A 144,179-nucleotide genomic window follows, 5' to 3' on the forward strand; every position below is an offset into this window, starting at 1 on the left:
TACTAGCAATTGTACCCGTGCTTCGCTATGGTATTCCAGATTGTATACGGATATCGAAGTAAATTACTGTACATGAAGTGAATAATAATTTTTAAATTGCATGTAAATTGGCGTTATCCGAGAAAAAGCATAGGGAGGTCCGCAGATGATGTTTCCAATGTAAAGTGCGAGTTGTGGAGTTGTGATGATAACGACATGTGCACTTGTCTACCACAATTCATTATGTTTTAGAAACGTTGAATAGGGTGAAATTTGTGTAAGATTTTCACACAGTGAATTACTTTTCAGATACTTATGCGACAGCTTCAAACATAGAATTTGGCTCACATATGGCTAATGGGTGGGCCAATAATCGTGTAGAATTTGCTGATCCCATGTTTCCTATAAGTGAATCAAACCATCAATTATATGTGTACAAAGTGCAAAGTTTAGGTAAATCCAGAAAGAGTAAAATTTAATGTTTAAGGGATAGAGATACGACAAAAGTTCATAGGACCGAAGTTGTAGATCACTCCAAATTGAACGGAGATTGTGCCATCCGTTTTGTGATACGACTTACCGTTTTGGCACGAAATACATCGAAAGGAAGGACTGCACCGTCATTAAAATTGCCTCCATATTTCGATATTTTTCGGGGGTAAAAAATTAAAATTTTAAACATCTCGTACATTTTCCGTCGGTTACATGCTAAAAGCTATCATTTTGCTAAATTTCAATTTTCCAACTCGTCTGGGAGATTGTGCTGCGATCTTGATATGGGAGAGTGGGTTAAAAATCAGGACTTTCGGGAAGCTTTTAAGCCCATAAAACCTGTAGGTTCTGGATAAATATCACCGACTGTGTTCTTATGCAGGTTTGAAACTCCCAGCATGTACCCCTCAGAGAATTAAGAGAATTTGAGATTTTTCTAGGGATCCTGAAGTCATCAGCTTGTCTGGTACCAAGTTTCAAATTTTTAAGATGCCAAGAATGGTCTCACTAATTCACGTCTGTTTTCATTTTTATGCCTTAATTTATATATATAGTGCAGTATATATAGATCGCGCCAAACAGACTACCATTTATTAGTGTGGATTATATTTCACCCGCTTCCCTAGTGGTTCTAGGGGCGTCTTACTCCCACAGTACGTTTTCCAGGTAGTAAGTTATACTTGAAAGTCATACTGGTAGATACACACGTCCATTATCTCGGTCATTTCTGACAATTTATTTTGTCACCCTTTCTCACCCCCTATGCCAAAGGGGGCTGAAGTTAGACTTTAAAAATCCGGAATGTTACTATTCATCTCAGCGACCCGGAAAACTATGGAATCGGCAGTATATTCGATTATTATTGTATCTCACTCGCCCCTCCCCCACCCTAAAGGGGGCTAAACTTTGAGTTTTAAAAAATCGGAATGTTACTATTCATCTCAGCGACCCCGAAAATTAAGGATTAGACACTACTTTCGATGATTTGTATATCTCAGTCCCCTTGCCCCCCCTCCCCCGCCCCTAAGGGTTCCTGGGCTGTCTTACCCTCACGTGGTTTGTCTCCTGCTACTAAAAATCCGGAGTGTACAATTCACCTCGGCGACCCCGAAAACTATGTATTCGACACTCTTTTCGTTTCATTTTATATATCACTCCCCCCTTGCCCCCACCCCAAAGGGGCCTGAACTTGAACTTTTAAAAAAGTCCGGAGTGTCACTATTCATCTCAGCGACCCCAAAAAGTATGGATTCGACACTATTTTCATTAATTTGTTTATCTGAACCCCCTCGTCCCCCTCCCCGCCCCTAAGGATTCCTGGGCTGTCTTACTCCCACGTGGTTTGTCTCCTGATACTAAAAATTCAGAGTATACAATTCACCTCGGCGACCCCCGAAAACTATGTATTCGACATTATTTTCGTTTAATTCTATATATCACTCCCCCCTCGCCCCCCATGCGAAAGGGAGCTGAACTTTGACTTTTGAAAAATGGGGAATGTCACTGTTCATCTCAGTGACCCCGAAAACTGTGGATTCGGCACTTTTTTCGATTATTTTTTTACTTTGCCCCGCCCTGGCCCCCCACCCCTAAGGGAGCTATGGATGGCTTACCCCCACAGTGCTCGTCTCCAGATAGTAAGTCATGAGTGTACCAAGTTTGGATGAAATTGCTCCAGTGGTTTAGGAAGAGATGTGTCATTTACACACACACAATCATGCATACAACATTAATTTTTATATATAGTAAGAAGAAGAAGAAGATTATGCTTGCTTTATTATTACATGGAGAAATTTTATTTTGAACACTGCAGAGATCTAAACTTAAACTGTATATCCGAAGAAATTATTCGAATCTGAGGAATGAATATTACTTCGCTCGCGGCATGCCCAATCATGAGAATGGCTTCAATAATATTAGTCATCAGTTTCAGAGTCGTGTTCATTGCAGAGGGCAGATTCTTATTCTTAAGAAGGATAATTGGTGCCACAATCGTCCGCTCTAAGATGTTCGAGGGTACTCCAGGTGACTCCAAGTCTTTCGAAGCTCTGCTGTGTAGTCGATAGACTTGTAACTGTGTAGAACATCGGGTAATTCTTGTAAAAGTTGCTTGTTGAAAGAAATGAATGACATGATATATGATAGCAAGAATGAAGAGGATGAAACCCGGCGCCGGCACTATGCCACTCCTCTCGAATAGCTCAAAACTTAACGTCCCGATCCGACGGATGAATCATCATCAACACCGTCATATGCCCTCACACCATATAAGACCAAAAACAGCTTCCTACGTCCTGGACGTAAAATGGCTCCTTGAATATTGTGTTCCCTACCTATCTTATGTACGTTGCCTAGCGACAGCGACTCTATGCATTTAATCTTGGTGAAATGAAATGGCGTATGGCTTTTAGTGCCGGGAGTGTCCGAGGACATGTTCGGCTCGCCAGGTGCAGGTCTTTCGATTTGACACCCGTAGGTGACCTGCGCGTCGTGATGAGGATGAAATGATGATGAAGACGACACATACACCCAGCCCCAGTGCCAGTGAAATTAACCAATGACGGTTAAAATTCCCGACCCTGCCGGGAATCGAACCCGGGAGCCCTGTGACCAAAGGCCAGCACGCTAACCATTTAGCTATGGAGCCGGACCTAATCTTGGTGACAGCACGTTGGATTGTCATATCCCAATGCACGTTTTCCGATGGTTTTTCGTTCATAACTCACCAACGAAAGCGAAAATGAAAATTCCGGCTTCGAGGTGCATTCGGACCCCCTTCCATCTACCTCTGTTCAAAATTTCAGATCTCTGCGTGCTGTAGATTTTGCTGGGCATCGCGCACAGACACACAGACAGACAGACAAACACTTCCTTTTATAATTATAGAGATAGGCCTATGTAAAATTGGATGTTGGTATATTTGTAATTAATAGACTCAAAACCTACTGGACCGATTTCGCTGAAATTTTCACCGTTTATTCTTATTACGCCTTAGAGGGATTATGAACTGGTTTGAACGAAATCGGATAGGTAGTTTTATTATTATGAGTAATTTCATGTAATTTTATTAAATTGCAAAGCCGCACCAAGATTGAATCGACTTGATGGACAAATCGTTGCTAGGCGACAGCAGCTTACGCTATATCCTGGTAGTCCGTTGAGAAATGCTGTATATAGGAGGATGGGACACGTCGCCATACCATCCCTTGCTAGGAGCTTCATGAATAACCGTGGCTGTCATTTGAAAATAGCAAACCAACATGCCGTGATCGAGACATACTTTCAATATATAGGACCAACTTTGATAGGTCTGCCCAGTTTGAAGAATGTAGCTCTCTATTAGATCTGTAAAATATTAAAAAACTGTGAAACATATAGAATACCAAGAGTGGAATGACACGAGTTATCACCCACTCCTAACGAAGAGCAACTGGGGGTTCCCAGTGAGCAAAGGCGAGTCTATGTAATCTACCTATAGATATATGCATCAATGTCATTGTATGTGGATATTTATGTATTACATCTCCTAAACCACTGGAGCGATTTCAACCAAACTTGGTACACTTGTGACTTAGTATCAGAAGACAAACTTCGTAGGGCAAAGACACCACAAGCACCCTTAAATGCGAGTGGGGGGGGGCGAGGGGCTGATTTATAAAAATAATCGATAATATCATCGAATCCATATTCGGGGTCGCTGGGTTGAATAGTGACACTCCGGATAATTGAAGGTCCAAGTTCAGCCCCCTTTGGTGTGTGGGGGGGGGGATGAGAGCTATAAAATAATCGAAAGTAGCGTCGAATCCATAGCTCTCGGGGTTGCCGTGATGAATAGTGGCACTCCGGATTTTGTATCCCTTAGGGGTGGGGGTCGAGGGGGGAGTGACACATAAAAATTGTCGAAAATAGTGTCGAATCCATAGTTTCCGTGGTCGCTGAGATGAATAGTGACACTCCGGATGTCGTATAAGTCCAGGTGAAGCTCCAATCACCAGGGGCGAGAGAAGGGACGAAGAAATAAAAATGTCCAAATGACCATATATTGTGGATGTTTATACGTTGTTCCAGCATATGTGTCAACTAATCTTGGTAAAATTATTACCGACTATCTGGAAAAAATACTGTGGGGGCAAGACACCCTCTAGAAGCGCTAAAGAAGGGGGCGAAATATAATTATAACTAAAAAGACCTATATTAGTGTTGAATCCATACTTCCCTGACTATGGGAGAGATTTCAACCAAACATGGCACACTTATGACTTACTTCCAGAAGACAAACTGCGAAGAGGTATGGTAACCCTAGCACCCCTAGGGGTGGGGTGAGAGGGGCTGAGATGTAAAAATAATCGAAAATAGTGTCGAATCCATAGTTTTCGTGATCGCTAAGAAGAGCAGTTACACTCTGGGCGTCGCTGAAGTCCATCATCAGCACCCATCGGCATGAAGATGAGAAGGGATGGAAGGAAATTGCCCAAAACGACCGAAATTACGGATGTATAAGTGTTTCTTCCAACATAGCCCTTATACAAAATTGGTAAACATATTTCTTACTATCTAAAAAATACTGTTGTGTAAAACACCCCTAGCACTCCTAGCGGAGGTGGTAAAATATGAAAAATAAACGAAAATGACTGATATTAATGTCGAATGCCATCGTTTACGAGGTCGCTGAGTTGAACTGTGATACTCTGGATGTAATGTTCCAGAATAGCTCTCAACGAATCTTGGTACACATATGACTTACCATCTGGAAGAATAATGCTATGGAGATAAAACATACCAAATCCCGCTGGGGGTGGGGAATGGGAGGAGATGGCATTTGAAAATAATAGAAAATAACCGATATTAAAGTTTAATCCAATGTTTATGTGTCGCTGAGATGAATTGTGACGCTTTGAATATCGTTTAAGTCCACGTCCAGCCTCCATTGAGACGGGAGGAAGAATCGGGTTTGTTAGTAAATAGTCTAAAATGACCGATATTAGTGTTGAATCCACTGCTTTTGGAGTCACAAGGCTGATTGGTGACAGTCTCAAAGAGAGTTGAAATCGTGTAGATCATATCTATAGCGCGACTAATGCAAACATGTAGTTACCCCTTATTAATTTTTTCAAAGGATCAAATACTTCCCAGTCAATTCTAGCTTACACAAGGATAAAGTTTTACTTGATTAAATAATCAAAAACTTGTAATCAAGCACATCTAAATAACTCTAAAGCTTCAAAATAGATGTTAAAAAACAATATCCGAAAAATTAATTCATTATAAATTCACTTCACCAATAACTATTAATACTAATCTTAAACATTCGAAAACCAATCGGACAAGGCCGAGTCCTACAGCTAGTCTATACTAATATTATAAAGAGGAAATATTTGTTTGTTTGTAACGAATAGACTCAAAAACTACTGAACCGATTTTAAAAATTACTTCACCTATAGAAAGCTACATTGCCAAGGAGTAACATGGGCTGTATTTCATTTTCAAAATAATTTAAGGTGGGGGGCACGGGTGAGATATCAAAATAATAGGTTAATATAAGCAAAATATCGAATTTGTCGCATAAGGACGAGACAAAGCTCAGTTTAATCCTCCTGACGCAAAGAACAAAACTCGGTAAGCCCTACGGGCCCGTAAAACATGTTTTAAGGCCCTAAAACCAACCGTTACGGAGATATTGGCACCACACTACCCCTGCTCTAGGAATCCGATAAAGTAATGAACTGCCGTAACCATCGCAACGTCAGCTCCAGGATTTAGATCCACACTGTCGTTTACATACACCATGTTTCATACGCAAGTTTCCAAATGCATATAGTATATTTTCGGTGCAGTCTCCTGTTCGCGAGAAAAAAATAGTTGCCGTGGCTAATGACTCGACCTACGTGTTATCTTAGAAGTGTAAAGTACATTAAATCATTCAGATGCCTAAATACTGGCCGCACTTAAGCGACTGCAGCTATCGAGCTCGGTAGATCGACGTAAAAGGTCTCCTGCTAGCCTGGAAGGAACGTGGAAGGAAAGGGAGAGAGGCCATTAATTAAATTCGGTGTAATGTTCTATTTTGTATAAAATCATATTTAAATTAATCCCTGTTTTCCATGCTAGATTTCGGATAATGAGAGCTGGGAGCCAAGGTTAATGGCCAGCGAGGAAACTGCGCACCGTTTAAACAGGTGACTCTCTATTACGATCGACACAAACTACAACAAAGCCATCATGGATTGTGCTTGCATGTGGTTGCCGTTAAATTGCTTCATTTAATATTGTATTACTTTCAAAAGAGACTCAATTTGTAGGGTAAGCGCAGTGGTTCGTTAACATTACAAACACCTGTTCATCCAGGTTTTGAAGACCACAAATATTGTTAACATTACTTTGTCGTTGAACAAACGTGCACTATCCAGTGTGAAAAACATATATGATGATCGGCCTAAGTCAGGAAGTGTAACGGTGTGATTATCAAAATACCGAACTCAATTCACTGACTAGAATTCAAAAAAGTGACGATGTAAAGTGATTATTAACTTAAAACAATCAGTAAATCCGATCCCTAATGCCCCTAACCATAAGAAAGCTTAAAACAATGTTGTAAATGGAACAAGGAACTGATTCAAAGTCAAAATCCGAAATCGATTATGCTTGTTACCTAAACGGGTCCAAAATCCAGATCACCAGCCTCTTATAATATTACTAATCACAGGTAAAGTAGAACTATGGTGTTTCTCATATAGCGGTACTAATCACGGGTAATGTAGACCAAATTGTGTTCCTTACAATGTGGTATTAATCACTGGCAACACCCAGACCCATTGTATTCCCCACATAGAGGCACTATTCACAGGTAACGTAGACCCATGCTGTTCCTCATATCGTGTTACTAATAACAGGTAATGTAAACTCGTGGTGTTCCTCACATACTGGTACTAATTACAGATAACGTCGTCACATGGAGTTTTTCACATAATGGTACTAACCACAGGTTATATCATGATTCGCAAAGCATCAACCCTTGCTCGCCCCTCTTAGTTGCCTCTTACGACAGGCAGGTGATACCGTGGGTGTACCCCACCCACAGGGGTAAGTAACAGTGCGATTAATGAATTTGGTGCAGTCAACGAGGAGTCTCTTTTTTCTACTAAGCTCCAGACTTCGACTTCTAGACAGATTACTATTATTTCCCTGAAGTTACGCAATAATTACTCTGACTGACAATGATTCGTCTGGCAACGACGCTTCTTTCCGCGGGCTTATATAGTCCCTTACTTGCCTCACACAAGCTTTTAGAATTGTCCCCAACCTCCGCCACCGGGCTTCCTTTGGCGTTGATATTTTTGTCAGCTCTGATATCTACAGGGAAGAGGTTCCAATTAGAACCCAACCGGTGGCAGTGGCGAGGCGTGTTCCTCTGCCTGCCATAGCAACAGACTGTAATTATTATTTTCCACTAGCCCAGACTCTTAATATATATGATGTATATGATCTTATAGATCAGCTCCCACGCCTTTTCCTTTTAATGGGTGATTTTAACGCCCACTACCCATTATGGAGCACTGAAATGTATTGCCCCACGGGGAAGGGATTTAGAACAGTTTGTGAGATAACTGGAATTATCATTTTGAATACAGGTGAACCAACACTCTTCAGGGTAGGGCACGGCCCCTTCTCCCGCTTTGACGTTAGACTGTGCACCCGAGCACTCATTCCCCTGCTACGGCGGGATGCAGACGATGACCTCTGTGACAGTGACTAGTTCCCTATTACTTTTACTTTGGTAAAACAGAAATTCATCGATGCTTCTCCGAGATGGGTTCTAAAACGTGTTGAATGTCAGGGCTTTACATCACTAGCTGTGTTTAACGACCCGAAGCGTATAACTTATATCACACAAATGATTGTTGCTGCTGATGAAGAGGCCATTCCATCCTTTTCAGGGCCCCTCGAAGAAAATTCGTTCCTTGATGGAACGAAAAAATTCCAGCAGCTATAAAAGAACGACGTCGTGCTCATGAACGCTATCGTAGGCAGCCTTCTGTGGTCAGCTTGGAAACATAAAGGGCGAGTTCTTATTCAACAGAGTAAGAAAGCTTCATGGGTAAGGTATGTTTCGTCTATGACATCGCATACAGTACACCATCGTCTCAAGTGTAGAATGAACTTCGACATATTTCGGGTGTAGTATGATCATCCTCAGTACCGGGAATTTCTATTGCAGGCAGTATCGTCGCTGATCCACCCACCATCCAGCAAGTCATTCCGCAGATGTGCCTAGTTCCGGGAATTACCATCGTGATTTCCCAGCTCTGAAGCGGGAGGCAGAACGTCATCACCGCAGTTTCGCCACTCAAGCTTCCGAGGACTGTAGCGTGCCCTTTACGAAGTGGGAACTCCGTAGCGCTTTGCCCGTTCCAGATAATGTCTGTAACCTGATAGTGAAACAACTAAGTGAGCATAGCCTCATATCTTCTTGGGGTGTTCAACCAAATTTGGATAGAGGGTGAGTTATCGGCAAGACGGAATTGTAATTCCTCTTCTCAAGCCTGATACAAATCCTGAGTATTCATAAAGTTGCATACCTATTTGCCTCACTAACAGTCTGTGTAAACAATTTGAGAGGATGGTGTGTAGCCGACTTGTGTGGTGTTTGCAGAAAAAGAGGACTTTTGTCGGAGTACCAAAGTGGTTTTCGAACACAGATCGGTTCTCAAGTGTTCCTCTGTTCGCGATTGCTGCTGCTGGTTCAGCAGTAATACCGTCGCTATATATAGACGAACTTGTTCTGCATTATAGATCACAAAATATAGCAGTTGCAGAGCGTCAAATACAGCAGTCTATCAGAACAGTACCGTTGAAACCCGAAAGCTATGTTCTTCTATTTGAAAGACCTCTGTTGTTCACTTCTGCTGGAAGCACACACTTTACCTATGTCCGGAGCTTGAGCTTCATTTAGAGGATGTAGCTCTTCCTGTAGTTAAATTATCGTAGGAACAACACGTGCGTCAGTTAAAGAGCCAAATGCGCTGAAAAGCGGAATGTTTTGAAGTTTCTTAGCGGCACTATTTGTTAGGAGAGGAGAAGGAGACCGCACGGTGTTCCTGTGATCTTACTGTATAGGGCACATATCTTATCCAGGTTAGACTACGGCAGTACAGCATATGGATCAGCAAGGCGAAGCATCCTTGCGAAACTGAATAGCATCCACTACACGGTATAATAACGCATTCATATTTACTGAAAGAGAACCCTCTCGTCGGTGTACTTACGGCGATCATCCTACCCTGGTAAACAATCTTACGGAGTGCGTGAGTAGTATAAGTGGACAGTTCTGGTGCCACCGCCACCTACGGCTCTCCGCAGAGGCCTCCTCCTCCTCCTCCTCAAGCTCTCGGGAGAGGCCTCCTCTTCACGCTAGCTAAGAGCGCGACCCTAACTTCACATCCGCCATCTTGGACGGGCTTAACCTAACTTTTTATTCGTAAGAGAGCTAGCCTAAACTCATGGAAGGGCCTAACCTCAGTTTTACAGCCGGATGCCCTTCCCGACGCCAATTACACAAGATGGCGGCCAAACATGGCTCCTTATGAGACGCCTTAAGTGTGCTTGTGCAAGATGGTGGCTGCAAGATGGCTGCTATACATTGGTGATTATGAGACGCCCTTGGGATGCTTGCGCAAGATGGCGGGCATACGTTTGCGGCTATACATGGCTCCTTATGAGACGGCTTAAGGGTGCTTGCGCAAGATGGCGGCTGCTCTTATGAGACGGCTTAAGGGTGCGTGCACAAGATGGCTGCTGCTCTTACGAGACGCCCTGAGAATGCTTGCCCAAGATGGTGGGCACAAGATGGCGACTATACACGGCTCCTTATGAGACGCCTTAAGGGTGCTTGCGCAAGATGACGGCTGCTCTTATGAGACGGCTGAAGGGTGCTTGCACAAGATGGCTGCTGCTCTTATGAGAAACCCTGAGGATGCTTGCGAAAGATGGCTGCTGCTCTTGTCAAGAAAGCTAGCTTAGAGGCTAACGTACCGTGCTTGTTCGATTCATTAAATTTGGGGCTTAAATGCAAAATGTTAAATATCTCGTAAACGGGGCATCGTAGAGCAAAACAGACAAAATTTATCTGACTATTAGCTAGGTTTACAGTATCAGGAACATGATAGCAAAAGAAAAAATAGTCTAATGGTGAGATCAACTGTTCGGTTCCTACTTAGGCCCTTTGGCATTTGGTCTGTTTTAGCTTGTTTTGAAGCAAGTTTTCGTAACTTGATCAGGTCTTGGTATGGTACAGAGTATAACGTACCGTGCTGGTTCGATTTATTAAATTTGGGCCTTAAATGCAAAACGGAAGTTTTTTAAAATATCTACCACCACATTTCAAATGTATAAGGTTTAGTGCTGTAAAGATAGCAGCACGATGCTCTGTTGATTAAAAATAGCGGATGACAGTTGTCAAAAAAGCACGTAGATTTTTTCAAATTGCCGCCACCACATTTGAAAGGTAGTAGCTAAAGATGGTAGCACGATGCTCTGTTGATTAAAGATGGCCGCTGTCAAAAAGAACGTAGCTTTGTTTACAATCAAGAGCACGTGGGATTTCAAATTGCCCTACATCTCATGCATAACAGCAGCCGCCACCTTGCGCAGCAGCCTCTAAGGTAGCTTTCTTCTTAAGAGTCTGTGTATAACCGCCATCTTGTGCGAGCATCCCTAGGTCGTCTCATAAAGAGCTGTGTATAGCCGCCATCTTGTGGCTGACATCTTGCGCAAGCATCCCTAGGGTGTCTCATAAGAGCCTGGGTATAGCAGTCATCTTGTGCAAGCACCCTTAAGCACTCTCATAAGAAGTTATGTATAGCCACCATCTTGTAGCCGCCATCTTGCGCAAGCATCCCTATTACGTCTCATAAAAGCAGCAGCCATCTTGTGCAAGCACCCTTAAGCCGTCTCATAAGAAGCTATGTATAGACGCCATCTTGTATAATTAGATAGCTGTCAATGCCAAAGGGCCTAAGTAGGAACCGAACCGTTGATCTCATCATTAAACTACTTTTTCTTATGCTATCATGTTCCTAAAACTGCGAACCTAGGTATTAGGCGGAAAATTTTTGTCCGTTTTGCTCAACGACGCACCGTTTTCGAGATATTTAACATTTTGATTTTAAGCTCCTAATTTAATGAATCGAACTAGCACGGCACGCTAGCCTCTAAGCTAGCTTTCTTGATAAGAGCAGCAGCCATCTTCCGCAAGCATCCTCAGGGTTTCTCATAAGAGCAGCAGCCATCTTGTGCAAGCACCCTTAAGCCGTCTCATAAGAGCAGCCTTCATCTTGAGCAAACACCCTTCAGGCGTCTCATAAAGACCCATGTATAGCCGCCATCTTGTGTAATTGGCGTCGGGAAGGGCATCCGTCCGTAAAACTGAGGTTAGGCCCCTCCATGAGGTTAGGCTTGCTGTCTTGTGCGTTAAAAGTTAGGTTACGCCTCTCTATCATGGCGGATGTGAGGTTAGGGTCGCTCTCTTAAGCGTCAGGAAGGGCATCCGGCTGTGAAACTGAGGTTAGGCCCTTCCATGAGGTTAGGTTAGCTCTCTTACGAATAAAAAGTTAGGTTAAGCCCGTCCACGATGGCGGATGTGAGGTTAGGGTCGCGCTCTTAGCTAGCGTGAAGAGGAGGCCTCTCCCGAGAGCCTGCGGTGGCGGTGGAGGCCTCTCCCGAGAGCGTGAGGAGGAGGAGGAGGACGAAGCCTCTGCGGAGAGCCGTAGGTGGCGGTGGCGCCAGAACTGTCTAATTGTACTACTTGCGTTGACCTGACCTATCTGCGCCGTCGTCTGATACTTCCTCATCCTAGAACAGACTTCGTCTGAGGCTTCTTTTGTCGTGTGTAAATTTGAGGTTTTTATCTGCTTTTGATTTTTTTTTCTAACTACCTGTTACCCACGGCTTCGCTCGCGAGGATTTTATAAGTTGATGACATTAATTGTTCTTCGGTACTGCATTAAGACATTATCTGAAAATTCGTAAAGTATAACAACTCACTGAAAAAACTGCATTTCATTTAGCCCAGAACCTCTTTGTAAACCACGTGTGTGGCACTGCCTTTTGGGGCTAAGATGACCAGGCTAATGGCAGAGCTAAATCTGGAACATGCGACATGGAACTCCACTTGCAAGAAACGGTCCTCCTTTAATTCCAGAAGAAGAGGATTATTTATTCCTAAAGGAGATTCCAAATACCAATTTTCACGTCTGTAACATGTCAAGTATATGAGATATACTCCTTTTAAATACTGACCCACTCCTTGGCTGAGTAGTCAGCGGTGAGGTCTTAGGTTCACAGGGTTCCTGGTTCGATTCCGAGCACGGTCGGGGGTTTTAATCGCGTGCGATTAATTTTTCTTGTTCGGGGACAGGTTGTTTTTGTTTGTCCCAACACTCTCCTCTTCATATTCACTCAACACAACAAATTACCAACCACAACAGGAACACGCAATTGTAATAATTGCACCCCTACACATAGGGTTGGCGTCAGGAAAGGCATCCAGCCGTAAACCGGGTAAAATCCACATGTGGGACACAGTTCGCACCCGCGACCCCACACGTGTTAGAAAAGCGGTAGTATAAGAAGAAGAAGGTACTCATTTTAAAAATTCACCCGCTTTTTTTATAATTTCACCCTTTAAGTTGATTTTCTGAAAACAAAAAAATCGTGTTCTTTTATTTTTAAAGGAGATTCCAAAAGACAATTTTCATGTCTGTAACATGTTATTTTTTTGTGATATATTGTAGATAATCTCCCTGCTGTAAGCATACCGGAGCTGATGTTGTCATGTTTAAGGTGGTTCACTTCTTTATCCGATTCCTAGAGCAGGGGTAGTGAGGTGCCAATATCTCCATAACGATTGGTTTTAGGGCCTTAAAACATGGTTTTCGGGCCCGGAGGGCTTACCGAGTTTTGTTCTTCGCGTCAAGGGGCTTGAATTGAACTTTATCTCGACCTTGTAGGTCACATTCGATATTTCGCTTATATTAGCCTAGTATTTTTATATCTACCTCCGTACCCCTTCCCTCGAACTGTTTTGAAAATAAAATACAGCCCATGTCCCTCAGGGATAATGCATATTTACATTAGTAAAATAATTCGTAGAATCGGTCGGGTAGTTCCCGAGATTAGCCATTACATACATATATATTAGTACAGACTACGCTGTATTCTCCTGACTCTGTTTTATTTTGGTTTGTGTAAATTTTAATGTGTTGTTAATGTACAAATTGATTCATATATATTATTTCATTTCAAGGTAATGCCTTATTCTACCTAATCTCTATTGCGAATTAGATCCACTGATTATTTTAAATTCGCCATCATTTTTCTTCATCACTTGTTTTAATTTTCTAGTCTGTGAATACGCCAGCCCCCTGGTGTAGTGGTAGCGTGCCTCCCTCTTACCCGGAGGCCCCGGGTTCGATTCCCGGCCAGATCAGGGGTTTTTACCTGGACCTGAGGGCTGGTTCGAGGTCCACTCATGCTACGTGATTAGAATTGAGGAGCTATCTGACGGTGAGATAGCGGCCCCGGTCTAGAAAGCCAAGTATAACGGCAGACAGGATTCGTCGTGGTGACCACACGACACCTCGTAATTTTCAGGCCTTCGGGCTGAGCAGTGGTCGCTTGGGAAGCCTAGGCCCTTCAAGGGCTGTAGTGCCATGGGGTTTGGTTTGGTCTGTGAATACAATTTAAAATTTGATTATGCCTTTCGATTCGTTCCATCTCGTACCATTAGGGGCCAATTACCTAGACTGATCATCACTGATTACGACATTCAGATGTACACGGTGGTCGTGAAGAGGTAGGCTTTCGCTTCTAAGTTGTTGTCACGGACCAGTAAATCAAGGCAGAAATTATCTGACAACACAGAAGAGCGATGCGCTAAATCTCCAGTTTCATGTTGAGAAACATACAGCTTTCAACACGAGGGGAAGCAACTTGCAACGCCTACTGTAACTGTGGCGGTTTGTTTGTTAATATGCACATGTATTCATTATTTTAACTGCCATCCCTTCATTATTATTATTATTATTATTATTATTATTATTATTATTATTATTATTATTATTATTATTATTATTATGTGGCTTGTTGTTTAAAGGGGCCTAACATCTAGGTCATCAGCACCTAATGGTACGAAATGAGGCGAAATGTAATGACAACAAAGTAAAAGTCCAAAATCCTCCACTAACCAGCATTCAAAAACGTGAGGACGAACGATGAATGGATGGATATGAATTTAAAACAATCAGTGGATCCGACCCGCAATGCCTCACATTCACAGAAGCTGACGGAAAACAAGAGTATTACTGACCAAGAGACTGCTTCTAAATTAAAATACTGAATCGATGATACTTGTAGTCTAAAGGGATCCAAAATAAAAGTCTTCGGCCCCTCATAATGGTACTTACCGCTAGGAAAGTAGAACCATGGTATTTGTCATGGCGCGTTACTAATCAAAAGTAGCGTAGACTCACGGTATTCCACACATTATGGTACAAATCACAGGTACTGTAAAAGCCGACAGCGCACTCTGTTGCTACTAATCACAAGCCTATTTTGTAGATAGCATAGTGGTACTACGCGCAAGTAAAAGCGACCCATGGTGTTTCCCGCGTTGTGGTACTAATTACAAGTAGTCTCATGGTTCTAATTCGATCGTCACTTGTTTGCCAATTTTAGTCGCCTCTCACGACAGGCAGGGGATACTGTGGGTGTATTTTTCGTCTGCGTCCCCCACCCACAGGGGGTAGAGAGAGAGAGAGAGAGAGAAGAAAGAAGAGGAAAAAGGGATCCGTCAGTTCGAAAAATGAAGTAACGGACGAAGAAAGACAAGGGCCACGAAGGGCGTGAAAATGAAAGACTCCGCAGGCCTCGAATGCTCTAATACCGTCGGGATCGGAAAAGAACAATGTTGACCAAGGGAGGTCGGGCAGCATAGATGAAAGTTAGAAGCGTGGCACAAGTAAGTGGAAGCAATGCCAGGACTCAGCTAAGGGCCTCGTGGTCGCCAACACACGATTCCAAGTTGAGAGCCCCTGGAGCCCCTTTTAGTTGCTCTTACGAGAGGCAGGTGATGCCGGGGATGTATTCTTCGTCTGCGTCACCCACCCACAGGTGTATTATTATTATTATTACTATTATTATTATTATTATTATTATTATTATTATTTCATTATTCTTATTATTATTATTGTTACGGACTTTTCGTAGAGCATAGAGGTGTAAGAATGTGCGGGCATGAATGGGTCGACAGAGAAAAGATCAAATCTTAATTTAAACTCTAAAATTTGAAATTTTATTTCTTTCCTTGTTTTTCCTTTTTTCTCAATTCAAATCTAAATGAACAACACCAAATAACAGTTGGGTAGACAAAAGGCGAGCTTGTCAGCACTAGAAACAATAGTTATTTGAAACGTAAGAACAATCAGGTACAACAGACAGGCAGAGATGAGTCAGGTAGCTCAAACGTTGCACTGTTACAAAAAGCACTATTGCTCCCATCAATTACAGGTTAGGACATGAGGCTCGAAAATTTACAACATTCCAGCCTCTCCCACTCGCAATTTAAATTTTTACATTAGATAAATATATAAGCAGTTTTCACTGCCTTACTCGCTCGACAGCCTAAGTTACATTTAAATAGGAAGGTAAACTTTAACAGAGGCAATACGTGCCCATTCTATATGGCCTCAGTGATCAACGGAAAGGGTTAAACTTATCGGCCGTAAACCAAAATGCTAGAAGGCGAACTCTTGCACTCCTGTGAAATACACTTGAAAATTCTTAAAAACCTACGTAGGCTTATGACCCGAAGTTACACAGGTTAAGCCTATACTACGGAGACTAGATGGAGATAAATTTAAATTCCTCATTACCAAGTTGAATGGGGGTTCACGCTCCTTATTCCCTATTTTAGACTAAGATCTTTAGACTTGTTTGAAAATGTACATTGAAAGTCAGATTTTTACATTAAGAAAGAATTTTGAAACCTTCCCCTCAGGTTAGCTTTCTGATTAAAAGATGTCTGCCATTACCGTGAGCTGGTGGGCCTTCCGACCATGGGCGAGGCTTGCCCCCTGCCTTCGACACTCTTTAAACCTCTGGACTGGAGGGATGGAAAAGACAACATGGCCCAGAAGGTCCCAATTTTTATAGCGGAGGGGAAGGTTCCAGAGCTCTCTGGGCTGAAGCCTTGTACACACCTACAATTCCTAGTGGTTGATTTAATAAATGTCCAAAATTCCTGATTGGTCGAAAATTTAGAAGGAGGAGAAGAAGAAGAGGAAAGGGATAGCTGTGCTAGTAAACTAGGAAAACAAAAGGAATTTACAACATTTCAGTTCTGAAAACTTCGAAATTACAAATTTCTTTGAAAATCAATTGTTCCACTTCCCACCAGAGGGGGCACATTAGTCGACAGTAGAGACATCTGATGAGAAAGAAACTTCTTGTGATAGACAGTTCACTGTACGTATTGCCGTCTAAAAGGCGTTCACTTTAAATGCACGGAGAGAGTGTACCTCCGGTATAATTATTATTGAGGAAAATTAATTCACCGTGTCCTCGATGCGGTGTGCCTGCTCTTCAGACAAATTCCCTGGCCACACATGTTTTAGTATCACTAGCAATCTCTAGATACAGCAAACACAATCGTTTATGCTTTCCAGGAATTTACTCTTCTACAGTGTAACTCATTGTACTGCGTAGTGCCGACGTCAGACGCACTATTAGTTAATTTTTTTGGTAAGAGAGCAGGTTCGATCCCGCTTGTGACAGATTGTATTCAGATGAAATATCTCTGTATCGTTGGCTTCCAGAATGTTAAGAACCCCTGTGGGACAACATTCTGACACACAGGTGGTAAGGTTCCCTGGCACTGTCAAGGTTACAGAAAGGAATATGATTGTGGATTACGGCAGCATTGGGAGTGTTAAGTATGACGAATGTTCATGTCAAGCTGAACCTATCAAGGATGCAATGCAATAATAAAGTTACAGCGTGCGGTTTGTTACACTCTATCTTTCGTGCCAAGGACTGGAGTCTAACAAGGGAAAGGGGCGTACCGGGAAATCGCCGTAAATTTTTCACACACGTTAATTAAGCTAAGAATGACACAACGAACAAAATACGTTTTTCAGAAATTAACTTGTGCGACCTATAGTTAAGGTTTGTATGTTTGAATTAGGGCGCTACTCCATAGCCTACCCACAACTCGCACTGTCCACTGGCCACTGAGGCCACGCTGACATACGCCTATGGTTGTTGCATGGGACTAGTGGCAATTTGTATAATGGTAATCAATATAGGCAAATATATTTTTGGGTTGAAAGAAAATATGAAACGTGTGATATTAAGCCCTCATCCTTTCTACCACGAGCAGAATCTATAAGGAGTAACTCGCTTTCGGGTGAAACGTCTCTTGTTATACCATAAGACTCTGATTCTGTTGCCTTTATTGACCCGCAATCAATGGAGGAGATACATTACTTGTGTTAATGGCTGTATACCATTTTCACGACGTGCTCCTCAATTACTGGCGGAATAAGGAAGATGAGTAGCGTGGTCCCTCGGGGAGTGAACCCAGCACGCCTGGTAGCCAAATGGGCGATCTTCAACGCTTTATGTAGGTCGCACGAGTTAATTTCCGAACGAAAAGTTTCAGTCGTTCTGTTATTTTTAACTCATTTAACGCGTGTGCAAAGTTTAGGTAAGATCCGTGCTTCCCTGGTTCACGCCCTTCCCGTGTAGGTCATGTTATATCAGGGCTTCATGGTACAAGTCGCTGATTTAAATGAAATGAGAAGAAAGTTTTCTGAAATATGCTGATGTTGGCCAAACCCTCTAGCATTAATACTGTTTCTGGTATGAAAATTTCAAAAGTTATGTTCTGAAATGCAACTACTTTTGACTTATACTCTTTAACGCAGACATAAAAGATATCACATAGACAAATGGTAATTCTAAATTCCCATGGAGGGAATTAGATATTTTTCCACCAATAGAGCATATCAAAAATCAGATCAAATTTAGGTGTATGGCTTTTCAGGCGTTTGCTCTATTAACCAGCATTTCGTCTTAGGTCTGACACTAGACTCGTCAGAGTGGGATGTGTCAGACCCTACCCACTTATGCTGGGGTGTATGCAGGTGAACTTCTCAGAAGCCTCTTATGTGGCACAGTCTGATAACTGCATACGGGAGATAAAACTCCACAATGGAATTAATGCCCGCCTAGCAATTCCAAATGGTAATTCTAAATTCCCATGGAGGGAATTAGATATTTTTCCACCAATAGAGCATATCAAAAATCAGATCAAAAATTAGGTGAACCGAAGACCAGTACGCTGACCAATCATCCTTTCTACCACGAGCACGAGGTCTGACACTAGACTCGTCAGAGTGGGATGTGTCAGACCCTACCCACTTATGCTGGGGTGTATGCAGGTGAACATCATCCATCATCCATGACGTCATTTCATTCCTCCCAAAGGGGAGGCGGGCCATCAGCTGAACAAAGCAGCTCTTCGGCCATGAGAATAAAGGAAATGTAACAGAAAGACATAATGAAGAGAGTATGTATCGTACATACATGAAGGAGCGGGTTATAGCTGTGGCGCAGGGGGGCCGTGAACCGCAAAGGGGGCCCACAGGGCGGACCTACACCACACACACCGGGGCGGACCCCAACGGGATGCATGTTTATTGAGGGAGGAGTTGGTATATCTCGGGCGCGCAATATCAGAAAAGAACGAAAGACATGAGAAATCAGAGTACATTAGACGAGAAAATTGTTACATAAAGGGAGCAGTGGGAAGGTACGGGTTCGGAGGAAAGATAGGGAAAGGAGTATAGTGTTGGGACAACAAGTAATAAAGGGTGGTAGAAACATTAATGATAGAGGTGGAGAGAAGACGTAAAAGATCCAAAATCGGGAGCGGCGAAAGAGGAAACGAGTGTGTAGGAACGGATGGATAGGCAGCCTGCGGAAGGGGGGTGGGTGGCGGAGCAAGTGGCGGACGAGGCGAAGCCTCGGTAGAAGGGGGGTGGACCAAGCGAGGCGGGGAGTGAGAGTGTTCAACACGATGGTGGCGACGACGAAGCCGAACACCGGAGGAAACCAGGTGATGGACATCCGCATCACAGGGAAGGTGGAGACGCACCATAAACGTTGGACCACGATCATTGTAGATACGATAGACTCGGCGAGCAGGAATGCCCGCCATGTGAAGATCTTGCAGTATGTCGTCTTCAGGAATGGCAGGATCAACACCTCTGACGACACAACTCGGCGAGAGAAGAGGACGTTGGGCCGGAGAGGCGGCGGCAGTCTGGTCTTCACGAGGCGTGTCAGTGGCAGTCTGGAAGGAAGAAGAAGACGTCTGGGAACAGGGAGCGGGGGTGATGAAGGTGGAGGAGGTCGTTGATATGAGAGGGGAGGAGTGACTAGCTGTGGTAGTGAGTGTGAGGGAGGTCAAGGAGGCATTGACCGTAGTGGTAGGAGTGGTAACGGTAGAAGTGGTCGTACAGGAGGTAGGAAGGTGTGTGCGGGGCGGATTAAAATGAGAGCCAAGAGGAAAATCAGGGAGGGAGGCCATTTGTTGCAAAAGATGAGCCGGGGTAGGAACTGCCACGTGTGTGACACCGCCGAGAGAGACACCGTTGGCAATAATGCCAGCCGGTGGGCCGGGACATCGGAAGAAGGCCACCACATCCGGAGAAGGTTGACCGGAGAAGCCATCTTGAAGACGGAGAATCGCATCGACGAAGGATCCTTGACTGCGGATTTCGTCACGAATGGCAGTTGGAGAGTAGGAGGTATCCACGCCCTTGATGAGACAGGTATGCATTGTGGGGAAGGCGACAGCCAACGAGGCGTCTGCCAATTTGATTGTTCTTGGGCCGGCTGAGACAGCGTCGAGAAGAGGGCCACCCAGCCGCAAAAATAGTGGGGCGTGACGTAGTGCTGGTGTATGCAGGTGAACTTATCAGAAGCCTCTTATGTGGCACAGTCTGATAACTGCATACGGGAGATAAAACTCCACAATGGAATTAATGCCCGCCTAGCAATTCCAAATGGTAATTCTAAATTCCCATGGAGGGAATTAGATATTTTTCCACCAATAGAGCATATCAAAAATCAGATCAAAAATTAGGTGTATGGCTTTTCAGGCGTTTGCTCTATTAACCAGCATTTCGTCTTAGGTCTGACACTAGACTCGTCAGAGTGGGATGTGTCAGACCCTACCCACTTATGCTGGGGTGTATGCAGGTGAACTTCTCAGAAGCCTCTTATGTGGCACAGTCTGATAACTGCATACGGGAGATAAAACTCCACAATGGAATTAATGCCCGCCTAGCAATTCCAAATGGTAATTCTAAATTCCCATGGAGGGAATTAGATACTTTTCCACCAATAGAGCATATCAAAAATCAGATCAAAAATTAGGTGTATGGCTTTTCAGGCGTTTGCTCTATTAACCAGCATTTCGTCTTAGGTCTGACACTAGACTCGTCAGAGTGGGATGTGTCAGACCCTACCCACTTATGCTGGGGTGTATGCAGGTGAACTTCTCAGAAGCCTCTTATGTGACACAGTCTGATAACTGCATACGGGAGATAAAACTCCACAATGGAATTAATGCCCGCCTAGCAATTCCAAATGGTAATTCTAAATTCGCATGGAGGGAATTAGATATTTTTCCACCAATAGAGCATATCAAAAATCAGATCAAAAATTAGGTGTATGGCTTTTCAGGCGTTTGCTCTATTAACCAGCATTTCGTCTTAGGTCTGACACTAGACTCGTCAGAGTGGGATGTGTCAGACCCTACCCACTTATGCTGGGGTGTATGCAGGTGAACTTCTCAGAAGCCTCTTATGTGGCACAGTCTGATAACTGCATACGGGAGATAAAACTCCACAATGGAATTAATGCCCGCCTAGCAATTCCAAATGGTAATTCTAAATTCGCATGGAGGGAATTAGATATTTTTCCACCAATAGAGCATATCAAAAATCAGATCAAAAATTAGGTGTATGGCTTTTCAGGCGTTTGCTCTATTAACCAGCATTTCGTCTTAGGTCTGACACTAGACTCGTCAGAGTGGGATGTGTCAGACCCTACCCACTTATGCTGGGGTGTATGCAGGTGAACTTATCAGAAGCCTCTTATGTGGCACAGTCTGATAACTGCATACGGGAGATAAAACTCCACAATGGAATTAATGCCCGCCTAGCAATTCCAAATGGTAATTCTAAATTCCCATGGAGGGAATTAGATATTTTTCCACCAATGGAGCATATCAAAAATCAGATCATAATTAGGTGTATGGCTTTTCAGGCGTTTGCTCTATTAACCAGCATTTCGTCTTAGGTCTGACACTAGACTCGTCAGAGTGGGATGTGTCAGACCCTACCCACAAACAAACGGGAAATTTTTACAAACTCAGATGTGTTCCTTTCAATGTCTATCGCAAATAAAAACCAATAATGAGAATTGAATAATAAATTAGTGGAGGTTGCCGCTTCCTCACTCTGCATTAAAACCGTGTATATTGTTTTGGTCTCTAACACGCTTGCGATCAGTATTGACTTCATTTTGGGGAAGAGTAGCCCAGACAGTTAAGGCGCAGGATTTCGGAGCCAAAGTTAGCAGCTTCCATCCTCGCTCAGTCGAGTGGTATTCGAAGGTGCTCAGATACGTCAGCCCCGTGTCTGTAGATTTACTGACACGTAAAAACAACTCCCGAGGGACAACATTCCGGGACCTCGGTGTTTCCGAAACCGTAAAAGTAGTTAGTGGGCGTTAAAAATCAGGCTGTGAGTTGCAGGAATAGGAAAAGTCCTCTCACTGTTATTTACTGCGTTCATGGTGTGAACATTTCTTTTGAGATTCATTCTAAGTACCTGAGTGTTAATATAAGGAAAGATCTTCACTGGGGTAATCATGAAAATTGGATTGCAAATAAAGGGTAAATATCTCTGGATATGAGGGTATTTCGGGGTTGTAGTAAGGATGTAAAGGAGAGGGCATATAACTCTCTGGCAAGACCCCGAATAGAGTATGGTTCCAGGATTACTTGATTCAAGAACTGGAAAAAAATCCAAAGAAAAGCAACTCATTTTGTTATAGGCGATTTCCGACAAAAAAAGTAGCGTTACAAAATTTCTGGGAAGTTTGGGCTGGGAAGACTTCGGAGAAAGGATACGAGCTGCTCGACTAAGTGGTATGTTCCGAGCTGTCAGAGCTGGCGTGGAATGACATTAGTAGACGAATAAGTTTGAGTAGTGTCTTTAAAACTAGGAAAGATCACAATATGAATGTAGAATTGGAAATCATGAGGAAAAATTGGGGCAAATATTCATTTATAGGAAGGGTATTTAGGGACTGGAAAAACTAACTAAGGGGGATGTTCAATAAACCTCCAATTTCTTTGGAATCGTTTAAGAAAAGGCTAGGAAAACGACAGATAAGGAATGTACCACTTGAGCGACTGCCCTAAATGCAGATCAGTAATGATTGATTGATTGATTGAATGAATGATTGATTGATTGATTGATTGATTGATTGATTGATTGATTGATTGATTGATTGATTGATTGATTGATTGATTGATTGATTGATTGATTTGAGGAAGAAGGTCCCATTCCATCTGAGGAACTCTAATGAGGTCTGGGAGTGCTTGTGGACGATCAGGAACTAGCGTTTTCAACCTTCGCTATGTATGCTCAATGCAATTCATGTCCGGTGAATTAGCTGGCCAATTCATATGGTTATACCCACCTCGGTCATGAACTTCCCCACTGCGATGAGGGCAAGCATTGTCGTCGACGAAATTCATCCCTAAGGGGTTGCACAAATGGTCAAAGAATTTTATCGATATGCCTGCTCGGCAATTAACGTCCCTGGAATTCGTGTCTAACGTGTACAACACCGCTCAGAACATTACAGCATCATCTCCAAATGCACGCACATTTTGAACATGCTGGTAATTTTCACCACTTCCTCTACGTCTCCAAACCTGTTGTCGTCCTGTGTCAAGCCAGAAAAATATCCGTGCTTCGTCTGGAGACATGACATTAATCCAATCATCCAACCCCCCAAATGAGATGTTGAATGATCCGTCTTATCTCAACACAGTAACGATTCTGTAGTGGAATACGTCAAATCGGCCCAAATGGCTTTACTGGGACACTGTGGTGCCCACTGCGTGCAGTTTATACCGGTAAACGACAGCGATTGCCTTCCAGAAATTATCTCCTAATTGTTGATCAGTCGAAGTTGGTTTCCTCTGCACTGTTGCGCGGATATACCGGATGTACATGGCGTTGTCACCCTTTGTTGACCTTCCGTGGGTGAGTCAGTCACATCATTGGGCTCACCGTACTTTTTTCACCTTTTTAGCACTGCACATTCGATAACGTCCCTCCAATTCGTGGTACTGCTGCTTGTGTATATCCAGCCTAAATGTAGCTCGGTCCAATTGGGAAACGTTAACACTGGCTGTAGCTCGCAGTATTGTAAACAGGTAATTTAATTGCCAACATTGGTGCTTTCACGGCCCGTACTTGTAGGATTATGGTGTGTCAAGAAAGCACGCCGAAACTATTTAAAAATACATGAAGTTTCTCAGGACCGTCTGTCCATACCACGAATGTATCATCAACATGTTGCTATTTGATTCATCAGTTCATAGACTGGCTTGATGCAGAACTCCATGCAACCCCATCTGTTCTAATCTTTTCATTTCTGCGTAACTGTTGCATTCTACATCTACTCCAATCTGCTTGTCATATTCCTATCTTGCTCTACCCATACCGTTCTTACCACCTACACTTTCCTCTAAAACCTGGGTGTCTGAAGATGTGCCCTATCATTCTACTTCTTCTCGTCTAATTTAGCCAAATCGATCTCCTCTCACCAATTCGATTCAGAATCTCTTCATTCGTGATTCGATGTATCCATATCACCTTCAGTAATCTTCTTTAACACCACATTTCAAAAGCGTCTATTCTCTTTCTTTCTGAGCTAGTTATCGTTCATGTTTCAGTTCCATACAATGCCACGCTCCAGAGGAAAGCTTTAAAAACTTCTTTCTTTTCCCAATATCACTGTACGAAGTGAGCAAACTTATTTTGTTAAGAAAGGCTTTCTTTGCTTGTGCTAGTCTGCATTTTATGTCAACCTTACTTCTGCCATCGCTAGTTATTTTACTACCCAAGTAACAATATTCATCCACTTTCTTTAAAACTCCGTTTCCTAATTTAATATTTCCTGCGTCACCTGACTTCGTTCGACTGCACTCCATTACTTTTGTGTTGGACTTATTTATTTTCATCTTGTACTCCTTACTCAAGACTTCATCCATACCATTCAGCAATTTCTCCAGATCTTCTGCAGTCTTAGATAAGATAACAATCTCATCAGCAAATCTCAAGGTTTTGATCTCCTCTACGTGGATTGTGATACCCTTCCCAAATTCTTGTTTTTATTTCCTTTACTGCCTCTTCTATATAAGAATTGAATAGCAGGGAGGACAAACTGCAAGCTTGCCTCACTCATTTTTGGATTGCTGTTCCTTTTCCAAAGCCCTCAATTCTTATCACTGCAGACTGATTTTTATACAGATTGTAGATAATTCTTCGTTGCCGGTTCTGATCCCAATCACCTTCAGAATCTCAAATAGCTAGGTCCGATCAACATTATCGAATGCCTTTTCTAGATCTACAAATGCCATGTATGTGCGCTTGTCCTTCTTTATTCGATCCTTTAAGATCAGACGTAAAGTCAGGATTGCTTCACGTGTTCCTACATTCCTCCTGAAGGCAAACTGATCTTCTCCCAATGCAGTTTCAACTTGTCTTTCCATTCCTCTGTAAATAATACGTGTTAAACCTTTGCAGCCATGAGATACTAAACTAATGGTGCGGTAGTTTTTACACATGTCAGCACCGACTTTCTTGGGAGTAGGTATAACAACATTCTGCCAAAAATCGGGTATAGCTTCTCCTGTCCCATACATCTTACACACTAAATGGAATAACCTCGCCATGCATGTTTCTCCTAAGGCGGTCAGTAATTCAGAGGGAATGGCGTCAATTGCTGGTGCCTTGTCCTTACTTAGATCTCTCAAATCTCTGACCTCAAAGCTCGATATCTCACTTCATTGTTCCAGAACTATATCATCTACGTCTTTAACATCTTTTGGATATGTTGCTGCCATCTTTCTGCTTTGTCTCCTGTCCCTAGAAGTGGTTTTCATTTGAAGTCTTAATATTCATACAGCTAGTTTTCCTCTCTCGAAATATTTCCTTGATTTTCCTGTTTGGAGCATCAACGTTTCCTAAAACCATACCACCTTCAACATCCTTGCACTTCTCCTTAAGCCATTCTTCCTTAGCTGTTCTGCACTTTCTGCCTACTTCATTCTTTAACTGTCTGAGTTTTTTCTGCCCTTTTTATTTTTGCATTCTTATAATTTCACTGTTCATCAATCAGAACCAGTATCTCCTGATATATCCATTGATTCTTAGTTGATCGTTCCTTTCTTTTTAGCATTATTTTCTTCAGCAGCCCTAGGAACCTCATTCTTCACGACTGTTCATTCTTCTTCTTTTGTCTTTCCTTCAGCCTTTTCATTTAGTCCTTGTGCAACATGCTCCTTGAAACAATCATTCACACTCTTTTCTTTCAACATGTCTACATCCAGCCTTCTTGCATTACTTCCTTTCTTCAATTTCTTCCACTTCAGATGGCATTTCATGACCAACAAGTTGCGGTCAGAGTCCATGTCTGATCCTGGGAAAGCTTTGCAATCCAGCTTGCTTTCTGAATCTCTGCCTAACCATAATGAAGTCTTTTTGATACCTTGTTGTGTCTCCAAGTCTCATCCACGTATGCAGCCTTCGTTTGTGGTGTTTGAACCAAGTATAAGCAAGGACTAATTGATGATCGGTGTTGAATTCAACCAGACTACTTCCTCCTTCATTCCTTTGTGCCAATCCGAATTCTCCTACTGTACTGTATTACTTTCTCTTCCTTGGCCTGCCACTGGATTCCAGTCTCCCATCACAATTAAGTCACTTTTACATACTGTATTAGATCTTCTATCTCTTCGTATTTTCTTTTAATTTCACCATCTGCTGGACTAGTAGGCATATAGACATGCACTATTTTGGTGGATATTGTTTTGGTGTCTATCTTGATAACAATAATCATTTCACCATCCTGGTCGTAGCAGCTTATCCGCTGTCCTATTTTCTTATTCATTATTAAACCAAATCCTGCATTTCCCTTGTTTGATTTGGTGTTAATAATTCTGTAGCCGCCTGACCAAATATCCTGCTCTTCCTGCCACTTCAGTTATACCAACTGCATCTAACTTTAGTATATCCATCTCCCATTTAGTATTCTCTAACCTATCACAACTATTCAAAATTTCAACATTCGACGCTCGTCTCGTAGAATGTCAGTATCCAGCTTCCTGATGATTGCCCCCTCTCATGTAGTTCCCACACGGAGATCCGCATGGGGGACTAGTTTACCTCGGGAATACTTTTTTCCCCGGGAGGAAGCCATCATCAGTACATCATTCATACAGAGAGAGCTGCATGTCCTCGGGAGTTTGTTACGGCTGTAGTTTCCCGTTGCTTTCAGCCGTGTTGAGTATTATTACAAGGCCATACCAGTGAATCATGTAGACAGCTGCCCTTGCAACTTCCGAAAGGCTGCTACACACCTTTCGATGAACCATTCATTAGTCTGGTCTCTCGACAGACACATCCGATATAGTTGCATCTGCGGCTCGGATATCTGAACCTCCACAAAATCATAGGTTTGACGGGCGCCGAATCAATATCCTCTTTCTCAAAATGCCTCATATAGAAATCAGCCACTACCGGCAAGAGTTGACTCCCCATAACCACCGAATCCGTCTGTCCATAAAATTGCCCACCTCACAAGAAATAGCTCGAAGTCATGCAGTCGTGATATAGCTTAGTAATGTTCTCAGGGAACAGATGCTCAACGAGAGACATGACCGAGTCAATCGGCACTTTAGTGAACAAGGATTCCACATCGAAACTCACCAGAAGTGCATTGGACGGAAGGGTTATGGTTGACAATTTATTGACGAAATAAAGGGAGTCCCTAACGTATGATTCAGTGCGCCCTAAATGTGGCTGAAGCAACTTGCTTAGGTATTTAGACAAAGAATACGATAGGGCCTATCGCACTAACAATTAGTTTGAGGGAAACGTCTTCTTTATGGATTTTAGAACTCCATATAATCTAGGTAGAACTGCGTCCCCTGGAGTCTTATGCTTTGCGTCTTCTTTAGAAATTTAAGATTGCCTTAAGAGTTTCACAGTGGCTTTGTACACACGAGTGGTAGAGTCAAGTGTGCTCAGTCTGTAAACAGACTTTGACAACATAGGCGAGATCTTATTCTTATACTCGTCAGTGTCCATTACCACCGTCGCATGACCCTTATCAGCTGAGAGGATGGTCACTTCAGGGTCGTATTTCAGTTCCTTCAGAGATCTCCTCTCGCCTCTAGTTAAATAGGCGCGGCTACAGCAGCAGACCTTATAAGTCTCTCACATTTCTGTCGTATTTCCTCAGCCTCAACAATAGGTAGTTCGTGGATAGCTGCCTCAACGGAAATAATTACCTCTTCTGTGGGAAATTTAGAAGGAGTGACAGCGACAGCGAAATTAAGTCCCTTAGCTAACTGTCGTTTGGTTTTCGTCAAAAGATTTCTTGGAAAGATTGACAACCATTTTTCTAGCATTCGGTTTCGTGTGAGAGACTGCTACTTTTTGAGCCAATCGGAGGAACTTAGATTTCTGTCTGAATGACTCCTCCTTGAATTTTCTTTCAGCCAGTTTAGCAGTCATGCGATCGAAAGACGAGCACAATTTCTGCGAGAGAGGTCCTGAGAAATTTCATGTATTTTTAAACCACTTAAATCAGCAACATCCTTCAATTAAATTCTCAACGGAGATGGAATCAGACGGATGTCTTCCTTTCTTGGATAATCTAGTAAGGAAGAAACCGGACGGCTCCTTCGTCCCTGGTAAGCCTACCCATAAAAATCGCTAATTCTATGCAGATTCTCACCACCAGCGAGGGGCGTTTTCACGACACTCACCGCGAGAGTGACTCGAATTTGTGAGCCATCAAATATCCAGGAGGGGATGGACAGACTAAATGTCACATTGAAAGGTAATGGTTACAACGGTGTAGAGATTTATAGAGCCCTGCATCCACAACACCACGGACAGGATTGCCAGGGTCCTTCGTAAGCATAATATAAAAACCGTGTTTGGCACCGTCACTAACATTGCTCATTGTTTAGGTGAAAGCAAGGGCAAACTGTCCCTACTGGGGTGTATCAAATTTCCTGTACTTGCAGCAAGGTATACATTGGCCAAATATGCTGCTTCATTGGGACTCGCATCAAGGAACACGAAAGAAATATCCGTCTCAACCAGCCAGACAAGTCAGCAATAGCTGAGCACGCCGTATCATTGGGTCATGATGTCGTGTTCCAAGATGTTCGAGCTCTTACCCACACTAAACATTACAGGTCTATGATTATACGGGAAGCTGTGGAAATACGTAAAAATCCTAACAATTTAAACAGGGACACTGGCTGTCAATTACGTAATACGTGGTTGCCAGCCATTAAGGATTTACGTAGGTAGATCCCTTCCCTGTCCTTTCTATATTGTTATTTTGTTTCGGTGTTTTCCAAATTCGTACGTTCGTCATCACTAGTCGGTTCTTTCCAAGCTGTGTACACCATCTCAACATCATCCTCTGGTTTTCTCCACCCGTTTTCTTTCCATTCTTCAGTTCTATTCTATTCTTTCCTGGTTTCTTTCGTTGTATTTATTTGACTAGTTTCTACACTGACTGACAGAGCAAATGCAACACCAAGAAGGAGTGGTTCGAAAGGGATGAAAGTTGGGGAAAAAACAGAGACGGCACGGACGAATAATTGATGTTTATTTCAAACCGATATGCAGGTTACACAATGCGCACGGCATCGACTCATTAGGATGTAGGACCACCGCGAGCGGCGATGCACGCAGAAACACGTCGAGGTACAGAGTCATTAAGAGTGCGGATGGTGTCCTGAGGGATGGTTCTCCATTCTCTGTCAACCATTTGAAACAGTTGGTCGTCCGTACGAGGCTGGGGCAGAGTTTGCAAACGGCGTCCAATGAGATCCCACACGTGTTCGATTGGTGAGAGATCCGGAGAGTACGCTGGCCACGGAAGCATCTGTACACCTCGTAGAGCCTGTTGGGAGATGCGAGCAGTGTGTGGGCGGGCATTATCCTGCTGAAACAGAGCATTGGGCAGCCCCTGAAGGTACGGGAGTGCCACCGGCCGCAGCACATGCTGCACGTAGCGGTGGGCATTTAACGTGCCTTGAATACGCACTAGAGGTGACGTGGAATCATACGCAATAGCGCCCCAAACCATGATGCCGCGTTGTCTAGCGGTAGGGCGCTCCACAGTTACTGCCGGATTTGACCTTTCTCCACGCCGACGCCACACTCGTCTGCGGTGACTATCACTGACAGAACAGAAGCGTGACTCATCGGAGAACACGACGTTCCGCCATTCCCTCATCCAAGTCGCTCTAGCCCGGCACCATGCCAGGCGTGCACGTCTATGCTGTGGAGTCAATGGTAGTCTTCTGAGCGGACGCCGGGAGTGCAGGCCTCCTTCAACCAATCGACGGGAAATTGTTCTGGTCGATATTGGAACAGCCAGGGTGTCTTGCACATGCTGAAGAATGGCGGTTGACGTGGCGTGCGGGGCTGCCACCGCTTGGCGGCGGATGCGCCGATCCTCGCGTGCTGACGTCATTCGGGCTGCGCCTGGACCCCTCGCACGTGCCACATGTCCCTGCGCCAACAATCTTCGCCACAGGCGCTGCACCGTGGACACATCCCTATGGGTATCGGCTGCGATTTGACGAAGCGACCAACCTGCCCTTCTCAGCCCGATCACCATACCCCTCATAAAGTCGTCTGTCTGCTGGAAATGCCTCCGTTGACGGCGGCCTGGCATTCTTAGCTATACACGTGTCCTGTAGCACACGACAACACGTTCTACAATGACTGTCGGCTGAGAAATCACGGTACGAAGTGGGCCATTCGCCAACGCCTTGTCCCATTTATCGTTCGCTACGTGCGCAGCACAGCGGCGCATTTCACATCATGAGCATACCTCAGTGACGTCAGTCTACCCTGCAATTGGCATAAAGTTCTGACCACTCCTTCTTGGTGTTGCATTTGCTCTGTCAGTCAGTGTATTTTCTTCTGCCACATTCTTCCCTGATTCGTCCGATGTCCTCTCTGATACTCTTCACGCACACACGGTGTTGATAGTACATCTCATTTGGAGCACAGCCGACGAGATCCCTCACTGCGCTGTGCTCGGCTAGAGCGACGCATCAAGTCGGCCGTGCTTGGAGCTTAATGTTGTTCTCAGCTCCCGCTTGGAGCGCTGTGCCAACATACAGCGAGCCACCTGGTGACGATTGAGCGTACCACTACAACTCCAGCATTCTTAAATTTAAACCCTCATTATTGTAGAAGTCTTGGAAGGTACAGCTCAAGGCCTTCTGACCACAACTTGCTGGCCCAATCCTAAGCTGCTGTGCTCACTAGGCTGCTGAATCAGATTCTGTCAGAGGTGGTGGTGGTGATTATTGTTTCAAGAGGAAGTACATCTGGGCAACCATCCTCTACATAACTAATCAGAGAGAAAAAGGGAAGAGATCCGACACTTCGAAAAGTGAACGTATCGGCCAAAGAAAGACAAGGGCCACAAAGGGCGTGAAAATTAAGGGCTCCCTAGACCTCGATACCTAACTTTGTCGGGGTCAGAAAAGAAGAAGCGTTGACCAAGGGAGGTTGGTCAGGGTATATGAAAGTGAGGGGCCTCGCACAAGGAATTGGAAGCAATGCCATGACTCAGGTAAGGTCCCTATGGTCGCCAACCCATCCTCCAAAGTTCATAGCCCCTGGGACCCCTTTTAGTCGCCTCTTACGACAGACAGGCGAAACCGTAGGTGTTATTCTACCGCCGCCACCGACAGGTGGATTCTGTCAGACGTCAGGTTACTCTATGTCTATCACTGTTTAGACGACCTCGTTGTGTATTCGTGGACCTTTGAGGAATATTTGTCTCATATGTCATACTGCGCCTTCGGCAAGCCGTCTAAATATTGAATTTTCACGACCGCATTGTAATCGAAATCGACTTTCCACCTATTACGTACATATTGTACCTGTTGAATATTACAATACGGTCGTGAAAATGCAATATTCATTGACTGGTCCCACAACGGGCGACTTGCACGCACTCTACAGTGTGATGGCAGTAGTGCCAACAGAACAAGTATGACGTAAGCTACCATAGCTCAATTGATAGATGAACAGACGCAAAATCAGGAGGTTGTGGATTTGGATCACACTGGTGTCCGCTTGGCCATTTTTGTTCTGTAATTAACACCTCTTCAACACCTACTACATGCAAGTAACATGACCTAAAAGGTTGAAAGTCGATTTCCATACTTTCCGTAAATACCTCTAGGGTGTATACCGCAGTGTTCCAGTATCGCTTGGAATGATGTGCACGCTGCATAATAACTGGAAGGTTATATTTCAGATTAAAGGAAAGTGCGAAGCATGGTGCTCTAAATACATACATGTTGTAAAAACACTATATAACAAAAAATATATGTGCACAAAGCTACACAAAAACGAAATATGACAAGCCTTGATGTCGACATGCTGTAGGCTCATAAAGTGAAGACATTTATCTTCCGCGGCATCATAATACGGCCCTCTCGTTCCTTTCAAGGCACTGATAAATAAATAAGATAACAATGAAACTAAAATACGCTGGTAATAAAGCTACATATGTAGCAGAGGCGAGAACAGAGATAAGCAGTTGCGGGAGTGAGACGGAGGAGTGCTCAATAGCCAGATCCAGTGCAGCTTGAGATATTTCATAAAGCTCACACCAACACGACCGCTCTGCTCCATGTTTATTTTATGGACACCACACAGCACAAAATGTCGAACATCATTACGTGAAAGAAAGTACAGTCCGCTCCAAGATAAAGGACTTTCGGTTTTAATAATCGCATAGCAACCGCTCCTTTACAACTCGAAATACTGAAGCTGTGTGTGAATTTGTATATGATGATGCTGGATTTAGAATATTAAGATAGTAGTATTGCTTGTTGTCCTCTTGTTGTTGTTTTTGTTGTTATTTGTTGTTGTATAATTATGTTTTAACTTCAATTTATTATCACTTTACTTCAAGTGCCTCCGTGGCTCAGGCAGTTGTGCGCCGGCCTCTCACCACTGGGTCCCGTGATTCAAATCCAGGTCACTCCATGCGAGACTTGTGCTCGAAAAAGCGGAGGAAGAAGAGGTTTCTGTCCGGGTACTCCAGTTTTCCCTGTCTTATTTCATCCCAGCAACACTCTCCCATATTATTTCCTTTCATATGTCAGTCATTAATCATTGTCGCAGAGGAGTGCGACAGCCTTCGGCAGCCGGCACAATTCCTATCCTCGCCGGTAGATAGGAGCTTCATTCATTCATTCCCTTCCTGACTGCAAACAGGCTGTAGATTTTTGTTTTCAATGTTACGAATAAAACTCCGTCTGTTCCATTACTTCTACTTATTTCCGGATGGTCCAATAAATTCACACACAATTCTAATTAATCATGAATGGCCACTCCCACTAACTTGTGTCTATTTACAATTCCCTCTTCCTTACGGCACAGCAGGGTGTCCGGCCCGTTTCTATACCTGAGACGCTAATCCTTACTTTCACTTCCCCCAGTCCAGTCACCTCATACACCAGCTGTGTGTAGACCGCTGGATCTGAACACATGGCTACGGGCTACACAACACTTGATGACTTTTCCTTGACTCGATTCCCGAGACAGGCCAGTAATTCACACAATAACATGCAGTGAACAACAAATCAGCTCAGCAGTATTCAACAGCAGGACGATACTCACAACAGCGAACATTAACACAGGTCCATTTATCCTAGCACTCGCTATAGCGACTTCCCTAGCTGATTCGCACCGATCCTCACTCCAGAACACACAGTACAGTCTTCTGATCTGTCGTCTCCAGTCCACCCTCTCAGTGCTCTCTCCGACACCGCAACAACAGCTCCTCGTTCAGACCTCGGTGGGTCTCTAGAGACAGCCAACAACTCTGTCGCTATCAGCCGGCAACCGAACCCAAAGACACTGTTTCTCACACGACTCCACCACCACAGAGCCTAACTCTGACTTCAGCACAGAGCCAAACTGTGACCGTGACTCCATCACGGAGTCCAACTCTGAACCCGAGTCCAAAACCAACACGGGCTCCATCACGGAGCCCAACACTGACCCCGAGTCCAGAACCAACACTGGCTCCATCACGGAGCCAACTCTGACCCCGAGTCCAGCACCAACACGGGCTCCATCACGGAGCCCAACTCTGACATCGGGTCCAACACCAACACTGGTTCCATCACGGAGCCAAACTCTGACCCCGAGTCCAGCACCAACACGGGCTCCACCACGGGGCCAAACTCTGATGCCGAGTCCAGCACCAACACGGGCTCCACCACGGAGCCAAACTCTGATGCCGAGTCCAACACCAACACGGGCTCCATCACGGAGCCAAACTCTGATGCCGAGTCCAGCACCAACACTGGCTCCACCATGGAGCCAAACTCTGATGCCGAGTCCAGCACCAACAGGGGCTCCACCACGGAGCCAAACTCTGATGCCGAGTCCAGCACCAACACGGGCTCCACCACGGAGCCAAACTTTGATGCCGAGTCCAGCACCAACACGGGCTCCATCACGGAGCCAAACTCTGATGCCGAGTCCAGCACCAACACGGGCTCCACCACGGAGCCAAACTCTGATGCCGAGTCCAGCACCAACACGGGCTCCACCACGTAGCCAAACTCTGATGCCGAGTCCAGCACCAACACGGGCTCCACCACGTAGCCAAACTCTGATGCCGAGTCCAGCACCAACAGGGGCTCCACCACGGAGCCAAACTCTTATGCCGAGTCCAGCACCAACACGGGCTCCACCACGGAGCCAAACTCTGACCCCGAGTCCAGCACCAACACTGGTTCCATCACGGAGCCCAACTCTGATGCCGAGTCCAGCACCAACACGGGCTCCACCACGGAGCCAACTCTGACCCCGAGTCCAGCAACAACATTGGCTCCATCACGGAGCCCAACTCTGACCCCGAGTCCAGCACCAATACTGGCCACATCACGGAGCCCAACACTGACCCCGAGTCCAGCACCAACACCGGATCCACCATGGAGCCCAACTCTGATGCCGAGTCAAGCACCAACACTGGCAGAGAATAAGAAGCATCTGGTGTGAATGTTGGACAAGGAACTAACCAGAGCAAAACGTAACACAACTAATTTTGAAATTTTACTTCCTCCACTTACTTCTAATTTAAAAATGGACAAATCCAGAATCTGAACGAATAACGACAATATTAATGAACTCGTCAGCTCTAGCAATAACAAGGACTTAAAAGTCCCAAAATCAGGTACAATATTTACAATTGTTAATAATTTGGTGATTTTACATAGAAAAGAGCGTTATTGCTCTTGACAGGAACAATATTTTACTCATACAAACAGAATGTTTTGCTCAGAGTATTGATACCAAGTAGCCCCGACGTGGGCTTATCCATTGCTCAACAATTTATACCCACTGTTCCTAAAAGGAACTAACAACACAACTAATTTCCGAATAATCAGGGGCGTGATCGTCCATACTAAATGGCCTTAATGTAAAAAAAAGAAAAGCTTGAACATGACTGGCCATAAATAACAGACTAGGAGGTGAAACACGTACCCTCCTTATAGAAAGAGTTAAAATCCTAAGGGGGCTTATGGCCCGGTGATACAGAGGATAAACCTATTCTACACTGGGGTGACTAAGTAAGAAATATTAAAGAAAAGTATGATTAAAGGAACTTAGAGATTTTGAAAACTGCAGTCACCCCATGCCAAGTTGAATGGGGAGCTCATATGTTCCCTCATATTACATATAGGGAATAGGATAGAGTCCTCGGACTAGTCCAGTATTCTCCATTTAACCACCAAATTTAGAGATTTACATAAATAAAAGAGGTTGAAACCTTCCCCTTAAACTATCTGCAGGAGGTACCATTTAGCTATGAAAATTCTGCCATTACCTTGAGTCACTGGGCCTTTCTAACGCCGCCCGCGCCCCTGCCTCCTGGTTCATCCTCCTCACACCGGAGCAATTCACACAATACGGACCTAAAGTTCCCAGCTTTTGTAGTATTATTATTGAGGGGAAGCTTCCAGAGCTCTTTACTGATAGGCTGGTTTCCTGTACACACCCGAAATTTTAACTGGCTAGAAAAAATATTTATCGTCGCCATAAGACCTATCTGTGTCGGTGCGACGCAAAGCAAATAGCAAAAAAGAAAAGAAATATATTTACATCTCTCTGATAGGTTGATTACTATTGAAGAAAGAATCAGCACAAGTGTTGATAACTTTGATACATGAGCAAAACAATCTTCAAAACCTAAAATAAAATAAAAAATACATTAATAAAAAATAAATTAATGTGCATGACTTCTTTTGAAGATCAAGCACCAGACCGAAGTGAAACATGAAATCGGCATGAAAATTTTTTAGCAAAATATAACTTAAATTTCAGGGTAAATGTTTAAATAATAAATTTCGCATCGATAAATCATAAAATGCCTAACGGATGAGAGTTGCATTTTGCAGAAGAGGAAACATAATCAGGAAATTTACAATTTAGAATACCATGCTTCAGAAATAATGGAGAAATTACTTCCTGAATCTAAGAGGGCAGTAAAAGGTTCATTGTTAATTTCAATTTTGAGGAATGGAACAAATCCTGGAGTATAAGAGGCAATTTTTAGAACCTTCAGTTAAGGCTTGAGAGGATCTTCCCTCCTCAGAACATACATTGCTATCGTCAGATTGAAATTGGGCTGAGCCTGGAAAGACAGACTGAGAAGAGCACTCAGCCGGGCACTCTAGTCTAATACTGTTTTTGTTGTTGTTGCTGTTATTTCCAGAGCTAGAACAAGAAGGTGTACTATTCTGTAAAGTACAATTCTTAACCAGGTGTGTAAATGATCCACATTTGAAACAGCCTTTAGAAAACGGCGATCCATTCTTAGATACTTTGTAATTTGCTGTAACAGAGGACATTTTTTTACGTAAATGGCCCGCAGACAGACACGCATAACATTTGCGGAGAGCGAAAGTTCGGCGAGGGGGTGGCCGAGACATGTTAGAAGAAGTTGGTGGGTCGCGAGCGACTCGCAGAGTATCGGCTTATGTTACTCCTTCCCCAGGCATGGACATGGCCTTAAGTTCCCTAAACGATTGAGGACGCGAAGCAAGACACAAATATGATCTATAAGAGGGCGAAATCCCTTCAATTATAGTTTGTACAATTTGACCTTCAGAATAGTGCAAAGCAAAAGCTCTAGTGTAGAATATTACCGGGGATATTACCGGAGAGGCAGCCGGAGGTTGAGGAAGATCAAAAGCGGCGTTACTTATGAAAAATGGCGGGAGATATTTCTGATTACACGGGGTTAGCAATTTGTTAGCATGTGGCAGAAGCTTGTTGTTGCTCGACCGATTCTCCACTATCAGAAGATTTACTCGGGTCCTCTTCCATATTCATTGTTAATGGGGCAATATAGTCACTCTTCCCACTAACAAAACCCAGATAGCAACTGATTTACCTTACTGGACAGCTCGGAAATATGTTGACACAAGGAGTTAGCCATACTGGAATGTTATTCACTAAGCTTAGGAGACAACAGATTCCCCAATATATAACACAAATGAAACAGTCTAGCCTAAACACGTTTGAGTTGGTTACCACAGGGCTCACCTCCTTCAAAAAGCTCAGAACAGATGCAAGATTAGCAATATTGGTGGTGATCGTGGATAAAGCCTCACCAACTTCCTTCACTCCAATAAACAGGAATACAAATGGGTAACTCTAAAGAATCTTTGAGTCTAGAAGCATCTCTCGCAGCCGTACCACCAGACTGAACCTTTCTAATAGCTAATTCCTAAATGATCTCTTCCTTGCGCAAGTACCAAGGAGCAAGAACCTCAGTATGGCCAGACATAATCAAAGAAATTTTTGACAAAATTTAAAAAAATCGGAAAACCGAAACATTTCTGGTGCTCAAATCCAAATTTTACAGAACTTCTTCAAAAGGGGTTTTGCCCAGGCTCTGCTACCTCTTATTCTGGGGTTTTCGTGGATTGCAGAGGAATTAAGAAGCACCTAGTGCGAATGAGTGGACAAGGAATTAACTAGAGCAGAACTTAACACAACAAATTTTGAAATTTTATTTCTTTCCTAGTGTTTTCTAAATTAAAAATTGATAAAAAGAAAATGAATGAATAACAACAGGGGCAGTGACTTAAAAAATCCCAAAATCAGGTAAAAGTTTACGATTATTAATAGTTTGGCTGATTTACATAGAGAGGAGCGTTATTTCTCTTCACGGGAACAATAGTTTACGAAGAGCATGTTTTGCTCGGATCATCCATACGACGTAGGAGTCTGAGCTCCAAAAGGTACCGTAGTCCAGTTTCTTATGGCAAACATAAGTTACACCTGACAAGCTATTGGTTGTCCTCAATTAAAGTATTTACAGCAAGTAGCTCCGATGCGGGCTTATCTATTGCTCAACAATTTATACTCAATGTTCCAGAGAACTAACACCACAACTTATTACCGAATAAACAGGGGCATGATCACCCATACTAAATGGCCTTAATGTAAAAATGAAAGGTTGAACATGACTGGAAATAAGCAAAAAGCTAGGAAGCGAAACACCTGCCCTCCTTTTAGAAATAGTTAAAACACCTACGTGGGCACATGGCCCGTTGATACAGAGACTGAACTAATTCTACACTGAGGTGACTAAGTAGGAAATATCAAAGCCTAAAATGATTAAACGAATTTAGAGCTTTTGGAAATTGCAGTCAGCCCATGCCAAGTTTAATGGGACCCGACAGAGAGTAACTGCTCTCTGTTCCCTCATATTTCCCTGTAGGGAATAGGATAGAGTCCTCGGACAAGCCGAATATTCTCCATTTAGACCACCAAATTTAGAGATTTACATAAATAAAAGAGGTTTAAACCTTCCCCTCAAATTATGTCCAGGAGGTACCATTTAGCTATGAAAATTCTGCCATTACCTTGAGTTGCTGGACCTTTCTAACGCCACCCGCGCCCCTGCCTCCTGGTTCATCCTCCTCACACCGGAGCAATTCACACAGCGCCCAGCTTTCATAGGATTTTTGAGGGGAATCTTCCAGATTTACTGACAGGCTGGATTCCAGTATATACCCCCAATTTTAATTGGCTATATAAAGTATTTACAAGTTTCTGATAGGGGGATTACTATTGAAGAAGGAATCAGCAGAATTGTTGAGAGAATTTTGATACATGAGCAAAACAATCTTCAAAACCCAACATTTGTCAATAGCAAAAATTAACATTCCTTTAAGAATTAATTATAGTCGATCCCGCCAGAGGGGGCACTTAAACAGATTATAGAGACTTCTAACAGTTGAAGACCAAAATATCTTGTAATACACCAGTTCCAGGTTGGTTACGTATATGGACTTATAGAAGGCGCGCATTTTAACTGGCCATGGAAAGTGTACTCCCGGTACAAAGATGCTGATGAAGCTTGTTGTTTAAAGGGGCCTAACATCTAGGTCATCGACCCCTAATGGTACGAAATGTAATGACAATCTAAAAGTCCAAAATTCGTCCACTGACCAGCATTCAAAACGTGATGATCAAGAATGAATGGACGAACATGAATTTCAAGTATTCAGTGCATCCAACTCACAATACTGAAAGTTAAAAGTAATTCCAAAATCGATCCACTGAATAGTATAAAAAAAGACGACGATGAACAATGACTATGAACTTGAAACAATCAGTGGATCCGACCTGCAATGTCCCACTTTCTCAGAAAATAACTTGAAACATGTATATTATTAACCAACGGACTGCTTCCAACGCACAATCCTGAATCGATGATGCTTGGACTCTAACGGGGTCCAAAATCCAGATCAACGTCCCCTCATAATGGTACTTATCGCTTGTAAAGTAGAACCGTGGTATCTCACATGGAGGGGTAGTAATCAAAGGTAACGTAGACTCATGGTGTTTCACACATTATGGTGTTCCTCAGCTAGGACGCAAACTCTCCCGTGGTGCTCCTCATATAGTGGTACTACTTACAAGTAAAGACGACCCATGGTGTTCACCACGTGATGGTACTAATCATAAGCAGTTTCATGGTTATAATTCAATCATCCCTTTATCGCCCCTTTTAGTCGCCTCTTACGACACGCAGTGGATACCGTGGGTGTATTTTTTGTCTGCGTTCCCCAACAACAGTGATTATAGAGAGAGAGACAGGAAAAGGAAAGTATCCGTCACTTCGAAAGTGAAGTAAAAGACGAAGAAAGCCGTGAAAATTTAAGTCTTCCTAGGCCTCGAATGCTCTATTACCGTCGGGGTCGGAAAAGAACAAGAGTTGTCCAAGGGAGGTGGGGTAAAATTTAATAGCACTTCCTTATTGAATATATGTATTTTATACGAACTTATTGATGAATGCTCTCTTTTTAATTAGCATGGCTTTGTAATGGGCTTGAGTAATAAGAGTGTTGTATAACCAACACCAGAGATGCAAAATATGCAGCTAATTACGAACACATATCACCTCCTGGCGTAATTTCATGCATGGCATTCATAATTAATTCAGCACTTAATTAATATGCAAACAGCCCAGGAGCAATTCAAAATGAATATACCTGGTGGAAGTGATCTCATTGTTAGTTAAGAGAGGCGACAGTGAGTCATGCGGTCAGCAGTGCGCGCGCGACCTGCAACGCCAATCTTGGACTTCGACAACACTTTTTAGAGGAAGAGGAATTCTTAGTGTTACCGTGTTTTTGTGGTAGGTAGGCGTGAAAGAAGGTGCTGGGTGGTGAATGGATCTCAAGCTACTAAAGAGAAATTAATTTCAAAATTTAACAAGGTTATATTTTCTTTTCAAAACAAAGATATAACAAGCATGGCAGGTACAATGTAGCAAATCAACGGGGAGTCACAATATTTACAGGATTTGGGCTTCGAGCCCCAAAAACACAATGCTTGGGCAATCAGCCCAGTTTTACCTCAAAGACACTAGATTCAACAGAGGGGCAGAAAACCCCATTCATACCTCAGAGCCCTTGCTCCAAATTACACTAAAAAGCCTCCACGAGGCATATGACACTCGATTTTCAAAAGAGCCCCACGCTCTCAAAATTTAAGCCTCTCAAAGGCTACACCAAACTCCATCTTCAAGTTGTCCTCAACGGACCCAAACACAGGGGAGAAATACCCAATCTACTGAGGTCTAATAAATGAAAAGAAGGTTAATTACGTGACCTCTAAAATCACAATTTGAGAGGAGGCGAACGTGCACTCCTTAATACACTTTGTTTCTAAGACCTACGTTGGCTCTTAGGCCGCTGATGCAAGGGCTAATCCCATACTACTGAGGTGACTTAAGAAAACACAAACTTACATTACATTACTGAAGAATAGGTTGCGAAAAATAAGTTCACCTCAAAACAGTGTGAGTGGGAGCTCGAGAGGGTTAAGCACTCTCTATCCCGATATGTAGTTTGAAAGATAGAATAGATACCAGTTGCTTTTACATTTGAAAGGAAAGTTACATGGTGGAAGACCTAGAACCCGCCGCGAGAGTTAAACTGCCAACTCTAGCTAGAAAAGATGTTATTAAGAGGCCATTACCTGAAGTTGAACAGGTGGTGAAGAAAGAGGCGCTTCCCGCCTCCTGCTATGTACTTTACACACTGAGAGATGGAACAAAAGTGGCCTGGAGACCCTAAAATCAGCAGTTTAAATACCCTCGCGGAAGATTCTAGTCGTTAGGGGAAAGAAAACACCCTCCCTCAAACTTTTTATTGGTTCGGGAAAAGAAACCCCTACATAGAGGAAAAAGAAACACATTATTGGTGGAAAATTAATTAAAGAAATTCGGGATTGGCTAGATCCAAACTAGGGGGAAAAAGAGGGGTATACAGCCAACTTAAACAATGATAGAAGGAAATTTAACAAAGAACAAACTCTTGAAATAAAAATTTCTCCAACAAAATAGTTCTTTGACTCCGCACTAGGTCGCACTAGTGTTGATCTTCAGTAGTGTCCTCTAGAAGAGAAAGTTCACACTTCTTACTTCAAGCGAAACAAAAACACATCAAAAGTGACACAGTTCAAAAACTCAAAATTTTCCACGTGGTGACATCTTCTGAGAAAGTAGAGAATTAATAGAATAGATAAAGTTCAACCTTCCTCCAGAAGAGGAGTTTCAACTGGCGCAACTTTTAAATAAATGGTGTAGAGGTGTACCGCCCGGTACAGACCTCCCCCCCCCAAAAGTTCCTCCAGGGGTTACACATGAAATCAGTTTGAAACAAAGTCCAAGTAATGATGTTGATACGAAGATAGATAGCAGAAGCATTTACAAGATTTCTTAATTCAGTTTCAAAATGTTGTTGTTGCAGGTGAATGAAAGTCTTTATGTTTGTAGAATTTGAATTTCTGAAGATAAGCTTTTAATACTTAAAAGTGAAGGAAAAATTTGCAATGTCCATCAGATATTGCTGTTGAATTCCCAAATGTAGTTATCTCTTATAGTAACTATCCATGTAGTTGATGTTGATGAAGTTGGATGGCCGGACCGGCCGTTGCAGCTTGCGTCCAACAGGAGGCCGTTCGGACCCCTCAAGTACCCTGAGATACCGCTCGCCCGCACTATGAGGGGAGCAGAGGTGTTGAAGTACGCCGCGCCCGCGGTGAACAGATACAGGCTGCGGGCATGTAGCAGGTCGTGCGCCGCACATCAGCCTTGGCCGGGAGGTGAGCTCCGGCTCGCCGTGCACATGTCGTCCTCGCTGGAGAGGAGGGGGCCCATCCCCCTCCCCAGTCGCTGCACGGCGCTGCGCGGCTGCGGGGGCGCTGAAACATTAAAGCTAGGCGGCAGAATTGTGTTGGACAATCATTTTCTTTGAGGGTACAGGCTTGTGGAGAGGTTGAGGGGCCAGCGGCGTGTAGATATCCATGGCATTTACTATTATGAAGCCACAGTGTAAGGTGGAGCAGGAGACGGGAGCGTGGTAATGGCCGTGGCAAGGACAGGATGGCAGTTTAACGGGTCGGGGCCGGTTTTACATAAGGCTTACATCTAAAACCAAAATATTACAGAAGGGGCAGAATGCCTTAAAAGTGAAACTCAAAAAAAATATAACCTTCATATCCTTTCAAAATAATATGGAGCAAGTTAACACAGAAATTACACCGGTTTCACCTGGGACAGGTGAACTCTAAATATCCTCTCGGTGGCTGGATTACTTAGCAATAAGGTAACCGGCGTGAGAAAATCGAGAATGATACAAGGCCCATGAAATCTGGGGGCAAGCTTGCCCGCGGGAACAAAATTTTTGACCATTACTTGGTCACCTACCTTTAAAGGGGTGGGTCTCCGTCCACGATCATACCTTTCCCTAACCTTTTCATGAGACACTTTAAGATTGGCTTTAGCCTTCTTCCAAAGATCTTTAATGTTATCCGGATCTATTGTCTCGGGGAGAATGTCATTCAAAGACCAGAGGTTAGAGAGCGGCGAGTTGGGAACAAACTTGAACATCAAAGAAGTTGGAGTAAACTTGTGAGATTCATGAACCGCCGAATTCAAAGCAAAAGCAATCCAATGCAGGGACGTGTCCCACCTGGAAGGATCTTCATGATGATAGGCAATGAGTGCGGACCTGAGATTACGGTTAACCCGTTCAGCCAGAGATGGTTGAGGGTAATAAGCAGAAGTAGTTACATGAGAGATGGACAAGTCAAAGCAGAATTTACGAAATAAATTTGATGTGAACGCCTTAGCATTATCAGATACAATATATTGGCACGGACCAAAAGAAGCAAAAATAGAATTTAGGCAAGTAATGGTGGACTGAGCGGTAGCCAGCTTAGTCGGAAATAACCAAGAAAATCTAGTAAAGCCATCTACGCACACAAAGATGAACTTGTTAGCATTACCCTTTGACTGGGGGAAGGGTCCTACATAATCGATATACAGGCGTTCCATGGGGCGCGACGCTTGATGCGAAGACAAAAGGCCTACCTTGGTGGACATGGTGGGTTTACTAAGCAAACAAGATTTACAAGCTTTTACAAGTTCACGGATTTCACCGTCCATACCTTTCCAAATGAACATTTCACGAATTTTTTCACGGGTTTTAAAGATTCCAAGATGCCCTCCTAATGGGGTCTCATGATAATACTTGAAGATCATAGGCACAAGAACCGCTGGCACGACAACCTTCATCATCTTATCATGCCTCGATGGGCAACATAGAACACCATTCCTTAGAACATAAGGGACAGCATGTTCCCCAGAAGAAAGGGTTTCCATTATCGGAGCCAGCGTCGGATCTTCACGTTGGTATTTCTCAATATCCCTAAAAAGCATGGGAGCATCTGTTAAGATGGCATTAACACCAGATAGTATGGACTCAGAAGGTGATGAACTGTCGACCGGTTCGTGGGTCTCTACGTCGTTATGAAACATACGGCTGAGTCCATCGGCAACAACATTTTCAGTACCTCTGATATGCCGTACATCGAATTGGAAGGCAGAAATACGGATGGCCCAACGGGCTATACGACCTGTACGACGCGGCCTACCTAAGACCCAGCTTAAGGCTTGATTATCTGTCTCCAGATCGAATTTGACGTGTTCCAGATAGAGACGGAACTTTTCTAAGGCGAATAAGACTGCCAAACCTTCAAGCTCATATATGGAGTACTTGGCTTCTTGAGCCGATAGAGTCCTAGATGCATAGGCGATGGGACGCCTCCCTAGTTCAGTCTCTTGAAGAAGGACTGCAGCTACAGCTGACGACGACGCGTCCGTTTGGACGATGAATTTCTTCGAGAAATCAGGCATAGCAAGTACAGGAGCATTACAGAGAGCTAATTTAAGATCTTCGAAAGCGGCTTGTTGAGAAGGTCCCCACTCGAATTTGATGCCTTTCCTACGAAGAAGGTTTAAGGGCGCCGCTCTATTAGCGAAGTTAGGAATAAACTTCCTGAAGAAATTCACCATACCAATGAACCTGGCGATACCTTTAATGTCCTTGGGAGGTTTAAAATCACGGATGGCCTGAGTTCTAGAATGATCGACTGCTACACCATCAGGTGACACAATATGCCCTAGGAATGACATAGAGGGCTTAGCAAAGGCAACCTTGGACAACTTAACAGTTAACCCAGCCTTACGAAGGCGATTGAGAACTTCTCGCAGATGATCTAGATGTTCTTCAAAGGTCTCTGAAAATACAACGACATCATCTAAGTAGTGATATAAGTACTCAAATTTGATGTCAGAAAAGACCCTATCTAGTAGCCTAGTGAGCACAGCTGCCCCCGTGGGGAGCCCGAAAGGCACGCGGTTGTATTCATATAAATTCCAGTCCGTGGCAAACGCTGTAAGATGTTTAGATTCTTCGGCAAGGGGAATTTGATTATAGGCCTGATTCAAGTCCAAGATGGTGAAGAACTTGGCCTTACGAAACCATGAAAAGCAAGAATGAAGGTCGGGAAGGGGCACAGATTGCAACACCACCTTCCGATTGAGAGCCCTGTAATCAATGACAGGCCTGAAGCCTCCTTGGGGTTTCGGGACTAGAAAAATAGGCGAAGAATACGCTGACTTAGAGGGCCTAATAATACCATCCTTCAACATCTGATCGATGATTTCTTTCAGAGCCTTCATTTTAGGTGGAGATAGCCTATACGGTGGAAAACGGACAGGAATTGAATCCGTGACCTCAATTTTGTATTCAATAAGGTCAGTAACACCAAGAGTATCAGAGAACACCTCGGGAAACGACTGACACAGTTTCCGAATACTATCAGCCTGCTCCTCAGGTAGATGTCTAAGGTCTAACAACATCTCATCCTGGGTAGGCGAAATAGATGAACATGATACAGAATTACACTTTAACAAGGGAATTCTACAATTGGACGCAAATTTGAATGTGCACGACCTACTCTGGAGATCGAGCACAAGACCAGTGTGAGAAATGAAGTCCGCTCCCAATATGATGGGGCAAGACAAACGCTTGGCCACAAACAATTTGATCTTCCATGTAAATTTAAAAACCCGAATTTTGACATGTAAGGAACCTAGAATTTCTAATGGAGATGAATTAGCCGAAACATATTTAACAGGAGATGAGTCATAGTCAGGGAGTTTACAAACAGATTTCAATTTAGAATACCAATCAGCCGAAATAATGGAACAAACACTGCCTGAATCTAAGAGAGCTGTTATAGGCTCGTTATTTACCTCAATCTTAAGAAAAGGAACAGGTGCGGGGGTATCCGCCGCAATCCTAAGACATTCTTTAGGGCATTCAAAAGATGAACTTGAAGGCTGATCGTTCTCTGCATTTACAATCTGTTTACTAGGGGCTAAGTCTCGGGAAGATGGATTAGTCGGCTCAGCCGACGCCACTAGTCACTTTTTATTATTGGAATAGCTGGAATTTGCACCAGAAGTTGAGCAGGAGGGGGTGCTATTTGAGTTTGGGCAATTCTTGGCGATATGTGAGAAGGCCCCACACTTAAAACAGCCTTGTGATGACCCTACTCCATTCCTTGTCCCACTTGACTTGATCAGAGGACACTTATTCCGCAGATGGTCAGGCGACCCACAAGCATAACATTTACGGGGATTGACTGGTCGGCGAGGTGGAGGCCGAGTGTTACTAAAGGAAGGCGGGGGTTCTTTCGCGACACGCAAAGAATCGGCGTATCTAACTCCTTCCGCTGAGACTGCCAATGCTTCAAGTTCCGAGAACGTTTGCGGGCACGCCGCGAAACACAAATATGACCTATAGGATGGTGAAATACCTTCCACAATAGCTTGTACAATTTGATCCTCAGGGAAGTGAAGAGCAAACACCCTAGTATAAAACTTAATATCTTGGATGAAGTCTGCCAGGTTTTCATCCAAGCGCTGTACCCGATAATAGTATTTCTGAATAAGGGAGGACCTGGCCCTAGCCGGGATGAAGTTAGCTAGCAAATGGGCATGGAAATCCTCAATAGAAGATTGCTCAGCGATGGCTCTAACTATTTTATCAGAGAGAATACCAATAGCATACGGATAGATAATTTGCAAAATTTGACATGGGGAAAGAGAAAACACAAGGGCATGATCCTGAAATTCCACTAGAAATCTTAAAAATGAAATTACGTCACTGGTGGTGTTGACGGAAAACTTAGAGATACCTCTAAGCAACATTGCCAATGGATGAGGCAAGCTGCTGAACCCAGGTGTCATAGTCGTTAAAGGTTTCAAGGGCAAGGAAGTTAATTCAGAGCGGATGTTACTCAATGACGCACGGCGTTCAGATTCGTTGTTCGATGGGGCAGAGATAGTTTGAGCAGCAACGGTTACCCTATTGACTTCTCCCTGAGGAGGCTCTTCCTCGTTACCTACATTCACCGTGGCGGGTTGATCAGTTTTGGGAGGAGCTTCGCCGGTTAGCAATTGAGTGACCTTATTAGACAATTCAGAAATAGTTTCAAGGAGCGTATTAGCTTGCTTCCTCTGAACGTCATTCACCTTTAGAGACAATAGATCATTAACTCTATTTGCAAAGTGATACAGCCTGCCTTGCACACGCTTAATTTGATTAGGAGATGGATCGTTTTCATCAAAAAAGCTGACTACCGATGCTAGCCCAGTAATATTCTCGACAATCGTGGAAAGAGAGTCGTCAATTTCTTTCTCTCCCAAATTGGGGATGGAAATGGGCAAATCAAGGGACTCTCTAAGCTTGTTGGTGTCGATTGCAACCGTGCCTCCAGATTGCACATTTCTGATAGTTAACTCGTATATCAACTCCTCTTTGCGCAAATAGTTAAGGAGGAGAACATCGCGAGGGCCGGGCATGATGACAGAACAATTTTGAATAACTCAAAAAAAATTCCAGCAACTGAGACAATTGTTAGAGTTCGAATCAAAGCAATGTTTAGCCGTCAAAAGGGGCTAAATTGAGACCCATTCAACCACGCTCTGCTACCACTTGTTACCGTGTTTTTGTGGTAGGTAGGCGTGAAAGAAGGTGCTGGGTGGTGAATGGATCTCAAGCTACTAAAGAGAAATTAATTTCAAAATTTAACAAGGTTATATTTTCTTTTCAAAACAAAGATATAACAAGCATGGCAGGTACAATGTAGCAAATCAACGGGGAGTCACAATATTTACAGGATTTGGGCTTCGAGCCCCAAAAACACAATGCTTGGGCAATCAGCCCAGTTTTACCTCAAAGACACTAGATTCAACAGAGGGGCAGAAAACCCCATTCATACCTCAGAGCCCTTGCTCCAAATTACACTAAAAAGCCTCCACGAGGCATATGACACTCGATTTTCAAAAGAGCCCCACGCTCTCAAAATTTAAGCCTCTCAAAGGCTACACCAAACTCCATCTTCAAGTTGTCCTCAACGGACCCAAACACAGGGGAGAAATACCCAATCTACTGAGGTCTAATAAATGAAAAGAAGGTTAATTACGTGACCTCTAAAATCACAATTTGAGAGGAGGCGAACGTGCACTCCTTAATACACTTTGTTTCTAAGACCTACGTTGGCTCTTAGGCCGCTGATGCAAGGGCTAATCCCATACTACTGAGGTGACTTAAGAAAACACAAACTTACATTACATTACTGAAGAATAGGTTGCGAAAAATAAGTTCACCTCAAAACAGTGTGAGTGGGAGCTCGAGAGGGTTAAGCACTCTCTATCCCGATATGTAGTTTGAAAGATAGAATAGATACCAGTTGCTTTTACATTTGAAAGGAAAGTTACATGGTGGAAGACCTAGAACCCGCCGCGAGAGTTAAACTGCCAACTCTAGCTAGAAAAGATGTTATTAAGAGGCCATTACCTGAAGTTGAACAGGTGGTGAAGAAAGAGGCGCTTCCCGCCTCCTGCTATGTACTTTACACACTGAGAGATGGAACAAAAGTGGCCTGGAGACCCTAAAATCAGCAGTTTAAATACCCTCGCGGAAGATTCTAGTCGTTAGGGGAAAGAAAACACCCTCCCTCAAACTTTTTATTGGTTCGGGAAAAGAAACCCCTACATAGAGGAAAAAGAAACACATTATTGGTGGAAAATTAATTAAAGAAATTCGGGATTGGCTAGATCCAAACTAGGGGGAAAAAGAGGGGTATACAGCCAACTTAAACAATGATAGAAGGAAATTTAACAAAGAACAAACTCTTGAAATAAAAATTTCTCCAACAAAATAGTTCTTTGACTCCGCACTAGGTCGCACTAGTGTTGATCTTCAGTAGTGTCCTCTAGAAGAGAAAGTTCACACTTCTTACTTCAAGCGAAACAAAAACACATCAAAAGTGACACAGTTCAAAAACTCAAAATTTTCCACGTGGTGACATCTTCTGAGAAAGTAGAGAATTAATAGAATAGATAAAGTTCAACCTTCCTCCAGAAGAGGAGTTTCAACTGGCGCAACTTTTAAATAAATGGTGTAGAGGTGTACCGCCCGGTACACTTAGAACCACAGCTTTGTACACCGAATATGAGACTGAAAACTATACGTTGAAATCTGAGTCACTGTACTAAGTAGAAAATTTGTTTTTCCTTGTTAATCCGTTTACCCTCCAGGGTCGGTTTTTCCCTCGGACTCGGCGAGGGATCTCACCTCTACCGCCTCAAGGGCAACGTCCTGGAGCTTGAGACTTTGGATTAGGGGATACAACTGGAACGAGGGCCAGCACCTCGTCCAGGCGACCTCACCTGCTATGCTGAATAGGGGCGTTTGTGGGGATGGGAGGATTGAAACTGATGGACAAGGAGGGGGGAAGGAAGCGACTGTGGCCTTATGTTAGGTACCGGCATTTGCTTGGAGGAGAAGTGGGAAACCACGGAAAATCACTTCGAAGATGGCTGAGGAGGGAATCGAATACCCTCCGCTCAGTTGACCTTCTGAGGCTGAGTGAACCTCATTCCAGCCTCGTACCACGTTTCAAATTTAACGGCAGAGTCGTGAATCGAACCCGGACCTCCGGGGCTGGCAGCCGATCACACTAACTACTGCACCACACAGATGGCATAATTTGTTTTATTGTCAATCATATCAGAACTACCGTTGTAAAAAGTACTTCACTTCGCTACGGTATTCCAGATTGTATACGGATTTCTTTGCATGCAGTGAAAATGGTTTTTTCTTATTGCGTGTCAGTTAGCGTTATCCGAGAAACAACATGAGGAGGTCCACAAACGTTGCTTCCAACATAATGTGCTAGGTGCGGAGTTGTGATCATAATGTCAGACGACCCCCTTTTCCACTGCCATTCACAATTGTGTTCGGGAGTTTCTATTATAACGGAAGACTCACTTGCCTACTGCCGGCCACAATCGATGTCGGAAGGTTTTCCTTTTTTGCTAGCGGCTTTACGACGCACCGACACACATAGGTCTTATGGCGACGATGGGATAGGAAAGGTCTTTTTATTTGCTAGGGGCTTTGCGTCGCAACGACACAGATAGGTCTTATGGAGGAAAGGTCTAGGAGTTGGAAGGAAGAGGCCATGGCCTTAATTAAGGTAGGCCTACAGCCCCAGAATTTGTCTGGTGTGAAAATGGAAAACCACGGAAAACCATCTTCAAGGCTTCCGACAGTGGGATTTGAACCCACTATCTCCCGGATGCAAGCTCATAGCTGCGCGCGCCTAACCGCACGGCCTACTCGCCCGGTTGGAGGAGTTTTAGTTACAATGGCTGGCCCCCATTCCTACATCCATACACATTCCATTTGAAGAAGTTACGTTCATTATAACAGCACCCCAGTCAAAATTGAGTTTATCTGTTATCATTATAACGACAGGCCCATTTTCCTAATGCCAGTCACACTCTACTAGGGTAAATTTATTTAAAATTTAAAATGGCCTGCACCATTGCTTCCTAGACACAATTGAGCTTACCGTAGAGTTTTAAACAAAATTGCATGCTCCCTTGCCTTCAGCCAGTCAAATCGAGAAGGGATTTGTTCATTACAAAGGGTAAGCCTGCTTAATAATATCAGTTTCACAGGAGTTGGAGAAAGACCCCATTCCTACTACCAGCTATCGTCGAAGTGGTGAGTTTTCATTACAATTGCAGACGCCTCTCCTACTGGCAGTCACTATCGACTTGTAAAGTATTAATTGTAATGGCCGGCAACCCCTTCTAGATCGCTACAAATCGACTTCAATGAATATTTATATAGATCGATATACGAAAGTGTATGTGCGTTTACAATTGCAGACCATCATTTTCAGATTAACTGCTGCTAAACGGTACGTCATATCGATAAACGGATCACACCATCACTTAGCAATCTACATGGTTACACCTATGACATGTACTCGTATCTCCTATATTTATGGGTTACATTGAGTTAGAAACATTGAATAGGGTAAAACTGGGATGCAGTTTTCACACATTACTTTACTTTTCGGTTAATTATGTGACAGCTAGAATCATAAAATTTGGCTTGTTCATAGCCACTATCTTTACTACATAATATAAGTGTGTCAAACTATAATTTATATGTGTAAAAAGTAAAGAAATTGATTTAAAATGGAGAAAGCAGTTGTATCTAACGTATAAGGGATCGAGAACGAAAAAAAAAGTCATAGATGTACTTATGCAAACTGAGCAACGATTGTGCTATATGTTTTGTGATACGACTTACCGTTTAGCTAGTAATTACCCCGAAACGAAGGTTTGCACCGTCATTAAAATTGCCTCCATATTTCGATATTTATCGCAGCCAAAAGTTACACATTTGAACATCTTGGAACGTGTCCAGGTTTCGTGATGAGCATGCGCATAAATACGGATAAATTAAGGAAGAAAGTTAAGAATGTCAATATTAATTTAAGGATAATAACTGACGACAGCCGGAGAGGAAAAATGTGTAAATACCAAATTCTGATGATAACGGGCTACGGATATCAGAAGGCGGTAACAGGAGAGAAATTTGGCCGCAGGGATTCTTAGGTAATCAAATAAGAAGATGACTTGTGGTTTTTAACACTTAAGCCTAAAGAGTTAAGGCAGCGGCAAGGAATTAAAGCAGAAATAAACCGAAACCCCATGGCGCAACTGCCCCGAAGGGCCTTGCCCTACAAAGCTACCACTGCTCAGCCCGAAGGCCTGCATATGATGAGGTGCCGTGTGGTCAGCAAGACCCATCCTCTCGGCCGTTATTCTTGGCTTTCTTGACCGGGGCCGCCATCTCACCGTCAGATAGCTCCTCAAATGTAATTACGTACGCTGAGTAGACCAGGAACTAGCGTTCAATCCAGGTAAAAATCCCTGACCTGGTCAGGAATCGAACTCGGCGCCTCTGGGTAAGTAGTAGGCACGCTACCCCCACACCGCAGAGCCGGCTAAAGCAGAAATACAGTCAAAATTATACCAAATTACAGAAAAAATCTTACGGTGTGAAATAATGGGCTGCACTGGGCTACAGCCACCCTTAGTGCTAGTCGAAGACGATTGTAACTTCCACGGTATTCCGCAAATATCGGGCAGAATGGCAGCTTGACGTCTCTCTTGCCTTCTACACAAGGAGCAAGTACGAGTTCACAGGAATGAAGACGAAAATGGCATTACGTTACTTCCCTGCTGCCAAGCAGCCAGAAATGTTTCTGTGGTAACTGGTAGGTTCGTTGTCGGACTGTGAGAGAGTCCGTCATCCAACGGAGAGCACGAAATCCGCAAAAAGTATTAATTCTCATCGTCATTTCAAGAGTAGCGAAATTATGTATATAACAAAAAGAATTAAAATGAATTGGGCAATTCACACAGACTCTACAGAGTTCAGAGAAAGTCAATAGTGAATTAGAAAATATCAAATAACTCGTTTGATCTCTCTGTAAACCCCAGACTGTTTCGTGATTTTAAAACTATGTGCATATCAAAACCTGCTCCTGTGTATGACATCTGTTCAGCCGTTTCGCTGTGATGGTGGAACAGACAAAGAGACAGACTCGGAAGCTAAAACCAGTGATATGCTCTTGAGTTGACCCAAAACGCATAAATATCTGAGAAACTGGAAAAATAAATGAAATTACAGACAGCGTACTCCCTACAATTCTATTTTGATACAGATAAATTCCCTATTCCGTCTGTCATTTACAGCGATATTGAGAAAACGAGAATTTTCAAAAGCTGAAATGGTCAAAAAATAGAATGAATCCCCCAAGACAGCGTTTCCGTCGGCGAAGTCATTGTTTCGTATTCGCCATGACGACGTAGGTACACAGCTATAGTCTATCTAGCAGGGGTAAGCTTAAGTCTTTTCCGGTTTCACTAAGAGATGGCGCTAGCGAACAGTAAGCAGCGTATGAACTTGACACATACGTCAGTTTGTTCGTCTGACATTAACCTACCAACACACACAAGTTGAGTCCGTCTGTGTTGTGTCGTTCAGTGATCATGTCGACGTTTGTGCCTGAAAAAGAACATTAGCGGCACGCATATCTTTTATTATTTAACCAAAAGGAAAAGGCTGTGAAAAGTCATCGTTTGCTGGTAGAAACATATGGTGGACACGCTCCATTGGTTAGAACACGCGAGACAATTTAAAGGTGGTGATTTCAATGCGCGCTCTGGTAGACCACAAAAGTGCCAAGACGAGCAATTGCAGGCGTTACTGGATGATGACCCAACTGAAACTCAACAACAAATGATTAATTTAAATCACGTATTGATCCAAAGACGACCGGAATGGGCCAGAAGACATGGCAAAGTAATTTCGTTACACGACAACGCACCGTCTTACACAGGAAAACCAGTGAAAAACCCCTTGAAATCGCTTGGATTTGATATCATTCCGCACCCCCGGTACTGCAAGACGTGGCGCCATCTATCACATCCTCGCATCAGTAGGGCAGCACTTCAGCAATTGGGAGGAGGAAGTTAAATGGCATGCCGCAAGGGACAAGCAGTTTTTCTGGCACTGTATGCATAACTTACCTGAAACATGGACAAAGTGTGTAGAAACCGATGGTCAATATTTTGAATCAACGAAAAATGTATGTTCCTTAATAATTACGTGTTTTATTTACCACAAAATGCGGCAAAAACTTATGCATACACCTGGCACTTACGTCCCTTCCGCAGATACGAGAATATTGAGTAACGGGAACGTTTCAGAGACTTAACTTGGTACCAGATGCGGGTTACAAGAACAGTGCAATGATGACCATCATATTTGAACTGTTCAGTAAAAAATACTACCTTCAAAATACACTGACTGACAGAGCAAATGCAACACCAAGAAGGAGTGGTCAGAACTTTATGCCAATTGCAGGGTAGACTGACGTCACTGAGGTATGCTCATGATGTGAAATGCGCGCTGTGCTGCGCACGTAGCGAACGATAAATGGGACACGGCGTTGGCGAATGGTCCACTTCGTATCGTGATTTCTCAGCCGAAAGTCATTGTAGAACGTGTTGTCGTGTGCCACAGGACACGTGTATAGCTAAGAATGCCAGGCCGCCGTCAATGGAGGCATTTCCAGCAGACAGACGACTTTACGAGGGGTATGGTGATCGGGCTGAGAAGAGCAGGTTGGTCGCTTCGTCAAATCGCAGCCGATACCCATAGGAATGTGTCCACGGTGCAGCGCCTGTGGCGAAGATGGCTGGCGCAGGGACATGTGGCACGTGCGAGGGGTCCAGGCGCAGCCCGAGTGACGTCAGCACGCGAGGATCGGCGCATCCGCCGCCAAGCGGTGGCAGCCCCGCACGCCACGTCAACCGCCATTCTTCAGCATGTGCAAGACACCCTGGCTGTTCCAATATCGACCAGAACAATTTCCCGTCGATTGGTTGAAGGAGGCCTGCACTCCCGGCGTCCGCTCAGAAGACTACCATTGACTCCACAGCATAGACGTGCACGCCTGGCATGGTGCCGGGCTAGAGCGAATTGGATGAGGGAATGGCGGAACGTCGTGTTCTCCGATGAGTCACGCTTCTGTTCTGTCAGTGATAGTCACCGCAGACGAGTGTGGCGTCGGCGTGGAGAAAGGTCAAATCCGGCAGTAACTGTGGAGCGCCCTACCGCTAGACAACGCGGCATCATGGTTTGGGGCGCTATTGCGTATGATTCCACGTCACCTCTAGTGCGTATTCAAGGCACGTTAAATGCCCACCGCTACGTGCAGCATGTGCTGCGGCCGGTGGCACTCCCGTACCTTCAGGGGCTGCCCAATGCTCTGTTTCAGCAGGATAATGCCCGCCCACACACTGCTCGCATCTCCCAACAGGCTCTACGAGGTGTACAGATGCTTCCGTGGCCAGCGTACTCTCCGGATCTCTCACCAATCGAACACGTGTGGGATCTCATTGGACGCCGTCTGCAAACTCTGCCCCAGCCTCATACGGACGACCAACTGTGGCAAATGGTTGACAGAGAATGGAGAACCATCCCTCAGGACACCATCCGCACTCTTATTAACTCTGTACCTCGACGTGTTTCTGCGTGCATCGCCGCTCGCGGTGGTCCTACATCCTACTGAGTCGATGCCGTGCGCATTGTGTAACCTGCATATCGGTTTGAAATAAACATCAATTATTCTTCCGTGCCGTCTCTGTTTTTTCCCCAACTTTCATCCCTTTCGAACCACTCCTTCTTGGTGTTGCATTTGCTCTGTCAGTCAGTGTAAATGTGTTGTTTTTTTTCAATCTGGGGTATGGAAACATATTACCTTTATCGATAAGCACTCGTTAAAATATCGGACGGACGAATCACCAAAAACAGCGCCATATGAGCACTGCGGAGAGGTTTAGAACTGAATCTTGGTTGCTGGCACGCAATCTAGTGACTAGAAGTTGTATACCACAAGCTCTCCTACTCTGCCAGTGAATATTCTGATGGTGATACTTTTCGACCAACGGGACTCGAAAAACGGTGTCAGACCATACAGACGTGACGCCCAAACGACCATGGACACCAGGAGGACCAATAATAATATATGTTAGGTCATCAGTCCAGAGGCTGGTTGGATTCACCAAGGGCTAGGCAGTTGAAGGTAAACCGTTAAGGACCAATGGCAGCAGGGAAGGGCCAGTGTTTCCAAGTAGGGTTAGGAGGAGATGGCCAGCAATTATACTGGCTGATAGAATGACAGCTAATGTAATGATGATGCTCGGTGTTGAAAGGGGCCTATCATCTAGGTCATCGGCTCCTAATGGTACGAAATGAGATGAAATATGGTGACAATTTAAAAGTCGAAAAATTCAAAACGTGATTATGATGAATGTATGGATTGATATGAATTTAAAATAATCAAAGGATACTTATCACAGGCAGCGCAGACTTACGGTGTTGTTCATATAATGATACTAATCACGGTTACTGTAAAACCCGTACTGATTCACTATTTGTTGCTACTAATCACAAACCCATTGTGTACCTAACACAGTGGTACTACTCGCTAGTAAAGGCGACCCATGGTGTTCCTCGCGTGATGGTACGAATTACAAGTTGTCTCTGGATTCTAATTCAATCATCCCTTGGTGTCGCCCCTTTTAGTCGCCTCTCACGACAGGCATGGGATACCGTGGGCGTATTCTTCGTCTCCGTCCCCCACCCACAGGGGGTTTTGCATGATACTCCAGGTCGGAAAGGTGTATCTAATTTTCTTCCTGATCACTTTCTCAGTTTATTGGGGTCAACGTTTAATTTTACGATCAGATGCCCTTCCTGTGTCGACATGTGGAAGAATATATTCACTATTACGTGTTTATGTGGTGGTCAGTTGTACGATGATTGTAGATAAAGACGACTGTAATACACGAACACAAACACCCAGGCCCCGAGCCAGGAGAATTAATCATAACGCAGTTAAAATATGAGATCCACCGGGAATAGAACCTGCAGCCCTCTGGACCGAAGCTCACTACCCTGACTATTCAGCCAGGGAGCTGGAGCCTGCTATTTTTAATATCCCTTCAAGTATTCTTCTGTCTAGGACGCCGATGTGCCTTGTCACTCATTACCTTGGTGATTGGTGGTAATTGTTATTTTAAGCAGCAAAGCGCCAAAAGATTGACAGCTACACAAATACCAGGCATTCAAACACAAACACACGAGGTTCTTAACGCGTACTGTTGGGATTGGACGAAAACTCTACTTGGACAAGAGATACTGCGTGAAGGAAGCCGAGCTGAGTGGCTCAGACAGTAGAAGCGTAAGTTCGAGGGTTCTATACAAAGCCAGCCCGGTGATACTGCAAGGTGCTCAAATGCGCCAGCATCGTGGCGATAGATTTACCGTCCAGGGCCAATAACCCAGATGTTAGGCTCCTTTAAACAACACCCATTTTCATCATTTACCATCATGTGAAATAACTCATGGGGTGACAAAATTTGGCACCTCAGCGTCTTTGAAAATTGTGAAAAGTATTTAGCGGAACGTAAAACCTATAATACTGTTTCAAAAACTAAGTTCTCATAAGGAAAATACAATTTAATTTCACCGATTGGTATTATTATTATTATTATTATTATTATTATTATTATTATTATTATTATTATTTTACAGCGTTATTTAGCTGACGTCGACTTCTTCTTCTTCCAAATCTCTTCATCTGGGCACTCTGGTCTTCACTCCATAATTTATTGGTCCTGGTATTATTTTTCTGCTTTTTTGAACTAGAGTCGATCTTCAATAATTTACTGAGGGATGCCAATTTCCTGAAGGTCTTGTTGTTCTTGACTTTCATTGAGAGAGTCTGTCATCTGGCCTGATGATGTCGGTGATCTTTTCGAAATGCTGATAAAGCTCCGGAAACTTCCGTCTCATCCAGATTCCCTCTGAGTAGAGTTAATCAAAGATTTTCTTCAATATTTTCCTCTCCTGTTTCTCCATGCATTTAATAAGTTATCTGCCTCCAATGATCAAGGTTTCCGAGGTCTATAGTGTTTCGGATTTTATAACTGAGTTGTCATGTCTTAATTTTGTGTTCCTGGTCCTCGATATTGATTTTTTTGTTACATTTGTTCCAGGTGAGTCTTTTTCTTTCTAGTTGCTTTACGTCGCACCGACACAGATAGGTCTTACAGCGACGATGGGATAGGAAAGGACTAGGAGTTGGAAGGAAGCGGTCGTGGCCTTAATTAAGGTACAACCCCAGCGTTTGCGTGGTGTGAAAATGGGAAAGCACGGAAAATCATTTTCAGAGCTACCGACAGTGGGGCTAGAACCCACGATCTCCCGGATCCAGGTGAGTCTATGGGCCTTCAATATTATTATTATTATTGTTATTATTAAGTATTATTATGTATGGAGCTTCATGCTGAATATTTGAAGTAGAGTGTACCCATCTTCAATCAAGTTATTCTTCAACTGCAGAATACAAGTAGGGCCTAATCATTATTAATGCCACACTCAGTTCTAACTATCTTCCCTACCGCTATACCTCCCTCCACCCTCAAATTATCATCATCATAATGTGACTTGTGTTTCGCTGATCAACCTGGATGAAGTATACAACATCGCTCTTGAAATGTGCTAAACGTGCAAACGATAGCCGCTGCCTTATCTCGAACACCTCACAGATGTGTGTGAAGGAACCCTCGTCACACGTTCTCTTTGTAGACTAGCCCTTTGTCCGGTTCTGCTTTGTCAGCGTCTTGACGGCGGCTGACCAGCAGTTGGTATCAAAACCGCACCCTACATTAGGCTAGCATGTTTCAATCCACGGATATCAAAGCGGACTTCTTGTTGAAAAGTTCGTTCCACTAAATGAAAACGCAATGCCCTTCTCAGCAAAGGAAATATCATCAACTGAACGTGGGTTTATTATTTACAAAACTTCCCTCAGTCGAAGGTTGCCACAATGGACTAAGCATAAGGAATTAAATTAAATTATAATTTTGGTTCACAATAATTTTGTTGAGCACATTATTCTCATATTGTCTTTAAACTACAAGGGTTATATCTCATAGCATTGATTAAGTAGTGAAAATGGAACTTCCTAAAGCTACATAGTTCGTAGTTCCGGTACCTCTAAATTGAACATATTTGTAACGCTAATATTTTGTCGGAAATCACCGAAAAGAAATCTAGCTGCTTTTCTTTGGACATTTTCCAGTTGTTGAATCAAGTAATCCTGGTGAGGGTCCCATACACTGGAAACATACTCTATTCGGGGTCTTACCAGAATTTATATGCCCTCTGATTTACATCCTTTCTACAACCCCTAAAACACCCTCATGGCCATGTGCAAAGATCTGCAACCTTTATTTACAATCATATTTATGTGATAACCCCAATGAAGATATTTACTTATATTAAGACATAGGTACTTACAATGAACCCCAAAGGGAACTTTCGCCCCGTCAACGCAGTAGTTAAAACTAAGAGGACATTCCCTATTTGTGAAACTCACGACCTGACTTTTAACCCCGTTTTTCATCATACCATTGCCTACTGTCCATCTCACAACATTATCGAGGTCATTTTGCAGTTGCTCACAATATTGTAACTTATTTATTACTCTGTGCAGAATAACATCATCTGCAAAAATCCTTATCTCTGATTCCACTTCTTTACACATATCATTGATATATATAAGAAAACATAAAGGTCCAATAATACTGCCTTGAGGAATTCCCCTCTTAATTATTACAGGGACAGATAAAGCTTCGCCTACTCTAATTCTCTGAGTTCTTTTTTCTGCAAACATAGCCACCCATTCGGTCACTCTTTTGTCAAATCTAATTGCACTCATTTTTGCCAGTAGTCTCCCATGATCTACCCTATCAAATGCCTCAGACAGGTCAATAACGATACAGTCCAATTGATCTCCTGAATCCAGGATATCTTGCTGGAATCATACAAGTTGAGCCTCAGTGTAATAACCTTTCCTAAACCCAAACTGCCTTCAATCGAATCAGTTACTGATTTCCCAAACTTGTCTAACATAATCAGAAATAATGTTTTGCCAAAGCGTGCATGCAATGCATCTCAAACTGACCAGCCTGTAGTATTCAGCTTAATATCTACCACCCTTTCCTTAATACTCAGGGGCTAATATAGCAACTCTCCATTCATCTGGTATAGCTCCCTCATGCAAACAATAATCAAATAATTACTTCAGATATGGTACTATATCCCAACCCATTTTCTTAAATATATCCCCCGTAACCTTATCAAATCCAGCCGCTTTTCTAGTTTTCAATTTTTGTATCTTACTGTAAATATCATTGTTGTCATAGGTAAATGTTAATACTTCCTTAGTATTAGTCACCTCCTCTATCTGGACATTATCCTTGTTACCAAAAATCTTTACATACTGCTGGCTGAATACTTCTTCCTTTTGAAGATCCTTACATACACAGTCTCCTTGTTCATTAAATATTCCTGGAATGTCCTTCTTGGAACCTGTTTCTGCCTTAAAGTACCTATACATACACTTCCATTTTTCACCAAAATTTGTCTCACCGCCAATTATGCTTGCCATCATGTTATACTTAGCTGACTTCTTTGCTAGATTCAATTCCCTAGTAAGTTCCTTCAATTTCTCCTTACTTCCACAGCCATTACTCTATTTCTTTCCAACCTGCAGCTCCTTCTTAGTCTCTCTACTTCTCTGTTATAATATAGTGGATCTTTAACATTCCTTACCACCTTTGTAGGTACAAACCTATCTTCACATTCCTCAATAATTACTTTAAACCCATCCCAGAGTCTGTTTACACTTTTATTTACCATTTTCCACCGATCATAGTTACTTTCTTTAAACTCCCTCATGCCTCTTTCATCAGCCATATGGTACTCCCTAATAGTCCTAATTTTAATATCTTCCTTTCTTTCACATTTATTTTTAACTACCACAGAAACAGCTTCGTGATCACTAATACCATCTATTACTTCGGTTTCTCTATAGTATTCATCTGGTTTCACCAGCACCACATCCTAAATATTCTTCCCTCTAGTTGGTTCCATCACTTTCTGAATCAGATGCCCTACCCATATTAATTTATTTGCCGTTTGTTGGTCATACTTCCTGTCGTTCGCATTACCTTCCCAATTGACATTTGGTAAATTGAGATCACTCGCTACAATCACGTTCCTTTCCTTATCGTTTCCCACATAGCTGATTATCTTATCAAATAAATCTGAATCAGCGTCAGCGCTACCCTTTTCTGGTCTGTACACTCCAAGGATATCAAGTTGCCTATTATCGTTAGAGATGGGCCTTACACCTAGAATTTCATGTTTGTCATCTTTAATTTTATCGTAGCTTTCAAATTCTTCGTTCATCAGAATGAATACTCAGCCTCCCACCATTCCTATCTTATCTCTACGATACGCACTCCAGTTCCGTGAGAATATTTCTGCATCCATTACATCATTTCTCAGCCATGTTTCAACTCCTATTACAATATCTGTTAAGTACATATCTATTGATTACTTAATTCGATTCCTTTCTTTACAATATTTCTACAGTTGGGCACTAACAATTCTATGTCATCCCTACTTCACTTCTATTTCCCTGTGTCCTTATCACCGCTCCCAAAGCCACCCCGTTTCCCTGAATGTACCTCTTTATAACCCTTCTAAACAAATTTCCTAACTTACATGTACCATTGCGGTTTAAGTGAAGGCCATCTGAGCGCATATCCCTACTTATCCCTACTTATACCTGCTTGTCGCACGTTGTTAGTACCAACATGAAACACTACCACCTTCTCCTTTCCCTCCTCCTCCACCCATTAGGATCTAGAAATCTCACTCCCAGTTTCCCACATACCTACTCCATAGTATCATTTGAATCCCCAATTACCTTCCAGTCAGTATCCCTCCTACAGAGTATTCAACAGATAAAATTCTCCGATTCCTTAAACTTCACCCTGCTGCATTTACCAGGTGCCACACATCCCCAAATATTTTGATACACCTGCTTGTCGTACGTTGTTAGTACCAACATGAAACACTACCACCTTCTCCTTTCCCTCCTCCTTCTCTTCCACTTTCCTCAACATCTGCCTTAACCTAACTCCTGGATAACACCCTACCCTGGTAGAATTTTCACCGCACACTTCCCCGACATGTCTAACAATGGAATCCCCCATGACCGGAGCGTCAACCCTAACCCACAACTCAACAACACAACTACAACTACACCCACTGCAACACAACTCAATGCAATTCGATAAGCAGCTTAATAGTACTGTGGTTGACTAATGTATGATCGAAGTAACTAAACGCAGTCCTTTCTTTATATTTTATCATTCTGTTACGATTGTTATCTCTGATCGAATTAATAATAATAGAAAGAGTTTTGCCTTCACGTTCCTCTGAATTAAAAAATAATGGTTTTTCTGTATCGGTCGTGTCCACAGGAACAAGGAAATGCACCTTTAAATTGTCCGTAATGTCTGTCTGTCTGTCTGTCTGTCTGTCTGTCTGTCTGTCTGTCTGTCTGTCTGTCTGTCTGTCTGTCTGTCTGTCTGTCTGTCTGTCTGTCTGTCCGTCTGTCTGTATGTATGTATGTATGTATGTATGTATGTATGTATGTATGTATGTATGTATGTATGTATGTATGAACGCGCATCACGAGGAAACGGCTGAGGGGAATGTAATGAAAACAGGTATGTAACGTCGGGGAATAAGTCGCTATAACCTAGGCCATAAATCATTTTATTCACGCTGAGTGAAATGCTAGTTTAGGGGAGGCTTAAAATTTAATTCTCAAATATTTATATTATTCGTGGATTTATCGATAAATACTAGATAATTAAAGTGCAATAGAATTAAATTTTCGACCATTTATGTCTTGTACCGGCTATGTTAACAGAGTCCATATCAGTGCCGAGCTATGAACAAGAGAGTAAACAGAATTTAATGAAAATCTGTATGTGAAGTCAGGAAATATGGAATTACAGTCTAGGCTATAAATAATGTTATCCACTCTGGTTGAAATAATACTTTAAAAACGTTAATTTTTAATTACCTATGTTGAGCCTCTGTGGCTCCCGCGGCAACGCACCGGCCTCTCACCACTGGGTTCCATGGTTCAAATCCCGGTCACTCCATGTGAGATTTGTGCTGGACAAAGCGGAGGCAGAACAGGTTTTTCTCCGGATACTCCGGTTTTCCCTGTCGTCTTTCATTCTAGCAACACTCTCCATACCATTTCATTTCACCTGTCATTCATTAATCATTGCCCCAGAGGAGTGCGACAGGCTTTGGCAGCCGGCAAGATTGCTATCCTCGCCGCTAGATGGGGGCTTCATTCATTCCATTCCTGACCCGGTCACTGACTGGAAACAGGCTGTTGATTTTCATTTTTTTACCTATGTTATTGGTCCTATCGAAAAGTACTGCATAACCTAAGTCATAGAAAATACAATTTCCGATCATTTATGCGTTATTATGTTTTACCGTACCGACTATGACAATATTGGTGGTGGTGGTGGTGGTGGTGGTTGTGATTACTGTTTTAAGAGGAAGTACAACTAGGCAACCACCCCGTATATAACACTAAACAGCGAGGAAAAATGAAAGGGCCTGACACTTCGAAAGAAAGGACTCACTTTACATTTGATGCCCTAATATCACAGAGTCGGAAGAAAACTAAATGTGAAGGCCTACAACATCGAAAGCTCATAAAACTGGTCAACAATAACATTACATAGACCATTGTTTGGTGTGATGTGCTTTTTTTCTTCTGCTGCCTCTCATCTTCGATAGATGGGATTACTATTGCGTACCGAATATAACTTCCTGCTTGAATATTGGCGGAAAGTAGCTGGGGATTTAGATAACTCTCTTCTTTAGCATGCCATTCCTCTAGTTCATAAATTTCCTGATAACTAATAGTACGTAACACACTGTTCCATCATAGTATTCCAGCTATTCGATCCCTACGCTGGGATGCACACTTAGGCTGGGTTCACACGGTGCGAGTGGACTCGGAGCGACTGGACTAGCATGATGCGTGCGCATCTTCTGGCTAGCTACTCGCATGTAATGGGTGTTCACACGACGTTGTGAATTAAGGTGGCGGCCCTCGTAAGAGAAAGGATATCAGCTGTTGCTGATATGTTAATTGTCGAGTTAGTAAATAGGGTTGGAAAAATAAATAGAAAGGAAAATGTAATGTGAGCCCGAGAGTGGATTGCATGACGTAGTGCATTCGGTGCGTCGACACATTTTTTACGTCAAGTTCTAGAGGACGATGAAAACACATTTAAAAATCACTTACGACTCACAGATATCCAGTTCAATCAACTTCTACAGATGATTAAAGTACAAATACAGAAACGCAACACAAATATGAGAGCGGCTTCAACTGCCCGTCTGAAACTCCAGGTTACACTACGGTACTTGGCGACTTGTGACTATCTCAGATCTTTGGAATCTTTATATCGAGTTCCAAAGACTACAATATCCACGTTTGTGTCGGCTGTGTTGGATGCAATCTATGATGCACTGAAAGAATGCATCATAGTGTGTTCGCATGTATCAATTATTAAGTGTCAAAGAATATGATACATTGTTAAACATTCACTCAGCCCGGTAATATTGAATGGTTTACAATGACCCTTTAATAAATGATAGACGACAACGGAGTAAGAAATAAATACCGGTAAATAAATAAATAAATAAACAAATAAATAAATATCATACTCTTACCAAGTTAGTGAAATTGCTTCTCGTATTCATTACTCCATTCAGGAATCTATCAGCGATGTTAAACCATTAAACTGTCGGTGAATAAATTTCTTCGGGTGATGTGCCTGACTTCTTGAATTTCTTAATCTTTAATAGATTTTCTCTGTACGTGCTACGAATGTTTTTAGTTTTTGTTCATTTCTTCGACGCCTACCCCAGGAATATTCATTTTTCAGCAATCCGTAGCAACGCTGAATCCCTGTCATCTTTTATTTTATAACTGGGAAACCTGGCATTCCACAACACTTCTTCAGATTCGTATAATAGTACAAATGTTATTGTCTGCATATCGCTCCACTTCCTTCCTTGCACCATCTTCAAGCTTACCGCCATCTTGAATTTGTTACTCGCTTGTAGAAAGTTGGACACCGTCCGAGTTGACTCGCTTCTCTCAAACTCAGGCAACTGGACTCGCATGAACTGTTCACATGATGCGAGTGGTGGGCCAAACATGCGCACGCATCATGAGAGTCCACTCGCTCCGTGTGAACCCAGCTTTAACGAAATAATGGGAGGCGAGTGTTCACGGCTGTCTGCAACCTGATAATTCAAGCTTTGGAACTTTGGACTGTTAGATCAGCACCGTAGTACTGTTCGTTAAAAGTGAGAAAATGTGCGGTTTTTCATTTGATCGAGTATTTAATCGCAAACTTCCTACTGACGTCATTGTAACGACCTTTGTTGACTTCTGTTGGGAAAACCACAAAGATAGTTTTTCTGAGGATGCCCAACTCGATTCTGAATGCAACATTACTCACAACGTGTACACTACTTACGGGAATTCTGTATACAGTTAATAATTCCGTAGCGAAGCACGGGTTTTTCAGCTACTTTAGGAATAATGATAATAAAAAGAATATTATGATGATGACGATCCTGCTTATTGTGATAATGTTGGAAATAATTGTTTCAATTTAGTCTTTGTGATTAGTACAAAAAATTGATTATAATTCTACTACTGTTGTCCGCCGTCGATGAAAGGTAGTATGTACAGCATGTGGGCTCAACCCGAGGACTGGTTGTAACCTCAACAGCGGTCAGAGATTGTCTAAACATCACTGTGTTACCCCGTTGCTTTCCTCACCTAGTCAGATAAGCCCACTGAAATGCGCACCAACCACACCATTCATTGTTATTACAATTTACTTTACATCGCACCGGCACAGAAATGTCTTATGGCAACGATGTGATAGAAATGGGCTAGGAGCGGGAATGAAGCGACCGTGACCTCAATTAAGGTACAGCCCCAGCATTTGACTGGTGTGAAAATGGGAAACCGCAGAAAACAATCTTCAGGGCTGCCGACAATGGGATTCGAACCCACTATCTCCCGGATACAAGCTCACAGCCACGCGCCCCTAACCGCACGGCCAACTCGCCCAGTGGATAGCATATCACTCATTCCTCAGTCAATTTCATATTGTGAAAGGCATGCATGACACTGAGACAGATCAATGAAAGTAATAAATCTAATCCAGCGTAGACTAGAAGACTAGGTGTCACCAGCAGAAGTGTGGTAGTATACTAGGCCTACCTAAATGGTTGTTGAGGCAAGCTCAATTCGCAGTTTAAGACCGTGACCATCCGAATGCGGTCTCCCGCTAAAATAACTGCATCGAGATTTTGTTCCTTGCAAGATTAATAAGAAAGCAATTAATGTAGTGCTCGTCGTTGTGTCCAACATTTTAATGAATAGTTTGTCCTGTTATTCCCCACCCAGACATATTTTACTGTTAGTTACATCTGACAGTGAATGCCTTTTTCTCTCTTTCTTTTTTATTTATTTCTTTCTTTCTTTCTTTCTTTCCTTCTTTCTTTCTTTCTTTCGTTCTTTCTTAATCTGTTTACCCTCCGGACTTGGTTTATTCCTCGGTCTCAGCAAGGGCTCCTACCTCTACCTCCTCAAGGGCAGTGTCCTGGAGCGTGAGACTTTGGGTCGGGGATGAAACTGGGAAGGAGAACCAGTACGTCGCCCAGGTGGCTTCACCTGTTCTGAACAAGGGCCTCGTGAGTGGATGGGAAGATTGGAAGGAATATACAAGGAAGAGGGAAGGAAGTGACCGTAGCTACCATCGCGGCATTTGCCTGGAAGAGAAGTGGGAAAGGACGGTCAACCACCTCGAGGTCGGCTGAGAAATAAGCGACTCAATCGACCTCCCGAGGCTGAGCAGATTCCGTTCCAGACCTCGTACAATTTTTTTAAATTTCGTGGCAGAGCCTGGAATAGAACCCGAGCCTCTGGGAGTGGCAGCTAATCGCACTAACCTCTGAACCACAGAGGCGGCCGGTGAATGCCTGCAGCGGGTAATTCTTAAAAGGTAACAACGAAAGTATCACCGGTTAATTAACGAAGCCATTTCCCACAGTGGCTAGGGATTCCCACAGGTCCTGCTGCTAAACAGTACATTGCTCGACCAGCAGGGATGGTACGAAAAACCCATATTGTACCGGGAACGCCGCTACGAGAGAAGTCCGAAGTATGTTTGTTGAACTTCGCGCGAGGTGGAAGGTAGGCAGCCCGCCGAACGCAGTGACGTACCCAGCGAGTGACGTGGCCGCCGTAAGCCAGCTATTCGTGCCATATATGGTAATGTTCCAGCTCACCCTCAAAAGTACATTTTGAGCTACTTTATCGCTATTTTGATACTGCCATCTTAAAAACCTTTACAATGGACGTCATCTGTCAATCTTTCAAGAAAATCCCCCGAGTATTATAGAAGTTATAAGGGTAGATAGTACCCGAGTTCTAGACACTTCCCTGCGAACGTGTATAAAAGGAGGACCGCCCGACCTACGAATTCAGTGTCTGTCACTCCGCCGTCTCTGTGACACGGGTGACAGGAGAAGTATTGTGTGTGTCGAACTTCTGGTTGACAGTCTGCGAAATCCAAGTGTATGAACTTCGGTATTTTCTCTAAGTGTTGTATCGGGACTTCATATTCTTGAAGTGCCTGAATGGGACTTTGTTATTTTCTGCGAGCATCGTATTGGAACTTTGTCATATTGACATATTGGAACTTTGTTATTTTTCGTGTGTCGTGATTGGACTTTGATATTTTCTTAAAGTGCCATATAGGAACTTCGTTATTTTTTCGGAAGCGTTTCATTGGAACTTTGTTATTTTCGCCAAGTGTCGCGATAAGACTTTATTATTTTCTTAAGGTGACATATTGAAACATTGTCATCGGAACTTTATTTTCTTCGAGTGTCGTGTTGGGACTTTAATATTTCGACACGTTGGAACTTTATTTTCTTCGAGTGTCGTGTTGGGACTTTAATATTTTGACATACCGGAACTTTGTTATTTTTACACATTGGAACTTTGTTATTTTTTTTTGAAGTGCCACATAGGGACTTACTTATTCGACGATGATTGAAAGGACTTTGAATTTTCACGAGTGTTGTGTACCACATTGAACTTACGTTTCGAACTTATTCGAACTTGTATTTTGTGAATCAATTTCTGGAACATTGAAACTTTCCGAGCGTGTAGGATGAACTTGTGCCCTACCAACATAAACTTTCGTGTGAACGATATGACTTGTTTTCTCGAGTGCCTCATTGAATTTACGCCTTGTAAATACTATGAAACTTAGGGGACGTTCAACATTACGTCTAATTGTGAAATATGCAATACTTTCCATGTGCTGCACAGGGACTTATGTTTTGATTCTTAAAGACTGTGACAATTCAGAATACGCATATCGCGTTCCCAGAAAGCCTAGAACTTTCCAGTATTTTGAGTGATCCATAATTTATGAAGTCAGACTTTTTCTTTCAAATATTATTTTCTTTAATGGCTATTCACTTCGCCTATTGACGGAACAGGACAGTTTCCGAGTGCTACTTATTCAGTTCATTGCCAATATGTTTTAAATCTTCAGAACTATGCATTTAGGACTGCAGTGACAGTAATCCTCTAGAACATTCTGACTTACAGTGAGCTTGCATTATGAACTTGCATTTCTACCAGTACTTGTTCTTCGAGTGATTATTCCAGAACGTTTTGATTTAATATCTAGAATGCAGTAACTATAATTAAAAGCTCATATCTGTTCAGACAGTGCCATGAATGTGTGGAGTGCCGTGCAGGAAATTCAAGTGTGAATTACGTCTCGAATCGAACCCAGGAATGTGTGCCAATCTTCGAGATATTCCAGAACGTCGGGACATTCCAGAACGTCGAACTTCCAGAACGTCGAGACATTTCCAGAACCTCGAGACGTTTCAGGACTCCTCATCTGAGCAGGTGTGGTCCCTGCCCAGTCAATGTCCAGCACCATCCCAGGACTTGGAGGTACCAACCAGCCACGACACTTCCACGCTGCTGTACGAAGGTGATATGAACTTGCTTTTGATGATCAATAAACTCAATTTATCAAAAGAATCTCTAAAATTGATAACTATACCTCTCTCTGTACCAGCTCCAATGATAAAGCCACTCCCTAGGTTAAGAATCATGCTTGTTAATTTAATATCAAGCGCCTTAAAGATATGAACACATTTTAACGGGTACAATATGAATTAACTGTTGCGATTTCAGGAGTAAGTTTTTACACGAAAGGGCTAGCGAATGTTGAATAGGTGTGCAGTATTGCATGTTCATCGCAATATGTTAGCAGAATTAATTTTAATTCAGAATATAACTCACCTCTTACGTAGATGTAAATCCTGTGGACACGCACAAAGAATGTGTTTGAGGAGTTCCTGTCTCCACCATAGGAAAGTTGTGGGAAAACACAAGGCACATGGGACGTGCCCATGATCGGGTGTAGTACAACTGTGTAGAACTGTGCTCTGATCGCCATGGGTGTTCTATCGCTAATATTAAGAAAATGAAAATAGTTCCTTTTGATCGGATACCACACAAGTGGCCCTTTTTCTTTAGAAACATACAAAAACCCCTTTTGAAATGGAATGCGGAAATAGCACACAAAAAAGGAAAAAATACATCACAGATTTACCTACTTTTAGAACAATTTGGGATAAGTAGTACACTAATTAACAAGAGGACACGACACTCCACGGTCACACGCATCTTGTTCAATCCGTTCCTCCACAATATCAACTACAGCTTATCTCCACAACGTCTGCGAATGATCATTGCATAATATTTGTTACATGCGGTCCACTAACGCACTAAATTAGCTTGCCACAAAATATTGACAGAGACATCTACCTCGCCATTACCATCACTACGAGTGCATTGTGTCATGAACACTTGCGTGCTAACAGGTGTCGCCACACATACACCTCCGTGTCCAGTATAGCTCTCATACTTTAAATACGGCAATAATAATTTCGTGTGGCTATTTCTAGCCGAGTGCAGCCCTTGTTAGGCAGACCCTCCGATGAGGGTGGGCGGCATCTGCCATGTGTAGGTAACTGCGTGTTATTGTGGTGGAGGATAGTGTTATATGTGGTGTGTGAGTTGCAGGGATGTTGGGGACAGCACAAACACCCAGCCCCCGGGCCATTGGAATTAACCAATGAAGGTTAAAATCCCCGACCCGGCCGGGAATCGAACCTGGGACCCTCTGAACCGAAGGCCAGTAAGCTGACCATTCAGCCAACGAGTCGGACAATACGGCAATGAAAAGCCAAAGGAAATATGCCCTTTTGAATGCGAATATCGTGATTATGCTTGTTGTTTAAAGAGACCAAACGTCCAGGTCACTGGCCCCTTATGGTACGAAGCGAGAACAAATGTAATGACAATTTAAAAGTCCACAACTCATACAGTGACCACAATTCAAAATGTGATGATGAAGAATGTGTGGATGAATATGAATTAATAATAATCACCGGATCCAACTCGCAATATTGAAAGTTAAAAGTAATGCCAAAAATTAATCCACTGACTAGAATTCAAAACAAGAGACGATGGACAATGATTATGAACTTAAAACAGTCAGTGGATTCGACCCGCAATGCCCCACCTTCACAAAAAATATCTTAAAACAATGGTATTACTGACCAACGGTCTGCTTCCAAGGCACAATCCTGAATCGATGATCCTTGCTATCTAATGAGGTCCAAACTAAAGGTCAACAGCCCCTCATAATGGTACTTATCGCTATGAAGGTGAACCATATTATTTTTCATGCACCGGTACTAATCATAAGTAACGTAGACTCACGGTGTTCCACACATTGTGGTACTACTCACAGGTAGTGTAATACGCACAGGTAAGGCACACCTATGGTAACACCACTTATAGGCAACGCAAACCCATGGCGTTCCTCACACCCATCACAGGCACTCGTACTATCCCTCACATAGTGGGTACTAATCACAGACAAGGCAGACCCACGGTGTCGCTCATATAGTGGTGCTAATCACGGGTACTGTAAAATCCATACTGGTTCACCTTCTGTTGCTAATAATCACAAACCTACTGTGTACTTAACATAGTGGTACTACTCGCAAGTAAAGGCGACGACCAAGGTGTTCCTCGCGTGATAGTTCCTATTACAAGTAGTCTCATGGTTCTAATGTCATCATTCCTTGGTCGCCTTTTTATTCGTCTCTTACGACAGGCAGGGGATATCGTGGGCGTATTTTTCATTTGCGTCCCACACCCACAGAGGTTTGGTCCGCGAGAGCTATTTTATTTCTCTCAAGTCCGCCGGCGAGCCGGTTACGAGTCCCCTATCCGCCACCTGGGACACGGCATAAGGGAGTATCACATCTCTCCCCTGCTACGCAAGCGCAGTAGCTTCGTGGGGGAATATATCCGTTAAGGAAAGGACATAGTCCGGTTCGTTCCTGACTTTCACGCGGTGATTTCGATTGCACACCGACGTTCACCATACATATAGGAGCTCTTGATCTGGATCATGTTGTGAGGGATGTGTTTACACATGAAATTAAATCTTTCTTGGTCTGAAATCCACATGGCATTAGATAGTATTCAACTAGTGCAATGCATGTGGACGAAATATGCATACTTTATTTTAACTGGAAATAACGCATTCCGAACAGACGCTCCTCATTTATGTGTTTAATTGTTTCTAAGAAAAATGTACATCCAAGGAACTTACGTAATACCGTGCGCTCATTCTGTTTTGAACATCCATTCTACATTCAAGGTGGTGTAGACATTTGCTGTGTACATACTACAGGTATGACAAATGACAAATCATAGTTAAAACCATACCCACCTCATCTTACGTGTGGCCGGTTAATGCGTTTGAAGGCATGAGCGTGTACTGAGGCGAAACACAGAAAAGAAGAGAATACAGGCCTTGAAATGTGGTGAGATACGATCACAAACGAAGAGATACTGAATCGAGTTGAAGAGGGGAGACGGATTTGGTAAAATTTCGCCGTAAGAAGACACACTGACAGGACACATGTTCAGTCAGTTGTTCAGGTACCTGTAAGGAAGATGATCAGTAAGGGTTGAACTAGGTATGCATACAAAAGAAGGCGTAGGTTGCAGTAGTTACGTAAAATTCAGAATTTGAGAGCTGCATCTTTCGACTAATGGTCTAAAAAGTAACAACGATGGATCACCCAGTTTAGGCTTCCCCATCCTTTCCTGGAATATGATCTTGCGCATTCTGCTCTTGAAGTGGAGAGAAATTATGGCTCGTAAATCTTTATATTTTTCTCACGCTTCATGTTTCTTTTTACCCTCACCATTTCTCTTCTGGGAGACAGCGATATTCTCTTCAGCCCCGAGACTGCATTGTGTTGTTTTGCAGCGGTCTTATTCTCTGATCGACTGGCTGCTAGTGGTTAGGAGGGGAAGGGCTAACGAAATTTACAAGAGTAAGGGGAATCCCAGCACTTTGTGATAAAGACCAGCTCTTCCTAATGGAAGAAAGTTGAAGGTTAAAGATGCGGTCCCTACATCTCCTCGGTAAAAGCAACGGTCGCCGCTGAATCTAATAAAACACACAGATAGCATAGCCAGTAGGATGCTTTAGATGAGAAAAACTCGATGGTGAACACATTTAAAGTAAATTATATAGTATATACAGCCGCAAAATCCATGTAACGATAAACCTTCAAAAAACTCTACTTTTGAATGGTCCCGACACATTTCCTATCTTAATATTATTCCATTACAGCGATGAAACAATTTCACGAACATCCTCTTGTAACGATATGTCACCATCATCATCATCATCTGGAGCAAATTCCAACCGCAGACTTGATCTGCTTGGAACATAAGCCTCTCCATCGTTTTCTGTCCATCCATCAGTTCTCTTCTCTCACGGTCGTCCAGTTCCCCCCTCTTGCCTCGATGCTATACTTTACAGCTTTCAGCCATCTGTCCTTCGGCCTTCCTCTAGGTCTCCTTCCCTTCAACTCTATTTATAACACATTTCTTGGTATCTTCTCTTCTCCCATTCTCTTCCTAGAGGTACCTTATTTGCCATTTCCTCAATTCTCTCATTTCTTACTCTGTCCATTCTTGTTTAACTTACTCAACACCTTTGAAACTTCATTTCCATTACTTGCATTCTACTTTTATACCTCTCCACGTTTCTGATCTATACGTCAAAATTGGCACAAAATAAGTCTTGCAGATAAGTCCTTTATATATCTGTTCCGCATCAATCCTCCCATACTCTTAAAGAATCAATTTGGACACCTTCCTCTTTCATTGATTTTCATCGTGTTTCCTCTATTTTATTAACTTAAACTTCCCAGGTATCTGAAAATAAGGAGAATTTTACGTGAACATCATAGAAAATGCTGTAACAAATTGCTTATATTCATGATCCTCCTGCTACTGAGGTTTAGAACGCACAAGGTTATAATTATTATGATAACTTCACTATACGTTTAGAAGTATTTTAAACCCACGAACGTTGTGCTTCTCCAAAAATAACTGAAAATGAAAATCCACAGCCTGTTTCCAGTCATTCGACCGGGTCAAGAATTGAATGAATGAAGCCCCATCTAGCGGCGAGGATAGAAATTGTGCCGGCTGCCGAAGCCTGTCGCACTCCTCTGGGGCAATTACAAATGACTGACAGATGGAATGAAATGATATTGGAGAGTGTTGCCTGAATGAAATATGACAAGGAAAACCGGAGTACGCGGAGAAAAAAATGTCCCGCCCCCGCTTTGTCCAGCATAAATCTCAGATGGAGTGACCGGGATTTGAAACACAGAACCCAGCGGTGAGAGGGCGGTGCGTTACCGCCTGAGCCACGGAGGCTTAGTCCCAAAATTACTATTGTCATACATTTTTAATGAGTTTTGTAACATTCAATAAATGTTGTCACTTCATGGGTTGGTACGAGTGTCTCAGAAACCAGTCACTTTACTGGAATGAAATTTTTCATAGATGTTCATCATACTCTGGTATTCAAAGCAGACCATTATTGCATTTCTATTGTATGAGAATTGTGTAGTGTGAATTTTTTTATTTACAAACAAAAAAGTATTGAACATTTTCAGTGGCTGGTCCAAACTAAATATGGGATCCGTATGGAACCATAAAATTGGTGTACATTAATCTAACATGTTAGATCCGTATCTTCAATAGTTTCTTAGATATATGAAGAGACATAATTTATTGAATATTACAGAAACTCATTCAAAAATGTATAACAAATATAATTTTTGAGAAAGCACTTCTAAAGGTACAGTGAAATGGTCACAATAATTATAACCTTGTGCATTCTAAACTTCACTAGCAGGAGCACCATGAATATAAGAAAACACTGGAGCATTTTCTATGGTGTACACGTTCATGTCCTCATAAATAGTTCGAGGAAAATGAACACATGGTCACTGCAGATACACAAGGATGTGAATTTCTATGGATCGAACGAAGCGAGAAATGTACAATTGTTAACCCAAAATTTCGCAAAAGGAGAATTTCCTTACTTGCTATTTCTCGTAGATGGTTGAGTATTGCAATTATTGAGAACCTCCCCATTTACATGATCCATATTTGGGCATGTTGCAGGAAGGAACAATTTGAAAAAAATCAATATCTTGCATCAACTACCCTTCAATCCAGCCATGTTGATCCCGACTGCACAATTGAGTCTGTGATTCGCCGTGATGGACCTAGACTTGAGAAAGGGGACGGACGGAAGAACTGTAGTTACAAGAAATGGAGAGAGATAGTCCGGAGATGTAAGCAAGTCATAGGATAATGAGTCAGAAGAAGAATTATAAATAAAATTATAATTTTCTCTGTACTCTTCAAATGTCTGCAAACTTCGTTTTTAGTTTGGAGAGAGATAAAAAGGTCGAAACACCTGACGGGCCTTGGCTACGAATCGACCGCTGCTCACCTCAAAGGTCCACTCCTTTATTTTCACGTAGGCTGAATGGGTATCGAACAAGGGCTGAGATCCAAGAAATATTCCTGAATTAGTTGGGAATCAAATCCGTGGCCTCCGGGTAGGAGGCAGGCTCATTAAATAGATTGAATCTCTAGTCACTTGTCCCCAGCTATACGTTGATACTGTACATCCAATACTTCCCGTAAAGCTAATTCAGATATCCATATGTACCACACCAGAAGTGCTTCAAAAATTCATTTTACCCAAATATATACTGTCTTGTAAGTTCGTTATGGAATTATGATGATGATTATGATGATTATGCTTATTATTTAGAGGGACCTAACATCTAGGTTATCCGCCCTTAATGGTACGAAATGAGACGAAATGTAATGGCAAATTAAAAGTCCAAAATTCATCTACTGACCAGACTTCAAAACGTGATGATGAATAATGAATGGATGAATATGAATTTAAAATAATCAGAGGATCCAACTCACAATACTTAAAAATAATTCCAAAATCTATTCAAAAAGACGAAGATGAACAAAAATGAATTTTAAACAATCAGTGGATCGGACCCGCAATGCCCCACCTGCCCAGAAACTATCTTACAACAATAGCATTGCTGGCCAAGGGACTGCTTCCAAAGCACAATCCTCATTGTCTAAAGGCTTCCAAAAACCACGTCACGGCCCCTCATAATGGCATTTCTTGTGTGTCGGTACTAATCAAAAGTAGCGTCGACTCACGATGTTCCACACTTTATGATACTACTCACCTGTATTTTACGTCGTACAGGTAAAGAAGACCTATGGTGTTTCTCTCATAATGTCGCCACACATAGGCAACGCAGACCCACGGTGTCGCTCATATAGTCGTACTGAATGCAGGCAACGCCCCCACCCGTGGTGTTTCTCACATAATGGTAGTAATCACATGCAATATAAGCCCGTGGTGTCCCGCATATAGTATTACTAATCACAGGTACTTTAAACCACAGTGAACCACTCTCTGCAGCTATTAATCACAAACCTATTGTGTATCTAACTCGCAAGTAAAGGCGACCCAAGTTGTTCCCCGCGTGATGGTACTAATCATAAGTAGTTTCATTATTATAATTCAATCATCACTTTGTCGCCCCTTTTAGTCGCCTCTTAAGGAAAGCAGGGGATACCGTGGTGTATTCTTCGTCCGCGCCCCCCACCCACAGAGGGTTGTGTGTTTGGTCCGCGAGAGCTATTTTATTTCGCTCAAGTCCGCCCGCAAGCCGGTTCGGACTCCGCTACCCGCCACGTGGGAGTCCCACCTTTGGCTCGTGGCATTATGGAATTATTCTGTACATATTTTCAATAGTCTCCCTGAAGACATAAGTGAGACATGCACATTGCTTACTAGTTAACTACTTCATGTCAGACACCGTTTGTATATAATTTAGATTACATCTGCTGTGTAATTGAATGTACAGTATGTACTGCACCATTACGTGCTTAAGGTCGGGTGCCCCTTTAATGAATGCATAGAAATAAAATATCCTGCTTTACAAGTTTGTAAAAGTATGTATTTACAGTACTTCTACTCAGCAGAGGAACAAGCTAGGTGCCGCTAATATACCAACAAGAAGAACCTTTGTTTTACGAATATTCATGCTAATTAGCTAAACTGAAATTATAACTTTAACGGTAAAATTTACCATTAAGAGGTTATTTATCTGAGGGCATTCATGAGCACGGACTTTGCCTAGGACGGGTGTGTGATAATACCGTCTGTAGCTAATTACACAGCTTTACATATATTCCAGCATTCGTCATCCTTTTTTTACTTTGAATTGAAAAATAAATATTTATAGTATGATCATTGCACTTTACCATTGAAGTGAAGAAAATTACAATTAAAAAATAACAGATTGCATATTGAAGGCTTTAAAATAGCCAGTTTTCAGAGATTTTTTCTAGTGGATGGACGTAACATAGGTATGGTCTCCGTTCAACGTAGCGGTAAGTCAGTAAGTCAGCTAGAAAGATTAGCACAACGGAATGAACAGACCAATGTTACAAACTAAACAACAAATTTTCGCAATTTACGCTAGTAACATCCAAAATTACTGGGACATATAGAATAAATTCAGTGTTCTACAAGATCCCTTCAATGTCTTTCACACAGGAACAGTTAACTGCTATAGAATCTTGAAGATAGCTGTGTATTAAAGACGCCATCAACAGTAAGAAACGAAACAAAAGTTACTAATATCTCATCATATAAGTCAGGTGCAGCATGAATTTATATCCGTGCTATTCTGTAACACAGTACCTTCTTACTACGTTAACTAGTTAAAGCTACAGTATGAAAGTAGAAATTGGTGATTTTTCACTTGGATACGTCTATGAACTCGGTCTAGTACTCGAGTGCCATCACAGAAAGTCGGCATACAATTTCAGGCGGCTTTAGTCACGACTGTAATCTCTAAACTACTGACATATTTGTAGGAAATTAACGTTTATCGACAAACAATCAGTGTGTCTAACGCGATACTGAATTGGATCCTGCGACATCATACTGCGATACACAGAGGAGGGAAACTTCAGGCCAAGTTTGGTGGGTCGCGTGGCAGCCGAGAATGAAAAGCGACACAAAGTTCGCAGTGGTGTCAAACGATTCTTAATGAACCAGGATACACTCGCAGTTGACAAGTTGGAAAAATCTGCGAATATATTTGAGCGAAAAGAGAATAATCGTATTGAAACTTCACCGTCATCATTATCGTCGTTCCTCTTGTGATGATGATGTTTCTTGTTTAAAGGGACCTAAGAACTAGATCATCGGCCTCTAATGGTACAAGGTGTAATGAAATACTGACTGAAATCTAAATCGAATGATGACAAAAAGCGAGAGTGAAACAAAAACAACCAGTGAATCCAATTCACAATGTATGAATTAGTGGGATGATGTTATCTAAAGGGGTCCACAATCCAAATCACCGGCCCCCATAATGGTACAAATCACAGGTAACGTAGATCCATGCAGTTTCTTAGAAATTGGTACTACTCATAGGTAGCGCAGACGCATTCTTAATGAAGGGGTAACGACATATTCCAGCGCATCGTTACGGCATGTGGACCAGCCGAATGCCCTCCTCCCCCCCCCCCCCCACGCCTCGGTGGAATACACACGACTGTACCAACCACAGTCAACGACCAGACCCGTGGTGTTTACGTAAGTGTAGTACTACTAGGTAACGTTGATCCATGACGTTCCTCACATGGTGGTACTAATCGCAAGAAAATTTGACCCATGGTGTTCCTCACGTAATGATTCTAATCACAAGTAGTCTCATTGTTATAAAATCATCATCCCTCGGTCAGCCCTTTTAGTCGCCTTTTATGACAGGCAGCGGATGCCTTGGGTGTATTCTTTGTATGCGTCCCAAAGGCGGTTGTGTGTTTGGTCCGGGAGAATTATTTTATTTCGCTCAAGTCCACCGGCAAGCCGGTCAGGAGGCCCCTAACCGCTACCTGGGACGCGCCACGTGCGAATAACACCTCTCTCCCTGCTACGCCAGCGTTTCTGTTGTGTCCAAATGAAAGAATATTTAGACAGTACAACACGTCTAGTTTATTAACAATAGAAAAATATCAAAATTATAAGTCTGTCGGTACAATCTTGTACAAAATGGAGTATAACAAAAGGTGCCTGAACAACTTTCACTGCAGAACTTAGATCACTCAGTGACTGGACCTAGTGTCCGTACATATATGCAAAATGTAACTGTAGGTGTGAACTCCCACCAAGGTATAAACACAAGTCCGTAAGATGGTGTACGGCACTCGATACAGCTTAGGAAAAATAAAAAAGACAAAGCATTTAACTGTAACTATAGGCACTGGGACTACTATACCAGGTGTATCACAACAAATCAGGAATACTCTTCGTGTTATGTTAAACACGGTGGTGCAATGGGGTTAATTTATTACTTCCGGGCGCGATTCAAAGTGACGAACTTGCAGTATTTGCGATGGCAGTTGCTGTGCGGCAGAGGAGGGAAGGGAGGAGAAGTGGGAAGTGGGAGTCAGAAGTAATGCTCGGTGTGAATGCACAAATTTCTCGCTCGTTCGGCATAGTCACTTCCCAGCCCCAGTTGGCACTGTACAGTTTGTTCTGCACAAACTGACTACTATGCGATTCCCGCAGAAAGAAGGGATGAAGTTGTAACAAGATTACAGGCATCTTTCCAGGGCATTCGCGACGCACCATACATCCTGAACAGAGTCCAAAGTTCAGTAGCGAACGTGTGTGTGTGTGTGTGTGTGTGTGTGTGTGTGTGTGCGTGTGTGTGCGTGTGTGTGTGTGTGTGCAGTTACAGCTGTTTAATAAGCGAGCTGTGGATATTGCCTGAAAGAGACAAGGACCACCGGGGAGATTAGCTATTGGGTTGCGTGCTACTTCAAATTGGTAGTACGGACAAGGGGAAAAACCCATAGGCAGAAAGAGAAAGATGCCCAAAGCTACGTTATACATAACACTTGCAAAGGATGTGGTCTGGAAAAGTCCAGGTAATGTTCATTGATGATGATGATGACGTTGCTTGCTGTTTAAAACAACCTAACATCTAGTCATCGACCCCTAACGGTACGATATAAAACAAAATGAAACAATAATTAAAATTTAATATTTACGTACTGGATAGAATTGAAAATTGATGAAGAAAATTAATTTGAACTTAGAATAATCAGTAGATCTAATTCATAGTACCATATTTTCTTATAAAATTATTTTAAAGTAGATTAAAATATACATTAAACTGAATTAAGGCATGACCTTTGAAATGAGATCGTACATTTAAATCAAACTGAAAGTTTAAAGACGCATTAAAATACACAGACAGGCAAAAACGGAACAAAAAACAGTTAACACTACACTAAATATTAAAAGCAAATAGAAAACGAATTGTTAAAAAAGATAAAACAGGACACAAGGTTGGCGAAGTCTACTGCATGCTCGTCATCAAGCAGAATGAGGGACATGGTACTCGGCAGATCAGCCAGGTCCGCGTTATGATGACCGGGGGGTCTTCTCCAGTAGAAGTGCCTTGCGATACTGTCGCCGACAAAATACCGAGGGAATTATTCCATATACTCGTAGTTCCTGTAATCGTCTCAGCCTTATTGAATGAGCGGTGGCTTGCCACTCCATCTCCCAATGAGACACAGTCATCTGAGAACGGATATCACTAGCTAGAACGTTGTACGGCAACGCGGGAAATGTATCAGACTCCTTGGTACACTTATCGGCTAAGTCATTTCCCTCTACACCCATGTGGCTGGGGAGCCGCATAAACGTGATTCTGGTACTAACATGGCAACACCCGGATAGCTGGTCCTGGACCCACTGAACCAGGGAGTGCGGAGGAGAACGCGCATCAATAGATTGTAACGAAATCAAGCAGAAAGCGCAGATGATGCGTACCACAGAGCTTCACAGATAGCATAGAGCTCTGCACTACAGGCTTCAGGGAGAGGAAAAAAACCGTTATTGTCGACAACGAACACACAGCCTACGTACAGTTCTGCCCTAGAATCATACTACTGAACCTGGATACTGGCTAACGGAATACACAAAGAGCATCCTATAATTCGATGGGTCCGGTGTAAGGGCCCAGAATGGTTTCAGATAGTCGTATTGTCCGCGGAGGTACCCTATTTGGTCGTCTGCCAAAGACAAGGATCCGAAGGTACATCAAACAATCTGTGTCTGCTATCCAAAGGTACTGCAAAAGGCCGCGTTGCTCGAGGATAAGCAGCGTACTCAGGGATAGCTTGAGTGAAGTGGCATCTGTCGCAAATTTGTATCATGGGATAATAAAATTTGTTTGTGGCTCAGGTGTAGAGGCCAGACACCAGATTCAGCTAGCAATGGGGCTTGTGCAAGAAGCTCCCGCTGCCAACCTAAGTCCGCTGTGGTGGGTGCTATTGTTTCCCAAGGAGGCTTTGGCTTGCTGACCCATTTGCTGTACTGCCATATTTTATTCTGGAAAAGTCATGTACCCCATAAAATTAAAAGTCCACCGTGTGATAGTCGTCGTTCCACGCCTCACCCTTCCACCTAGGACCGTTAAGAATGTAAAAATATTCAGATTTTTGCGCATTTCACTTTTAACTCCCGTACGTGCGATCCAACGATAATTTGCTATCGAAAAGGAGCCCAAGGAAACGGTAAGTGTCAAGTACGGAGAAGAGCGACTCCCCCTAAATAAAACTTAGGATGGGAGTGGAGAGTCCACTTCCGGCAACAGGGGTCTTTGCAGTCGAAAACCGAAAGTCATATTCTGAGTTCCGCTCTTCCACTCTCGTAATAGCTTGCTGTAATTATCGCTCTGCGACTGCCATTATTTGCGATCTATAATGCAGAGTAAAATCATCCACATATAACGACGGTACTACTGCTGAACCAGCAGCAGCGACAGTACAGTTTATGGCAATCGCGAACAGGGAGACATTGAGAACTGATCGCTGTGGGACTCCATGTTCCTGAATATTGTATTGCACTCTACTTGGATCCCCTTGTGGGTGGGGGTGGTAGAATAACACGCACAGTATCGCCTGCCTGTCGTAAGAGGTGACCAAAAGGGCCCCAGGTGCCCTTAACCCGCTGTTAGTCTCATGTCCGTAGTAAATTGCTTGTTGTTGGAATGTTTCAACACTTCTACTTTTGAAACTCCATATACATTGTTAAGAAGGGGAGGTGTTAGTTATATCCATTATATTTGAAAACCAAGAGCTTCAGTCCACCAATAGGAGCGAGTAGCAGTGCTACTCATATCTCGCACATTGTCAAGGTTTGTCTTATGCTTGTTTTTAATGTGAAATGTTTATATCATGACTGTTGTTACTGAATGCGTACAAGTTATAATGGCATGCACTGGTTCGGTGAAACGTTGGAGGAAGTGGACTTGAACACCGAAAGTGAAGGTAATGAGAGAGATAAGGTTTACGCAAGTGATTTTAACTCTGAAACAGAGTGTCTGAAAAATACTGAAGAAGAAGGGTCACTTTCGTTGATTGAAAGCTGTATTGCATTCGTTTTAGGAGTGGATGGAATCACCAAGTTGGGCGTCCATGCTCCCACTACAAATGTTCGAACCCGGGAACAGTGTTCCAGGAAACATACTGAAAGGAACAGCAGTGATGACTGACTGTGTAAAATGTTTGTTTCCTAACTAAAATTTCTTTGAATATAAGCATTCGTGTTCCTAACAAGGGAACTGTCCATACTGTCATATCGAAATCGACAATGAAATTTGGTAGATAGGATGAGGGATCCATAAGAAAGCAATGTACAAACATTCAGCTGCCATGTCGATGTGTAAGGTCCTAAAATCGATACGGAATTATCTAATAGCGTATAGTTCGACGTGGACAGCCCTGCTGACTATCTGAAGCGATCGTCTTACCTGCGCTAGCCAGTTGACACATGTTCCTTAGACAGAGAAGTCATCAATCCGGTTAATGTTCTAGAGTACGCTTTACGTTATTTCCGTGAAAAAGGTTTCTCATCTTCCCGTGAAATAACTTCGGAAGAAAGAGAGATGGATCGACATGTGATGGAAGTAACTGAAAACCATCCCATGGATCTCGGAGTCGTGTCTGGAAAGAAATAGTGACAGTGAAAGTGGTGGTGGAAGCAGGGACACATCATCTACATTATCTGAAAGAGAATGCAGCACACAATTGCCAGGAGAAAGATGTGTTCCGGAACCGATTTTGAGTCCCGAGTTTGATTCCCGCCAATCCAGCAAAGAGACACCGCAGTCACCTAGAAAATCTACTAGTTCAAGCTATGGTTCCATCCAGGGAAGAATGTGAGACAAACTGTCGATCTTGCGTACAAGGAAAAAGGTGTAAATTTATGGTCAAATAAGGAGGGTAAGAAGCGGCTTACACTAACCACTTCCTCCAAAAGTTGTCGTAAGGTGACGTCACTACGACAACTGTACAGGTGGAAGAACCAATTAGAATCTACATCAATAAGCCCCATTGAACACAGGAAATTGATGCATACAAAATTATGCTCTCACTTTACAGAAGCAAGAAGACTGAAGCGGAATGTATGCGATGAAGACTGTGACTGTGTGCCTTGGAAATTTCAAGATAGATTTCAATGTGACGAACTGATTTTAGCCTGTGTGCTAGTTGCTTTAGTCGTTTTAAGAACAAGTACAGAACACAAAAGTAGAAAATTACGAAATGTATATCCCTTACGTATCTGCAAGATGAGGACGAAACCGATAAAGTCGCAAAGAAATGTGTGGAAGCAGCTACAGAGAGATTTTTAGACTACACCCCTTCTCCAACATTCAATACTGATGAGAGTGGTTTCGTGCGCTAAATGACAGCAAAAAGGGCTCTATCGTTTGTTGGTGAGGAACATACAGAAATAGTTGCTCAACCAGTTAGTGCACTCACCCATTCGTACGCAATTATGCCCACAAATACTATGGCCGGTACTCTTTTCCCGAAATGATTTCCGACAGTTTCCAAAAATGTTTCATGCGAGAAATATAATTGTAACAGCCACAAAATCAGGGAAAATCGATAAAAAGAAATTAAAGTATTGGTTTAAAGAATCCTTCTTCCCATTTGCGGAAGATAAGTGTTTGCTACTGCTAGATTCCTGGATTACCTATAATGATACGAGCTGTCTTGAAGGCATTCCACCAGGCAACAGTATATAAATTCTCGAGGTTCCTCCCGGCAATATAGTGAAAGGTTTTTCTTCCGGCAGTGGAAGGCTTTGTATCGCCGCTTAGGAGACACTGTCCTTCATTAATTGAGGATGGTTGCCCAGTTGTACTTCCTCTTAAAACAATAATCACCACCACCACCATCCTTCATTAATTTTCAATTGTCTTCCCCACGGTTCAAAGGCATTGTTAAATATTCGTTGCTCGCAACCAGTTATACAATGGAGAGATCTCCCGATTTCGATGTGCCTGCAAAATATTGTCTTCAAGCAAGTAAAGAAAACTGAAGAACAATGTAGCTTCAAAGTGGATATTCGTTGAGCATGGTGTCAAAAATATTTGTGTTTTTATCATGCAACTAACGCACCTCATTTATGTTTCACATTCGTTCCGTAACAATAAAGTGACCTTGGCGAGTGGCAGCCTGGCAGTTCGTTTTCTCCCTCCCTCTCTCTCTCTCTCTCTCTCCAGCACAACAGCAACTCCACTCCGATGTTCACCACGCGAGCCAGCAAGAAGCAAGGGTTGTCCACTAAGCTGCGTTGTCACACGGATTTTGTATGAAGATTTCGAGACCTTCCAGTTCGGAATGGCACCTATATTTCTGTACATCCTCAGTGTCGATGACATTTTGAACTACCCCTTAGTCCTCTTTCTTGATATGGGGTCGGGGATGCGATAAAATCTATTTATGTGGCATGTTTTACGGCCGGATGCCCTTCCTGTTGCCCACCTCAGTGGAGGAGCTAATGTTGATGAAATGAACGAGGGTGAATACAATTTGGTAAGGAAGTGCAAGGAATTCAGCTATGGCCTACGAATAGGAACTGACCCGTCATTCGCCTGGAATTGAAAATGGGAAGCTACAGAAAACCGTTCTCAGGACAGCCAACGGTGAGGTTTGAACCCATGCGTCTCCCGAATGGAGAGCTTGGCGCATTAAGACACACCGCCACTCCGCTTGTGTTCCTAACTATCTCAAATTGACGTACTAAAATTTCCTGTAAACACAAAGGTAAGGAGCACTCCGCTCACTGGCGAGTAACGGCGCACGTAAAGACGTAGCGAGCAATACCGGGTTAACTTGAGAGCGTAGGCTGGCGACGACGGGGTCCTCAGCCGAGTCCTGACACTACTTCCACTTACTTGTGCCAGGCACCCCACTTTCATCTATCCTGTCCGACCTCCCTTGGTCAAATCTTGTTCTCTTCCGACTCCGACGGTATTAGAGCATTGGAGGCCTAGGGAGTCCTTCATTAACACACCCTTCGTTGCCCTTGGCGTTCTTTGACCGACATCTTCAAATATGAATTACCTGATAGACGTTTTGGTTGTTAAAGGTGAATATTATTAGTCTCCTTTTCTCTAGAGAGGGTTGTAGATAGATGAAATTTGTTCTTGTTAATGGAATAGTTGTTGAAACCATTAAATTTAGGTATTTCCCGAATGGTCTTTTGTTCTTTGTCGAGGTTGGATGTGCATTACGGAACGGAATTATGAACCGTTTTATCGGCCGTTAGTCAAGCATCCCCGTCGGACCAGTAGTACTAAACTACAAATAAACATTTAGGACTTAACAATAAAACATACTACCATTTCAATGATTGCTAGTGCCAATTTTGAGTTATTGTGTGTACAAATGACCTATTACACATATTTCATTTTCCAGAGGTAATAAATAAAAGTAAATAAATATTACCACTTGTGTTGTGTTTGAGTTATCAGTCCACAGACTGGTTTGATGCAGCTCTCCATGCCACACTATCCTGTGCTAACCTTTTCATTTCTACGTAACTACTGCATCCTACATCTGCTCTAATCTGCTTGTCATATTCATACCTTGGTCTATCCCTACCGTTCTTACTACCTACATTTCCTTCAAAACCAACTGAACAAGTCCAGGGTGTCATAAGATGTGTCTTATCATTCTATCTCTCCTCCTTGTCAAATTTAGCCAAATCGATCTCCTCTCACCAATTCGATTCAGTATCTCTTCATTCGTGATTCGATCTACCCATCTCACCTTTAACATTCTTCTGTAACACCACATTTCCAAAGTTTATATTCTTTTTCTTTCTGAGCTAGTTATCGTCCATGTTTCACTTCCATACAATGCAGCGCTCCAGATGAAAGTCTTCAAAACATCTTTCTAATTCCGATATCGATGTTTGAAGTGAGCAAATTTCTTTTCTTAAGAAAGATCTTCCTTGCTTGTGCTAGTCTGCATTTTATGTCCTCCTTACTTCTGTCATCGTTACTTATTTTACTACCCAAGTAACAATATTCATCTACTCTACTTTCTTTAAGACTTCATTTCCTAATCTAATATTTCCTGCATCACCTGCCTTCCTTCGACTGCACTCCATTTGGACTTATTTATTTTCATCTTGTACTCTTTACCAAAGACTTCGTCCATACCATTCAGCAGTTTCTCGAGATCTTCTGCAGCCTCAGATAAAATAACAATATCATCAGCAAATGTCAAGTTTTTGATTTCCTCTCCTTGCATTGTGATTCGCTTTCCAAATTCCTCTTTGATTTCCTTTACTGCCTGTTCTAAGTAAACATTGAAAAGGAGGAGCGACAAACTGCAACCTTGCCTCACTCCTTTCTGGATTCGTGCTACTTTGTCAAAGCCCTCGATTCTTATCACTGCAGACTGATTTTTATACAGATTGAAGATAATTCCTTCAGAATCTAAAATACCTTGGTCCAATCAACATTATCGAATGGCTTTTCTAGATCTACGAATGCCATGTACGTGGGCCTCTCCTTCTTGATTCGATCCTCTAATATCAGACGTAAATGGAAAATTCTAAATTCCCATGGAGGGAATTTAGAATTTTCCATTCGGATTTTGCTAGGCGGGCAATAATTCCATTGTGGAGATTTATCTCCCGTATGCAGTTATCAAACTGTGCCTCTTATATGGGCTTCTGATAAGTTCACCTGCATACACCCCAGCGTCAGTGGGTAGGGTCTGACACATCCCACTCTGATGAGTCTAGTGTCGGACCTAAGACGAAACGCTGTTCAATAGAGTAAACGCCTGAAAAGCCTTACATCTGATATGACATCAGACGTAAAGTCAGGATTGCTTCACGTGTTCCTACATTTCCTCTGAAGCCAAACTGATCTTCTCCCAACTCAGTTTCAAATTGTTTTTCCATTCTTCTGTAAATAATACGTGTTAAAATTATGCAGGTATGAGATACTAAACTAATGGTGCGGTGTTTTTCACATTTGTCAGCACCGGCTTTCTTGGGAATAGGTATAACAACATTCTGCCGAAAATCGGATGGGACTTCTCCTGTCTCATACATCTTACACACTAAATGGAATAACTTTGCCATGCTGGTTTCTCCGAAGCCAGTAAGTAATTCAGAGGGAATGTCATCAATTCCAGGTGCCTTGTTCCTATTTAGGTCGCTCACAGTTCTGTCTAACTCTGGCCTCAAAATTGGGTCTCCCATTTCATCTGCATCAACAGCCTCTTCTTGTTCCGGAACCAAATTATCTACATCTTTACCTTGATGCAGCTGTTGGATATGTTCCTGCCAGCTTTCTTCTTTGTCTTATTTCCCTATCAGGGTCTTTCCATCTGAGCTCTTAATATTCATACACCTAGATTTCCTTTCTCCAAAGGTTTCCTTGATTTTCCTGTATGCAGCATCTACCTTTTCTAGGACCATGCAACCTTCGACATCCTTGCACTTCTCCTTCAGCCATTCTTACTTAGCTACCTTGCACTTTCTATCCACTTCATTCTTTAATTCTTTTCTGCCCTCTTCATTTCTAGCATTCTTGTATTTTCGTCGTTCATCAATGAGGTCTAGTATCTCCCGTGTTATCCACTGATTCTTATTTGATCTTTTCTTCCTTCCTAACATTTCTTCAGCAGCCCTACTGACTCCATTTTTCATGACTATCCACTCTTTCCCTATTGTGTTTCCTTCAGCCTTTTTATTTACTCCTTGTATAAAGTGTTCCTTGAAACAATCTCTCACACTCTTTTCTTTCAACTTGTCTAGATCTCATATTTTGGCATTCTTTCCTTTCTACAATGTCTTCAACTTCAGATGGCATTTTATGACCTACAAGTTGTGGTCAGAGTCCACGTCTGCTCCTGGGAAAGTTTTGCAATCCAACACCTGGTTTCTCAATCTCTGCGTAATCATAATGAAGTCTATTTGATACCTTCCGGTGTCTCCAGGTCTCGTCCGCGTATACAACCGTCGTTTGTGGTGTTTGAATCAAGTATTAGCAACGACTAAATTATGATTGGTGCAGAATTCAACCAGCTGACTTCCTCTTTCGTTCCTTTGTCCCAATCCGAATTCTCCCACTGGATTACCTTCTCTTCCTTGGCCTACCACTGCATTCCAGTCGCCCATCACAATTAGATTCTCGTCACCTTATCTAAACTAAAAACGAACAGTTGAAACATATCAACGTTTTCTCAATGTCCCACTTTTTCTAAGAACCAGATGTGTCATTCAGTCACGATTTTCAGTGGGTAAAAATGCATCGGAGTGAAAGTCGAAAGATTAAAATGTTAATTAACGTAACCTGCGGTAAGATGTTATTTTTTCAATAAAGACATTATTATAAATATTTATGAGTTATGAGTACGAATTAGTACTCCTGTTTCACGTATGAACACGATCCTACTGCATGCAGGAAACAACCAATTTGATTCAAACCGCAGAGTAAAGACAAATAAAGCTGCGGTATCTGTTGAGCAAATCAATTCGATACCACTCTCTATAATTTCTAAGCGCTCGTTTGTATCAGACATGAAACCAGTTCGATTAGTGAAAGCTCCCTAATCATGTATTTGTCAAATATAGGAGCTTAGCCACATATCAATCCTTGCCGCCGTTCATGAGCAGCGCATCCCTTTGATTGTCGGTCTAATTATTGCTGACAAGTGGATATAACAAAATATAACGCGGTGGATCATTTCATATGGCGTGCGTGCGTGTGTGTGGTGAACCACCGAAAATAGAAACTGTCTGATGACGGGAGCGTGTGCAATAACAGTCAACTTCGACTTTTGATATGATATGCATGCAAAGCGTATTTATTGGGAAACACAGCACGAATATCACATAGTCGATACAATACAATAATATAATGGATATTTGTTATTCAAACGAACCTTAACCAATTTGTTGTGATTGTTTATCAAACTAGTAAAAAACAAGTATCATATTTTCATCTATTGGTATGCAATGAGTCTCGTTAATCAATACCCTAATGAAAATTGCACAGGACATAATGAATTCGCCGAATGAAATGGCTGAATATTTCGCACCATAATTTATATGGGCACAAAGGGAGTTCAAGGAAAAAACATTAATATCACATGTGAGGTGGAGCATTACACATCAATCAAACGTTTTCTCCCATGTCCTCAACCGTTCATTCCTTACTCTAAGAGAATACTGAAGAATTATTCATCACTAACTGGACATATCTAACGGCTTTGTCAGTGAATCCTGTTAGGTATCAATCGTTGACTACTGAATTGTCATTTGAAGTCACGAAGAAGACATCAATTTAGCTATAAATAATGTGAATTACGTATCTTTTGTTATAAATTGCACCGTCTCAGACAGGTGTTATGGCGACAATGGGACACGATAGGAAGCGACCGTAGCTTTAACTACGGTACATTCGCGGTATCTTCAGGGAGTGAATATTGCAAACCATGGAAAACAATTTTCAGTGCTGCTCGGTGAATTAATTTAGGAAGACCTCCTTGCATATTAAATAACATAGTAAATAATCCTTTAGGTGTTCCTCTCCACAGCTAATGTTGGCAAAGAGCTTCTTCCTACCCTGGGCTGAGTGGCCCAGACGGTTGAGGCGCTGGCCTTCTGACCCCAACTTGGCAGGTTGGAACCTGGCTCAGTCTGGTGGTATTTGAAGGTGCTCAAATACGTCAGCCTAGTGTCGGTAGATTTACTGACACGTAAAGGAACTCCAGCGAGACTAAATTCAGGCACATCGGCGTCTCTGACAATCGCAAATGTAGTTAGTGGCAAAATAATAATAATAATAATAATAATAATAATAATAATAATAATAATAATAATAATAATAATAATAACAGGTGCATGCATAAGTCTTTTACAGTTTCACTAAGAGATGGCGCCAGCGAGCAGTACGCAGCGTATAAATTTGATACATACATCAGTTTGTTCGTCTGACATTAACCTACCAACACACACAAGTAGAGTCTAGCGTCTGTGTTGTATCGTTCAGTGATCATGTCAACGTTTGTGCATGAAAAAAACATTTGCGGCACGCATTACTTTTGTTATTTAATCAAAAGAAAAAGGCTGTGCTAAGTCATCGTTTGCTGGTAGAAACGTATGGTGGACACGCTCCATCGATTAGAACATGTGAGACATGGTCTAGACAATTTAAACGTGGTGATTTCAATGCGCGCTCTAGTAGACCACAAAAGTGCCAAGACGAGCAATTGCAGGCGTTACTGGATGATGACCCAACTCAAACTCAACAACAAATGATTAATTTAATTCACGATTTGATCGAAAGACGACCGGAATGAACCAGAAGATATGGCAAAGTGATTTTGTTATACGACAATGCGCCGTCTCTCACAGCAAAACCAGGGAAGGACACCTTGAAATCGCTTGGATAGGACATCCTTCCGCACCCGCCATAGTGCCCCGACTTTCCGCCATCCGACTATCGCCTGTTTGCATCAGTGGGGCACGCGCTCGCAGAGCAGCACTTCAGCAATATCGAGGAAGTTGGAAAATGGCTCGACGAATGCTTTTCCGCAAAAAACAAACAGTTCTTCTGACATGGTATTTACCTAAAAGATGGGCGAATTTTGTATAAGCAGGTGGCCAATATTTTGAATAACCAAAAAATATATTTCCCCTGAAAATGACGTGTTTTCTTTACCACAAAATTCGGCAAAAACTTAAGCACACTCCTCGTATTATTATCTTCCTTCGACGACTTTTCATTAAGACATGGGATATTGCCAACGTACCGTTAACGTGACGCGAAATTATACCAGTAAACAGAACTAAACCGAACCGGGCGAGAATCAGCAACAAACTGAGGCTGGATGGTTTGCAGAAGTATGTTTTGTCAAGCATGACAGTGAATGACTAGCTTAGGCAAGAGCCAACCAGACAGCCGGCTATCGATGACATAACACAAACATAGCCTTGGAAAACAGGGGAAGTAGAGGACCTCAATATACTGATACAAATTTCTGCTAACATGGAGCTTATAATTCAGAGTTGTCCACAATTGAAACAGTAAATGAACGGCGGAAGCCGGATGCCGAGACTACGGGCACGACATCAAAATCCCGGCTTAATAATGGGAAGTTTCCTCTCTTACAGATAGCACCAAGCTTTGCTTCAAAGATGTATCTAATGGACATAATAGAGAAAGTACACGAATCACTAATACTATTTGCCTTCCCCTGTGGACATTTAACATTTAGATTAAACAGAACTTAGAGCAGAGCAAATAGTGAACTGTGCTTTCAGTGGCCACAAGCAGGACGAAATTCCTTCCACGAAGAGGGCTGCGCAAATGATGATGATGATGATGTTGTTATTTTTTTCACCTTGATTCACGTCGCAGTGACACACATCGGTATTATGGTGACTATGGGATAGGAAAAGTCTAAGAGTGGGAAGGAAGGCCGTGGCCTTAATTACGGTACAGTCAGACGAGGAAAAGGTAAACCACGGAAAACAGTATTCAGTGCTGCCTACAGTGGGGTTCGAACCCACTACCCCCGGATGCAATCTCAGGGCTGCGGCCTCTAACCGCATGGCTAACTCGCCCGGTAAAGGGGCGTAACAGCTAGGCCATCGGCCCCTAACGATACGACGTGCAACGAAATGAAACTATAATTAAAACTTCAAAATGTATCCACTGACTGGAATCTAAAGCAAATGACGATGAAAAAATGACCATGAATCCAGAATAATCAGTGAATCCTTCTTTCCTGAGATGATGTTTGTTGTGTAAAGGGATCCAAAATCCAAGTCAACGGCCGCTCACAATGGTACTTATCTAACTAATACACAAAGAGGTATATTTCGTTTGTATGTCATAGCTAATCTGAGGAACTATTGGACCGATTCTAAAAATTATTTACTAATGTAAATATTCATTAATTCTGAGGGACATGGGCTGAATTTTATTTTCAAAACAATCCGAGTGGCGGGGCAGGAAGGGAGATATAAAAATACTAGGCTAATATAGGCGAAATGTCGAATTTCTCGTACAAGGACAAGACAAAGTTCAATTTAAACTCCTTGACGCAAAGAACAACACTCGGTAAGCTCTGCGGGCCCGAAAACCATGTTTTAAGGCCCTGAAACCAATCGTTATGGAAATATTGCCACCACACTACCCCTGCTCTAGGAATCGGATAAAGAAATGCACTGCCGTAACCGTGGTTACGTCAGCTCCAGGATTCTTACAGCAGCGAGATTATCTACAACTAGCAGAAGTTCACGTTCTTCGTACGGGTTATCATAAACCGGCTTTAGTTACTCATACTATCGGTGTGATTGACTTCTTTAGATACTTATATCACTGGTGTATTTACTTAAGTACGTAGAAATTATTTGTCAGGTTTGGAATTATAGTGTATCTTCTTCTTCTTTTCTTCATGAAGGCCTCTAAATATTAGTTCCTTATTAGAGTCGACCTCTAAGATATTTTGCTACCAGGTTTTCCTTCATTCCCACCTAGATATACAGTATATGCTCCCTTCACAAAGCTACAGGTTTGGTGTAAGTACACTTCCGCTAGATAGTAACACATATATAAATAAAGTGGTAGGGGGTCCGCTGTCTGTAATTTCGTTTGTTTTGCCAATTTTTCAGATATTTATCCGTTTTAGGTCAACTCAAGACCGAATCGGTGGTTTTTACTTTTCGTGTCTGTTTGTTTGTTTGTTTGTTTGTTCCACCATCACGGCAAAACGGCTGTATAGATTTCAACCAAACTTCATATTTGGAGTACATTCACCCCGAGGAAGGTTTCTATATGCATTTCATTTTAAAATCTTTGATTAGACGGGGGTTTATAGGAAAACCAGAACGGTTTTCATCGATTTTCTCTTATACTATTGATTTCCTGTAAACTCCGTGGACCGTATGTGAAAAGTCTCTTCATTATAAACAACTTTTGAACTTTCGTTATGTTCATAATTTACCTTACTATTCAAATGACGGAGAAATTTACTATTTTCTGCGGGTATCATGGTCTGCGTGTGTGACCGACAGACCGACAACGAACGTACAGGTTGCCATGGCAACGTCTCTGACTTCTTGCCAGCAGGGAAGTGACATATTGCCATTTTCCTCATCATACCTTTAAATTCATGGTTGTTCCTTGGGTAGAAGGCAGAGAGGGCGTCAATCGGCCATTCTGCGGGATATTGGCGGAATATCGTTGGAGTTTATAACCGTCCTCGAATAGCTTAAGTAATAACACCATTAGACATCTTATCTGTTGACCTAAGAATGCCTGCGCCTAAATTTCTCCACAGTTACCTCTTTCTTATATCCATAACTCACACCAGCATATTTTATTGAGGGGCATTTGATTTTCCAATACATTCACTTGGTATTTACATGTGTGTCGTCATCCGGCTGTCCTCAGTTTTAATCCATTTTCTATTCATTTCAACTTTCTTTACTGAATTATTTTCTTCCTTAATTACACCGTATGTATGCGAGTGCTAATCCCGAAAGCTTGACACTCTTTCATTTGAGGAAATATTCTAAGCTATGCAAATGTATAACTTTCGGCCCCGGAAAATATCGAAATATGGATGCAATTTTAACGACGGTGCACACCTTCGTTTCGGGATAATTGGTGGCTAATCTGTAAGTCTTATCACAAATCAGAAAGCACAATCGCCTTTCATTTTGGAGAGATCTACAACTTTGGTCCTATGGCTTTTTATCGTATTTCTATTCCTTATACGTTAAATAGAGCTGTATTTCTCGATTTCAAGTTAATTTTGTACTTTCACACGTATATGTTAATATTAATTTGGCACACTTATAGGAAAGATAGGAGATACGAGAAAATGTCATGGGACCAACACTGAACACTGAAAGAGGCGTCTGATGGTGAGGTCCGTTTGCAGATATGTCGCAGAGTTTCAAAGCAGTAACTCTCGAAATAAAGGTCTGCACTTCTAGAGTGTGTCTGTACATTGACTATTTTGGCGACATTTCTGTACAGTTATCCGTTTCAGGTGTAATAATGACCATCTGCATATTTTTAGCTTTGGTGTCTGTTTTTCTGTTTGTCTATTTGTCTATAACATGGAAACTACTTGATATATTTCCACCAAAATTCATATTTAGATTCCACCTGTCCCTGGGTAGGTTTCAGAGCAAATACTGTTTCTAAATCTATGAAATGACTGGGGGGTTTATACGAAACCGAAACCGTGATTTAGCACTCCCACAAAATGTACACAACCAAACTTAATAGAAATCTACCTGCCTTAATGGAAATTAATTTTTAAACCTTTTTTCTCATGTGCATTATTTCGGTAAGAGGATTTATAAGGGAGATATCATTAACTGGACTTAACTTAAGAACGGGCGCGTGTTGAGTGTATTTCTTACAACTTGAAAACTATTGAAGATATTTGAACCAAACTTTATATATAGCATTCACTTTTCCAGAGGTAGATTTTAAAGTTCAATAACATTTCCTGTTCCTGGAATGGACTGGCGGTTTATAGGGAACCGAAATGGTGAATTTTTACTCTTCCACAATATATACAGTACATGACCAAACTGACTGGAAATCGACCAAAATTGTTGGAAATCCATTTCTAAAACTTTTTTTATGTGTATTTTCTCGACAGAAAGATTAATGAGGGAGATATCATGAATGGTCGGTTTTACAGGGTAAGTCCAGCAGACATAGACCAAAAGGTGTTGTACGTGGAGGAGATTCCTTATTTATCTATATAAGTAAAATCCTAACGACTGTGTGCCTGTGCATTGACTATTTTGGCGAAATGTTCGCACAGCTACGCGTTTAAGGGGTAATAATAACAACCATCTGCATAATTTTTTGGTTTAGTTTCCTGAAAGTCCTAATTTTAACCCTCCTCGCCCAAAATTCACATTGCGGCATAATCTGCCAGACGAACAAGAAAACAGAAATTTGGCAAAATTATACGTTTTAGCCTAAAACGGACAGAACATTTCCAAGAGCTTTACATTTTTCACTTTTTTCCCCGAAGAATATCGAAATATGAAGGCAATTTTAATGATGGTGCAGATCTTCGCGAAGTCCTATCACATAAGGGAAGGCAGAATCTCCGTTCAATTTGGAGTGATCTACAACCTTGGTCTTATGACTTTTTGTTGTATCTTTATCCCTTTTACGTTTGATTTTTGTCTATTTCTCGATGTTAAGTAAATTTGGACTTTTCACATGCATAATTCATACTTTCAATCACTTATAAGAAAGATAGAATCATCAAACCCTACACGAAAATTGGCCCACCCTGTAGCAATATGTGAGCCAAATGCTATGTATGTAGCTGTCACATAATTATCTGAAAAGTAATGCAATGTGAGATAATCTTACAAAACTTTTACCCTATTCAACGTTTCTAACTCAATCTGATCCATGAATTGATCAGATATCATACGACCAGCCATTTAGGCCGCTAAATCTGACGTCTTATGGTAAAATCCTTTATCGATATGACGTACCGTTTTGCAACAGTCAATCTGTAAATGAAGTTCTGCAATATTTTAAGCATGCATATACTTTCGTATGTCGACCTATATATATTCACTGATGTCGTGTTGTAGCGATCGAGAAAGGGTGTGTCTGCTATTGTAATCAGTACTCCCCACACCGACTTTGACTGGCAGTAGGAATGAGGTTCTTCTCCAACACCTGTGTAACTGGCATTAGTAAGGAAGGCCTACCATTGTAGCGAATAATTTACTTCTCGATTTGACTTGCAGAACTCAAGGGAGCATGCATTGTTGTTTAAAAGTCCCCTACCCGATTGTGTTTGGCTGTAGGCAAGGGTACCCGCCCTTATAAACAAATGTATCCATCTAAAATGTGACTGGTATTAGGCATAGTGGCCTGCTATTTTGACGGAAACTCACCAACTTGGTGTGACTGGTAGTAAGCTGGCTGGCTGTAGGAAAAGGGGCCTGTCATTATAATTTTAACTGCACACCTCAATTTCGACTGGTAGTAGGGAAGTTGCCAAACATTCTAATGAAAACTGTAATCTGTCTGGAAGTAGGAAAGGGGGCCTGCCATTGTAACGAAAACTCAAAAATCGATTGTGACAGCGCAGTAGGCGATGGGGCCTGCAATTATAATGAAAACTTCCACACTCGATTGTGAATGGCAGTAGGCAAGTGAGCCTGCCGTTATCATCACAATTCCGTAACAAGCACTTTACAGTGGAAACACCGTATTGGGAACCTCCCTATGCTGTTTCTCGGATAACGCTTAAGAGACATGCCATTTTAAAACAATCTTATTTACTGTATGTACAGTATTTACTTCGATATTCGAATACAATGTAGAATACCGTAGCGAAGCACGGGTACATTTGCTAGTATGTAAATATTATTGAATGTATTTGTTTGATCCGACATTTCGTAACTATTACAAATGATCAAGGAAATAAGCGATGGGTAAAAGAAACTACTATAATTATAGAGAATTATAATTCTCATGATGTCGCACATCATATAATGAATCTGAGTATAAATGTAGAGAAATTTTTTCAAGTCATGGGCGCACCATCTTGACAATTGTGTAGAGTATATAGGTTGTTTTCATGGTTACAATGATCGTAAAAGTGGACAAAAAATATCGGCACTAATAACATCAGTGATCCTACTTCTCCATGATTTGATATAAAATAGTTTAAACTATAGGTAACAGACTCCGCAAAATGCTGAAACCTAAGCCAGTACGTAAAAACGGAGGCCGGTCGGCAACCGCTGGTCGCTGTACTACGGAGATCTCCAGGACTATTATTTTTATACTTCACTCCCTTTCCATCCCCGCACAAAAGGAGTGCTATGAGCGTCTTACACAACAGTATTTTTTTTTCAGATAGTAAGTCATATGGGTATCAATTTTGGTTGGCAGCTATGCCCAAACGTAAATGCATAATCTCGCTGCTGTAGAATCCTGGAGCTGACGTTGCCATGGTTACGGCCGTTCGTTTCTTTATCCGATTCCTAGAGCAGGGGAAGTGTGGTTCCAATATCTCCATAACGGTTGGTTTTCGAACCTTAAAGCATTGTTTTCGGGCCCGAAGGGTATACCGAGTTTTGTTCTTGGCGTCAAGGGGCTTAAAATGAGCTTTGTCTCGTCCTTGTATGACAAATTCGATTTCGCCTATTATTATAATATTTTTATATCTCCCCCCGACCCCCTCGAATTGTTTTGAAAATAAAATACAGCCCATGCTACTCACTGGCAATGTAGCTTTCCATTGGTGAAGTCATTTTAAAAATCGGTTCAGTAGTTTTTGAGTCTATCCGTTACAAACAAATATACAAACTTTTCCTCTTTATAATATTAGTATAATAGTATAGATTACATCCCTACACATGCGGTTGCCGTCAGGAAGGGCATCCAGCCGTAAAACAGGGTCAAATCCACATGTGCGACACAGTTTGCACCCGCAACCCCACAGGTGTGGGTAAAGCGATAGAAGAAGAAGGTACTCATTTAAAAAAATCACGCGGTATTTTTTTCACCCCCTTAAGTGGATTTTCTGAAAAGAGTTTGTTCATTTTTAAAGGAGATTCCAAGTACCAATTCTAAAGTCCGTAACATCTTCATTTCTTGAGATATATTCATCCTCATATAAATAATTCAACTCCTTCCCCACTTCTTTTCTCCCCCCCCCCGCCCCTTTAAGTGGATTTTCTGGATACGAATATTTGTGTTCTTTTATTTTTAAAGGGGATTCCAAATATCAGTTTTCATGTCTAACATGTTATGCTTTTGTGATTTATTGTAGACTAGCAAAAGTACCCGTTCTTCGTACGGGTTATCAGAAGCTGGGTTTAGTTACTCATACTATCGGTGTGACTGACTTCAATGGATATTTATATCACTGGTGTATTTACTTAAGTACGTAGAAATTATTAGTCATGTTTGGAATTATAGTGTATCTGCTTCTTCTTTCCTTCATGGGGAACTCTAAATATTAGTTCCTATCTGGCGTCGACCTTTAAGATCTTTTGCTACCATGTTTTTCTTTCATTCCCACCTAGATATACCTGCTCCCTTCACAAACCTGCAGGTTTAGTGTAAGTATACTTCCCCTAGATAGTACCACAAATATAAATATTATAGAATGTATTTGTTTGATCCGACATTTCGTAACTGTTACAAATGATCAAGGAAATCCGCGATGCATACAATAAACTATTATTATTATCGAGAATTATGATTCCCAGGGCTTGCTGCCACTCATGTCGCCCATCATATACAGTTATGAATCTGAGTATAAATGTTGAGAAATGTTTTCAAGTCATGGGCGCACCATCTTGACAATTGTGTACAGTATATAGGTTTCATGGTTACAATGATCGTAAAAGTGGACCAAAATATCGGCACTAATAACATCAGTGATCCTACTCCATGATTTGATCGAAAATACTTTAAACTATAGGTAACAGACTCCGCAAAATGCTGAAACCTAAGCCAGTACGTGGGAACGGAGGCCTGTCGCTGTACTGCTGAGATCTCCGGGGCTATTATTTTTATACTTCACTCCCATTTCATTGCCGCCCAAAGGAGTGCTATGAGCGTCTTACACAACAGTTTAATTTTTTCCAGATAGTAAGTTATACGTGTATCAATTTTGGTTGGCAGCTTTGCCCAAACGTACATGCATAATCTCGCTGCTGTAGAATCCTGGAGCTGACGTTGCCATGGTTACGGCAGTTCATTACATACGATTCCTAGAGCAGGGGTATTATGGTGCCAATATCTCGGTAACGGTTGGTTTTAGGGTCTTAAAATGTGGTTTTCGGGCCCGTAGGGCTTACCGAGTTTTGTTCTTTGCGTCAAGAGGATTAAATAGACCTTTGTCTCGTCCTTATACGACAAATTCGATATTTTGCCTATATTAGCCTATTATTTTTATATCTCCCCCCCGTGCCCCCCACCTCGAATTATTTTGAAAATAAAATACAGCCCATGCTACTCACTGGCAATGTAGCTTTCTATAGGTGAAGTAATTTTTAAGATCGGTTCAGTAGTTTTTGAGTCTATTCGTTACAAACAAACAAATTTTTTCCTCTTTATAATATTAGTATAGATATGTTACAGACATGATAACTGGTATTTAGAATCTCCTTTAAAAGTAAAAGAACACAAATTTTTATTTTCAGAAAATCCACTTAAGGGGTGATGAGGGGAGGAGAAAAAGAAGTGAGGAAGGATTTGAGTAATTATTTGAGGATACATATATCACAGAATCTGAAGATGTTACAGACGTAAAAACTGGTACTTGGAATCTCCTTTAAATATAAATGAACACACTTTTTTGAAAATCCACTTAAGGGGGTGAAATAATAAAAGAATCGGGTGAATTTTTAAAATGAGTATCTTCTCCTTCTACCGCTTTTCCCACTGCTGTGTGATCGTAGGTGCGAACTGTGCGGCAAAAGCGGATTTGACCATATTTTACGGCTGGATGCCCTTTCTGACGCCAACCCTATGTGTAGGGATGAAATTACTATTGCGTGTTCCTGTTGTGGTTGTTAAAGTGGTGTGTTGAGTGAATATGAAGAGGAGAGTGTTGGGACAAACACAAACAACCTGTCCCCGAGCCAGAAGAATTAATCATACGACTCAGCCCGGAATCGAACCCAGAACCCTATTAACCGAAAGCCTCAACGCTGACCACTCAGCCAAGGAGTGGGGCAGTTTTTAAAATCATTATATCTCATAAACTTAACATGTTACAGACGTGAAAACTGGTATTTGGAATCTCCTTTAAAAATATAGAAACAAGTATTTTTGTTTTCGGAAAATCAATTTAAGCTGGAGATCGAAAATAAGTGAAGAAGGGGTTTCATTCTATTTATGAGGATATTTACATCTCAAAAACTAAGATGTTACAGACGTGAAAATTGGTATTTGGAATCTCCTTTTGAAATAAGAAGCCCTTCTTTTTTTTTCGACTTAAACGAGGACTGTTTCTCATATGTATGGTTCCATGTCGCATGTTCAAGATTTAGCTCTGCCAATAGCCTGGTCATCTTAGCCCCCAAAAGACAATGCCACAAACGTGGTTTACAAAGAGGTTCTGCCTTAAATGAAATGCAATTTTTCGGCAAGTTTTTATATTTTAGGGATTTTCAGATAATGTCTTAGTGCAGTACCGAGCAGCGATAAATTTGTGTCAACTTACGAAATCCTCGCTAGCGACGCCGTGGGTAACAGCTAGTCGCTAGTAAAGGAGAACCATGTTATTTCTCATATAACGGTACTAAACATGAACACCGTAGACTCACGGTGTTCTACACATTGAGGTACTAGTCACAGGTAATGTAATATGAACAGGCAACGCAGACCTATGGTATTTCTCACGATGGAACGAAAGCCGGCGGTTTTCCGTATATAGTGGTACTAAACACAAGCAGTCTCATGGTTCTATTTCAATCATCCCTTGGTCGACTCTTTCAGTGCCTCTTACGACGGACAGGGGATACGGTGGGTGTATCCGCATCCGTATCTACATCCGCCACCCACAGGGGGTTTATATAACTGAAGATGTGTATTAAGACGAACGCAGACACCGAGTCCCGAACTAGAGCAATTAGGTATGCGCAATTAAAATCCCCGACCCGCATGGCTCAAACCCGGAGTCTTCTGAACCAAAGAACACTTCGCTGACCCTTGAGCCGAGGAGTCGGACGTAGTACTCGACTAAAATGATGATATCTATCTCTTCCTTCGCGTATTACACAATAAATTTCAATTTTCATATATTTTTTATCTTAATTATATTGAATAGAAAATTGAGATATTGGTATTCATGTATATTGTTAAATACCAAACAAATTACCATTTCTATGTATGATGATGTGTTTAGCCTGAGGATTTTAATTAATATTATTTTGCCTTCAATACTGAACCACTTCTCTGAAATGTTTGATTATTTATTTTTCATAATACACACACTCCTGTCGGCAGTAAAATTGTAAAATTGTATGTATTTAGGTACGTGAAAGAAAGTTGGGAATATTCCGTTCACTGTAGGACACATAAAACTGATGTACGAAGAATATGATAGAATATAGAAGTGAATTACCAAGTCAGTGTGAAATAGTAAAAGTGCTTCTGGGAAAGTTTTGTTAATTTGTGAAATATCGACAGTTATTTTATTTATGCTATGGCTTTTAGTGCCCGGAGTGTCTGAGGATATGTACCGACTGTAGCAACGGTGTCTAAATTTTGTTAGAGGTTGCGTTAAAATATTAAGCAGTGCCCTCTAGTGTGCCGCCATGGGAAAGAAATGAATTAAGGACCTGGAAGAGATACATTCGGTATAATGTATGAGGGCCATTCAAAGAGAAAGCAGCTGGAGGCTATAAAATGATACCGCTGAAAGTATTGCCTGCGAAAGAAGGTGCGGTCCCTGTAAGAATGCTGAGGTTCTCGCCGTTAGTGGGTCTTGGTGGTCGTCTACTGCACCCAGTCGTGCTGACAACAGTGAAATGCGGGCTTCGAAAGAAGAGCAAAGGAGTGTAGAGCGTTTACTGACAGCAGAAGAATGGCACAATGGCACGTCCGTTGCAAGTGTCAAGGCGTGGCAGAAGCGATTCGGGGAAGGACGAATGTCGTTGGCCGATGATGTACGGTCTGCAACGCCATGCCATTCTCCAGCAGGTCGATGCCCTCATTCTGCAAGACCGGCGAATTACGGTAGCAGCCATTGCCGCAGAGGTCGGAGTGAGCGTCGGGAGTGTTGACGTCATCATTGAAATTTTGCTAAATGTGCACCCAATGGGTGCCTCACAGTGTTCAACCAGCACAGGAAGCATGCCGAATGGAACTCTCTCTTGAACATCTGCTGCGCTGTACCAAGGAAGGGCATGAGTTCTAGTCACGAGTGGCCGCTGGAGACGAGACATTGTGTCATCACTTCGAACCCAAATGAAAACGACAAAGTCTCCAGTGGAAGCATTCAGGGTCGCAGCAACCCAAAATATCCAAGGTGAACTAAAGAAGGCTCTGAGAGGCAAGCTATTTACCTCGGACACCGACGTCAAGGAGTACGTTTGGAACTGGTTCACAACGCAGCCCCAGGAATTTTACGAAATGGCCATTCACTGCCTTGTGTCGCAGTGCAACAAGTGCCTCAACATTTCTGGGCAGTATTTTTGAAATAACGGTATAGGTTTTCATTTTACAGCCTCCTTCTGGATGGCCCTTAAACATAGACACCAGTCTTTCGGATTCTGGATCCCAATATTGCGGTTCCAGATGCAGTTGAAGACGGGGAAAGCTTACATTCTTTTTTTTTTTTTTTTTTGCTAGGGGCTTTACGTTACACCGACACAGATAGGTCTTATGGCGGCGATGGGATAGGAAAGGCCTAGGAGTTGGAAGGAAGCGGCCGTGGCCTTAATTAAGGTACAGCCCCAGCATTTGCCTGGTGTGAAAATGGGAAACCACGGAAAACCATCCTCAGGGTTGCCGATAGTGTGATTCCAACCTGCTATCTCCCGGATGCAAGCTCACAGCCGCGCGCCTCTACGCGCACGGCCAACTCGCCCGCTAGCTTACATTCTACAATCCATGTTGTGCGATATCCGAATGCAAAAGAACTGTGTTGATTCATTTGGTATTTACCCGAAATCATTAATTAAAACTAACTGATAGGTCAACCCAAAGATTTCCAGTCTCTCTGCATTCTTCTACACGGCAGTTGAATGAAGTATTATTATTATTATTATTATTATTATTATTATTATTATTATTATTATTATTATTATTATTATTATTATTATTATTATTATTATTATTATATTATTATTATTATTATTATTTTATTATTATTATTATTATTATTATTATTATTATTATTATTATTATTATTATTATTATTATTATTATTATTATTTATTAACGGAATTTTGTGGCTTACAGACAAACAGGAAGCGCCTGGGGTGGGTGGCTCGACAGGGGAACACTTAGAGCAAACAAATACTTTAACAAAATTGGAAACTTTATTTCCTTCCTTCCATAAAATTCAGAGAGAGTAATTTAATGTAAATGACATAACAAGAAACAGTTGAAATTTTACCTGAGGATTTTCAGTTAAATAACAAGCTCATCAGATCCAAAAATGCGTTGGACTTAGAAGTTACTTGGGATAAACACCCAGTCGTTAACCTACATATGAAAGAGCATAGCTGCTCCGAATACCAACAATGTTATAGAGTCTGAGGTCCAGTATACATAGAGACTAGCCTCAGTCAAGCAATCAGTTGCCATTTACAATCTTGATTACAGTGGTGACCCCTAGGGTGTCCCCACTTCATAGTGTTCATACACAGGTTGCCCCATGGTGGGCTTATTCTATTACAAAGTTTCACAATCAGTTTAAGTATTATTCCTCAAGGGAGCCTAAACGTAGACACGGTTACCCGGTGAACCATAAAGAAAATATAGGGCAATAATTACCCATGTTGCAAGGCCTTAAGAAGGAAAAGAAAAGTTACACCAAACAGGCCATTAACAAAAGGCAAGGAGGCCACACACCAGCACACCTTAACGCGCATTCGGGAGAAGACAAGAACCTAAATGAGCTTAAGGCCCAATGACACAGAGGCTAAGCATGTGCTAAAAAGGGTGACTGAAGGGGAACGTTAAAAGGCCGAGACAAATTTCCAAAATTTAGGCGTTGAAAAACTTTAGAGACTAAGCTCAAAAGAAGAAGGTCGTGCTCCCTTACATTAAATATTTTTGCAATAGGGAATATAAATTGAGTCCGAAGACAGCGCAGGAGGTCCTTCATTTAATCGAAAAATGAAAAGATGGAATATCAGATTTTAAGAAAACTGCTGAAATCTTCCTCTGAAACACACGCTAGCTCAGTCACATGCCATTACCTGTTAGCGCCAAGCCGTCGCGCAAAGCCTCCGGGGCCACTCTAACCTCCATCAAGTCGCACTCTCAATAACCAAAGCAAATCAGAAAAGACAGACCTAAAGGCTGTCTTTAAATAGCCACGCAGGGGAAAGTTCCAGATTAAATTAAAATCCAAACCAGTGATAGGCTAAATTTCCATACACTCACACACTCACCCCGGGTTTGATTCGCTAGAGAACTTAGTTACAGGCATATGCTAGGCAGATAACATAGAGGAGGAACCAGGCGAAGTGTTGACAACTTCGCCACATAAAATTAAAAATAACCACAAGAAAGGATTACCAGCTACGAGAAATTAATTTTATCTGGCATTAGAGTGGTACTTAGCCCACCAGAGATCCATAGAGAGCCATCTAACCATCGGAGAAGAGCGTTTTAGAGACTTAGAAGTTCTTTGTCACTGCCATAGATGGCCACAGAGAAGGCGCGGGGAAGGTGTACCCCTAGTACAAAATATTCTTATTATTATTCTTGTTCTTCTTATTATTATTTTTAGTATTATTATTATCTATGTAAATAAAATTCTAGCGACCTTGTGCCTGTACATTGACTATTTTGACGAAATTTCCGTGCACTTCTCTGTTTCAAGTGTAATAATGACCACCTGCACATATTTTAGCTTTGATGGCAGTCTGTTTATTCGTCTGTTTGTCTATTACTTGAAGACTACTGCATATATTTCTACCAAACTTCATATTTAGAATTCTCCTGACCTTCAGTAGGTTTTGGGACCAATATTATGTCTAAATCCCTGAACTGACTGAGGCTTAATACGAATCCGAAACTGTGATTTTGCACACCCACCAAATATGCACAACCAAACTTAATGGAATCTACCTCGCAACAGTATTTGGTGTATCGAAACTCCCCAGAAAACCGTTCGGACTGGTATCTTCACCATTAGAAATTCTTATCAACGAAATTTGGCCATGAACATAGTCGTATCACATTTAATGTGCAATATCTCGCCATCTTCGTTCGAATTTGTTAATCATATCTACTCGGTCTATGAAGTGCTCTGCCCTGGTGACTAACCTTTGAACTTTCCAGACCACCTGAGGGATTCTGGGGGCGTGGTGGCAACAGCAAGGGTAAACCACGCTTCCTGGCTTCGGACCCCAACAGTGTGAGTTGAACCGCTATGAGAGAAGGGTGTGATGGCTGCTTTTGGCCCAGGATAAAACCAGGCTTCTGTGGGAATTTGGAGCTCTTTAACGTGGTAGTTGGCATGTGTGCGATGAGCAGTTAATCTGCATTTCCTTCTCTTTTTGGGCTAGTTGTGAAAGGTAACACTATATGGCCTGAGCGTTGCTCCGTTGCCGATGGATTCAAAAGTGTAAGTTCCATCTTTTCATTATTCATGGGAATTCTACCTTCAGAAGAACTCTACTAAGAAAAATTCCAAGGAATGATTTTGGTTATGTGTTTCAAAAGTGATCTATATCCGGAATAATAATAATAATAATAATAATAATAATAATAATAATAATAATAATAATAATAATAATAATAATAATAATAATAATAATAATAATAATAATAATTGAAGCAAGTTGACAGAAAATTTACACCGGTTTCACCTGTGACAGGTGAACCCTAAATATCCTCTCGGTGGCTGGATTACTTAACAATAAGGTAACCGGCGTAAGAAAATCGAGAATGATACAAGGCCCATGAAATCTGGGGGCAAGCTTGCCCGCGGGAACAAAATTTTTGACCATAACCTGGTCACCTACCTTCAAAGGGGTGGGTCTCCGTCCACGATCATACCTTTCCCTAACCTTTTCATGAGACACTTTAAGATTGGCTTTAGCCTTCTTCCAAAGATCTTTAATGTTATCCGGATCTATTGTCTCGGGTAGAATGTCATTCAGAGACCAGAGGTTAGAGAGCGGCGAGTTGGGAACAAACTTGAACATCAAAGAAGCTGGAGTAAACTTGTGAGATTCATGAACCGCCGAATTCAAAGCAAAAGCTATCCAATGCAGGGACGTGTCCCACCTGGAATGATCTTCATGATGATAGGCAATAAGTGCTGACCTGAGATTACGGTTAACCCTTTCAGCCAGAGATGGTTGAGGGTAATAAGCAGAAGTAGTTACATGAGAGATTGATAAGTCAAAACAGAATTTACGAAATAAATTAGATGTAAAAGCCTTAGCATTATCAGATACAATATATTGAGACGGACCAAAAGAAGCAAAAATAGAATTTAAGCAGGTAATGGTAGACTGAGCGGTAGCCAGCTTAGTCGGAAATAACCAAGAAAATCTGGTAAAACCATCTACACATACAAAGATGAACTTGTTGGCATTCCCCTTTGACTGGGGGAAGGGTCCCACATAATCAATATACAGGCGCTCCATGGGGCGCGACGCTTGATGAGAAGACAAAAGACCTACCTTAGTGGACATGGTCGGTTTACTAAGCAAACAGGATTTACATGCCTTTACTAATTCACGGATTTCACCGTCCATACCCTTCCAGATGAACATATCACGAATCTTTTCACGAGTTTTAAAGATACCAAGATGCCCTCCTAATGGGGTCTCATGATAATACTTGAAGATCATAGGTACAAGAACCGCTGGAACAACAACTTTCATCATCTTGTCATGCCTCGAAGGGCAACATAAAACACCATTCCTCAGAACATAAGGGACAACATGTTCCCCAGAAGAAAGTGTTTCCATTATCGGAGCCAGCGTCGGATCTTCACGTTGGTATTTCTCGATATCCCTAAAAAGCATGGGAGCATCTGTTAGGATGGCATTAACCTCAGATAGCATGGACTCGGGAGGTGATGAACTGTCGAAAGGTTCGTGGGTCTCGACGTCGTTATGAAACATACGGCTGAGTCCATCAGCAACAACATTTTCGGTGCCTCTGATATGTCTAACATCAAACTGGAAGGCGGAAATACGAATAGCCCAGCGGGCTATACGACCAGTACGACGCGGCCTACCTAAGACCCAGCTTAATGCTTGATTATCTGTCTCCAGGTCGAATTTGACATGTTCCAGATAGAGACGGAACTTTTCTAAGGCAAATAAGACTGCCAACCCTTCGAGCTCATAGATGGAATACTTGGCTTCTTGAGCCGATAGAGTCCTAGAGGCATAGGCGATAGGTCGCCTCCCTAGTTCAGTCTCTTGAAGAAGGACTGCAGCTACTACTGACGACAACGCGTCGGTTTGGACGATGAATTTCTTCGAGAAATCAGGCATAGCAAGGACAGGGGCATTACAAAGCGCTAATTTAAGATCTTCAAAAGCGGCTTGTTGAGAAGGTCCCCACTCGAATTTGATGCCTTTCCTACGAAGAAGGTTTAAGGGCGCCGCTCTATTAGCAAAGTTAGGAATGAACTTTCTGAAGATATTCACCATACCAATGAACCTGGCGATAGCTTTAATGTCCTTGGGAGGTTTAAAATCACGGATGGCCTGTGTTCTAGAATGATCGACTGCTACACCATCGGGTGACACAATATGCCCTAGGAATGACATAGAGGGCTTAGCAAAGACAACCTTGGACAACTTAACAGTTAACCCAGCCTTACGAAGGCGATCGAGAACTTCTCGCAAATGATCTAGATGTTCTTCAAAGGTCTCTGAAAATACGACGACATCATCTAAGTAGTGACATAAGTACTCGAATTTGATGTCGGAGAAGACCCTATCTAGTAGCCTAGTGAGCACAGCTGCCCCCGTGGGGAGCCCGAAAGGCACGCGGTTGTATTCGTATAAATTCCAGTCCGTGGCAAACGCTGTAAGGTGTTTAGACTCTTCGGCAAGGGGAATTTGATTATAGGCCTGATTCAAGTCCAAGATAGTGAAGAACTTGGCCTTATGAAACCATGAAAAGCAAGAATGAAGGTCAGGAAGGGGCACAGATTGCAACACCACCTTCCGATTGAGAGCCCTGTAATCAATGACAGGCCTGAAGCCTCCTTGGGGTTTCGGGACTAGAAAAATGGGCGATGAATACGCCGACTTAGAGGGCCTAATAATACCATCCTTCAACATCTGATCGATAATTTCTTTCAGAGCCTTCATTTTAGGTGGAGATAGCCTATAAGGTGGAAAACGGACAGGAATCGAATCCGTGACCTCAATTTTGTATTCAATAAGGTCAGTAACACCAAGAGTATCAGAGAACACCTCTGGAAATGACTGACATAATTTACGAATACTATCAGCCTGCTCCTCAGGTAGATGTCTAAGGTCTAACAACATCTCATCCTGGGTAGGCGAAATAGATGAACATGACACAGAATTACACTTTAACAAGGGGATTTTACAATTGGACGCAAATTTGAATGTGCACGACTTACTCTGAAGATCGAGCACAAGACCAGTGTGAGAAATAAAGTCCGCTCCCAGTATGATGGGGCAAGACAGGTACTTAGCCACAAACAATTTAATTTTCCATGTAAATTTAAAAATACGAATTTTGACCAGTACGGAACCTAGAATTTCTAATGGAGAAGAATTAGCCGAAACATATTGAATAGGAGATGAGACGTAGTCAGGTAGTTTACAAACAGCTTTCAATTTAGAATACCATTCAGCCGAAATAATCGAACAAACACTGCCTGAATCTAAGAGAGCTGTTATAGGCTCGTTATTTAACTCAATCTTAAGAAAAGGAACAGGTGCGGGGGTATCCGCCGCAATCCTAAGGCACTCCTTGGGGCATTCAAAAGATGTATTCGAAGACTTATCGTTCCCTGAATTCTCGACCTTTTTGCCAGGGGCTGAGCCTTGGGAAGCAGAATTAGTTGACTCAGCCGCAGCCACTAGTCACTTTTGATTGTTGTTGGAAGTTACACCAGAAGTTGAGCAGGAGGGGGTGCTATTCGAATTGGGACAATTCTTTGCGATATGTGAGAAAGCCCCACATTTAAAACAGCCTTGTGATGAACCAGCTCCATTATTTGCCCTACTAGTTTTGATCAGAGGACACTTATTGCGCAGATGGTCAGGCGACCCGCAAGCATAACATTTACGGGGGGTGACTGATCGGCGAGGTGGAGGCCGAGTATTACTAATTGAAGGCGGGGGTTCTTTCGCGACACGCAAAGAATCGGCGTATCTAACTCCTTCCGCTGAGACGGCCAATGCTTCAAGTTCCGAGAAAGTTTGCGGGCACGCCGCGAAACACAAATATGACCTATAGGGAGGTGAAATTCCCTCTACAATAGCCTGTACAATCTGATCTTCAGGAAAATGAAGGGCAAACACCCTAGTATAAAACTTAATGTCCTGTATGAAATCAGCCAAGTTTTCATCCAAGCGCTGTACACGATAATAGTACTTCTGAATAAGGGAGGACCTGGCCCTAGCAGGGATGAAGTTAGCTAGCAAATGGGCATGGAAATCCTCAATAGATGATTGCTCGGCAATGGCTCTTACGATTTTATCAGAGAGAATACCAATAGCATACGGATAGATAATTTGCAAGATTTGACATGGAGAAAGAGAAAAAACAAGGGCATGATCCTGGAATTCCACTAGAAATCTTAAAAATGAAATTACGTCACTGGTGGTATTAACGGAAAACTTAGATATACCTCTGAGCAACATTGCCAATGGATGAGGCAAGCTACTAAACCCGGGTGACATAGTAGGTAAAGGTTTCAATGGCAAGGAAGTTAATTCAGAACGGATGTTACTCAGCGATGCACGGCGTTCAGACTCGTTGTCCAATGGGGCAGGGATAGTTTGAGCAGCAACGGTTATTCTATTAACTTCTCCCTTGGGAGGCGCTTCCTCACTACCTGCATTTACTATGATGGGTTGATCAGATTTGGGAGGAACTTCCCCAGTTAACAATTGAGTGACCTTACTAGATAATTCGGAAATATTTTCCAGGAGCGTACTAGCTTCCTTCCTCTGAACATCATTCAGTTTTAGAGACAACAGATCATTAACTCTATTTGAAAAATGATATAGCCTGCCTTGCACACGCTTAATTTGATTTGGAGACGGATCATTTTCATCAAAAAAACTAACGACCGATGCTAGCCCAGTAATATTCTCCGTGATCGTGGAAAGAGAGTCGTCAATTTCTTTCTCTCCCAAATTGGGGATAGAAATGGGCAAATCAAGGGACTCTCTAAGTTTGTTAGTGTCTATTGCAACCGTGCCTCCAGATTGCACATTTCTGATAGTTAATTCATAGATCAACTCCTCCTTACGCAAATAGTTAAGAAGGAGAACATCGCGAGGGCCGGGCATGATGACAGACCAATTTTGATAAACTCAAAAAATTCCAGCAACTGGGAAAATAGTTAGAGTTCGGAACAAACAATATTTAGCCGTCAAAAGGGGCTAAATTGAGACCCATTCAACCACGCTCTGCTACCACTTGTTACCGTGTTTTGGTGGTAGTTATGCATGAAAGAAGGTGCTGGGTGGTGAAGGGGTCTCAAGCTACTAAAGTGAAATTAATTTTAAAATTTAACAAGGTTATATTTTCTTTTCAAAAACAAAGAAATAACAAGTATGGCAGGTACAAAGTAGCAAATCAAAGGGGAGTCACAATATTCACATAATTTGGGCTTCGAGCCCCGAAAACACAATGCTTGGGCAATCAGCCCAGTTTTACCTCCAAAACACAAGTTTCAACAGAGGGGCAGAAAACCCCATTCATACCTCGGAGCCCTTGCTCCAAATTACACCGATAAGCCTCCACGAGGCATACCACAATTGATTTTTAAAAGAGCCACACGCTCTCAAATTTAAGCCTTCTCCCAGGCCACACCAAACTCAACCTTCAAGTTGTCCTCAACGGACCTAAACACAGGGGTAAAATACCCAATCTACTGAGGTCTAGGAAATAAAAAAAAGGGTTAATTAAATGACCTCTAAGGTAACAATTTGAGAGGAGGCGAACTTGCACTCCTAATACACTTTGTCTTTAAGACCTATTTTGGCTCTTAGGCCACTGATGCAAGGGCTAATCCCATACTACAGAGGTGACTTAAAAAAGAAATATTTACATTACATTACGGAAGAATTGATTGAGAAAATAAGTTCACCTCAAGACAATGTGAGTGGGAGCTCGAGAGGGTTAGCACTCTCTATCCCAGTATGTCGCTTTACAAGAGAATAGAAGAAAAGAGAAGTTACATTTTAGGGAAAGGTTACATAGGGGAACGCTTAGAACCCGCCCCGAAAGTTAAACTGCTGAGCTAGCAAAGAAAGAATTTATTAATCGGCCATTACCTTATTGTTGACCGCTGCCGAGGAAAGAGGCGCTTCCCGCCTCCTGCTATGTACTTAATACACTGAAAGATGGAACAGAAGTGGCCCGGAGACCCTAAAATCAGCAGTTTAAGTACTCTCGCAGAAAGTTCTAGGCGTTAGGGGAAAGAAAACACCCTCCCACAAAGATTTTATTGGGTAGGACCCCGCAACAGATTCAAGTTGGGGAAAGATACACCAGATTGGTCAGATATTAATTGAAAAAATTCGTGATTGGATACATTCAAAACAAGGGGAAGAAAGGGGTAAATATTGCCAACTTAAACAATGACAGAAAGAAATTTAACAAAGAACAAACTCCTGAAATTAAATTTTCTCCAACAAAATAGTTCTTTGACTCCGCACTAGGGTGCACTATTGTTGATCTTCAGTAGTGTCCTCTAGAAGAGAAAGTTCACACTTCTTAATACAAGCAAGACAAAAGTACGTCGAAAATGACACAGTTCACAAACTCAAAAATTTCCAGGTAGTGACATCTTCTGAGAAATTTGGAAATTAAGACCGTAGATAAAGTTCAGACTTCCTCCAGAAGAGGAGTTTCAACTGGCGCAACTTTTAAATAAACGGTGTGGAGGTGTACCGCCCGGTACAATAATAATAATAATAATAATAATAATAATAATAATAATAATAATAATCTTCGACTTGTATAATGACTGCACTTTCGTTAGATTACCACGGGTTCGAAAAAATAAGTTTCATCTTGGTGTTTTAAGAGAAAAGTGCGGTGTGGACAGTTTTTCAAAATTATTTTTTAGTTCTACTATGATTTTTGCCCGCAAATATTCCTAGAATTCTCTTTGAATCGGGACCCCGCGCAAGGAGCTGTTTAATTGTGGCTAACATTTGTAAATTATTTTTGTTGGTCTTTTGGGTTAATTTTATCTTATTCTGTTCTACTTATGGTTCATGCGTTCATGAACGTACGATTCGTAGGTAATTTTCGCTATTTTCGGTGCCTCTCCTATTTGTCTGAATTTATGTTATATGTTGCTCTTACCTTAATTGTTTCGGTCTGGTTACTTTTCGTTAATTTATTAGAAGTTCCCTTCGACGTGCAATCATGTCACAGGTCATGCGAACACTGCTTGCATATTTTCTTTCTTTTCTTCGCTGCCTTACGTCATTCTTTCTTGGTTGTTGATTGGGTGCATCACCTCGACATGACTGTTTGCGTCACAGACAACTTTCTTTTTGATTCGTACCGAGAATGTAGTCTTCCGCGCTTTTCTATTTTTTCATTGGTCATTTCTGTTATTTGCCTTTAGTCTTTGTTGTATTAATTTATTGGACATTTTTAAAATATTCTTTCTGGGGTCCCTTTTCCTCACTTTTTGTATTTTTTGTTAAGATGTTCATGTACAGGTTTGTAATTATTTCCGTTAGTTTTACAGCACTATATTGCCTCCTATCTGGAACTTTCTACAGCGCTATTTAAGGTCTACCTGGATCACGTCTACAGGAATGCTGCCTTCTTGCCGGAATCGCGGCTACTACTCTACGGCAGCTCCTATGCTGCACTTTCATTTTGGCTACATACTTGTTCGCACGCATTTGGAATAGCGGCTTCTCGTCAACATGTACTTCACTCCATTCTGCTCGAGGTCAATCACCTCGCCCTTCGCTACAGTATGACTCGTCAATCAGCGCGCCCTTCGCTCATGTGCTGAGCGCTACAGTATGACTCGTCAATCAGCGTAGCTGCACTCGATGTGGCCTTTGTATTTTTCACTTCAGACATGACATGAGCGCTAATCTACTGAGATTTTATTGATTATTTTAACCAGTCGTGTCTAATACTTGGCAAGGACACATTTATTCTATATGTCAGCTGGTTCGTCTTTGAAGGGTATTAATTGCAGCTCACTACCGGATAATGAAGTTGCTGGACTAAGGTATTTTTCAATTTTCTTTGAACTTTTTACTCCCTGGCGGAGAATTGAGTGCTGCAAGATTCAACTTAAGATTTTCTGATCCAAATTGTAACTTTACTGTGTAAACTTTTGTTATCGAAATTTCGTACATTCAACTTTGTTATTCTTTTGATAACTTTCATATTTATCTAATTATTCAAGTTATTGAGCTTTAATTATCGGTCTGGTTTTGACAAGCCTTCAAATTAATGTAATCACTCAGATATTCTGAATTTCTCAGGTGTCGTAAGACAACAGTCTTACTTATATTAGCATTTTTATACGCACAGCCGGTGGCTACTTTTTGCTCTAGGCCATGCGCTTAATATAATATTCAATCACTAATCATTGTTAACGTCCTCTAGTTTTTGTTGTTATCTTTACATTATTAACATAATAAATCTTGTAACTGCTGGTTCCATTTTCTTATTTCCCGAGAAACTTGGAAACACTCTCCAGCTATTCCTTGTTTTCTCCAGCTTATTTTGGCATTTACCATTTATTATTCTGGGCTGGTTCTGTGTCGTTCCGTCTTGGCGGACATGCTGTTTGTTGCGTTGTCTTAGCAACGTGTTGTTGATTCGATTGTTGGGATTACTTGGATTTTGATCGGTCCGGGAGACTTAATTGTGCCTTCCTTTATGTGGATATGTTTTGATTTTCGTGTGGACTAAGGGTGATGTGATCTTAAATTTTATTTTGCCATCTATTTTTCTCGGTGTTGTAATTTTTTGAAGGGTATTTGTGTTATTGTCTGGTGTAAATACTATCCTTGCGTCGGCTCGCCTTGATGTAAAAGGGATACTTAATTGTTAAATTTGACTGCAACCTAAGGCAAATAATTTTCTAGATGTTAAGTTTAATTAGTTTTAAGGTAGCTGACCGATCACATTAGTATTGTATTTGTTTTCTTATTGAGGTCAGCATTTTATTTTATTTTAACCAACTCTAATTGATTTAAATTGTCAGCTTAATCAACATTATATTTTGTTCTTCTTCTTCTTCTTGTCGTTTGGGCCTACTGAGGACCACGGGACTCGTTTCGACTCCTTGTATGGAAATTCTATTTTTTCTTCGCCCAGAAAGCTTTCATATTCTGTCTATGTGCTTGTTTCCTTTCCTCGGTCCACTTCGGTCGGGTGGTGCCTGCACTCTGTCTGCTGGTGAGAGACTCTGGAAAGACACCTTGAAAGGTCAGCTGCCGGAATAATACGCGATCCTGTATGGTTTATTCTGAAATCCCCAGCTGTTCTAAGTCGGACTTCACTGTGGTAATCCATTTATTTTTGGACGCTTTCCCTCTGCCTGTAGTGGCAAAGATCTTACTGGTAAGTCTGTAAGTACTCATACGAGTCAAATGCTCATAGAAAGTCAATCGCCTCTTCCTCATGGATGTAACTATGTCTTCTTGATGCTCATAGATCTCATTGTTGTGTCTTATCCTGTAAGTACCATCCCCTTCTCTTATTGGTCCTAAAATCCCACTTCGTGTTTTTCGTTCCTTGAACTCTAGCTTCCTCAGTGGACCTTTTCTGTTCATCAGAAGACACTCAGAGGCGTACAGTACGGACGGTCTTACTATTGAATTGTAATGTTGGAGTTTAAGGTTCTTAGAGAGACACTTGGGTGTATAGATGCTATTACAGGTATGGTAGATCCTTTCCAACTTGGTGCATCTGGTGTCTATTGCTAATGTCTCATTCTCGGTTGCTGAAATCCACTCCCCTAGGTACTTCACTGCAGGAACCTTACGAATGGTGGTGTTTTCCAGTGGCATAGTGAGTGGGACTCCCTTTATGTTAGTCATGAACGCAGTTTTCTTTATATTGACCCTCAAGCCGGTTTTAGCTGCTATGGTATAGAGGCTCTGTAGCTGGTGAGTAGCTTCTTCTATGTTGTTGGCTAATAAGGTAAGGTCGTTAGCAATGGCCAGGCAAGGTACACTGAGGTTATATTTCTTGTAGCCTATTTTCAGTCCACTTTCTGGAGGTAATGTGGCAGTCCATTCGCTGATAATCTTCTCTAGAATCTTGTCTAACTTCCGTTTGGATAGAGAAACTATCTGAGAGCTCACCTCTAAACTTTGGTTTGGAGGTGGTGTTCTTCAGCGTAGCCTGGATTAGTCTGGTGGTCTTCTCATCCGTGCCTAATTCCCATAAGGTGGAGAGGAGGGTCTGCCTATCTGTTGAATCATATGCCTTCTGGAAGTCCACTAGTATGACTACCCATTGGTGTCCGCCACGATTCTTGTACCTCAGGATTGTCATGAGGTTCTGTATCTGCTCTGTGCAAGATCTATTTGCGCGAAAACCGGCCTGATATTCACCTAATTGGGAATACAGTTGACTGACCACTCTGGTTTGCAGGGCTTTAGAAAGATCTTGTGTGTAACCGATATTAGAGAGATGCCTCTGTAGTTGTCGAGGTCTATCTTACTACCTTTCTTGTGTAGAGGATGGATCACAGCTGAGCTCCATTCCTCAGGTAAGGTCTCCGTTTCCCAACTATCCTCTATGATCTGATGGATGCTTTGTATGGATTGTTCTTCAGCATGTTTCCACATCTCCGCTACTATACCGTCTTCACCTGAGGCCTTGTTCTTTAGGCTCTTGATAATCTCCCTTATTTCTTCAATGGTTGGCGGTGTTAAGTCTCGGTTTCTGGAGATAGGCTCAGAGAATGTGAGTCTCTCTTTAGGTTCCTCTGCATTGAGGAGCTGTTTGAAATACCCTGCAAGAGTATCGCTACACTCCTTGTTGCTGAACTGAAGTTTCCCGTCAGATCCACGAAGATGAAGGGTGGGAGCTGTGTACTTCGTTGTGTGTTTTCTGAGTTCTCTGTAGAAATCTCCTGAGTTGTGCCTCTTAAAGTCCTCTTCCGCCTGTCGTATTAGAGCCTTGTTATGGTTCCTCTTACCCTGTCGTACTATACTGGCAGTTATTTTCCTCTGAGTAACGAAGGCCTGGTAGTTAGCCTCATTTTTGCATTGGTTCCACGTGACCCAGGCTCTGCGTCTATCTTCTATAGCATGCTCCACCATGGATGTTTTCCTTTGTTGGATGAGGCAGACATGGTCTTCTGAGCAGCGTCCAGTAGAGCTTTCATTAGGTTGGGCCACCCTTGCTTCTGTGTGTTTTCTTTCGGAGTGACTTTGAAATCACAGTCTTCATCACTCAGTCGGAGGATGTAGAACTTCGGTATTTTAGCCCTTCTGCCGACATTCGGTGGCCTTCTCAGTGGTTGTAGGATGGTTTATACCAGAGATAGGTAATGGTCCGAATCTAAGTTAGCACCCCTTAGCACCTTGGCATTCTGAATCTCACTGTGATGCTTTTTGTCCATGGCCACATGGTCTATCTGGAATTCACGTAGTAGTGGATTTGGGCTCTTCCATGTCTTCGCCTTCCTAGGCAGGTGTTTAAAGGCAGTTGATTTTAGGACAAGACCATATTTGTCACAAAGGTCTATAAGACGCTCTCCGTTCCTTTTTGTCCTCTTATGGGCTAGGTAGAGGCCCACTATCATGCGATATTTTTGCTACTTTCCTACCTGTGCATTGAAATCACCCATCAGTATGGTGGTATAATGTTGTGGGATCTTGTCCAGGGCTTCTTCTAGGATTCTGCAGTATTGTTCAACTATTTCCAAGTCATTTCTATTTGTGTTGTTTGTGGGTGCATGGAAGTTAATTGTGGTATATGCCCTATTGAGAAACCTCAAAGATATTGAGGAGGTCCAACCATTAGGCAAAGTGAACCCTATTATGTGATCAATCATGCTATGATGAACAGCAAAGCCAGTGCCAAGATGTGGGACTGTCTTCATCACCCTGATGCTTGGTTTCCCCTTGTATATTCTGTATCCTTGGGATTCAAATGAATCTTCGTCCGTGAATCGTGTTTCTTGTAGCGCTGCAATCTTGATGTTATATTTGTTCAGCACTTCTACACTCTGTTTAAGTTTACCAGTCTTTAGCAACGAGTTGATGTTCACTGTAGCCAAGTAGGTGATTTTTCTCTTTCCTTTCTGCTGTTGTTTGCATGGTGGAGTACATGAAGGTGCAGGCTCCCCAGAATCCGATGACCTGCTTTCCCCATCACAAGTGAGGGTGGATTTGTTACCACCTGGGGTATTTTTTTTTGCTAGGGGCTTCACGTCGCACCGACACAGATAGGTCTTATGGCGACGATGGGATAGGAAAGGCCTAGGAGTTGGAAGGAAGCGGCCGTAGCCTTAATTAAGGTACAGCCCCAGCATTTGACTGGTGTGAAAATGGGAAACCACGGAAAACCATCTTCAGGGCTGCCGATAGTGGGATTCGAACCTACTATCTCCCGGATGCAAGCTCACAGCCGCGCGCCTCTACGCGCACGGCCAACTCGCCCGGTACCTGGGGTATTCTTTGTATTAATGCTTCCTTTCATGTTGAGTCCAACGAGTATGTAGATGTGGCCACCCTAGCGGGTGACGGTTTGTCTACTCAAGGTTGTTAGCCTTGAGGAGAAAAAATGAAGGGACCTGACACCTCGAAAAATGAAGGTATTTGCCAAAGAAAGACAAGGGCCACGAACGGCATGATAATGAAATACTCCCTAGCCCTCGGAAACCTAATAGTGTCGGGGTCGGAAAAGAAAAGGAGTTGACCAAGGAAGATCGGATAGGAAGGTGAAAGTGAGGAGCCTGGCACAAGTAAGTGGAAGAAATGCCACGACTCAACTAAAGGCCCCGTCGTCGCCAATCCACGCTCCAAATTTCATATCCCCTGGGGCCCCTTTTAGTCGCCTCTTACGACGAGCAGGGGATACCGTGGGTGTTATTCTACCGCCCCCCACGTACAGGGGGACAACACTTTATTTTATTTTAACAAAGTTTAATTGGTTTTCAACTTATTGTTCATTTTAAAACATTCCAAAACTAATTGAGGTTTTACGGTTTCTAAAAATTATTCAGAAGATTTTAAAAGCTTTCAAAGGATTTTAATTTCCATTATAATTTTTATTTCCTCTTTTAAGTTGTTGGAAGCTATTTTTCCTATGACTCAAAGTCACTTGTGTTACAAGACGTGGATTTTCATTTCCCTGTATCAATGAAACACTGTCACTGTTACTTTTCGAAGTTTTGACCACGTCCTTTAGCTGCTTCTTCCCACCTTTGGTAAGTGTGTGTTTTGTTCATATTTTGGGGATTTTATGTTGACGTTTGCCCTTTTCTTGACCGTTTTGGGTCTCCCTCCCCTCTGTGTTCGCTCTAACTCCCTTTTAGGGGTGAATACGCTACCAACCTTCTCACCTCTAAGTGTGTAAGGGTCATTCGGGTGGCCTTGGGGACGGTGATGGTTTGAACCTGTCTGAATGAAAATCAGTTTCTAATCCTTTTTTCTCATATGCATCATTTCGATACGAGTATTAATAAGGGGTGTATCATTAACGGACCCTTTCTCGGTGCAAGTCCCACCAGACTTAAGTCAAGAGGGGGTGCGTGTGAAGCGTATTTCGTGTAACCTGAAATGTAAGAGAGATATTACAACCACATTTTTTATTTAGCATCCACCGGTCCAAATGTAAGCTTTTAGGTTCATAACATGTCAAAATCTCGGAATGGACTGGGGGTTTATAGGGAATCGGTTCAGTGATTATACTCTCCCAAAATATATACAAGACTACCTTGACTTGAAATCGATCAACCGTAATGAAAATCCATTTCTAAAACACGTCTCTCAAGTGCATTTCTTCGATAGGAGGTTTAATAGGGGCGATATCATTAAAGGACGGTTTTTCAGTACAAGTCCCAACGGACTTAACTCAAAAGCGGGTGCGTGTAAATCGTATTTCTTATAACTTGAAAACTACTGGAGATTTGTCTACCAAACTTCATATTTAGCATCCACCTGTCCAAAGGTAGGTTTTAGGTCCATACAATTTCAAATTATCGGAATGAATTGGGGTTTTAGGAAAACGAAGTAGTGATTTTACTCTGCCACAATATATACAAGACTAACATGACTGGAAATCGGCCAACCTTGATGGAAATCCATTTCTAAAACATTCTTCTCATGTGCATGTTTCGATGGGAGGATTAGTAAGGGGGATAACATGAACGTTCGGTTTTGCGAGCTAATTCCAGCGGACATAGCCCAAAAGGCGTTGTACGTAGAGCAGACTCCTTACGTGTGTCTGTACAATAACTATTTTGGTGTAATTTTCGTACAGTTATCCGTTTCAAGTGTAATAATGACCACCTGCATATTTGTTAGCTTTAGTTTCCTGAAAGTCCTCATTTTAAATCGCTCCACCCCCCAAAGCAAGATTCTGGCACAATCTGCCAGACAAGCTAGAAACTCGAAATTTGGTAAAATTAGCAGTCATAGCCTTTAATCGACGGAAAGTTTTCAAGATCTTTATATATTTTACTTCTTACCGCCGAAAAATATCTGAATATTGAGGCAATTTTAATGTCGGTGCACACCTTCGTTTCAAAGCATTTCGCGGCAAAACGGCAAGTCGTATCACAAAATGGATGGCGCAATCTATGACGTATTGTCGTATCTCTATGCCTTATGTGTTAGATTTGTCTCTATTTCTCGATTATTCGTACATTTTGTTCTTTATAAACATATAATTCGTAGTTCGAACAACTTTTACGAAAGGCTGAATCATTTAATTATACACGAAGATTGGCCCATCCAGTATCCGTATGTGAGCCAAATTCTATGTTTGTAGCTGCCATATTAGTGCCCAAAGGTAATGCACTGTGAGAAAACCTTACCCAAATTTCACCCTATTCAAAGTTTCTAACTCAATTTTACCAATAATTAATGAGACAGGAGAAAATATATTAAGACCAGCCATTTAGACCTCTAAATGAGGCGTCTCATTGTGCAATCTGTATATCGGTATAATGTATCGTTTAGCAGCAGTTAATCTACACTCAAAATAAAGGTTAGGTTATCCACCTTTTCAATTGTAAGTGGTATTGAAAAGGTGGATAACCTAACCTTTATTTTGAATGTAAATCTTTTTTCAATACGGACCAGTATGACGTTTTTAACACTAAAGCAGTTAATCTGTAAATGAAGGTTTGCAATATTGTAAACATGCATATACTTCGTATGTCTATATATATATATATATATATATATATATATATATATTCATTGAAGTCGATTTGTAGCGATGTAGAAAGGGTGTGTTTGCCACTATAATTAATATTTTACATCGATAGTGACTCTCAGCAGGAAGGCGTCTGCTATTGTAATCATTACTCTCCACTTTGACTTTGACTGACAGTAGGAATGGGATCCTTCTCCAGCACCTTAGTAACTAGCATTAGTAAGGAGGGACCACCATTGTAATTACTAATTCACTTTGACTGGAAGAAGTCAAGGAAGCATGCAATGTTGTTCAAAAATCCCCTAACCAATTGTGTTTAGGAGAAGGCAAATGTGCCTGCCATTATAAACTAATTTACTCATCTAAAATGTGACTGGCATTAGCCACCGTTGCCTTGCTATTATAAGGGAAACTCACCAACTGTGTGTGACTGACATTAACAAAAGGGCCCTGTCATTATAATGATAACAGCACATCTCAATTTTGACTGGCAGTAGGGAAGGTGCCTAATAAAAAACTGCTCAACTGTAATCTGTCTGCAGGTTGGAATGGGGGCTGCCATTGTAACGAAAACTCCCCAAATCGATTGTAACCGCGTATTAGGCAATGGGGCATCCCTTTATAACGAAAACTTGGACATTCGATTGTGAATGGCAGTGGGCAAGCGAGCCTGCCATTATCATCACAACTCCGTAAGTTGCACTTTACATTGGAAACAACGTATGAGAACCTGCCCCTGCTGTGTCTGGATAACGCCAAAACAAATGCGTTTTTTTAAATATTCACTGCATGTACAGTAATTTACTTCGATATCCGTGTACAACGTAGAATACCGCAGCGAAGCACGTGTACACTTGCTAGTTATTATTATTATTATTATTATTAATTCCGTGAATTTCCGTGGTTCAGATATGTAAAGAAGCGTGAGGAGTAAATGAGTGGACAAAGCATGAACCAAAGATTAAATTTTGACAGCAAAAATTACAGCAATTTATTTTCTTTCTCTTCATAGACAACTAGTGAAAAGAGAACAACAACAACAGAGGTTCCACAAAAAGAAATTAACCAACAAGCTTAGAATCTTAGAAGATTCACAACCGGGTAGAAATTGTTTAAATGTACGTACAAGACTTGGAGTCGAAACTAGACCAAAGTCTTTACAAAATCTTTGGCCTGGTTGTATTTAGCAGAATTCCAGTTTCTGCTTTTAGAAGCTTAAACAGCTTTCACACTCGCTACCCGTATTTCAATCGGGAGCCACGTCCAGCTCATACTACACGGACAAGAAACGGAAAACGAAGGTTAATGGAAAGGCCGAAAACGAAACTGAAGTGGAGCTGAACCACTCAAGCAGTCCTAGTGCATGACTTATGAAAAAACTTAACAGGAATAAGGGAAAAGAGGATACGCACTCGTCCGTCCTTGTATTTTACATACTCCCCTTTTGCCTTTACTTTCAAACAGAAAGCAAGAGGAACCCTGCATTAAAATAGAAGAAACGCAGATCGACCTAACCGTTACATGCTAAGGAGAACACTGGAATGTTCCCTTTGTCACACGTAGATAAAGTTCACGTAGTTCGGTGATAGTTCTGCTTTACCTTATGTTAACAAACTTACGCCAGCCCAAGACTCCGCACCGCCTGTCGAATAACTACATTTACTGTTCTCGCAGATGGCGAGGAGTCGAAATTTGGCTCGCAGGAGTTCTTGTACGTGGCATTAAATCTACCAGCACGAGGCTGACGTGCTGTTGCAACTTAAACTAGTATCGGAATGAGCCGAGATCGAACCCTCGTCCTGGAGCTCAGAAAGACAGCACTCTTTACTCCCTAATGTTGTTGTTGTTGTTGCGAAAGGGGAAAGTCCGAGCGGGTTAACATGAAACACAGGACATGAGTTCAGATAAAGTTGAGCGATCTACAACTTCTGGATATGTGTCGAGTGTAATTATAGCCCACGGCAGGTCTGTCTTGAAGGCAGAGATCGTGACAAAGTCAGCTATCAGTGAGGGACAAAAGTTATTAACGACACAATTCAAATTAGACGATAATCCCATGAAGCACCACTGACCATCTCTCCGTCACATTCACTGCCTGCTCACTAGCGATAGTACTACTCCCTATATTGGCTATTGATTGGGACACATACACCGCTTTTGAAATAAGGTAAACACAAAGGGAAACAATGGGAAGGGTAGCATTTATACCTCACAAAGTATTAAGGGTCAGTAGATACAAAAATTTACATTAAAATATGTTTTCATTAACAATGTCTTCTTATCCTCCTCAATCCACAAAGTCAGCGGACTGGACACAATTCCTTAGAGAGATAACGAACTCGTTTCAACCCTCTCAATCCAGGTATCCAGTACACTGCACGTTTTAAATGTTTACTTAAAAATTGGCTATGCGAGTTCAGTCATCACAGAATCCAAAGCCTTCCCACTTATATAAGAATAAATATGAGCGGAATCTTGAATAATGTTGACAACTGAAAATTAATTAAATCTCAGACGAATTGTACACTGATTGTTAAGAGTGTCCATCAGCTGCTTTGGTGAAGCATCCTTGAAGTTAAAATGGTCCAATTAGTAATATATAGATGTACGAGGCAAAGTATAAGACAACAGGGATTCATTGTCCATTCTATAGTGCGTCCTAAGTGGCTCTCAAAAATTTAATATATAAAGCAACTGTGAACTAATATCTGATTTGCTGAAAAAGGCCAAACAGTTAACCTTCTGTGAAGAAGGAAAATTATTCTCAGTTTTTAATATTTTATGATATCCAACTAAATTATTAATATAAATATTTGAACTGTAATTTATTTGTTCCACGCAAAAATGAGACGGCTACAACTTAATATGCTTTCAGAAGTTCAGTACCTTGTACGGCATTAACTGGTAACCTGTTGTGGGATCGTTTTTCTGAAGCGAAATAGAACTCCGCGTCATTTTGACTACAGGATGCTGTGAGTGAAAACATTTTGTCATAAATATAATGATTGGCATCGCTATCATCAACTTCTGGTAAAGTGTTCTTTAAATTAATATGTACCCACTAGGTGAGAATGTGACTGTATAACACGAAAAGAATGTGAAAGGGATTGTTTGTAGACTTTCCTACCGATATCAAACATCATCAGCCTGTTACGTGTTCTGGAAGCACTGAGGCGTTATACAATCTCATAATATCGCGTGTTATTTCTGTCGAGTGAACCATGTAATGATATAAGCTCTTGAATCAGTATTAATCTCGATGTAGAATTAGTTCTCCAGTGGCCCATGTGAATGGTAACTTCATACACTAATAAATTAGCGTACGAGGATATGGCTGTGTTAAATCTGGCGAGATATCGGGTGCACATCCATTTCGTCGAAAATCTACAATTGTTCCTGAAGTTTCGCGAGATTCACAGTACCATTACAATTAGAATTAAGCGTAGCACTCAGCCAACTAACAGACTATAATTTTCTGTAGCCTTTTATATATTTCTTTTCCCTTGCGATATCATTCACTAATACTGGTTATAATCACCACAACTTTTAAGTAAGTACCGACTTTTTTCCAAAGAAACTCAACATTATTTTGAAAACATGTCATTATCTTAGGGTCCTACCCACCTTATACCATTCCTCTACATACTTGCCACCATTAATAAGGCTCTTGTCATAACGGGGCACCACTTATTGAATGCCTGCGTTCTAGAAAGTCGCCGCCTGTGAAAAAGAGTTATCCAAAGCAGAGAGAGTGGCGAAAGTGTGTACCGTCAGTCCTCAAGAACGTTTTCTTCAACTTCAAACACCAAATCATCTGTGGGAACAGGCGATCGGCCGCTCCGCAGGGCATCATGGACATGTTGACAATCTTCACTGAAGAATCGAGGCCATTCTCTCACAAATTCAATGATGAGCATGGTGATGATGATGATGGGTATGATGATGATGATGATGAGTATGATGATTATGTTTGTTGTCTAAAGGAGCCTAATGGCTAGGTCGTCGGCTTCTAATGGTAAGAGCTGCAACGAAATGAAACGATTATTAAAACTTAGAAATGTATCCACTGACTAAAATATAAAACGAATGATGGTGAAAAATGGCCATGAATAAAACAATCTGTGGATCCAATTCACAATTCCTTGTTTTCTGAGCTGATATTTGTTGTCCAAAGAGGTCCAAAATCCAGGTCACCGGCCCCTCATAATGGTACTAATCACAGGTAATATAGACCCATGGTATCTCATATACGATGGGACTAATCACATATAAAACAAACCCATGTTCATTCGCACATAAGGGAACTATTCACAAGCAACGCAGACCCTTTGTGTTCCTGATATTGTGGCTCTAATCACGAGCGCCAATATTCCCGTGGTGTTCCTCACATAGTGGTGCTGATCACAGGCCACGTGTACTCTTGGTGTCGCTCACCTGGTGATAGCCAATGCAGACCCACGGCTTATCACGCATTATAGTACTACTCTCAGGCAACACAGACCCGTGGTGTTCCTCACATAGTGATAATACTCGAAGGTAACGCAGACCCATTCTGAACACAGGGGAAACCGATACATTCGACGGCAGCGTACCGCATCTCTTCTCCGCGCAGCCGAGTGTCATCACTCCTCCCCCACCTCAGTGGAACAAACACAATGGTACCAACCACAGGCAACGCCCAGACCCGCAGTGTTCCTCAAATAAGGGTACTACTCCTAGGTAACGTCGATCTATGGTGTTCCTTACGTAATGGTACTAATCTCAAGTAGTCTCATGGTTCTAATTTCATCATCCCTTGGTCGCACCTTTTAGTCACCTCTTACGACAGGCAGGGGTTACCGCAAGTGTATACTTCATCTGCGTTCCCAACACATAGGGGGTGGCTAACCCAAACAGTCCGCGGTGGTTGAATCGGGCCACCTTGATGGCATAACTGGCACAAGGCACTGCGTACGTAAGTAACAATGTAAATTGTACTCAGATGTGCACTACTCAATTCTTTTGCGTTGTACATCCTCAGCCGAACATCACGTTTTTAGAACAATATATCGGTGGGAAAGCAATAATCAAAGACGGCCTTAGGACGAGATAGTCAGATGTCTACGAAACGGGTAACGGGTACTTTAGATGCACACCTCGTAGTAGACCTGTTCCGCTGTGGATGTTTTCACATTCATCATAAAGGCTACGCTACCCGCAATACTGTTAAGTTGGAGAAGTAGTCGAGTTGCAGGGGCTACAGACCAGCCGGAAACTTAATTTGCTGAAACGCCGCGCGAGGGCCGTGTGCAGTTCTAAGGTAAAAATAGCTCTAGTGGTAAATAATATAATTTCCGTAACCACACTTACATGTTCTGAAGTCGTGCATTGATTGCTTTACTTGCATTTGACACTTATATTCCACTTTATGAATTCCTTTTGAATTGGCGAAGTTGCGGATATTAGAAGGAAATAAACCAACCATACAATGCTAACAAAAGGGCCGTGCGAGAGTCTAAACATTTCTCTCTCACCAAAGAAAGACGACCACCAAGGCAGTTCAAAAGCAGGGTGGTCAAAGCGAGAGGGCCTTCTAATTTACAGTAAGAAGTAGAAATAAAATGAACGGTTAAGTTCAAAAGAGTTGGTTGGAAAGGCCTAGAGTTAATTAAATTAATGAAAAAGGAACGGCTGTTGATGCTGCTTCTTCTTCGTATTTAAATTAGGAGTTGTTCTCTGTTTAGAATCAGCCAGGTGGCAACGAGAAGCACAACGTTAGAGTGGAAATGTCTACAAGAGGAATGCCCACGGGGAATGAGCAGCGATTTCTTTCTCTCTCTGTCTCTCTCCTCTCCCTTTAATGCAATGTGTGAATTAAACAGACGACAGTTTATATCACACAGAAACAGGGGATCTAATTAGACGGAAGTATAACTTTAAAGAAGCGACTGGTTTACCGTCGAAAATTGAAGGCGTTCGATTTATCTGTTCATGCTTTAGCATTCGGAACACTGTTGCTGATGTGGGGCCAAACTACTGGCAAGTGACACCTGATCCTACAGGAAGTCATAATACTAATAAGGATAAGAAGAAGAACAACAACAAGAAGAACAACAACGAGAATAATGGAGGAGGCTCAATATCAGCAGAAATGTTAAAATGGGCTGAACTGGAAATCCTAGACGACCTATACCATATTTCCAGCAAATATGGGACACAGAAAAGTTACGGTGTTGGTGGTGGTGGTGGTGGTGATTGCTGATTTAAGGGGAAGTACAACTAGGCAATCATCCTCAGCAGAACACTAATCAGAGGGAAATATGAAAGGGATCCGACACTTCGAAAATTGAAGGTCTCGGCCAAAGGAAGACAAGGGCCAGGAACGGTGTGTTAATGAAAGTCGCCCTAGGCCTCGAATGCTCTAATACCGTCGGGGTCGGAAAAGAACAAGAGTTGAGCAAGGGAGGTCGGACAGGATAGACGAAAGTGAGGAGCTTGACACAAGTAAGTGGAAACAATGCTAGGACTCATCTCAGGGTCCCATGGTCACCAACTCAAGCTCCCAAGCTGAGAGCTCCAGGGGCCCCTTTCAGTCGCCTCTTACGACAGGCAGGGTATACCGTGGATGACTCTCTACCACCTCCTCTCCCAGGGGAAAAAGGTTACCAGACGAATGGAAAACAGCGCTGATTCACCCACTTCAGAAGAAAGGGAAAAAACAAGATGTTAACAACTACAGAGGCGTGTCGCTACAACCAGTCGCTAACAAAATCTTTTCCAAGATACTTCTGAACAGAACTGAAGGAATTTTCGAAAATTAACTTGGGGAATAAAAGTGTGGGTTCCGGAAAGGCCGCTCCTGAGCTGAGCAAATCCTTAATTTGAAATCAATAATTCGCCACAGAGTGCTGAAAGCCAAACTTTAGTGGTTTCTTTCATTGACTTCAATAAAAACTTTGACTAGGTGGAAAGAGATACCCTAGATTAGATTGTCAGAGAATTTGGTGTCAAAAGCAAACTAGCAGGCATTATCAGAGAATCCTTGATTGGTACAATTTTAAAGCTGGAATTCCTGGGAGAACTGTCTCAGTGATTTGAAATCAAGGCATATGTGCGACAAGACCAGACGCCAAATACCTTACGAATACATCACAGTAATTAGACACCAAGGGCCCAAAATTGGCATCAACTGCAATAAAGTGTGGCAATATCACACAAGTTAAAGATTTCAAGTACTTAGGTGAAATTATTGAAAACATTTTAATCATTTTCCACCCAAGCCACACTTCGTCACAGAAGTGCAACTTAGACGTCATCATTAACGTCAAAGAGAAGACAGGAGAACTATGTTCGCTGATTGAACGATTCACAGAAAAATGCGCTGCTTGGTAGACATCCAAAGTGACCTCACAGAAATCAATATTGACCCACTGGCAACGATACGGACTACATACAGGCAAAAAATCAATACACATAATTTGGTACCTTAAAACCCAACAGGAAGGAATTTGAAACTAAAAAACGAATGGACGCAAGAAAGAAGAAAGGCCCAAAATGAAAGGAAGAGGAAGCTTTGGGAAGATAAGAAGGAAGATAAGAACAAGAAAACTACTATGTAATGAGTCTACGTGCTCGTCAGAGGGCGGAACGCAATAATATTATTATTAATAATAATAATAATAATAATAATAATAATAATAATAATAGAACAAGAAATTGATGACGACTTCAAACGAAACAACACACGAAACATCTACAGAACCTTTAGGGAAGAACTGAGGAACTACAAGCGGCCCACTCTTTATTTCCGTCACCCTTGGTAAAACCAGGAAAGAACAAGGAGTAATTCCCAGTTTTACGGGAATGAAAGATAAAGGATCAGCAGTCAACAACAACATTTATTATAATCTTTCAGAAAAAAACAACAATAAATTATTTGAATAATTTCATCCATGATTAAATACGAAATTCAAGTGACGTACACCTAACCTTGAGCCGAACTGACCACCGGCCGTGCACATGATAGTGATTATAAATTGAAACTGAGGAAATTCAGAATTATCTGAATATTGCATTAAATGTGAAAGGCTGGCGCAAGCCAAACCAGTATTGAAACTTTACATAGTAGTAAATGAATATTCAAAAACATCAAATGACGAAGCTAAATAGAAAAAACATGGGTTGCTTTAACAATAGATTGAAAAGGACACGAAATTTAATAACGAACTTGAGGCAGACTTGCAACATTAAATTCTCCACCGGGGAGATAACATTAACAATAATGAAAACATTGAGCTGTCAGATTAATAGTCCAACACTGCAGTGTAAAATACAAATCCTTTTAGGTAAACCAGCTCAGTAGGAAATGTCATCTTCTAAATCAGGCGTGCTGACAAACGTAGATTAAAAGTGTCCATAAAAGTAAAGCAGGATGCTAACTCCAGGCTCGCATTAATGAAATTTAATAGAGTTGAATTGCTGAACAGGCCAGCTGGTGCGAAGTAGAAGGTACTCGGCTTGACATAGTTTTGTTTATACAGGAGCCCCATGGACGTTGCTGCGAATTGACAGTTCTAGCGGGCTGCCCGAAGCAAAGTGAGGAGCCAAGTCCACACGCCGAGTCCTCAAGTCGAGCCTTGGAACGGAGCCCAGGTTCGGAGTCTAGTGCAGAGTGCAGAGTGCAGAGCAGAGTGGAGTGGAGCATGTTGAGTAGCAGTCCTTAAGAAGCACTGCAGAATATTCCAGATTCAACAAGAAGTAGTGCTGCAAGACTAACCATAATAATTACTAAAAAGTACATGAGAAACCTTACCAAAAAATACAAAATAATGAAAAAAGAGAAGTCCACAAAGAATATCCATAATTTCCACACAATTAATAATATAATAAAGGCAAGGGAAAAATCAGAAATAACCAATGAACAAATAGAAAGACGCGGAAGAACACATTCTCGGTACCAGAAGGAGACAAGTTACCGGTGACGCAAGCAGTCATGTGAAGGTAATGTGACCAATCAACAGGCGACGTAAAAAATGACGTAGGTTAGCGAAGCGAAAGGAAGAAATAAGCAAACAGTGATCGTATGACCTGTAACATGAGTGCACGCCAAGGGGAACTTGTTATAAATCAACGAAAAATTACTAAACGTAACATAATTAGAGGTAAGCGCAACATCATACTTAAATTCGAACAAGTAGAAAAGTACCGAAAATAGTGAGAATTGCCAATAAATCATACGTTCATGGGCGCATGAACCAACCCTGATGGGACACTTGAGACAAACATAAAGGCCAACTTTTACATCCTGAAGCAGCACTTTGAGAAGTTACACAACTGCCAACCACCTACGGAGAAACTGAAATTCCACATACCGGTTCCAAACCCAGATTCAGTTCCACCTACACATGATGAGGTACGAAGTATCATATTAAATCTCACAAACATTAAAGCACTAGGAGAAGATGGCGTAATCGCCGAGATGCACAAAATTGGATGTGAACTCCTGATCGACTGACTACAAGCCATCACTGCAAATATATGGGAAAGGGGAATCATATCTGCAGACTGGAAAAATGTTTTCATCCACCCACTGCACAAGAAAAGGGCGACAAGACGAATCCAAATAATTACCGATGAATCTCACTTCTGCCAATTGCATACAAAGTACTTTCACGCGCCCTCCTTACTAGATTGGAACACACCGATCTCGTTAGCTGCAGTCGCTTAAGTGCGGCCAGTATCCAGTAATCGGAAGATAGTGGGTTCGAACCCCACTGTCGGCAGCCCTGAAGATGGTTTTCCGTAGTTTCCCATTTCCACACCAGGTAAATGCTAGAGTTGTACCTTAATTATGGCCACGGCCGCTTCCTTCCCATTCCTAGGCCTTTCCTATCCCATCATCGACATAAGATATATATGTGTTGGTGCGAAGTAAAGCAAATACCAAAAAGAAAACCAAGATTGGAACACCAGACAGAACACAAGATTGGTGAATACCAGGCGGGCTTCCGATCGTATCGATCGTGCGTGGAACAGATCTGGAACCTGAAAATGATTCTCCAATATCGCCAGTCAAACCATATAGTAATCATTTTCGTAGATTTATAAAAAACATACGGCTCTGTTTAATATACTCCACGAATATGGCATTGACAGCAAAACAACCACGTTAATTCAACAAACATTGACAGACACAGTCTCTAAAGTGAAATTCATGGGTGAAATCTCTGAAACCTTTGAAATTAGAACAAATGTTAGAGAAGAGGACGGGCTGTCCCCACTCCTGTTCAGCCTAGTACTAGGTAATGTCATTCAAACATCCATATGAGAACAAAAGCTCAACAGATAAACATAAAATGCCTTGCATTCGCTGACGACCTAGCAATAATTACCCTAACTCCTAAGGAAGCCAGACACGCCATCGAGACTCTTCATGAGATTGGTGTCAAAATTGGCCTCCGCATCTCTTACGAAAAACACAGTACATGGACTCCAAGAACTCGAACCCGGTGTTACTCGGGACACAATATGGCAGCGTCACACAAGTACAACAGTTTATGTACTTAGGCTAAGGAAAGGAAAGAAAAGCCAACAAAACCGCGCCTACTCAATCAGCTGGAACGTTTACAACAAGAAATCACTTTCCACCAGGACCAAACTCCGACACTACAACACTGTTGTTCTCCCAGAGTCACTCTACGCAGTTGAAACGTCATCATTAAACATCAAGATTAGAGACATTGAGGAAATGGAACGACAGTTACTGAGGTGGCATTTGGAAGCGAAAGAGCCCGGAGGAACTCTATTCATTGACTGAGCGATTCACTTCACTTGCACGCAAAAGACGTATGAAATTTTACAGGAAGTAAGCAGGAATGGATGACTCACGACTGACCAAGAAAATCTTTTTCGTTGTCAATGGAACACGACAAACCAAAGTGTGCTGGCTAGTAGACACCCAAAACGATCACGCAGAAGTCGACATAGGCCCACTGGAAATCACAAGGACTTCATATAGGCAAAATATCAACAACCACAAGTGTGCGCCCAAGAAACCGACGACAAAAAATTTGAAAAACACGTGGACACGAGAAAGACGACAGGCCCATAGTGAAAGGGCGAGTTGGCCGTGCGGTTGCGAGCGCTCACCTGTGAGCTTGCATCCGGGAGATAGTGGGTTCGACTTCCACTGTCGGCAGCCCTGAAGATGGTTTTCAGTGGTTTCCCATTTCCACACCACGCAAATGCTGGGGCTGTAACCTAATTATGGCCACGGTCGCTTCCTTTCAACTCCTAGTCCTATCCTATCCCATGGTCGCCATAAGACCTATGTGTGTCGGTGCGACGTAAAGCCAGTAGCAAGAAAAAAAAGGATGGAGATGTTTTGGGAAGATAAGATGATAAAGAGGATTAACGCTAAATAATGGTTCTACCTGGTCCTCAGAGGGCCAAACGCATGGATAATGTGGAAAAGAAGAAAAAGAATTACTAGACAAGGCAAGGAAACGACAGAATCAATCCTTGCTTTACGAATGATACTAGAAAGAAGGTTAGAAATGAACAGAGGGGTATTTATCGCATTCATTGACTTGGAAAAGCCTTTGATATGATAAAGTGGGAATTATTGTTTGAATGTATGAAGGAAGTAGGGATTACTGGAAAGATAGAAGGCTTATCTGGAAAATTTACAAGAGCCAGTGTACAAATGTAGTGGTGAATGGATGTACAAGAATGGTAAGAAATAAGAAAGGAGTGAGGCAGGGTTGTACACTCTCACCATACCTTTTCAATTTGTTTATTGAAGAAGCAATATGTGTTTTAAAGGAATAAGGATAAATGAGAAAATAATTCACAGTATTAGATTTCCTGTCGACATTTCCATATGACTATGAGAAGGAATTAAGTGGATTGTTGAGTATTCTGTGTGACACATTGAAACATTACAAACTTAAAATCAATAGTAAGAAATCCAAACTTTTAGTTGTGAGCAAAGATGGCAGGAAAGTTTATACAAGCATAAGAATATGAAATTCCAAAATAGAACACGTGCAAAATTTATGTTACTTAGGAAGCATTATAACTAAAGAAAATAGATGAACCAAGGAAATCAAAAGAAGAATAGCTCTTGCTAAATAGGCTTTTCAAAATAAAATAATTATTCTACCAAATACCCATATGAGTTTAAAAGCAAGAAATGCTTTTGTAACATTCTTTGTCTGCAGTGTACTGCTTGCGAGAGCTGCACTATTTGAACAAGGAAAGAAGACACTGACATGTGGATGCGGAGGACAATGACGAGGAGTGAAAAGAGAAACAGTGAGCAAGGAGACTGATAAAGGATATGTAAAGAAGGAAGATAAAACTTGTCGGTCACATCCTGAGACATAATGACTTCATGTAAACGTCTTTGAAGGAAGAAGAGTAGGTACAAGAAGAAAAGGAAGACCACGGAAGACAATTCGAGAATGTGAGAGAATTGATGGCATGTAAAACCCGGAAAGAAATGTAAAGAACAGCAGGATTGAGAGGGGACAAGGCTTAGCCTTTAGTGTATGAATAATAATAATATTAATAATAATAATAATAATAATAATAATAAATAATAATAATAATAATAATAATTGTACCGGGCGGTACACCTCCGCTCCGCTAATTCAAACTTTGCGCCAGTTGAAACTCCTCTACTGGAGGAAACCTGAACTCTAACCTCTAACAACCATGTTAATTCTAAAGTTTATCAGAAGATGTCATTACTATAAATTTTGAAGTGTTCTGAACTGTGTCTTTTTCGATTCATATTTGTTTTCTCTGTAGCAAGAAGTGTGAACATTCTCTTCTAAATGGCATCACTTAAGAACTACAATTGTGCACCCTAGTGCAAAGTGAAGGAACTTTTCTTTGAAGAAATTTTGTAGTCATAAGTTTGCTCTTTGTTAAATTTCTTTCTGTCATTGTTTGAGTTGGCAATGTTAATCCGTTCGTTCCGCCAGTTTTGAAATTAGCCAATCCCGAATTTCTTAAATTAATTTTCGACCAATCGGGGCTTTCTTCCCCAACCTACTCTGTAACTGTATTCGGTAACCAATAAAAGCTCGTGGGCGGGTGTTATCATTCATGAAAGGTCTCGAATGTTCCACGAGGGTTTATAAACTGCTGATTTTTGGGTCTCCGGGCCACTTCAGTAACATCTATCATTGTGTAAATTATGTAGCAGGGGGCGGGAAGCGCCTCTTTCGTCGGGCAGCAGTTCATCAATAAGGTAATGGCCTTTTAATAACTTATTTTCTTGCTAGCTCAGCAGTTTAACTCTCGGGGCAGGTTCGATACCTTTTACCATGTAACTTTCCTCTAAAATGTAAAAGACACTTGGTATAAATTCTATCTCTTTAAACTACATATTGGGATAGAGAGTGCTTAACCCTCTCGAGCTCCCACTCCTATTGCTTTGAGGTGAACTTATTTTCACAACCGTTTCTTCCCTACCTAATGTAATATAAATTACTTTCTTATATAAGTCACCTCTTTAGTATGGGATTAGCCTTTGCATAAGCGGCCTAGTGCCAAATAGGTTTTAAAGAAATGTATTAGGAGTGCAGTTTCGCCTCCTCTCAAGTTGGTATTTTGGAGGCCATGTAATTAACCTGCTTCTTTACTGAGTAGGCCTCAGTAGGTTGGGTATTTTTACCCTTGTTTTCATGTGCCTGGAGGTCAGCTTGAAGGTGGAGTTTGGTGTGGCCTTTGATAGGCTTGAACTTTGAGAGCGGGTTGCTCTTTCTTAAATCGGTTTATGTGTGCCTCGAGCAGGCTTAACTGAGTAATAGGGAGCAAGTGCTCCTGGGCATGATTGGGGTTTTCTGCCCCTTTGTCAAACCTGGTATTTGGCTAATGTTGGGCTAATTGCTCAAGAATTGTGTGTCTGGCTCTCGGAGCCCAAATCCTGTAACAACTGTAATTGTACATTCTCGATTTGTTGCTAGGCTACTTAGTACCTGTTATATTTGTTATTTCTTGATCTTGAAATGAAAATATAACCTTGTTAAATTTTAAATTAACTTTAATTTCGTATATTGAGACCTATTCATCCCAGCACCTTCTTTCACCTCTGCTGATCCACCAAACCACGGTAACAATAATAATAATCATCATCATCATCATCATCACGATTATTGCAGTTTTCAAAACTTCCAATCATCGCCGGAAATAATTCTTTTATGTAAACGCTGCATGCTATATAACAGAAGTTGCTGAAAGTCTAGATTCTCGCACATTTTGACTGCACGGGTCATCATTAAAGAGACATTCACGTAGTTACATTGTTAGTGCAGAGTGCGTTAACTCTGATCAAACGTGACGGTAACGAGTTCGTTCTTGCTGTCATGATTGTCATTATACGTGCGGTTATGTTGATCAGGACAATTAATCGCGAGGTGAAATAATACCAGAAGGAGCGTGGTGTGGAAATAGGACTTATTTCACCTCGAATGGTCTGATGTCGCCGAACGGAAGAAAACTGAATGGGGTGGCCTACAATAACACTACACTGTCTTGTTTTTGTTTCTACAAGTTCCTTTACGTCCCACTGACACAGATAATTCTTCTGGCGACAATGAGATAGGAAAGGCCTAGGAGTTGGAAGGAAGTCATTCATTTATTTCATTTAATTCCTGTTGTTCCTTGTGGAACATAGGGCATCAACAAAGCATCTCCATCTGATCCTGTTGTCAGCCAACCTCTTCACCTCTCTCCAGGTCTTGCCTTCTTCCATTGCCTCCATGTGTACAGATCTTCGCCACGTTTGTTTGGGCCTTCCTCTCCTCCTTTTACCCTGCGGGTTCCAATCCAGTGCCTCTCTCTCGATGGCTTCATTCCCTTTCCTCAACGTATGCCCTATCCATTTCCATTTCCGCCGCTTTATCTGTATGGCCATCTCGGTTTCATCCGTCCTTCTCCATAGTTCATGATTGGAGATTACTTCCGGCCAGTAGATGTTTAAAATCTTTCTTAAACAGCGGTTGACAAAGGTCTGCAACTTGGAGGTAATCACTTTAGTCACCTTCCAGGTCTCGGACCCATACAGTAGAACAGCCTTGACATTACTTCGGAAAATGCGAAGTTTGGTCCTGATAGATATTTTGTTGTTCTTCCATACCGGATAGAGCCGAACAAAGGCACCGTTCGCTTTTTGTATACATTGAGAAACATCCTGTACTGCTCCTCCATCTTTGGAAACTACACTGCCCAAGTAGGTGAAACTATCCACATCCTCTATAGGTTCATCGCTGAAGACAAATGGGTCTAGTTTGTTGGTGTTCATCCTTAGGGCCTTGGTCTTCTTTGAGTTAATCGTTAGTCCCACCTTTTTTCCTTCTCTTACCAAGTCTTCAATCTTTGATTGCATTTCACCATGTGCCTCTGACAGGAGACACACATCGTCAGCGAAGTCTAGGTCTTCTAACCTATTTGCCAATCCCCACTGGATACCACGTTTCACATTTCACGTTACATTTCGCATTACCGCATCAATCACCACCAGGAACAAGGTTGGCGAGAGGATACAACCTTGACGTACTCCTGAACGTACAGATATAGGTTCAGATACACGGCCTTCATGTATGACTCTGCATGTATAATCACGGTATGTTTCCTGAATGAGGTTGGTAATTTGTGATGGCACACCATACCGCTTCACTTCCTTTCACATAGCTTCTCTGTTGATCGAATCAAAAGCTTTTTCGAAATCGATGAACACTGCATAGAGGCGAGATGACCATTCAGCACACTGCTCCAGAATTATCCTCAAGGTGTTTATTTGGTCTACACACGAGCGATTTGATCGAAAGCCTGCCTGTTCCCGTCGGAGCCTCAAGTTGATATACTCCTTAATTCTGTTTAACAAAACCCTGGTGAAGACTTTGCCAGGGATTGAAAGAAGCGTAATGCCCCTCCAGTTGTTACGATTTGACGTATCGCCCTTCTTTGGCAACTTCACCAGCAACCCACATTTCCAATCTGTCGGCATTTCTCCATTAAGCCATATCTTCTCAAATAGCGGCTGTAACATATTGGCAGTGGTATCCATATCAACCTTCATGACTTCTGCTGGAATATTGTCAACACCTGCTGCCTTACCAATATGTAACTCTCTCAATGCCCGCTTGATTTCCTCCACTGTTGGAATGCAGACTTTAATCCCTGGGTCAGGCTGGGTTTCTTCCTCTTCTTCGCCTTCTCCTGCATCTACTTGCTCCTCCAAGGAGTGGTTTAACACTGCAGAGAAATGTTCCTGCCATCGCTTCAGTTGATCCTCGGAGTTTGTTAGGAGGACACCATCTTTGTTTCTGACTGGACGGTTTTTCTGCATCTGCTTCCTTGCCAGAACTCTGGTGATGGTATAGAGTTCTCTAAAATTTCCCTTTCTGGCTGCCTCCTCTGCTTGTTGAGATAGGTCATCTATCCATTTCCTTTGATCTCTCCTCACACTTCTCTTTACTTCCTTATCCTTCGCAGCATATTTGGATTGCAATTCTGCCTTCCTTGCTCGTGTCTTACATGCATTCATTACTTCCTTTATCTCTTTCCTTTGTCTGATAATTTCCCATGTCTGGTCAGTCATCCAGTCTTTTTTCCTCCTGTCCTTAAAACCCAGGATATTTTCACTTACTTCAGTAAATACAGATCTAGTCTTCACCCATTTTTCCTCAATAGTTTCATCCTCCACCTCAGTGAGTGCTTGGAATCGATTCTTTAGTTCTATCCTGAAGGCTTCTTTCACATTTCTGTCATCCCTTAGCTTTCCAACATCATATCGCTTCCTTATTTGCTCTATCCTTCTCTTTTGTGCCTGTATTATCATTCTAAAGGCAGCCACAACAAGATGGTGATCACTACCAATGTCTGCACCTCTCTCGTTCCTCACATCCAACAATGAACTCCTCCACCTTCGTTCAATAGCCACATGATCTATCTGGTTTTCTGTCCTATGATCCGGTGATACCCATGTAACCTTATGGCAGTCTTTATGTGGAAATATAGTACCACCAATAACCAAATCGTGGCTTGCACAGAAGTCCACAAATAGCTGTCCATTCTCATTTCGTTCCCCTAAACCACGCCTTCCCATAATATGTTCAAGTCCTTCGTTGTCCTGTCCCACTTTTGCATTCAAATCTCCTCCAACTAGGATGATATCCTTCCTTTTCTGTTTCTTAACCGTTCTATTAAGATGTCCATAGAACGTCTGTTTGTCTTCCTCCTCCGCTGACCCCGTAGGTGCATAGCATACTATCAACACAATGTTTCTAATATTGGTCTTAAAACGTGCCACTATTATCCTTTCCGTCACTGGGTACCACTCCATAAGGCTCCTCTTGGCCTCCTTATCCATTAATATACCCACACCTCCATAACTCGCTCCGTCGCCCTCGGGTCTTCCAGAGTATATAAATGTAGCTCCATCATGGGTTGCCAGTTCCCCAAACTCACTCCATCTTACCTCACTCAAACCTAGGATGTTCAGGCCATAACTCCTCATACATGCCACTGCCTGGCGTAGCCTTCCACTTTCCCGCAGAGTCCTCACATTCCATAGCCCAATTTTCGTTAGCCTTTTCAAGCCAAAGGTCGTCATCTTCGGATCCGTCCGGTTTCTCATTGTTGATGTTTCTGAAATAAGGTAATTTAAGGTTGTGCGAGTTATTGGCCCACAGCACCCGAGCTTGGTGGTGGGGCTGCCACCTACGCCTCCAAGCCTGCTGTTTTCTGTTGGGGTAGTCTCCCTTAGCCTTTGAAGATCCCTCTTCACCACAAGGCAGTGGTTTTCCTCTTTATTTTACCCCAAGAGGAAGGGTTACCTCCTCCGCCAACTTTGCCGTACCAAAGGTCTCCTTCTCCGCCTCAGTTGCCGTTAAGGACTTCACCAGAGCCCCGTTAGCCGTTACTTTTCAGGGTTCCTGTAAGGCCTTCACAGCTACCGTAGCGGTCCTGGAGCACACAAGGTCCCCGCTGTACTTCACCCTTACAGGCTATCCCCTACTTCGTACCGTTGCCCGTCCCCCACGACGTGGACGAGGGGTTGGACTTATGGGGGACAGTTGGAAGGAAGTGACCACTGCAAATGTATCAAAAGTAAACCGTCAAGGACGCCTGGAACAGCTGCACTCACCCAGAGCCTCGTGACCTCAGCTTGGGAGCTGCTAACACGAGAGGCAGAAGTCATGTAGTCGTCACGATGAGGAGAACATTGAGGAAACAGAGCATCCTAGAAGAAAATTATTTCTAGAGATGTTTATGAGCTGGATGTTCTTCTCAGTCAGATAGACACAGAAATTCCAATCTAAACAATCCTCAGGGACCAACGGCGTAGAGATTCTCGGTTGGTACAATTAGTACAATCACAGGTAGTCTTATGGCTCTAATTCCGTCATTCCTTGTCGCCCCATTTTAGTCGCCCCTTACGACAGGAAGTGGATACCGTGGGTGTATTTTTATACGTTTTATATTATAATAGCGATAATAACACCAAAGGACAACTTTACTTGCGAATAGCACCACTATGTGGGTCACACCATAGGTTTGTGCTTACTAGCATCGTGGGCGAGTCACTATGGGTTTCAAGCACCCGTGATTAGTACCACTACATGCGGAATACCATAGGCTTACCATTATATAAGAAACACCATGAAAGCTAGGCAAGAGACTTTTGGAATCCCAGTTCAGCATACATCAAGTTTGTCATGAAGAAACGATTAAATCAATAAAAATAAACGTCGACCTGTTTGATGCTATATACAGTACTTGCTTAAGAAAATTAATTATTAGATCTTCGTTACTTAGGAACATCTTCAGCTGCATACGTTGCTCATGTGAAATTACAGAGAATTATCTTTTTCTCAAAAAAATCTGATAATAGTACCTGTGCTATGCTTAAAGCAAAGCTAATTTAACAAGACAAAAGTAATTAAAATAGTTGGGGGTGATGAAGTAGGAAGGGAAGATGGATCCCGTTATGTTCTAACATAATTTAAAACAATTTCCTTTTTACTATAGATGTTAAAAGTTGTTAGCATATAGCATATTTGATCATATATGAGGTGTACGGTTTTCTTAGTTGTTCATTTATGAAAGAACTTTTGAAAAGGAATTTCTCGTGTTCATATGACTACTTAATTAAAAAGTGTTTTCTTCAGCTGCTCTTCTTTACCGAAGTAAGTACTCTATTTTGATTTAACTTGCTGAACTTGGTTCTCTTGAATTTTTGTTTATTGATGAGCACTCTGAAGTTGATTGTTGCCTTGTTATTTTTTTTCTATTGGTTTTACGTCGCGCCGATACAGATAGGTCTTATGGTGACAATGGGATGGGAAAGGGCTCGGGAGTGGGAAGGAACCGGCCATGGCCTTAATTAAGGTACAGCCGCAGCATTTACCTGCTGTGAAAGTAGGGAACCACACAAAATCATCTTCAGGGCTGTCGACAGTGGGACTCGAACCCACCATCTCCCGGATGCAAGCTAACAGTTGCGCGCCCCTAACCGCACGGCCAACTAGCCGGGTTGCTTCCCCGCATGGCCGCTAGACCCATGCAAGGACACAGTAGGTTGATCACATATTCAAGCTTAAAATTGCTCAAGTTGCTACGTACCGCATGGCACAAGCTAACTGTGACAAATTTAAAAAGATTTGAAAGTGTACACGAGTAGGTCAGTCGGACGGTCCCTGTTATTCACTGGTTGCAATGGGCCACAACCCTCCATAATTACAGCGGCTAGTTCTCCTCCTATTATCTCCCTAATTCATTTATTTCATACCACCGCAGAATTCCCACAGAATATTATTCGTTTACCCTCTATACTCTCATCCCTCACGTCTGAACGCCCAACGTCCACAATAATCTACGATGAGATGTGAAATGAGGAATTCGACTGTTATAATGCCCCAAGGTAATCACGTTCTTTCTTCCCTATATGCAGAACGGCGTGCCGTGTTATTGTCGTTTAAGACCGTGAACCACCTGGATTTCACACCGTGTTTCTTCAATAATTCGGGTTAAGAGCACTTGTGTTAAATGATAATATAATGATAATTATATATCCCCCGCCTCATGTACAGATGTACAAGGCAACGGGTAGCTAGGGAGTTTCAGATACATATTGTAACGGTTCAAATCCCGTTACAAGGTGATATCTGTATTATTATTATTATTATTATTATTATTATTATTATTATTATTATTATTATTATTATTATTATTATTATTATTATTATTATTAATATTATTATTATTATTATTATGTACTATTATTATTTTATCTGTGAGATTACTATTATTGTATTATAATTATTATTCAATTCAATTCTCCAATGCTTGTCGCTTGCGTGATTGTAGTTAAATGTATGCATAAATACGTGTGTGTAGACTAACACTAAAGACATGTACAGTAAGAGTTGCTACATATCAGACGTTTATATGGCATTGCTACATTGTGAAATACTGCTGGCGTTACTGTCAAGTCATCGCTACGTCATCGTGCGTATTTAGCGGTGAGCTCACTTCGTAGGAGTTACCGAGGGTGCCGCGGGCGATTTCGCCATAGGGTGTAATATTTGTCACGAGGTGGGAGTAGATCATAGTTATTTCTGGAGGTTACGTATGTGCGTCAACCTTTGTCTAAAAAGGTGGCTGTATCTTGTAGCGTCAGTCTTTATTCAATTGGAAGCAGAGGCCACAGTTGGTCGGAGTGTGAACGAAATGGGGAGGCCTCAGTCGGTCAGTCAACAAGAGTCAACGAGAGTGACCGAGCTGGAGAAGACTCAGTGAGCCATTAGTCATTGGTCATTGAGAGAGTGAGGCCACAGTTGGCGGGTCACTTAGTTGAAGATACGAACGGAAAAGCTTACTATGGAGTCATAGAAGGATACACTTGCAATGAAGTCCTACAATGCAGACTTACCAAGAAGTCATATGATATGGAGAAGAAACAGTCATATGGATACTTATTTATCGCATTCATTGACTTGGAAAAGCCTTTGATATGATAAAGTGGGAATTATTGTTTGAATGTATGAAGAAAGTAGGGATTGACTGGAAATATAGAAGGCTTATCTGGAAAATTTACAAGAGCCAGTGTACAAATGTAGTGATGAATGGATGTACAAGAATGGTAAGAAATAAGAAAGGAGTGAGGCATTGTTGTACACTCTCACCATACCTTTTCAATTTGTTTATTGAAGAAGCAATATGTGTTTTAAAGGAATAAGGATAAATGAGAAAAGAATTCACAGTATTAGATTTCCTGTCGACATTTCCACATGACTATGAGAAGGAATTAAGTGGATTGTCGAGTGTTCTGTGTGACACATTGAAACATTACAAACTTAAAATCAATAGTAAGAAATACAAACTTTTAGTTGTGAGCAAAGATGGCAGGAAAGTTTATACAAGCATAAGAATATGAAAATCCAAAATAGAACACGTGCAAAATTTTTGTTACTTAGGAAGCATTATAACTAAAGAAAATAGATGAACCAAGGAAATCAAAAGAAGAATAGCTCTTGCTAAATAGGCTTTTCAAAATCAAATAATTATTCTACCAAATACCCATATGAGTTTAAAAGCAAGAAATGCTTTTGTAACATTCTTTGTCTGGAGTGTACTGCTTGCGAGAGCTGCACTATTTGAACAAGGAAAGAAGACACTGACATGTGGATGCGGAGGACAATGACGAGGAGTGAAAAGAGAAACAGTAAGCAAGGAGACTGATAGAGGATATGTAAAGAAGGAAGATAAAACTTGTCCGTCACATCCTGAGACATAATGACTTCATGTAAACGTCTTTGAAGGAAGAAGAGTAGGTACAAGAAGAAAAGGAAGACCACGGAAGACAATTCGAGAATGTGAGAGAATTGATGGCATGTAAAACCCGGAAAGAAATGTAAAGAACAGCAGGATTGAGAGGAGACAAGGCTTAGCTTTTAGTGTATGAATAATAATAATAATAATAATAATAATAATAATAATAATAATAATAATAATAATAATAATAATAATAATAATAATAATAATAATAATAATTGTACCGGGCGGTACACCTCCGCTCCGCTAATTCAAACTTTGCGCCAGTTGAAACTCCTCTACTGGAGGAAGCCTGAACTCTAACCTCTAACAACCATGTTAATTCTAAAGTTTATCAGAAGATGTCATTACTATAAATTTTGAAGTGTTCTGAACTGTGTCTTTTTCGATTTATATTTGTTTTCTCTGTAGCAAGAAGTGTGAACATTCTCTTCTAGATGGCACCACTTAAGAACTACAATTGTGCACCCTAGTGTAAAGTGAAGGAACTTTTCTTTGAAGAAATTTTGTAGTCATAAGTTTGCTCTTTGTTAAATTTCTTTCTGTCAATGTTTGAGTTGGCAATGTTCATCCGTTCGTTCCGCCAGTTTTGAAATTAACCAATCCCCAATTTTCGACCAATCGGGGCTTTCTTCCCCAACCTACTCTGCAACTGTGTTCGGTAACCAATAAAAGCTCGTGGGCGGGTGTTATCATTCATGAAAGGTCTCGAATGTTCCACGAGGGTTTATAAACTGCTGATTTTTGGGTCTCCGGGCCACTTCAGTAACATCTATCATTGTGTAAATTATGTAGCAGGGGGCGGGAAGCGCCTCTTTCATCGGGCAGCAGTTCATCAATAAGGTAATGGCCTTTTAATAACTTATTTTCTTGCTAGCTCAGCAGTTTAACTCTCGGGGCAGGTTCGATACCTTTTACCATGTAACTTTCCTCTAAAATGTAAAAGACTCTTGGTATAGATTCTATCTCTTTAAACTACATATTGGGATAGAGAGTGCTTAACCCTCTCGAGCTCCCACTCCTATTGCTTTGAGGTGAACTTATTTTCACAACCGTTTCTTCCCTTCCTAATGTAATATAAATTACTTTCTTATACAAGTCACCTCTTTAGTATGGGATTAGCCCTTGCATAAGCGGCCTAGTGCCAAATAGGTTTTAAAGAAATGCATTAGGAGTGCAGTTTCGCCTCCTCTCAAGTTGGTATTTTGGAGGCCATGTAATTAACCTGCTTCTTTACTGAGTAGGCCTCAGTAGGTTGGGTATTTTTACCCCTGTTTTCATGTGCTTGGAGGTCAGCTTGAAGGTGGAGTTTGGTGTGGCCTTTGATAGGCTTGAACTTTGAGAGCGGGTTGCTCTTTCTTAAATCGGTTTATGTGTGCCTCGAGCAGGCTTTACTGAGTAATAGGGAGCAAGTGCTCCTGGGCATGATTGGGGTTTTGTGCCCCTTTGTCAAACCTGGTATTTGGCTAATGTTGGGCTAATTGCTCAAGAATTGTGTGTCTGGCTCTCGGAGCCCAAATCCTGTAACAACTGTAATTGTACATTCTCGATTTGTTGCTAGGCTACTAAGTACCTGTTATATTTGTTACTTCTTGATCTTGAAAAGAAAATATAACCTTGTTAAATTTTAAATTAACTTTAATTTCGTATATTGAGACCTATTCATCCCAGCACCTTCTTTCACCTCTGCTGATCCACCAAACCACGGTAACAATAATAATAATAATAATAATAATAATAATAATAATAATAATAATAAACATCATCATCATCATCATCATCATCACGATTATTGCAGTTTTCAAAACTTCCAATCATCTCCGGAAATAATTCTTTTATGTAAACGCTGCATGCTATATAACAGAAGTTGCTGAAAGTCTAGATTCTCGCACATTTTGACTGCACGGGTCATCATTAGAGACATTCACGTAGTTACATTGTTAGTGCAGAGTGCGTTAACTCTGATCAAACGTGACGGTAACGAGTTCGTTCTTGCTGTCATGATTGTCTTTATACATGCGGTTATGTTGATCAGGACAATTAATCGCGAGGTGAAATAATACCAGAAGGAGCGTGGTGTGGAAATGGGACTTATTTCACCTCGAATGGTCTGATGTCGCCGAACGGACGAAAACTGAATGGGGTGGCCTACAATAACACTACACTGTCTTGTTTTTGTTTCTATAAGTTCCCTTACGTCCCACTGACACAGATAATTCTTCTGGCGACGATGAGATAGGAAAGGCCTAGGAGTTGGAAGGAAGTGACCACTGCAAATGTATCAAAAGTAAACCGT

This window comes from Anabrus simplex, chromosome 4, assembly GCF_040414725.1.
Source record: "Anabrus simplex isolate iqAnaSimp1 chromosome 4, ASM4041472v1, whole genome shotgun sequence".
NCBI classification, from domain to species: domain Eukaryota; kingdom Metazoa; phylum Arthropoda; class Insecta; order Orthoptera; family Tettigoniidae; genus Anabrus; species Anabrus simplex.